General features: G+C 39.9%; 8 protein-coding genes across 20 annotated transcripts; 4 read left to right on the top strand and 4 right to left on the bottom strand.

Moving 5' to 3' along the window:
- Positions 1–15,326: 15,326 nt before the first annotated feature.
- On the bottom strand, positions 15,327–28,307 carry gpr176 (G protein-coupled receptor 176). The gene is made up of 3 exons (XM_051409718.1): positions 27,500–28,307; positions 20,275–20,527; positions 15,327–17,386 (listed from the first exon to the last, which is right to left on the bottom strand). Exons 1-3 carry the CDS (start codon positions 27,726–27,728, stop codon positions 16,156–16,158), a joined length of 1,713 nt encoding a protein of 570 aa, XP_051265678.1. The 5' UTR covers positions 27,729–28,307; the 3' UTR covers positions 15,327–16,155.
- A 664-nt stretch (positions 28,308–28,971) lies between these two features.
- On the bottom strand, positions 28,972–34,147 carry acot20 (acyl-CoA thioesterase 20). The gene is made up of 4 exons (XM_051409547.1): positions 34,060–34,147; positions 32,732–33,259; positions 32,412–32,614; positions 28,972–31,702 (listed from the first exon to the last, which is right to left on the bottom strand). Exons 2-4 carry the CDS (start codon positions 33,186–33,188, stop codon positions 31,112–31,114), a joined length of 1,251 nt encoding a protein of 416 aa, XP_051265507.1. The 5' UTR covers positions 33,189–33,259; positions 34,060–34,147; the 3' UTR covers positions 28,972–31,111.
- A 3,369-nt stretch (positions 34,148–37,516) lies between these two features.
- susd6 (sushi domain containing 6) lies at positions 37,517–69,801 on the top strand. Its single transcript, XM_051407930.1, has 7 exons — positions 37,517–37,764; positions 45,307–45,501; positions 64,052–64,246; positions 64,679–64,873; positions 64,982–65,120; positions 66,061–66,530; positions 67,273–69,801. The coding sequence occupies exons 2-7, from the start codon at positions 45,348–45,350 to the stop codon at positions 67,296–67,298; spliced, it is 1,179 nt and encodes a 392-aa protein (XP_051263890.1). The 5' UTR covers positions 37,517–37,764; positions 45,307–45,347; the 3' UTR covers positions 67,299–69,801.
- A 976-nt stretch (positions 69,802–70,777) lies between these two features.
- Positions 70,778–77,025, top strand: srsf5b (serine and arginine rich splicing factor 5b). The gene is made up of 8 exons (XM_051407933.1): positions 70,778–70,931; positions 71,225–71,379; positions 72,600–72,670; positions 72,821–72,934; positions 73,384–73,456; positions 74,824–74,897; positions 74,997–75,104; positions 75,412–77,025. The coding sequence occupies exons 2-8, from the start codon at positions 71,254–71,256 to the stop codon at positions 75,749–75,751; spliced, it is 906 nt and encodes a 301-aa protein (XP_051263893.1). The 5' UTR covers positions 70,778–70,931; positions 71,225–71,253; the 3' UTR covers positions 75,752–77,025.
- Positions 76,900–84,959, bottom strand: slc10a1 (solute carrier family 10 member 1). Of its 2 annotated transcripts, none has more exons than XM_051407932.1 (8): positions 84,889–84,959; positions 82,077–82,316; positions 81,905–81,991; positions 81,012–81,124; positions 79,071–79,275; positions 78,324–78,502; positions 78,038–78,237; positions 76,900–77,329 (listed from the first exon to the last, which is right to left on the bottom strand). In XM_051407932.1, exons 2-8 carry the CDS (start codon positions 82,281–82,283, stop codon positions 77,265–77,267), a joined length of 1,056 nt encoding a protein of 351 aa, XP_051263892.1. In that variant the 5' UTR covers positions 82,284–82,316; positions 84,889–84,959; the 3' UTR covers positions 76,900–77,264. The 2 variants fall into 2 exon arrangements, with proteins under 2 accessions (XP_051263892.1, XP_051263891.1); XM_051407931.1 differs by lacking the exon at positions 84,889–84,959 and adding an exon at positions 83,470–83,529.
- Positions 84,960–90,460: 5,501 nt separating this feature from the next.
- Positions 90,461–102,717, top strand: max (myc associated factor X). Of its 10 annotated transcripts, none has more exons than XM_051408060.1 (5): positions 90,462–90,642; positions 90,954–90,980; positions 97,316–97,471; positions 99,236–99,371; positions 101,119–102,717. In XM_051408060.1, the coding sequence occupies exons 1-5, from the start codon at positions 90,607–90,609 to the stop codon at positions 101,304–101,306; spliced, it is 543 nt and encodes a 180-aa protein (XP_051264020.1). In that variant the 5' UTR covers positions 90,462–90,606; the 3' UTR covers positions 101,307–102,717. The 10 variants fall into 10 exon arrangements, with proteins under 10 accessions (XP_051264027.1, XP_051264020.1, XP_051264024.1 ...); XM_051408064.1 differs by having other exon boundaries at positions 97,316–97,423; XM_051408059.1 differs by having other exon boundaries at positions 90,463–90,642; positions 99,233–99,371.
- Positions 102,718–103,769: 1,052 nt separating this feature from the next.
- Positions 103,770–122,379, bottom strand: fntb (farnesyltransferase, CAAX box, beta). Of its 3 annotated transcripts, none has more exons than XM_051408056.1 (12): positions 122,083–122,372; positions 120,936–121,000; positions 117,412–117,484; positions 116,601–116,692; positions 113,800–113,946; positions 112,785–112,868; positions 110,822–110,908; positions 110,561–110,690; positions 107,648–107,780; positions 106,599–106,710; positions 106,274–106,388; positions 103,770–104,260 (listed from the first exon to the last, which is right to left on the bottom strand). In XM_051408056.1, exons 1-12 carry the CDS (start codon positions 122,179–122,181, stop codon positions 104,093–104,095), a joined length of 1,305 nt encoding a protein of 434 aa, XP_051264016.1. In that variant the 5' UTR covers positions 122,182–122,372; the 3' UTR covers positions 103,770–104,092. The 3 variants fall into 3 exon arrangements, 2 of the variants coding, with proteins under 2 accessions (XP_051264016.1, XP_051264017.1); XM_051408057.1 differs by having other exon boundaries at positions 122,073–122,372; XR_007885554.1 differs by having other exon boundaries at positions 104,215–104,260; positions 106,603–106,710; positions 122,083–122,379.
- Positions 122,380–123,428: 1,049 nt separating this feature from the next.
- rab15 (RAB15, member RAS oncogene family) lies at positions 123,429–138,693 on the top strand. Its single transcript, XM_051408058.1, has 7 exons — positions 123,429–123,767; positions 130,829–130,889; positions 131,633–131,693; positions 132,705–132,782; positions 133,357–133,446; positions 136,489–136,554; positions 136,735–138,693. Exons 1-7 carry the CDS (start codon positions 123,644–123,646, stop codon positions 136,894–136,896), a joined length of 642 nt encoding a protein of 213 aa, XP_051264018.1. The 5' UTR covers positions 123,429–123,643; the 3' UTR covers positions 136,897–138,693.
- Positions 138,694–144,179: the final 5,486 nt, after the last annotated feature.

Genomic DNA, 144,179 nt, shown 5'->3' on the forward strand with positions numbered 1-144,179 from the left:
TGCCGCTGGAAACAACGCTGATGAAAGCAGTGAGACTGAACCAAAACAGTAAAGTTCTAAAACACTGAGCTGAAAAGTGCTAAAAAGCTCTGTAAAGCTGAGGGGAAACTAAAGAGTTAGGTGATAATTCTCTGTGGATTTATCACTCTTGGCTACAGCATTTATATTAGGCAAAGTAATCTGACCCAATTTTAATATAAAAATGTTGGATTATTGCAGCTTTAAAGACAAAAAACATAAAATTCATGAACTTGGCATCCCCCAGTGGCAGTATTAATAGAAACAATTTCATGTGGATTGTTAATTTTTCTACAAACAACTTCCACCAGAATAGTAATGTTAAAATCACATAATAACCCCACAGATAGTGGTTTAATAGTGGTATAATGCATGACAAGTGTAAGTTCAGCCTTTTTTACTTTACCTGTATCAAACAGTCTTGAGAATATCACTTTATTTTGGCATAGCTTCAAAAGGAATATAACTCACTTACATCAGGGAGTTACACTTTGATCTAATATGCAGCTTTGATCAAATGTTCTATGTTGCCATTGAATGCCAGCAACAACAAGTCTGTAACCTTGCGGCATCCTTCCCCCTTCTTTTTCCTAACACGCACGAAAATGTGTGTTTTCCAGATGATAAAATTGCACCTTGGTAGCAACAACACTCAGCCCCGAGAATGAGACTCTGAGAGCCATTGTGCATGTTTTTATATGAGGCACAGTAAAGTATGTGGCCGAGTGAGGTGACTGGATGGAAATAACAAGAGGAGCACACAGCCTGAGCCACTGTGGGGAATGGAGAATGCTGGTAAACCAGAAAATCTCCCTTAAAATTACAAGAGGCCAAAGGAACAAGAGCTGAGGACTGGGATCCAGGATGAGAGAGTCAGAAAAAGAAAGAGAAAGTAAGAAAAGGAAAAAGAAGGAGGCAGTGGTGGTAGAGAGAGATCATAAAAAACTTGAATACAACCTCTGAACAGCCATACAAAAGGCTGTTCACTGTAGAAATTGAGAGGGGCATCAGTAAATGCTTTTAATTGGGACACCCTTCTGAGCTGTCTGTTGTTAAAGATGTATATTGCTATGCAGGCTCCATAAGGTTTGAATTAAGTTTACAGCATTATATCATATTTATGTGAAAAATAGCACATGCTTTCTTTGGCTTGTTTGATCGGAAACATTTTGCTACAATGGCTGGTATTTTAATGGTAATGGTGATTTTATTACCTAATAATAAACATGTGCACACACATACATTCATGCATCTTAAGACAAAAAGAAATGAAAAAAAAACTGTATTTAAAGGTCTCCTAAAAACAGATTTCTGGGTTGACATTTCTGCTAAAAAAAACTTAGTCAGAGGTCTTGCTTGTTTTGTAGGACTCCCTTCCTAAAAGCAAGTCCATTTGGCACCCAGGAGGTGTTTCTGGCACCGGGGTGAGACCCTGTTCCACGCTAGTTGCAAATGCCCACTTTGCTCTGTGCCCCAGAATAACACATTTTCTTAAACCAGACTTCTCTCCAAACCAAAGTACTAGTAAATCTTTCATCAGGCTCATGCAGCAAAACAATAAATCAGCATCATGCAGCTTCTGAGCCAGTGCATGTACTAAAAGTTGTATTTTTCATGATCTGCATTCATATTTGTCCTTTTTTCAACCCCTATTCACTGATTGAGGTTTCTCCTCATTACATTTGGTCTCTAGACTTTGATTGACTGATTGTTGGCACATTAATATGGCAGCACAATTTAAAAGCTAAAATGTATTTGTCAGTCCACATTCAACCCGCTCACTGAAGGATTTAAATGAGTTGTTTTACCCAATTTTATCCAGCAGATGGGGCTAGAACTCCAACCAAATGAAGTCCTTGATCAGGGATAATAATGACTTTATTCTGGTTTGTGTATAAAATTACAAACCATTCAGAGCAGGGTTATTTGGGGGATTCTTATCTCTTGCAGTCTTATAAATATGGAATATCTGAAAAGGCCTGAAACAATGACAGGAATTCCAAAGTATTCTTGCCAAACCCAACAAAGCCCACAAATCCTAATTAAATTCTGATGATAAATTCCTTTCAGCAGCACTTTAAACAACATTTTTGAACCAGAGCCCATCTACAAACCTGAGAAATTTACCAAGGCCCAGTCTCACTGGGTCCCACTGGACATATATGAGTTTTGGCTGCTTCCTGTTGCTTTGTATGGCTAATGCATCTTGAATGTCAGCCTTCTGGCTATTATAGGTACATAGATGTCAATTATAGTGCACTGTTCTTATGTTTACATAAAATATTACTATTGCATCTACTTTACACACCTTACAACTACAGTACTGGCATTTACATTGGATTGATAATGATTTACTTAAGAAGAAGAATTTTGGATCTAAAGACAAAATGAATTGTTTAACTGAACCATTCTGTACTTATATTCATATCCTGTATCTTATCAACACAAAAATAGAAGAGAGATCTAGAAAGTGCATGGAGCAACATTATGAAACTATCAGAAACAAAAAGGAAACTATCAGAATTTACCTAGGGGTAAAAAGTTTTATCCCCCACATTTTTTAAATATGCTTACACAGAAGGTATATCAATTTATATAATCTTAGTTTTTTTAATCTAGACTTTGAGGTAAGGCTGTCAAATGTTGTGCATTAAGGCGCAAAGTTCATATAATCATATAATTGTGTAACATTTATACTCATAAATTGTCTATCTTTTTTCTAGATGACCAATAAATGTTCAAAATCAGCGTTAAGTTAAGATGGGAATCATTATTGAAACCAAACTACTGTATTATGTGTACAGTACATACTGAGGCATTTTAGAAGCCTATATACACTCATGTTTTGCACTCCTTCTGGTTTCTACAACCTCCAAGTGATTTGTGAAAAGAAATAAATAAAAAGAATATTCACCCTTCGACTTTGATTTACATGTTTCATGTTATGACAGGCTATGAGAATGGTGGCAGTCGCTGCGTGACATTGCTTTAATGGTGTTGTGTGAGAAGTCCAACCATTTATATGACTCAGATTTATGTTTCGCTGTCAGCCGACTGTCAGGTTGTGCAGCTTGTTCTATAGGTCAAAACAATAATAGATTAAAACTAGGGCAATGTCAATGCCTTTCTTTTTCGTTCCTCTCCCTATGTCCAAACGGCTTGTATTTCCAATATCTTTGGCCTTAATTATTTAGTTGTCAGTGGATCTCCATGGTGATATTGATCTGCAGAGGCCTGTTCGGTATATATCAGTGGGAAATGAAACAGATTTCAGACTCCTAACTAGCCTCCCTCCTGTGTAACTGATGGAAAACTTAATTCATACATTCGCAGCCTCTATTACTGCTGGGACACTGTGGGGAATAGCTATAATTGCATTTTGTGTTTTATTCAAATGAGGTTGAACTCGTAAAGTACAGTGGTAAAGTACAGTTCAATAGTATGTCTAGCTTTTTATATTTAACCAGCCAATAGGTCAATATAATAATGGGTTAACTTTACTCAATACCAAAGGCAAGGAGTTGATTTGATCCAGTAAAAATAACACTTCTAACACCACCTATTGGTACTGGGTAAAGTTAAACACTAGGATTTTTTGTTTGCAATGGGAAATCCCAATGTCCCAATGAAAAGGCAAAGGATAAGAGAAACATAAACGAGGACACACTTTTGAAACCTGGTGCCTTTACTGCTTTAAAGGATTTGAAGGATGCTATTAAAGGAATAGTTCAACATTTTGGGATATGAAATTGAAATTGATGCCAAGTCAAATCACATTAAACTATTTAATTGAGCCAAACAATGTGAATGGACAATGTAGGAAGAGTTCCCTAGAAATACCAACAGCACCTGCAAAATGTGACTCAAAAACATCAATTTATATTTTTTTAAGAGTTGATCTATTCTTGGTATGGAGTACAAATGCAATTCAATAATGACAAAAATAATGGCACCCAGCAGGGTTCAACATAAATTATCTGTTGTTTTAAAATCTAATTTATTTCTGCAAACGTACTCATTGTACTCTTACATTAAACCAACATGTAATACCCATCTCTCATTGCCGTCATTACAAAGGTTGCAGACACTCTGATTCCTATCAAAGCTTTTATGTCTTCCACTCACCTGGAGATTCCAGGGTTGCAAGCCCTGCAGTTATACCCTCTCTTGTTTAAATTCAGCATGAAGATGACACTCTGACCTACTTTGGAACTCAATTGGCCACTTCTGTACAAACTGATCCTTCAACCTGTTCAACATTTAGCTTCAAATTGCGGATGTTATCATATTACCATGCCTAATTTGATATTGTGGATGTGTTGTTCACATATTTGGTGAGAAAAAACAAGAATTGTTTTACATTGGTTTATTTTGATATAAAAGAAGAACTGTGATCACTGCTGTTGATTAAGAAGTGATCTCCAGGAACTGTAGTGTAGCTCTTAGGAGTGGATTTAGACCAGGAGTAGGCAACCTGCAGCTCTTTAACTGATTTCCAGTGGCTTCCTGTGGCTTTGACAAAAAATTATATGGAAATGAATAACATTTATTTTTTAACATTTTCATTTACCATTGTTGTAGGCCTCAAGGAATTCTTACACATACATATGTGAATATATTTTAGCTTATATATAAAAGTGCGAGGACAGATTTGTTTGCTTTCACCACCAACACTGCTGGCTTACCGACATGCTTGATCTGCTGTGAGAAATTTGCATTATAAAGCTCAAATATATTTTACGACTCCAGACATATTTTTCTCTTTTGCTGAAGGTTGCTTGACCCCTGATTTAGACCAAAGGTCGGTATCACCTAGTGACATTAATCCTAATTCAAACAACATGTAATATCTGTCTGTCAGACTGCACACTGATTCCTATCCAAGCTTTCATATCTTCCACTGACCCTGGAGATTCTGGGGTTACAAGCCATGTAGTTACACATGTGCTTTCTCTGATTTATTTTTCAATGCTGAAATTCAGCAGGAAGATCACGATCAGGTGATGTTGTCACATTACTATGCGAATGTGATATTGTGAATATTGTGAATATTTCTGTGATCAACTGACTCTTAAAAGAGATCGATAGCATCTGTCAGCATGTCAGCCTGCCTCTCTGTCATGCTGCGGCTGCGGCTCACATTCCACATGCGAATTGGCTTTAAATCCGGAGACACTGAAGCTTTGATGGTCGCTGTCATAAAAACATGAAAAACATGAAAACATGTCAGTCTCGTCTGTGAACGTTTTCTGTAATGTGTGTTTAATTGTCAGGAATGGAGAAAGTGCCTGAAGGATGGGACGGCCTGTTGTCATGACTAGTCATCACAGCCAGACGCACTCCAGCAACATGACCTGGGAATATCACTAGTTTTATCTGACCCAGTTTACACTTCTCCATACTTGACAGCTTTGTTACCATGAATGATTATCCACTTATTAAGGAAATCTTAAGTAAATAAGATTGTTATTATTATTATTATGTAGTAGTAGTAGTAGTAGTATTTTCAGCGTTGATAATAGAATATTTGAATGTGGTTTCTTCAATCTACAGAGAATATGTAGGACATGTCTTTGTCTGAGGATGATACTGTCAATAAAAGCAAGGCCAAAAAGTGTTTCCCATGGGCCACTACTGCCCCCCAATGGCAGAAGAGTCAGTGTTATAATTAGTTTTTGCCTTCAGTTGTGTGTGCAGTTGCCTTTGTAGTTACATATCTCTGACAAATAATTTTATATATGAATTTGTTTGATTTTATTTAAAATCCTTAATTTTACACTTTCTTTAAAGCAGATCAGTGTAATTCAGGTGCATCATTAGGTGCAATATAGGTGGAACAGAGCATTGTATTATTGCAATATATAATAAGGTAGTATTATTTTTATCATCCGTGTTTCTTGTTTTTATTGTTTTGCTTGATTTTCCTGCATAGATAATAAAGTGTAGACCATACCCTGTAACAGGGAAGCTGTATAAGTAAAGGTCAGGTAAATTAAAAAAATAAATAAAATAAAATACCCAACCATGTCACCTAATGGCTCTGCTCAAGTAGACAAATTTAGAAAATGAAATGTCACGCTAGATTAGTACAATGTGTGCCAAATGTCTGAGGAACAGTCTCTCAGCAGAATTATCAATTATAGTCACGCTTAGGACAAAATGTCAGCTGTCTGGGTTGGTAAATAATGAGAAAGTAAAAATGTTAAGCCTTTTAAATCACATTCAAATGAAACTATATGAAGTGTAATGATGAGGCTGAAAAGCGGCTTGCTTTGAACTCTTTTCAATATTTCTGAAACCTGGCACAGTGCCTCTGAATTAAAGCATGAACAACACGAGTAATCAGCCTTCTTGGTTAAGAGAGCAGCACTTAAGATTAATAAAGGCAAACTGTATAATCTGAAGTGGCATAAAACAAACATTAGAAATAAAGGAGCTTCTAAATGCAGTTAATGTCCATCGTATATCGGATTTAATTTGTCACTGAGACTACAGAAAGACAACCCAGCTGTTTATGTGTGAAAACAACAAGCCTCCACAATAGTGTTTTCAGCGGTGTAGTTTCAGATTGCAACTCGCTCACTTCACCCTCCTCATCCAAACATGAGCTGCAGCCATTGTTTGGTTTGTCTTATGACTATGTGAGTTAAGTGAGAGTGAACCAAAACTGTAAAGTTGCAGCCCATAAAATTGCAACTGTTGAAAGACGCTAACTTCCTCTGTAATGCTGAGGAGAGCTGCAGAGTTCCCTGTCAATTCAATTCTCTGTGGACTACTTTCACATGACTCATAGGCCTATTATTTGTTGTTGTTGTTGTTGTTGTTGTTGTTGTTGTTGTTGTATATCCATTTTTATCATCAAAATATTGTGTTATAGCATCTTTAAGAAAACGTATTAACGCTGTGTCACCTCTAACACTCTCTGTGATCACTGGCTTTCAATGTCAACAGAAAATGTTCATTTTTAACCTGCATCTACAGTATGTTGAATTTGTTATAAGACTTTATATATGCATATATATATATATATATATATATATATATATATAGTGTTTAGTGTGTGTAGAGTTAGGTGTCAGCTTGTTCTGGTTTAAAAGAAGAATTGTGATGCCTGCTGTTGATTGACAAGTGATCTCTAGGAATTGCATTGCAGAAATTATTGATTGAGACCAAAGGTCAGCATCACCCGACATTGGTCTGCTGATATAAATGATTATGGTTTCTGTTCGCCCTCTTATTTGTGAATTCATCACCTGAAGCACGCATGCTGTAGTGCAGTGAGACCTCCAGACCTCCTATTGACTTCTGGATGTGTTTGGCCATCGTCATTCCTTGAATAACCATCTGACACAAACCCTGCATGAGTCCCAGAGAGCAGGAGCAGCCCCGGGCGAACACTGGACTCCCAGAGGGATGATGCCCTGTCGCTTAAACATCTCTGACAGGCCAGGAAAAGCTTGGGGTAGGTCCTCCCCTGCTGCGTCTAACAGTTAAATATTGGCGACAAACTTGAGATGTTTTAGCTGTGATTATCTAAACAATGAGATCAGCATTCCCCTTGCAAATCAAAATTTAAACTGTCGAGACATAAAGTGCAGACTGCGAGAGGCTAAGACAGAAAGAACAGGTAGAAGTTGTTGAACTTTACCAGGAAAGAAGAACCTGGAATATATTTTTCGTGTGCAGTCTGACAGTACAGATTATATAATGGGTTGGTCTATTCCTTCTTTCACCATCATCACCATTATTTTGAGAATTGGGGAGAGGTTGCCATGGGGATGTTTGCTGGTTGCCATTCACCAGCACAGGTAATTGTTCCCCTTCACTGTCTTTCTCTCTCATGTCCTCCTCTCCACACTCTTTCACCACTTTACAGACAGTTGAGGGTGTTCTTCAAAATAGAAAAAAAAAGGGTTCATTTAGTGTGAACAGTAGCAACCAATCAGGTAAAATAAAAGTGTTTTCTGCATTTCTTTGTGATATTTGCGTGGGTTTTTTTTTAAATCTGATACTCAAATTGAGAGCAAAATATGAGTGGTGTAAATAAATCAAACCTGGAAGACAAACAAGAAGCAAAATATGTATGTTGTGAATCCTGTGAATTTGTTTGTTTCTTGTATTAAAAGGGTTATCTTTAAGCAGGAACAATTGTATACGAGCAAGACATTTTTTTTCTTAATATATCCATTAACAGCAAAACCCAAAGGTGACAATTGTACGTTTTCACTCCATCTAAAGCAGATTAAAAACCCCTGTGCAAGGAATGGTAAATGGACTGCCTATATATATATAGAGCCTTTATATGGAGCAGAAAAGGCTTTACACTATACATGTATTGTTGGTGCTGCCATGAAAGGCACAGACCTGCTCACTGAAGTAGGCTACCAACTGGTATTAATGAATGACACACTGTTTGTATAATAGGAAGTTCAGCAAAACGTCCCATTATCCTGATTTGGGATTGTTCACACATTATTCCAAGATGGTTACAGCTAAACGTGTAGTCAAATTCAATCAAAACTAGCTCTTTTTAAATTAACTGAATTGTTCTTATTAGTGTTAATGTTGGATTTTATAGATATAACTGCCAGCAATGGTGGCTTTACAGTCATGTTGCATTGACACTTTTTTCCAAGTAGGAGATGTTGTAGCCATCAGAAATTGTTGATATCTGGCCATGGACCTTTGTTGCATTTCATACATCTCTTTCTCTCTACATTTCCCGCTCAGTTGGTCGTAATTAGTGAATGGTTTGACATCAACACAAAGTAGTGAGAGCTTAGAAAGTGTTCGTCAGCAAAATAACAAGCTAGTTTTTGTTGTTAAAGGAATACCTCGCCGTTTGGGAAATACACTATTTGCCATTTTTTTCCTGGCTTTAGATGAGAAGATCAATATCATTCATGTCTGTGTATTAATTATGGCGCTACAGCCAGGAGGGGATAAGCCCAGCTTAGCATAAGGACTGAAAGTAAAATGAAATAGGCCAAAACATAAAAAAAAATGTCAAAAGCAGTGCACAATAAAAGAAACTCAAAGCTAGAATCTATAATGCTTTCTATATTATAATACCCATTTATATGGAGTCTGATCAAACTGCATTTGACCTGGTTGTAGACACACACATATACAGTACAGTATGTTTGCTAGCGGAGGATGAAATGTAAACACAATCAGCTCTGCGAGAACCTCGAGACTCTTTCTGACAGGCTTATGTCTCCATGAAAATACATACCTGAATAAAGAGGAGAGGCAGAGGTGGCGGTGAGGGCTACAAGCAAAGGTGCCAGCTGAGCTCTAACGCAACTATAAATCTGAATATGAAATGTATCTTTTGATCATAGATTAGGGTTTTCACACACACGCTGAAAACAGAGCTCTTTATTAACTTGTTGTTTTGAAAATGGTGAAAATGGAGTGTTTTGAAAACACTGCCATGTGAATGTCAAGCTTTCACAGATGCGGTCGAGTGCCAGAGTCAAGATGACCCGACACTGACAGTGATCACACCTGTCACACACATATTCACACACACACACACACACACACACACACACACACACACACACACACATACACACACACACACACACACTGAATGTTACTGTGCAAGCCAGGATTAATTTACTTCCTGGTGAATTCAATATTATTATTGTTTTTTAATTCATTTCATACCTCCATATAGTATGTTTCGTCCAAATGACCATTTAGTCATCACTGAAAACATTTTCCTCTTGAGCTTAACAATAGAGCTAAGTGAAATGCTGTTTCAGGCAAAGGTAATTGCTTGACTCACTCAAACTCAGGCAGAAATACAAAAAGTATGCAGAAGCACACCACTGTGACTCACATTTTCTTTTCCAGGCTGTCAGACAATCTGAGCCAAGCTGAGAAGAGTTCTCTCTGCCCTCCGGCATTCAAAGAGCTTCCTTCCACCTGTCAGATTGGGCTGCATTTATTTATTAAGGCCACAACAACAACCTTTGTAAAGTTAGACAGATGTCTTGCACCTTTATATATTTGTAAAAAAGTTGATAATGAAACATGCATTTTCTTTTGTAATCTCTATTTCGCTTCTTTCTGTTTGTTTTGGAGCAGTTTGTTTGACACTGGCATCAAATACAAGTTTAACATTTTACAACACAGCAGAAAAATGTAAAAAAAAAACAACTTATATTTATAAAATATGGTATAGTGGAGGAAGAGTAAAAATTTGCTGCCCAAAATTGGCATTTCCAAATGATTAAAAATGGGGATTAAAAAAATTAAGAAACACAAAACAATATTTGAGGTTCATGATATTTTGAACAAAATATATTTGGCCTAAAGCAGTAACAGCAACAACAACAATATATGTCTCAACTTGTATGTATGTGAAAATTCATTCTTGGTACAAAACATATTAAATGTCCAGTGTGTAATATTTAGGAGGATCTATTAGGCAGAAATGGAATATAATATTCATAGGTATGTTTCATTAGTGTATAATCACCTAATAAGAATCATGTTTTTGTTACTTTAGAATGAGCTATTTTATATATAGAGTGAGCAGGCCCGTTTCCACAGAGGTCGCCATGTTGAACCGCCATGTTTCTACAGTAGCCCAGAACAAATGAACCCCCACATTGCCTCTAGATATGGACGTTTTGCGTTTGTCGCGGGTTTTGCGGCCACCACAGTTTCTCCTACAAGCTTGGAAGGTGAGTGTTATTCAGTTAATTGCAATCTGACTAGATGTCCCCAAAATCCTACACACTGGTCCTTTAACTCCAGGTCTCTTTACTTTCTTTCTCGATGACAACTTTTTTTTTGCTGAATAGGGAGGAGAAGGTAAAGAATGAGATTTGTAGGATACTATATAATAATAATTAAACAATTGGGAAATACACTAAGTTGTTTTCTTCCCCAAGATTCAGATATAAAATCAATGTCACTCTCATGTCTGTGTGTTAATTATGGAGCTAGGACTGGGAGGTGATAAGCTTAGCTTAGCATAAAGCATGGAAGTAGAATAAAACAGCTAAACTGTCTATCTCCGAAGTTCTCCAAAACTCCTCATCATATAAGAGTAAGGACTATAAATAAATTCTGCATCCAAACCAACCATAATGACATTTGCAGGTATGTTTGCTGAGTAAAGCTAAATAATTAGCAGCTGACTAACTGTAGATGTTTGTTTGGTCATTCAGCAACCCAAGGTACTGGACAAGACATACATTTTTGGTAGGTTTGTTAAGAAGCTAAATTGAGGCGTGAGAAAACAGACAAAATGCCACATTGATTTTCAAAGGAGCTCAGCTATGTCGAGGAAACGCCGGGTGGAATAAAATTATATCTTTTTGATTTCCCTTTCCTCTGGGGTCCTCTTGAAATGAATTAAGAAGACTTTGCTATCATCTGCCACAGCTAGCGTTCACTGACTCATTCTATAACATGTCCTTAGCCTCACACTTGTGCTGGCCTCAGCCCTGTTTGAAGTCAGCAGTGAGGGAAGCACTCTAGCTGCTATAGAACCTGCTCTAAAGCATCTGGGTTACCTGTTGCCTAGCAACCATGCTAATTAAATCAGTCTTTGCTTCCAGTTATTACGAATAATGGCTACCATAAAAAATCAAGTTGTTAAAAACTCTTTCATGCTGCATCTATTTGTAAGTCCTATAAGTGGACTTGTTGATAATGAATGTATCCATGGCGCCGATAATGGCTCTGTCAACCGTTTGGTGATTGATTTCCTCTAATTAAAATAAGCTTTGCATAATAAGAGGGAGCATATTAAATTATACTTATTATTGTGGATTTGAATGAACCAATCACATGTAGTGCTGCACTGTTGTTTTCTATGATTCACTGTTAACTTACAGCCTGCAGCAGCTGTGGCTGGTAGCAACATTTCAATTTGTTTTAATAAATATAAACAAGATTGTGTGATATGCCCTAAAGCTGTAGGATGCACAAATATAGTTTTATCTGTAAAATAACTGAAGATTGGGTGCATGGTCTAAAATGTCACTTTTAGCATGGGTTCAAGAAGGAAGGCAATTATTATTCAAATGTTCTCATCACACTGGGGCTCTGCCTCCCTATTACTATGTAATTGAAGTCTCTAGGTTATGTTCACAGGCTCCTCTGGCAGCCGAGCTCAATAGCTGATTGGTAGTTAAAGGGTTGGGTCGCAGTCTTTGCTGTGAACATTTTTCTATCGGAACAACTGTCTACCAAAATAGAATCCCTATAAATACTAATTTACAAGCAACCTCCGGTGGCCTTGAAAGTAATGATGAAAGCAGGAGTAGTATGCCATTGTTGTATCATGTCCGCAACCAAGTAGTTCTAGTTGTTAAAAATTAACCAAATCTTAATCATAATTTCCCCAGCAGTCATATTCTAAATCATATTTTGGAAGGCACTGACAAAAAATGTAGTCATGATGAGATAATGTTTATATGGTTCATTTTAAATTGAGTGAGAACCAGATACAAAGTTCTCCTTTCACCTCCATTGTATTGGAGAAGATGCAGAAACATACATACAAACATAAATCTCAAATCTGGACAAATAAAACTGAAACCATCTGCGTGGCTGGATACTATTAGAGGAAAGTGATATTTATTCTTGTAAATTGGGTGAACTGACCCTTTAAATCAGCTTACCTGTTGTGTCTCTTTGTGGTCTTTACAGTATGTGCCCTTCCTCTACTCCAGCACACTGCCACCTGACCCCATAGGGTGACCTGAATCTTACACATGTTAATATTTAAAACTTTACTGTGTCTGTACTGACTGAACTGCTCTGTTCGGGAGAAGAATAATGGACTTAACTATGTTTTGAACTTGATGGAATTTAAGTTTAAATTGAATTTGTCACTGTAAATTGATTAAACATGAGGAGAAGGCCGTCACAAAACCGGACATGAACTGTCTTTTCTAATTCAAATAAGAATTAAGTCATTCCAGTTCAAATACATACTGGGTGGATTTGCACGACACTTTAGCACGAAAAATTAATTAGGAACAAATTCAGTGTGATGCACTTCCACAACTTAGTCTGAAATGGCCTTGAAAAGGGAATATTTGAATATGAAATGGCTCTTATTTAATGTAGCAGCTCAAAGAAGTTAAAACAGTGTTTTCATTGAATACATTAACTGCCCTATAAAGATGTTTTTGTGCATTAAGTCCTATTATTATTTCTGATCACGGAACAATTTGTGCATGTCCATGAGGCTTCTATTCCTTGACAACACCACTGAAGTGTCTGCACCAGCAATACAATACCATTTTCCATAGCGGACTATCCATGAAGATCAAGACTGTGGGGAAAAAACAACAGTGACGATACCACTGACCACATGAATAATACCACTGACGACAATGCCTGCTTAGATTACAATAAACCAAAGCTGATAACAAACAGAGACTTTGTTCTCCTGGTTCTGTTACTCAAAAGCTCCTCATGTGCTCCTTCTTACACAGCCTGCAAAGAAGATTACTGGACTCTACTTTTATGTACTTTCACAGTCTGGATTGCAGGTGCTATAATTTGCTATAATTTAAAATGTTGCAACAAAGAATCCTTCTGCTATTTGTACGAACGAATTAGATGACGACAGACTGTTAATATAAAGCTAATAAAAGATTATTTTAGACAACCTGAACTTGGAGTTCTAACATTCTGCTGGATGTCCAAGCGCAGTGGTTATGCTGCTGACAGAATACATAAGAGCTTTTGCGTAGGCAGTAAGCCTCTGATCTCTTATTAATATGTCTAGACGTTCACTACCCCATCAGTCACAAACACAAAGTCCTTGAAAAACAGTCAAAAACCACTGCCTTCTCTGAAAAGTCACTGGAGGAAGAAAAAAAAACCTACTGGAGTTTGATGTATAGTGGTTATGTAAGGAGACTCATTTACAGTTGGTGCATTATATGTTAACATGTACAATGGAAAACATAATGTAAATTTTCTCCAATGTCTTTGGAAGATGAAAGTATATTTAAACAATAATTACTTTGAGAAAACAATATCACCACAAGGTTCATTCAGTAACTGTTCTGGAGGTTCAAATCGTACTTCTTTATCTTTTTATATCTTATCATCCTAAATTTGAACAGTTGTCATGTAACTGGAAATTTTCAAATGTCTTTTTTTCTGAGCGCTGACTTCTCGTACACGCTGGGTGGGCGCATCAGCTATTACTTTTTTCACAAAACACAACCAGTAACATTAAAGTAATCTGATTTGATTGAATGAACAAGATTCTAATTGGTGAACAGAATTACATGACATCACGTTTTCCAACTGAGCCCCGCCCACTTCAAGCCAGTGAGAAAAACAACAAAAACACAAATATAAAAATCTCTCATGTGAAATAACCAAAACTGTTCTAAACTTGGCACAAAAGTTTGTGTTCATGTAGGATCCAATCAGTCATAGTAAGAACCAGATTGAGAAAATAAATTTAAGGGCCTTTAACACTAGAAATGTCAAGTCTCTCTGAACTGAGGGATGTTTTAAATTTTAACCTTTAAGAATTGCAACTATTAAAATGTGTGTATTTTACTTGCGTAAATCTGTGTTACTGCATATATTAATATTACTGCACTGCATCTCTGTTGTCAAGCTCTTAATGGCTACAGGAGTAAAAGATTGTTGTTTAAGTAAGCCATGAATCAAATCAGTTGGAACACATGAGCCAAGGCTAGTCTTCTTAAACACTCACGCCAGAGAAATTAATACTGTGATGCTTTGGAATAACCAAAAGAATTTTGGGCTCAATATTCATTCTGTGCTGTATGTCTACCATAGCAGCCACTGTATTCTGCAATAACTGCCCTCATACAGTCATTACCAAAGCAGAATAAACACATTACTCATCTCTTTCCCACTTTCAAATAGTAGCAATGGATACTGTTTCCAGTCAGGCGTGAGTGCACAATCTTGCCTGATAACAGCATAGGTGGGATGCAGCATAGATTCAGGTTCTATGTGGACATAGCAGGGGATTGTGGGTAGCCCCCAAAGGGAGTTACGGCTTGACAAATATTTGAACTGCAGCCCAGCTCTGTTTACCTCAGCTAAAGCCTCAGGTTGAGGTTTCTACTATTGAATTATGCATCACAAAGAAGAGTCAGAAGTTTAAAGCTTCTGATGATATTAAAATGTTTTTTCACTCTTATTTGCTTTATTTTACAATCATTTACATGAGCAATTGATTTTCAGGAAACCTGGGAGAAATCAATAAAATTGATCTATGGGGGACTAAAAGATCCCCGACCTAGATGATTTGTGTTTCAGAAAACAAGTCTAAACACACTCACAAACTTTAAATTTAATCTTTTTACAACATGTCATTGCATACTGTACAGCTGCATTTAGCCTCTTATCAAATTCACTTACATTTAAAGTACAAATGACAACAACATCTACCACATTAGAAGAAATGTGAATATTCCAAAAGGCCAGCAAAGGGCAAGTTAATCCCAAATATTGAAGTAAAACTTCTCAAACATGGTTACAAAAAACAGTACCGCAAAGGGTTAAGTAAAGGAACTGACACTGAGATGTGTTCATTTACAGAGTGCAATCACAGCATAACCATTTTACAAAATGTTTTGTGAGCAGGTTCAATATCCTTGCTTGATTATTTGTTATGGAACTATATTATTCCGTATCAGTGCATCTCTCAGGATAATTGGATTTGTACAGTGTGTTCATTTACCTACAGATGCCAGCTCTAATGAAAAAAGGGAGATTCAAAAAGGTATCTGCCCTCTGAATCATGTAGCCATTGTAGGAGTCCTTAATCACAGAATTCTTAGTGCAGTTGGACTGAGCTGGCATATTTCTCACAGCATTGTAAATATTTGATATTAAATTGATTTTTGTCCAATAAGAAAGCTGCAGGCCTCAGGTGTCTCACTTTTGTGCAGTAAAGTGGAAAACCTGGACACTGGAGCTACTACTGCATCTGAGGAAAAAACGAGGGGAAAAAAGGTGAAACGGTTTAAATGAACCAAAAAACCATTTCACTGAGCAGCTTGACACATCAATATCCTGCCAAGGCCTGGTCAACCCAAGAGACCGACCCTGTAAATTAACTGTGACCAGTGTTGCCGATCTGTGGCCAGCAGGAATAGTTCATGGGTCCACAGTGGGGATGGTGCTGACCTTGTTGTTCCTGCTGATTCTCCGTTCAGGCCGTGGCCTGGGCAGTTTGGTCTGGATCAGCTCCTCAGGTGTGTTACCCAGCGGAGGCAGCAGCCTCTTCTTGCTGTTCCTGGTCTCTGGTAACCACTGAGGTGGCAGTTCAAAGGGTCCAAAACCAAACTGTGTGGAGTCCTCAGCTTCTGTAGGTGTTGCTGGTGCCACCTGAGATGAAGAGGCATAAGCACATGGGTGGACCGGAGAGGCCCGGGGTGCTATGACTGAAGGAGGGCCATCCTTGGTGATGACCAACCCTCCCCCTGTCCCCTGCAGAGGGTCCTTTTTGGTGATCACCTCCCCTCTGAGGCTCCCCAGTCTTGACCCACCCTTGTGGTCCTCTTTAGACCCTCCTCCTGATCCTTGAGAAGGGATCTCATTCTCTACATCCTCTTCTTCCTCCTCTTCCTCAGAAGGCCTAAAGATCTGCTGCTGGCCAATATTAAACATCTCCAGAAGCTGGCTCCCAGAGCGGCCGGCTGTCTCCAGTCCCACCGGCTCCCCGATCACACCCTCTGCCCCTAAAGACGCCAGACCCCCGGTGCTGACGACGTTACGGCGGCTGTAACGTCTGTGAATCCTGGCTAGCAGGTCCAACCAGCTATGACGAGCTGAGCGGTTAACAGTTAGAAACAAAAGTGGGTTGGTGAGCAGGGACACCTTTGGTAGCCAGAGGGCTGTCAGATACAGTAAGATGGGTAGCTCTTTACTGTCTGCCAAAATGGTGCGATAAACCACCAAGGCCCCATAGGGGGCACTGCAGGCTGAGAAAGCTAACACCACAGCCAGCAGCGTGGCATGTAGCTCAGCCTCTCTCTGGGACACATACGGGATGGAGATGCTGTTCTGGGGAGTCCTCAAGGCTGCAATTATCACCTTCTTCTTCTGGCTGGCACTGAGCGCTCTGCGGATCAGAAGCATGAAGAGGAAGACCAGAGCGAGAGGGAGGATCACCGTGGTGATGTTGTAGATCAGCACGTACACCATGTGGCCCAGGGAGCGGGCGTGGTCATCTGAGCAGGATGAGGTGACGTATACATCTGTCACATTGGTCACAGCAAACACAGGGAGGCTTGCCACCGTTGCATGGACCCAGATATAGATGACCAGATCTCGGGATCTTGCATCCGAGATCTTCCTCTCCAACGGGTACAGCACGGAGTAGTATCTAAACACACATAAAAAAAAAATTTTCAGCATAAAAACTTACATGTTGGCCATTTTTACATAAGAAATGTTGACATGTCACAGTAGAAGAAGCCCAGGTGTAAAAATATGTCTGAATTAAATTTAGCTGCTGCATTTTCAGGGTGCTGGTTTTGTTCATGTTGGCTCAGTGTCACACTGTCATGGTTTGCTAGGATACTTGGATAGAACTGAACCATCGTTAATGTAACAACTGTGCCTTTCTCTCTATGATAAGCCAAAATGTCTCCTGTTCATTGGCTGACTAGAGTGTTTCCTGAATGTCGTCATGCTGATACACCTTGAAAATCTCTCTTAAGATGATTTACATAAACATACAAATAACATCCGTAAGCCGAAGTATCTAATTCTGAAAATACATTTCCACTATTTTTAGTGATTGTATGATTACCGTAATCAAGTGAATTAAGTAAAGCTAAAATTATGACCATCTCACCGAGGTGGAGCTTCAAGTGGTTGTCCTGGAAAGACAGTACAACACACCCATTGATGCATCTATTATATAAGCTGAAATACAGACATAATGGAAAAAGTGCAGGTGTTTTTAGTAATAATATTGTCTTTGTCGACTGAATCCGGCCTCTGATATAATGCTACAACCCAAAAAATGACTGCACCATAAAATCCTGAAAGCTGGTTAAAAATATGGGCGAAAAGAGAAAATGTGCTTATTTAAAACTCATAATTTTATTGGAATGGGATGAAAGGATTTTTTCTCCATTTATCTGTGTTGTACTACCTTACGCAGAAGTTGAAATTTTGTGTGGGTGTTTTTTAATGCACACCCACTAACACATAACTAGATCTCCTCATATCTGTATCACAGATAATAGTATGTAGATTGTCTCTCATCCTATTGTTGTCCCTTAATAATAAGCAAAACAAATCGCATGAAGGACTTGCTTTATTTCCCTGGATTGTCTCTTCATCACCACATGCAAGTGTACGAGTGTGTGTGTGCATGGACCTATAACTGCTGCAGTTTCAGCCTGCCTGTATATTCACAGCCTCAATTTCCCTCCTTGAAAATAAATAATTCATCGCTTTGATAGCATTCTGACTGTATTAGTTGCTATGGAGGCAATATAATCTTTGTAGCAGTGAAACCAAGGCTGAGATGAGGCTGCAACAACACAGGATCTGAATGCAATCATCATAAAAAATAAATGAAACCCAAACATACATTTCCTATACTGTATTCAGTGTAGTTATGCTGTCAAGGTTTTGAAATTTTGGAGAATGAGGCTTAACAGTATAGCAATGTCAATCACCTTTAGGTAGCTAAACTGCAGCAATCCGATATTCATTTACCTGACATACCCTGACATTCTTACCCTCACCCTAACCAATCCCACTCCTCATGCTTTAACCCAACCAACCCAACCAACAAAGGCACTGAATACTAGCCAATCGGAGGACATTTAATCATTTTAATCCCCATTTAAGTTAGCCTAGGGCTAAACCGGAAGTTAGAGATGTGCTTGGCTGGCTAGTGTCTTGTGCACTTGCTCTATGGCCCCACAAAGCAGAAGCATATGCAGAAGATGCAGGTAATTTTATACAAGGAAAACAAACTTCTTTGGCTTCATGCACCACTGAACAGCATGAGGCGGGGCAAGGAAGCCGTCATCCTCTATACTCCTGGGTGGCGAGTTGTGCATTTGAGTCAGATCTTCTTAGTCTGCTCGTAACAAATGCTGCATCCATTTCTTCCTTAATACAGCCATGGTAGTCGCCATATAAAGCGGTGATGTTGCAAACTGTAAATATTTGAATATAACTCAGCCTAAGAGAAGCTACAGTGCCGGCAAAACTTGCTAAAAGCCAGTGTTTGGTTCGACCATTCTGGGCTACTGTAGAAATATGGCGGCCTCCGTGGAAGAGGACCCGCTCCCTATGTAGATAAAAACAGCTCAATTCAAGGTAACATAAACACAATGATTCTTATTTTAAGGTGATTATACAAAAAATAATATAGTGTTACACTCATATTACTAATTAACATACCTATGAATATATTCCATTTCTGCCAATAGATCTTCCTAAATGTTACACACTGGACCTTTAAGAGTGATTGCTTTAATGGTAGTTAATGTTTTTTTTAATTAGACTAGTGGCACAGGAGCAACAGACATGGCAGTAAGTAAGATGCAAAAGCTGTTTAGCTGAGGTAAACATGGCTTCCATCATCAGTAAGGGCACAATCAGTATTACTTTTAAAAAGCAGTGTGTGAGACCATAAGTGGGCAGCAGCAGCCATTTCAGGCTGCTTTTAGCTGCAGCTTTTAGCACTGCAGGGAGGCTGCTCGGCGTGACATACACATGCTCTATCGATCGCAGCCCCCCAACCCCACTCATCGACACCACAGGGTGTAGATGGAGATTGAAAAAGACGTTCTCCAAAATAATCTTCCAGAGTTTAGCCATAGTCTTTGCTCCACTTGTGCAGCGTGGATGTTTGTACTTCCAAGTCTCTATTTTCAGGAAGAGATTTACTCCAGCAGACTCGGCCAAGCAGTGTATTGATAAACTGATCAGAGAATCGATTTGAACCATCCACCTCTCCGAAGTGGTACTTTTACATCCAGTGAGGTGAGTGGGAGGAACCCACTAGCCTTTTTCAAACACACATTTCAAAGTCAGTTGTTCTTACAGCTGAGATGAACAAAAAAAAAAATATATCACTCTCGTCCTACTCAGGGACAGAGTGCTCTTTTGGTTCTGTAAGAGGAGGATTTTAATTTCAACATCAGGCCTCAATTATCTATGACTAAAAAAGGTGTTATCTCTTTCTACTTTAACTGTATAAATTGGTAAGTAGTTTATGTCAAACATGTTTTCTAAACTGACCTGTCGAGTGCGATGGCACTGAAACTGAGCACAGTGACCGAGCAGAAGAGTTTATGGAGGAACTTGATGGCCTTGCAGAGCAGCAGAGTGTGGAGCCACCAGCAGCAGCGAGGGCTGGCTCCGAGTGCAACGTCGAAGGGAACACAGACCAGGCCGGCGCAGATGCCAGAGCACGCCAGGTTCTTTATGAATCGGTTGGTCACAGATTTAAAGACATTCGTACAGCAGGTGCACCACAACACCGTGGCATTTCCTGTGGAGAGGATGAGAGAGGTGCATAGCTTTAGAATAACATGAAACACGCAGTATGTCTTCAGATTTCAAAACGTTAGAAAAATGCAATTTGTTACATCTTTGTGTTCTACTTACATGACATTTAACATTCCACATAAACTCAAAGGTATCCTATCTATTGGACAGACTAAACTGGTAGGATTGCACATAACCGTTAAGACTTTATTGGCAGCAATTACGACTGCTGTTTTCCCTTGCTTTATATTGAGGCTTTCCCGCGAGAGGCTAAGATGTTAATAAAGTAAGCATTTGTTGCTAATTCTTTAGTTTTATGTTCTTCACTTATAACCAACTGTGTGAAAGGACCAAAATCTACATTTTCACCGTTTTTGTATCCTCTCCTTAGCTTGTTTAGGCTTCCTCCTGGCACTCCAAATTCCTTCCACAGCCCGGAAAGAAAATAGTTGGGTCGCCTGGAGACACTAAATTGCGCATTGGTATGAAAGAAGGGTGACCGTCTGTCTAATCTATGTGAGTTAGCACAGATGGATGGATCACTTATCCATCACCATGTCTTCCTGACTTCAAGCACAGAGACTGTGATTAGATAAATTAAGGAATATAAGGATTGCATGGACCAAGGAGTAAGAAGAAAGCTTTAACCATATCTACTGCATTAGTTCCAAGCTCCTCATTTTACAGCTGATTTTACAAAACTGCCTAAATCTAAATTAAGATTTGTGTGCCACACAGCAAGGCAAGATAATGCATGTTCAGTGTGGCTTGACATTCAAACTCAGTAGTATTCAATAGTACAAAAAATCTGGGAAATGTGACATTTGAAAATTATAATTTTCAGGAGCAATTGCTCATTTTTCTCTGCTTGTTGCAAGATGACCTTTTTTATTTTTTTTGAACTGTGGTGATCGGCATCTTCTTGCTGCACAACACAACAAGTTCAGGATCCATGGCCGCATAAAATTTAGATCTCAATCAGTTTGAATAGATTTTCTCCTAGAAAAAAAGGCATGCACCCGTGGCAGGGTACAGAGCTCTTTTAGGTATCACTTCATGGAAAAGCTCTGCTACACCAAATCCCATCTAAATATATTTAAAAAAACATGGATTATTCTTTCTTAAAAATGTTTTTATGCTTGACTATAAATTACTGCAGATAGACATCCTAAGAAGCTCTTTGCAAGGTGAAGAAATCAATTAAACCTAACCTGAGTGAGGCGGCACATGATCAGGTGCAAGCAGTGAAACTGTGGCGTTTTCATGTTAAGATCCCTCCATGATTCGGAGCGATGAGACAGTAATGATTGTTAATTAGATTTTAAAAAAGGTGAACTTTATACTCCCTGTGGAGCACTGACTGATGTCAGGTCACACAGGGATACATTTGATACCAGCCTCTCCAAATGTAATTACCCACAGAGTGTTAGCTGTGCTCTCATCGTCAGAAACAGAGCAAGATGTTCCCTAGTGAGGAAAACTGTTTTAACTTATTTGTGCCTGATGTCTGTAAATGTTCAAAAACAGGCTGCAGTCAATCTGAGACAAACAAACTCTTATCATCAATGCACTGCGCTATAAAAGCAAGGGTAGGTACAAAAATCAATTATTGTGAATTAGGTTGGTGAAATGTGGCCTAAGCGGTTTTAGATGGAGCTGGAAGAGGCTGTTTTGTGAGGGAACATGATGTGCTTTACTGCTAGTTTCTAACTGCAGTATTTCAGTAACACACTGTGTTATAGAGCGGCACACAGGAGTAGTAATTCGGGGAAACCCTAATGTAGCCGTAATTAATGATCAGCCTCTGCATTCTGTGAAGCTGACTCACATGTGGTAATGAAATTAGCACAAATACTCATTGTTTAGGATGCAACATTAGATAAAACAGGATGTTTACAGAAAATATATTCAGATTCCACAGATTCTATTTTGATTATTGTGGCTAATGATATGCTGGGATCTCAGGCAATAGCCTTTCAGATGGGTGAGATGGATTATTTTTTAGGAGAAGAATAGGAGCGATGAGAAGTAACAGGAATTGACAGTTCACTTTCAAAACTGTTACAAATGACAGAATTACAGAGAGAAAGTACTTGGATAAGGAAAGACCTTCTGATCTTCTGTGTCAAATATGCCTTCCATCCACCCTGACATTCTTTCAGGTTTTCTGGTGTTATAACAACATCAACTCCCTTTCTTTCTCTTTTTCTCTTTTCTTTTGTCCCTTATTGTTATATATATATATATATATATATATATATATATATATATATATATATATATATATATTTCTATATTCATAGGTATTTAGATTTAGTAGTAGTGTGCAAGTGTGTAAAGTGTGTAAAGTATTGCCATATGTTGTCTTAAACAGCTATATATTGTATTTATCCATTTACTATCTTATATGACTACACCTGTATATCCAGTTACAATTGTCTTCTTCTAAGTGTATGTCTGTTTGAAAATGTTTCTAAAAAATACAAATAAAAATAAAAATAAAAATAACAACATCATGCCATTTCTATTGTTGTGGTTAGAGCAAGGCGATTAAAATGCTGTTAAGTTAAGGCTAGGAAAAAATTGAGTATATAGTTCCTAAACAAGAGTCTACAGTCACACTAGCGGCTCTGTGAAGCTGTGCTTATGCACAATGGAGGTAAAATGCTAACATGGTCTCAATGAGAATGGTAACATGCTGATACAAAGCAAGGTTAGCGATTACCATCTTAGTTTAATTAGCACCAAATTCAAAGTAATGATGTACTGATGATGAAAATGAAAAAGAAGAAACAAAAGGTATAGAAGAGAGACAGGAAAGATGGTAAGGACAAAGGAGCAGTCGGGCAGAGAAGAAAAGACCTTAAATTGTACAGAGTTAAGTATTATGAGGAAACGTCAGTCTTAATCAACATACAATATGAGACACAGAAAATGTACAGCATACTGGATTTGTTGTTGTTCCGTGTTTGCATATCACTGGAGGTAATATTAGTTAGAGGATGGCTCTTGACAGGGGCTGTGTGAAAGTCTCACTTTAGTACAGCTGCAGTGGTGCGATGTCACGCCCTCCCAGTGGTTGCAATACAAGTGATATATGTGGGATCACACGTTCAATACAATATTTTACATTAGAAAAACATGTTTTGTTACCCCAATTTTAAAGAAATTTCCAAGTAAGTTTTTGTTTGAGGAATTTCATTACATACTATATATGCATTTTGGTAGACATTATGAATGCTTTGCATAACTGTAACTAACAAAAAAAAATGTGTCCTTGCAACACTGGGACTTTGGGAGCTTGTATTGTCTGTAAAATCACGTCGTCCTTTTGTGCCTGAAATACTGACCTGACACTTGAGGAACACCTTGGAAACCATGCTCACAGCAGCCAATGGGGAGAAAGAGCAAACACTATACATGATTGCTTTTTCCACTTAACAAATGGCAGTTCAACTACAGGTAGCAAAATGAAAAACCCCAATACATAAAAAAAAAACTCTTTGTGTTTTCTGCATCACACACATGAAAGTAACTCATCTCTGGATTGGTGTTAAAAAGCTGCTGTCATCAGAAATAAGACTCATCCAGGTGCCTAAACATAGAAACGTGCTGTTAAAACTCAAAGTGTGAAACATCATTAGCACGCTTAACACCTTCTTACTTGCATCCCTGTGGTTTTATAATTATACAGTTTCAATGAAAGACTTATTTATGAATGGTAACCAACAGAGGAATAGAGATATAGTCCACGTGCTGTAATTCCTCACGCACGTGATTACAATAAGTCATATTAGCTGGTGCCATGCACACTGTGGCAAATTAATCAGATTTAGAGTCAAACTCTGATCTGTGCTCTATCACAAAAAATTGAGAATCATCTGTGCCACTTAATAGGAATAATATGAATTTAAAAGAATAGTTCAGCATTTTAGGAAATAGACATTTGCTTCCTTTCTGGGGGTTATATGAGAACAGTTCATTCACTCTCATTAATTAGCCTATAGAGCAGTCTGTTAGCCTAGCTTAGCATAAAGACTGGAGGCTGGGGGTAACGGCTATGGCTCTCTCAAAATTTCAAAAATCCCTCTTAACACCTCTAAGCTTACTTCTGTTTATTCTGATTGGTTCATCGATAGAGTTAAAAATTGTGTTAACTACAACACAATAAACTCAAACTTGATTTTAAATTCTAGTATAGATCCCAAATGTTCCCAACATACCAAATATGTCAGGCTACATTTTGGGGAAATGTACTGTAAAAGGGGTAAAAGGGAGAAAGCTTTAGCTCACAATATGAGGTTAACACCAGTGCACATACTAACAACACTGCCAACCATCCACATCAGTGCTACAATTTGAATGAGCACTACTTACTGCAAATTTGAGACCTTTCACGTAAGAGTGCAGTTCATAATAATAATATATCCCATTTTTCTTTTCATCTCTACACATCTGTGTCACATTCAAATAAATCACACAGACAGCATTTGTTTACTTTTTCATGCCCTTGCATTGGGTTTCTTATTTGTGTTAAAGTATTGTATATTATTGACCTAGACATAAGAGCATATATGCGAATCCTGGCTTCATTTATCAAAGGTCTGTCAAAGATTTGAATAGGTCAAACACATTGACGATTTCCACAAAAAAATTGCTGCCATTTCAGTCACCCACAGAGATTTCCTATTGGAGATAGAAAGAAATTAAATCACACCCACATCAGAACAACAAAAGTGCCTTCATGATGGAGCCAACATATCTTGTGCATCCCTGATAGTAAGTGCTGTCTGACAATCAAAAAAGATGAGTCTTGGCTTTTTCACTGTGGGAAAAAAAACCTTTTTAATGTCATGCGAAGCACAACACACAATTTTAAAAATCGAAACCTCAAAGACAGCCCTCTGGACCATTGTCACTTTTATGATTTTTCGTTTCATTCTTTGGGCTATTTATGTACTCGCCATCAGGTTGCGAGTTGCCTGCTGATAAATTGATGTTGCTGTATAGGTGGAAGGAAACAACTGCAGCATCCAATCAGCCTTGCAATGAGTGTTTGAATGGTGTTTTTAATCTTTAATGTATTCAGTGACAGTACTTTTGCTTTCCATAATCAATGGTCACACAGTCTGTGTTGTTGTTTATATTTTCATTTAGCGTCTTTATTGCTGTATTTCTTACTTATTCATATTCATACAAATGCGGTTGTTTGGAAAGCAAAATAGATGTATTATATCTTCTCCAAGCCATGTACAATATACAATAAACAGAGAAGAAAGAAGTATATACTATACTGGCACACATCCATTTTTCACAGCCACTCATGTCATGCTTCCCTGCCACATTGCAACACAGCAGGAGGTGGTATCGAATCAGAGCAATAGTCATTTGGTCATTTTTGTTTTGCCAGTTTTGGTGTCAGTTTCACTGTATTTCATCATGTTGAACTATTTGTGCAAGCTGCACAAAGTCCAGTCTCTCATTGAGTCCATACTTTTCCAAACTGTGAGGAGATGGATATTGGATGTTACAACCACATTTGTGACAAATAACACATTCATATTAGGCAGGAGGACTATGTTTCTGGCTGCAGATAAGATGGAGGGGATGTCAAAGTCCATCAATTCACACGGCTCCTTCCTCACTTCCATCATCATCAGCAGCTTGTGCTTCTACTGGCACAAGCAGGGATATTTGTCACAGAGCCAGTACAGATTCAACTTGAGAGAAGCTCAAAATGTGTACAGTACCTTATTGCTACTAACATTTGCCAATTTTATAGTGAAATAGGAAGCTAACACCTGTCAAGTTTACCACCACAGCCAGTAGCAACATGCAAATGTCTCCATGGAATCCCAACCAAAAAATTCATTTTAAAAAAAGAAGGCACCAGATACACATTATAAACACTGCCCCGTGTGTGTTGTTGTGTTTGATTTATTAACATATTAATGTAATGCTGTTTAACATCCAATAATCAAGTGAACTTCAACATATGAAGGCAGAACACACACTCACAGGCACACACGGGCAACAAGATGACTTGGTCTCCAGTTATGTTTACCATACAGCACCCAATTTAGCCCACAGTGCATCCCTATGGGGCAGCTGGAGCGCTGTCGTGCTGCTAACAGGACATTTTAAAATAACGAAAGAACTGGTGTTTGTCTTGACTTCCCTGTAATTCAAAATAACAGAAGAATGTGGAGTTGATTATAATGAACATATGGAGGATGTGTACAGTGGGTCTGACTAGGTACAGCCTGAACAAAGGGAGTGTTATGACCTGTCATGTAAAAATGAACACACCATGCCCTGCATCATCATCATATAGGAAGACATCACATGGAGTAAAGTCTGCATGTATAGAGTTTGGAGAGGAGGCATTACATAAACTATAGGTAGGATGTGGCTGAATGAGATTGTTTGCAGTTGGCACTGACCAGTGGTTTGGATGGGGGAAGCCAGCAAATTTAATGTAAAAGTACATCAGATTTGCTTTTATGGTTTTTTTTATTACATATATATATTCACAGCTTTATGTTCTTTAAAACTGACTGCTTTTGCTGTGTTTTTAGAGAAGCAGTCATTCATATATTCACATATAGCCGTCAGTGTGTTTTTTAGATGGAAAACCCACAGACGTTGGGCAATAAAAATGAGGAAGATTACCTAATCCAATTCTCCTTTTCAGGTACAGAAGACACAATATTGGGTGTTTTAGGAATTGATGATTAGGTTGCTGTTTTGTTGCATGTTTCTCTGATATTTTAATATTTCTGGCGTAAAGGGTGTCCCCATAGGAACGTCCCCTTGACCCAGATTTAGGAATCAAACTGTTGAGACTCATGGAAAACATAAAGCTAGTGAATGCCTTAATCACACTAAATCATTTTTTAAAAATGTTTTTATGTTTTGCCTCGTCTGCAAGATTATCATGTGTGCACAATATGTCCATTTCTATGAATCGACTCACCGAGCAGCGAACTTATGAGGATGAAAACCTGAATGGTGGTGGTGAAGTCTCGGTAGGCTTGCTCTCGGAGGAGGCGCTGCTGCTCTTCCAGCCCGGTCCCCTCGGCAGGTGACCCGCTGCCCCACCGGGTCGGCGGGCTCGACGCGTTCAGGAGATCCAGCCTGAGGTGGGCTGCTGTGAAATTGGCTGCACCGTCCCCGACCGTCGCAGCCGGGCTCCCACTATCCATGTCGGCTCACCCCGCGATCCTGATGTGTTTTTGGATTTTTTTAAGAAGGCTGGCGGGATGTCAGCAGCCAGCACCTGAAGAGGCATTTCTTGTGGGGATGATGTCTTGCAAAAAAAAAAAAAAAAAAAAGAGGAAAAAAATCTACACAATTGTGTGCAGGAGAGATGTCAGTGGAGATGTAAGACAGCAATGCGAGCAGCTGCCAGCAAAGAGATGATCTTTTGTCAGTGGATATGTTAAATTAGGAAAAAACATGGTGTAATAATCATACATCAGAGCACAGGGAAATGACCAGCCTAGGCTGCATGCCCCATCATTTCCCAATGCGGATGCATGGAAGAAATCAGTCTAACAATCCGTGCGCAGTGAGGCTGGATGGATGCTACTCTCTGACACCCAGCGCACCTAAAACCACACCGGGTTGCGAAGTGTCCATTCTGGGAATGAAGCTTGCAGCACCGAGAACACACTACCATCACCTCTCGCCGTCCGGAAAAAAAATATTGTGTCTGTCGGGCTGTTACTCCTGCTGCCGCTGCCAATCGCACTGTCAGAGGCTGTTTATTGGTAGACTGACTGGTGTGGGGAGCCTGCAACTGAATATTTCACAGCGTGAGGTGCAAGACTGGAGAGGAGAGCCCCTCCTCTTCTTATAGCACCAAGAAACTCCACTGAATCTTATGAATGACAAGCAGGGGAGGAGGGAAGTGTGGGAAAATTTGGCTCATCAGTAATAAAGATGTTTCAGTTATAGTGGTCATCACCCAACCTGCTAAATACTTTCAGGAAATATCCAGAGAGCCTGTTGAACTATTTACTTAATTGTATTATAATAAGGCACACTATCAAATGGTGGTTTTCAGACTACATGAGGTTTGCCCTCAACAACAGCCCTGTGGTTGTCTTGCTCAGTCTGTCCTCTCACAGGAGCTTGTGACATTCCTCTTTGGTTTGCTGAAAATACCGGAATAGGAGAGGACATATAGTAACTCAGTAAAACATAATTTACTTTGTTTTAATCATTCATTAATGTGAGTTTATTGCAGTCTCTTTTGTGTAAGCCAGTGTGGATGCACCGGGGACATGTTCATATGGACCCACTGTACAGTAGACAGCTCTGGATCAGTGTGCACAGGAGTAAGAATAAAATAAGTACTTATTTGTTAAACATTTTATAGAAACACTGTAAAATAAATCAATCTGGAACAGGACTGGAAAAAAATAAATAAAATGAAGCGAGAGATTAAAAAGATAGACTTTATTGATCCACAAAAGTAATTCTTACTGTAGTGCCAAATACATATTTCAGGCATTCACATTAAATCAGCACAGTATGCCTGACATTTTAACAGGCTAAGAGGACTGACTCAGCATATTAAAAGTATTTTCCTGCATCGTGAGTTAGAAAGATTTCCTCATAAAGATGGATGTGGTGGAAGAGAGACAATTGTCTTTGTCTTCTACTTCAGAGTCCTTGCTTTGATGCAGGCTACATTGTTAATGAAATCCCTAAGAGAAACACTTACATCATCAAAGTGAATTCACTTCCAATCCACTGTCTTTCAAGTAAAATTCCAAGGTTTTGAACTTTAACATGGGAATAAAACCGTTGGGATTACTGTTATTTAAAATAAAATATACGCTAATATATTTTGTTTCACAATCTTTCATCATGAAAGTTCTCCTCCCAGTCGGCTTCACATTATGTTGTATGTGACAAAACACATCTCACATTTATGTGTAAGGAACATCAAAGAGAATTGTAGGAAGGCTGAGCTTCCTCTAGATGCCAACATTTGTACAAATAGTAGTTATTCTGGGAGACCGCTGGACTGTTTCTGTATTACAATGACACTGATTGCCGTAAGAGCAGGCGCTATTATTACAGGCTGAAACAATAAACTACTACTTTTATTATTAACAATATCTCTCATATCTATTTATATCCTATGGCAAAAATATTTGCAGAATCACGTGTACAACAATCACATTATTGTTCAATGCAATTAAATTCCCTCCACTGTTATGCTGAACACGAGTTAACTCATTTATTGGTTTTTAATTCCAGTCTTCTTGTAATGATCTATTCGCACAGCATTATTTTTAAAAACGGTAACACAACATGATAACATCACACATCAAAGTCAGTAAAATATAATATTGAATTATTATGCAGCCCAACCACAAATAATTAAACTAATCACAATTACTAGGAATTCAGAATAAAACTGCATGTGAGAGAGACAAGGAGTGTTAAACATACAGAGCTCAAGTTATCCCAGATTATCTGTGACTGATTCCAACCAAGCACACATTATGTTACTCATTCTGAGTAGACCCTGACAGATGTATCAGTCCAATATGCTGTTTTTTTCCCCAGTGTATCATATAGAGGATTGTGGTTTTAAATTATTTTAACATGTTAAATAATATTTATCCTAAATATTCCTTCATAAAGTGACAACTTCACAGAGACATAACAGGTAACAGCTGAATTTTCCCCCCTCGAAAATAGATTACTGTATTGGCCTCAAAAAAGCCATATCGGTCGGGCTCTAATTCTGAGACATTTTAGTTTGGAACCTGCGATATTCGGGTCATTCACAGCAGAAATACACACACACACACACACACACACACACACACACACACACACACACACACACACACAACACACACACACACACACACTCACTCACTCACTCACTCCCCACCACCCCCAGTGGAAGACCTAAGGAGCCGCCCCATGTACAAGTCTGCTTGGAACAATAATTTTTTTGTTTTTTTTTCTTTTTAAAAACCTTAAAAAGGTGTCTACTCCTTCTAGCTCATTAAACATTACAGAATCTATGAATATGCAAATTCTGTTCATTTCTTAAAAACTTTGTGCTCAAGATGTCTCCTAACTAACTAACCGTAGGAACAAGAAGAGGGGAGGAGGACTAACAGTCTAAGCTCAACTTGTGGTGTTCCTGTTATGACGAGTAAAAATATCTGCTGTGAGGAAGAATTAAATCTGCATAAATGTTTTGTAACCAGGGTGGGAAAATAACTTTTAATAGTAAATCATTATTTTCTGTCTATATATAAGCCACATTTATATTTTACCAGCATTTGGCTGGTGCTTATTTCCCACCTTGATGGTGACCCACGATACAAATGTTAGCTTATGGGGGAAAAAAAAAAACACCAGTTGGATTGAAGGCATGCTTCTAAATGAGGTCTAGAGAGTCATTAAACCAAAGCCTCAACATAGGAATACTCATACAGTGTCATTAAATAACCCTTTAACAATTTCATTCATTAGAAACTGAAGGCAAGGCAAAGCATAGCTAAGGACAGCCATTCTGGGATGCTTGACACACTTAATGCAGCATTGCTTGCTAACAAGTGCTCTTGTTGTCCAAGTGGCTCTTGAAGAACTCCTGGACTCTGTCCCACAGGTCCAGCTGAGCCTCAGAGTGGGCTTTTGGCTCTCCACCAAACACCACGTTACTCCCCACTGCTCCATGGAACCCAGACGGACAATGAGGCATGTGAGGGACTTCCAAAAAGTGTCCGGCTTTAGGGTATGTCACCACCTTAAATGACTCTTTGCCGTGTTTTCTCAGTGTTGCAGCAGCCTGCTCGGCAAAAAGAGCACTGTTCCAGTTGTGGTCATCTTCAGAAACAGCAAACAGGAACTGGCAGCTAGCACGTTCAATTGGAAACAATGACGCCCTGTTCTCATCCAAGGAAGGGTCTGGTAAGGCATCGCGTATATCGATAAGCCCAGAGTCTGTGATTTTAACATTTGTTATGACAGGGGAAAGTGGAGGTAGAACAATGTCTTTGTAGTGTAAGGGAATCACAGTATTTCCAATGCAGCCGTTAATACAGACGGTCGCTGAGATCCCAGAGAGGAAAGACGACATCGACAAAGCCAAACCGCCACTGTGAGAGATTGATATGATGCCAATCCCAGGACCTTTAACCTGCACAGAGAGGTATTGAATAAACGATCATGTTTAGAACAGCTGATATGTCCTTAGATGTGATGTAATATACAGTTAATAAATAAATAAATACATAACAACCATGCCTCGATTCAACTTGAAAGCAGAGCTTGAACAAACTAGGGTTGCAACTAACAATTATTTTCATTACTTTTTTATCTTACGATTACTTTCTTAATTGATCAATTACTTGTTTCACTTATAAAAATGTCAGAAAATTGGGTAACCCTAACCCTAATGTCTTCCTTTGCTTGACAAACAGTCCCAAAACCAAATATATATTTGTTTATTATTGCATGTGATGAATGAAAACAGCAAATTCTCATGATAAAAAGCTGGAATTTGACAATTCAGATTAATTATCCGTCCATTGACTAATAGATGAATTAAGTGATTGTTTCCACTCTGTAATGATCTTAATTATGCATAGTTTGCAAAGAAGGACCTTCAAAAATTCTGTCACAGCCATGTCGAGTAGCCAGTAGATGGCAACGTTGACATAGTACTGTAAATACAAATATGGGCCTATATCTCTGATACAGTCCCACTTTATACAGAATGCATAACGTACATGAAGTCAAACAATATGCACAATTAGTACAAAGGCAAAGTAAACATAATACATGGAGATAAAAAGGAGATTCCCATAAATAAGATTATCTTTACCGTTTTAATGTTCAGTACTAACCTCCGGATGTCTCCTCAGATATGTAACAGCCTCTTCAAAGTACTCCAAATCCAACATTTTAGGTCTTTTTGGTAAATCCTGATAGCCTAAGTAGGCCAGTGCCAGAACAACATAACCTTTATTTGCCAGGAGGCTGGCTCTGGGCTCAGTAAGACGTCCACCAAATGTGTACAGATCCACTATTCCTGGGAATGGACCCTTTCCTGGAAAGAACATGGAAATGAAAAAGGGAGAGGAAAGTTGAGAAGAATAGTGCCATCTCTCCAATTTCTATGTATCTTCCTAAGTGCTCCTCAACTGACTCTCAAAACACAACTAACCTGGAGGTATGAAGAGGACACCTCGTATTCTTCCCTCTTGCACAGGTATTCTCCTCATCCCCTCTGTCATGTATATTCTCTCGTTAGTTTCAGAGGCTAAGACTTCACCAGTCTCTCTGCACAGTGCTTCCATCTCCACCAGTATTGGGCTGAACACGTTCTTCTTCAGCAGTTTTCCGTGTGGAGTCTCTGGTGCCATGGACCAAAACAAACCCATGGGCTCCACTCCGGTGTAACTTCCTCCCAGAGAGGGTGCTCGGCAGACATCCACCTGGCCAGTTTCATCTGCTTTGTACAGGGCAGAAGCCTTGAAAATCATCCCTCTGTCGTCGACTAGTTTGGACCTCAGTTCAACTGGTTTGTGAGGAGCAAGTCCTTCTACTTTTACCTGCACCAGTTTATCGAAGAGACAACGAACACTGGGGAGAATTTTCAGGCGGATCTGTGAGTAAGCCATTTCAACTCACTGTAATGGAGAGTTGTATCCTTTACTCTGGCCTTTATTTTAGTACAGCAATGTCACTGCATCTGTTAAGGAAATCAAAAGTTAAATTGTCATAGCTCTCACAAAAAAATGAGTGCATAAAAAATAATCTTCATCTCTGTATAACATCACAGAACAGTATCAAAACAGTGCTACTGAGACTGTTGATTTTCACCAATATCCAATAATCTTCTTCTAATTGGAATATTTGATGCAGCACAATGAAATTCTGTGTACATTATTTATTGATTTATTCATACCAAAGGTTCTTAAACTTTTTTTATTTTGAAGTTTACAGAAACTTCAGTAGATCTCACATGCTTTCTTATACATATTTCTCTGTAAGGAGTCTCCTTGAACCTGGGCACAAAAATAGTCAACCCACTAACATGATATCTTCTTCACTGAATAGACAAAGGCACTGAAAGGGCCCTGCACAGACATTTAGCGGCACATAATATATGTACATGGGCACCATGTTAAGGCTAAGCTGTTTCTGTAGCTAAATTGCAGTGAGGGTCTTCAGTTGATGAAGGAGAGTGCATTCAGGGACACTGTGATGTCTAACTGGGGGAAAGTTCAAGTAAAACAGCTCACTATCCATTACTATGGATAAATAAAACTAAAATAATAAAATATGAAAGCTAACTTCACACTGTGGTTGAATTCCTCCTGTTAGTAAAGTTAACTAGCTCGTTAGCAAGAAAGTAACCTTGCTGATTTGACTTTGATTGTAGTTTTAGTTTACCGGCTTTGTTTTGAACAAACTGACTATCAACAGGTACATTTGGGTCAGAAAGCTTTATATTATCTCACAACCGGCCAGAACAACTGAAAACCATACCTGTGCTACCACGAAGCACTGAGGTTCACAATGCAAAGCGACACAACCGTGAAAGCAGAAGTTGCAGCAATGAATAGGAAGCGACTGGGCGAAACCACTTTGCCAAAGAAGGGGGGAGCCGGTTTTGAATGGGCTGCCTTTGGTGTTTGTTTGTTTCTTTGGTGTTCCGCTTTGTGTACTCATTGTATGTGAACGTATTCATTCAAAGTATATATATTAAAACTGAAATAGAAAGAGAAATGTATGATATTTCGACATGGAAAGCAGTAGGTTATTCCCCCTGTGGAATGAAACGGTCCATATGTTTACCAGTTGACCCTGGGCTCCAGCGACTGTTTAAGTTAAATTAGCCCATACACTGTTAGTGAGTTAGCCACCTTCAATTATGAGATACATTATTTTTAATAATTTGTCAACAAATAGAACCGATTCAGGAACCTAAACATGTAGCCCATGTAGGAAAGTGAAGCAGCCATTAGATGTCAGCATTGGCACAGGATAGTAACACTTGGGAAGGCTTGAAAGGTTAAGACGACCTTCCTGTATAAGATTAACCTTTAATTTTGATCTCCTAACACAACATAGTATGCTCTTTTAAGTATGCCCTAGAGTTATCGTGAACACAGTGAGACAAGAAGAGTACTAACTCATCCACACAACATGTTTCCACTAATATACATTATCTGATTAGATGTTGGACCACCTTTGTTGTATATGTTTTCATATTAATGAGCAAAATAGAAGCATACTGAGCTAATCTGCTTCTTGTTTATCTCCAGAGTAGACCTGTGAGTGTCCTCTCAGAGGTTCTTTACAGGGGTCAATGACATGTCGAGGTGTTTAGCAGGAGTTTGATCCTCTTTTCCCAGTTCTAGGGCTTCAGAACCTCTGGGATCATGAAGATTTTGTATAAAGGAGAGGAATCTTTCTTATAAAAAAGGGTGGAAATTAAGACAGGAGTGGAATCTAAGTAGAGACCAGGGAGGGAGCCAAATTTAACCGGAATTGGAGAAAGCGAAAGTAAAAGTGGATTTAATAACAAGCTATGTAGAATCAACAAACTAAACATCTGACAACAGTGTTTGTGCTAATGAAATGAAATGTTATCGTTTTAACAAACAACTGATCTGTTTTTGGTCATTGAGGCCTTGTGGCATCTTTCAACCCCAGTGTACACTTTTACATTTAGGAGCACATTTTCAGTCATCGCTGGGGTATGGATTTCCTTCCTGCTATAACCGTTGAAACAACCATGAAAGGATGGCATATGACCGGAGTTGACCTTTACACCATTTACTAAGTGCAATAACATCATAATTAATTCAGAGACAGACTATTTAGACTTACATTGGAAGGACAATACAAGAAACTTTCTGTAAAAGTAGAAGGAAAACTTAGATAAAGCTATAAAATACAGATGGAATTATCGAGAATAACTTCACAAAACACTACGAGACAAAAATAATACACCATAAAAAAGATTGTCTCTCCTTCCTTAATATGAATGTAGTTTCTTAAAGGCAGTGTGAGCTCCATACAGTGGAATGAAAATGTTTGTCTCGGTCCTCTTATTACTGTATATGTGAAGTGAAAATGACTAAGAGGATAAAGGACGGATTACTGTGTGATGAAATTATCCTCACATTGAAGCCAGTTTATATCTTCCTCGTCAACATTCCTCTATATTCAGTTTTTCAATTTAATTGGCTTTATTGGTAGGAAGTTTTAAATCAATCATATTTCCAAAACAAAAAGTCACTTATAGTATATAAATACTACTAATACAATACAATGAAATCTTACATATTTACTATAATAAACCTTATTTAGATACCATAGCTGCCCTATATATTTTATGGGTCCAGAAAATCAATATGAAAATCAATATTGAAAATAAATGGGTATTAATTTTCTGTAGAACAACTACCCTATATGTGTAGATGCCATTATTAAGTCAATGTTTTCTGATCTCTAGCTTTAAGACAGAGATGTTTGCAAATAGGAGCGCTCCAGGACAAGGGATTTCAAATATTTGATGGCCTCTTTTGATGTTTCTTTGCAGTGACGCATTATGTTTTGCAAGCTCACAGTGAACTGCAGTTAAGTGTGACGAGAGATCTCACTTTCTTTCCCCTCTGAGTGAATTAAAGTAGCATTTCCACCCACGCATTCTCTTCTACTTTCTATCTGCAAGCACTTTGTGTAAATACAGTGCAAAACTGTATATTATATAATAAAATATACCCATAATGTATAAACACATTTAGATCATATTTATTTATCTATCACCTTTTCAGTTTACCAAGTCATCTAAGTGTATATTTTATGCATACGCAGACTGTGATGATGTGTTCTCTCCAGTGGCAACAACTACAAAGAACAACCATATCAGAAGGTCTGAAAAACATCCTGGCAGAGGCAAAAACCAAGACTTTATGTGAACTGTCAGAGATGAAACAGATATTGCAATCACAGTAAGAACCTTTTATATGGCTTATGTGCTGGCAGATAAGTATTTTAGTTTGGTTTGGTTGACTGACAACATGGATTGAATATATCAAATTTTGTCCAGAATATAATAGCCTTGAATTTATTTCCATCTTTGTCCGTAGACTAGAGAAATAGAACATTCAAATCACACGAACAAACAAGTCTGTTTTTCTTTTTCTTTTTTGCCAGGAAGCAGACAAAACGCATCATTAAAGATAACAGATGTTTGACAGAGCTCAGGATGCAAAGGTCAATACATCAAAGGGTAAAACACAAAAACATATTAAGATATCTACAGTTGATTATGGGCTATTATTTTGTATTTAGCATTTTAATTTTTGTGGTTAAACAGGTTAATAGGCCTGAGCAGATTCATTTTTGCTAACCTTAGATATTAGATGATGGTTGAGTATAGAGACAAAGGAATTTAGATAGCTATGTTTTTGTGATATAAACTACATTCATTCACATACATTCATACTTCAAACAGTCACCTTACAAGAGATAATTGGATAAATATAGTAACACTAAGAAAAGTAATTAACATTATTTTGTTGCAATTTATGATTATCTGCAATGGTTTTGTTTATGGAAACGGTTGTCTGTCGAGGTCTAATGAGGTCGACACATTTTTGGATTATTGCATCTTGGCATTTCAGCCATTCAGCAGCCAAAATATGCATTTAACCACACAACATAACTATACGTGTCTGGAAAATCCCCTATAATGGCATGTACACCATATCCCATGCATTTTTTTTATTTTTTTTGGCATCTAATTAAGAAATTTACAACATTTATTCCTCTGAATTTGGGTGTATTTTTCTCTCTTTTGTCGATTCTTTTGTCTCTCTCCCACCTCGTCTCTCTACCGAAATCTGTGCTTTTATTTTGAAGCCGAGCTTTAGCGGTTGGCTTGACAGATTAGGATCCTCCCTTTTAACGAGGTAGCCATGGAGACCGCGCGAGAGCGAGGCAGCTGGTAGAGTTCTCACAGCGAGTGTTTCCGCACACCTACCCGGAATAAAGAGCTGGCGAGCCGAAGACAGGGAACAACAGAGCGGCGCTGACGGGAACTAGACGACGAAAACATTGTATTTTTTTATGTTATTTTTTGCCACATTCTGGTTTGGGTGTATCCGTTTTTTTACGACCGTTAATGCCTCGATTGTGAAGCACTGAGAGGAGGGCTCGCTGCTGTTAACCTTTACATTGGTGAGTGTGTGTGTGTTTTTTTTTTTCGCAAGCTAAGCAGCACAGATAGGCCACTACGAGATCTCTTTGCTCTTACCTTTCGCTTCTCGTCAGCCTGTATTTATTGATTACGTGTTATTAAAAACACGAAACAAGTTGCCCACACTAGGGGCGACGTTAAATAATTTGTCAATGAGAAGAATGAGTTGTCAGTTTTGTGTTTTGTCAACTAACCTTTTAACGAAGTGTGTTGTTAATTAAGCTAACCGCGACCCGTGGCAAACGGTTGATTTCTCGCAAGGTAACTAAGCTAACTGGCTAGTTACATATTTATGACGTATTTAGTTGGTTATAAGTCTTCATCAGCTGATTGACAAAGTGATTAGCGAGACACATAAAAGCAGGAAACCGGCTCGAGTAGCTAGTTCACAGTTAACAGCTGTAGCCTTACTGTATCGTTGCATTTTGGTCTTGTGAACATTAATAAGTAACAACGTAGCAGTGTCACGGTTTAACAAAAAAAAAAAAAAAAAAAAAAGAAACCCGTTGTCGCATGTTATCTAATTTATTCATGGTGTATTACTTGTCAGACTGCAATCAAACATCTAACAAATGTATGGGTAGCGTTAGCGTGTTAACGTACTTTGTGAGAATGAGGTTGCTTTGGTTTAGTCTTTGTTTTTGTCTGTGTGTGTGTGTGTGTGTGTGTGTGTGTGTGTGTGTAGTCCTGGCAGCCCACCACACTCTTTGTTTAAATAGCTCGCAGTACAGTTGCACGTGTCGAAGCGTGTGACTCTGCGTTAGGGGCTGCTATAAAGGCAGCTGACCACGTTTGATACGGTTGCATTGGTGTGTTATTGAGTTTTGAGGGTCTCTCTGCTCAGATATTCCTAACACTGTAATTGTCTAACTCTCTCTCACGCCTCTCCTCCCCCTTCCCTCCCTCCCTCGCCACCGCTTATGTTCCAGTAAGAGTTTTGAGTCGTTTCCTGTTAGCTGGGTTGGGTAATATACGACATTTACAATAGCAAAGTTCATTGAAGTCCAACATGAGTTGTTGCATATCATCATAATGGAGAACAAAGAGGTTTTCAAACACATTTGACAGTATTTTGAGAGACCACTGAAATCAGGGCTGACCAGTGTTTTGATCATATCATTGTTTACCACGTGTTGTTGTGAGAGTTTGGGTGAATGGATACATTTGTCATGTCAGATTTTGCCACAACATTGGCTTTTAGTTACTACCTTGATGTGTCAGGGGAAAGCCAGGGTATAGTGTTCTGGGTATTCCACCCATAAACAAGTTCTCAATAGATGTATGAGGCTCTATATCCGCAAAGTAAATGAATTCTGCCTCTTCACTGTCAGTGAACATTGCCCTGACAGTGGGCTACTTTGTCAACCAGGAGGGTGTTCACCGACCAAATCTAAAAACTGTCCAAACACTATGTTGTTTGCACTTAGTCATTGCTCCACTGGAGATTCAGCCCATAAGATCTTTGATTTTTGCTTTATGTGGCGACATTGTAACTTCAACGCTGATGTGCCTGTTTTCATTATTTCCTAATATTTTATGATGTTTTTATATTCTATCACACCTGGGAGTTAATGGTTCAGTATATCAGTGTTCAACAATACCCAGTGTTTTTGTAAACATTTAGAGGTAGAGTATATTGCTGGACTTATTTTTCTACTTTTTAAAATATTTTTATTCAAACCATAAGATGTTTTTCATTGCAGAACTGATTACAGTCAGTTTTTTGAAGTGTACCTCATTTTATCCCCATTGTTCGGATTGACATGTTTTGTTTTTACACACTGTGGCTTTCACAGAGGAACTATATACAATGTGCAGCTTTAATGGTTCTCAATCTAAAACCCATTGTGTAGCTGCAGTGAGATTTTTATAACTCCCAGTCCAGCATTCAGAGGCTTTTTCTGTTTGACAACATAGCTTAGAGAAAACATCTTGTGAGTTAAGATAAGAAAACTGTGTTTGGCTTCAATCCCATTCTCAGACTTCCCTACCTTTCACCACTATCAACATAACATACGACAGTGTTCCTCTCATTTTAGTGTGTTTCCACTTTTATTCTCTTGTTTCATCTACTTTCTTTCTTTCTCTTCTCCATCTTTCTGTCCCCTTACTTGCAGCAGTACAGAGGGATGCTCGGGCACTGTGGGGCTTAACACTACATAATACTTCATAACAAAGGGTCCTTTCTGTGCTGCCATGCAGAGCCCCATCTCTGGGCTCCCTCCGCGGGCCCAGGCGGGCTCTACCAGCAGCAGTAGCACTGGGGCCTATTGGGTGGAAATCTCCTCCCGGCTGTTTCTTTGGCACACTGAGTGCTCTCTGTTCCCGGACACATGCCTGTGCTGCTGCTCTCCCTGGCTCCCTTTGCATTCCAGGAGCCCCGAGCAGCTGAAAAACTGCAGTAGCAGCCTGCTGGCTGGCTGGTTGTCTCACTGGTGTCTGAAGTGGAGAGTTGCATAGTTTTTTCCCCAAATGGAAGACTAAACAGACAGTATTTCTTAAAGGTCCAGTGTGTAACATTTAGGAGGGTCTATTTGCTCTATTGGCAGAAATGGAATATAATATGCGTCACTGTGTTTTTGTTGGTGTGTAATCACCTGAATATAAGAATCTTGATAATTTTGTCACCTTATTATGAGCCGTGGGTCGCCGTCCATGGAGTCTGCCATGTTGAACCACCATTTTTCTACAGTGGCCCAGAAGGGACAAATCAAACACTGGCTCTAGACAGGGGCGTTTGCATTTTTCATGTGGTTCACAGCTATCATAGTTTCTCATTTGCGCCTGGTTGGGGAGTGTGATGCGAGGGAGTTGCAATCTGCAACTACACTGCTGACTGACACCACTAAATCCTACAAACTGGACCTATAATGCAATGAGCTGAAACATTACCTTAAAATGTACAAAATAAGACTAGTCTCAGGCATAACAAAGATGCGTTGTCGTTCATAAATTTGTAAATTACAACAGTACATCTTTATTGTGATCTGGCCTGGCATGATGTTTTGATTTAAACAAAGTTTTTTAACGTGAACAACTTGGCATTACACTGAAGTGAACACGTCCTCCAAGCAGACTCCAGAAAATAATATTGACCAAACATTGGTTGTTGTGTTTCCAGCTGTCGCATCCGTTTGGGTGTATATTTGAGCCTTTAAGGATGCAGTTTTCCACTGTAACTGTTGATCTGACAGTGAGCTGCATACTTGGACATCATACGTACTCCTCAATCTAAAAATAGTATTAAACTACTAGAACTGGCAACACCAGTTTCATTAGATGACTGGTCTCGCTGTTTCATTATTGGTGATCATATTGATTAAGGTGAGAAATTAAGCACCACGCCACACAATGTTGACATAAAATCGTCATGACATTTTTATAAAGCCATGTCGCTTTTTAAAAACTAACACTCTTTTTAATTATTGAAAGTAGTCCCAGCCACACAGAGCTTGATTTAGTATGTAAGGAAGTTGCCTTGTTCTTTTGTTTGAAGCAAGGTAATGTTTGTCGATCTTGCAACCGTGTGGTTGAGCTGATGTGTTTCGTGTCGTTTCGTGTTTTAAAAAAAAATCTAATCTGTTAAGTATGTCAGTTTAAATGACTTCAGCTTTCTGTTTTTGTATTCCTTTTTAGTTTCTTTCCGCTTCTCTGTTGGTGCTTCACGTTTGACAATCAACTCCCAGTGACACTAATGTAACTGAGAGTAGTCATACTTCAATAATGACTTGAATGTCAGCTATTTAAAATGACTTTGAAATGAAACTGATAGCTATTTAAACATTCACTGTTTGACTGTACACACACCAATGTCATTACAGGCCATAAACTGTGATTTGGTTATGCTAATGTTACCTGGCTACATGCAGCTACCAGCAGGAAGTGTTTGTTTATGTTGTTTGGTACAACATTTTGTTCCAGGAAACTAAATCTCTTGATGTTTAAAATAGCAGCACAGTCTTTAATGTGATGTGTCAAGTTACATCTTTGGTGGTGTCTGACAGGAAATTCACACAAGTCACAAGTTAGAAAGTTGACATCCAAACTTGTAGTATTTCTGTTCTTTTGCTGTCAAACTGCCGGCTGTGTTGGTAATCAGTTAAATGCATGAACACGAAGTCGGTACATTAAAAGATCTGCAAAAAAAATATTTAAGGCTCAGAGCTATCTCGTTCTAGCTAATTGGAATGCTGTATTTTGTGGGATGCCTTAGCACAGCGTTAATGACTTTCTCCTTTCTCCTTTCTCAGACGCTCTTGTGTGAAAGCAATTAAGCTAATTCTGCTTAAGTTTTCACTTTGCAAACATACTGGCCGGTCAATACTCTGTCCTCAGCTCTCTCAGGAGGTCAGTCCTGCATTATAAATGCCATCCCAAGTGGTTATTTACATCCCAACAAGTGCCTTCGAACAAAACAAGCGTTGTATGTTTGTCCTGTCTTTGACTTTTATTTGTCATTGATATTTCTAAGACGTTCATCTGGCAAGAATATCATCTGAGTTAACTTAGGACTTCTCTGTAACCCAGGCCTTAGCTGCATTGTTTTGATCCCAACATGGACAAATGAGAAAGCGTCTATGGATCAAATGGCTGGCACAGATCCCCTGCATGTGTTTTTGACTGTCTGCCCTTTGGCTCAATGCAGTACCCAAACTGTCCTGCCAAAAATGACTTACGTCACTCTCTCCCACTGGCCTGCGCCGCATGTAGGTATGCCTCTCCATCCTATTCTTGTGGACATCAGAAAGGTGGCAGGCCGTACGGGGCCCTGCTCTTTGCATGTGTTGGAAAATTTCTGCCAATTTAATGATCTTGATCTTTTGGTAAAAATTTAGTTTAGTGCAGGTACGGCATTTTGAGACCCTGCCCTCTGTTTCTATCACAGTTATAGTTATATGCATCCTCGGGACAGACGGTGCTGTAGAAAAACGAGTATTGTCACGTTTTCTAAACTCAAGGCTGCTTTTTTATTCGTCATATGGGTTTATGAAGTGAATGTCTTTGAGTTTGTGACTTTAACAAACAATCGGCTATCAGAGTAGTAGCAGATTATTTTTCTTTTGATTGACTATTTGTTTAATTAGCTTATCTAGTCGAGTATATACACTGTTTCCCAGTCATATATTGGATAACATATATGAGGGTAACTTCCCTCATCACAGTAGTTCCAGGTCTTCTGTGGCAGTGCCAGTGGCCACGCAGCAGATCTGCAATCAAATTCGCAACTCTCTAAGTGCAGCCATGCCATTACTGTAGCCATTAGCTCAGCAGCCTTGTGTAACTGTAATGGGGCCCTCTGCCCTCTCTTGAGGATATGCTGCCTGCCAGCGAGCTAGTTCCCGACAGAACACAACTACTGCTACTTCATCCCAATCTCTCTGCAGCGACATAACCAGAGCAATGTGCACCTGCATCTCATTTACATAATGACAGTGTATGTCTCGTATCCCCGCAATCAGCCAACAAATGCTTTTTGGAAGTTAGTTAAGTTGGTATCACGGAGAGAGATTTGTGAAGAGAGGATGTGGGTGTTATTGTCTGCGTGCATACGGATGTGTTTTTCCTCCCATGCCGTTTTTAAAGGTGTCTCACAGTAACTCCTTATCTCCTCCCTACTTTTCTCTGCTGCTGTCCAGCTGTTCTGGGAACACAGAGGTTTAGAAATTAGAGATTTTTTTGCAGACACTTCAGATACCATTTATTGTAGATATAGATATTATCATCACGATCTTGTTGCTGCTGTTTATATTCCCCCAGATGCAAATAAAAAAAACACACTGCAGAATTATTTCCTCTGTGTGTGTATATGTGTTATTATCATGTATTAAATATTATTTTATGTAATTCTACTATACTTTTAATTGTTTTCTTCTGTGTTTAGCATGAAGGAACTGCAAAATTTAATTGTACAACCTTGTGTTGTATAAAGGCCAGGACACACCAACCCGACGGCCGACCGTCGGCAGAAAAGCAGTCGGACTGATCAGTCGGCTCCCGTCTCCCCGAGTTGGTCAAAAAAGTGCCTCCGAACACACCAAACCGACGCTGACTGGAGCGTACGTTCTGCGCGTGCGCAAGGTGTAATACGTCCCCATAACAGCAGGGAGTGTTGATAGTAGTCAAGAAGGATTGTTATTGTCATTACTTGCTGAACAGAAAATACGATGGCTAATAATAACAAGATAATGGCGTTGGCGTAGTAGGTTTACCATCGTCACTTCCGGTTTTCTCGTGCACTCACTGATTCGCTAGTCAAGGGCTAGCCCTCCACCAATCAGATTGGTCATTGAGGCCGACGGCCACTGGCCGTTTCTACATGTCGAAGCCAAAATGAACGCCGACGGCACGGGACACACTGAACCGACTCGAGTCACCGACCTCGCCCGACTGGCCGACGACGGCCGATAATCGGGTTGGTGTGTCCGGGCCTTAATGATACATTTCTCTGATCCTTGATAAGAACAAATGGAGCAACAACATATTTGCAGTCAGTAATAAGTGGTGCAAGGAAAAATAAAACGAAAGCTTGTCACGCTGATATGTTTTGCTGATAAAACATTTAACTATCTATCATCATCTTATACATATATACAGTCTGGTGGCAATATAAGCGACTAAAGAATACAGGAGATATTTTAGGAAGTAGCACCTGATGCAGTTTACATAATTTATCCATCAAACTCCATCGCTCATAACAATCTGCAGCATATGGCAGACTAGCATCACAGCTGAGCAGACCGTGGTATGGCATCTGTTTATTATTCAACTGTAAAGTACTGTGCCTTCTTTTATCATAACTCTTTCATAACTACATTTGAGGAATCACTGCTTCTAAACACCAGTGATCAGTCTGCGTCACAAACCTAATGAAATTTTACTCATTTTCTGATGAAGCTACAGTGAAATGTAGCTCCTTGAGCAAGCTCCTCTCCTGAACCAGGATCTTTGCAGAACGTGCAGTTGTAACCACGGTTTTTGTTTTGCGCTGACTCTCTCGCAAATTTTGAGCCTCTCTCGCCCTAATGCTGCTACCTCATCAGCAGCAGGGATCCGTTTCCCTGTTACATCATCTACAGCAGAGTGTAATGGCTGGTTTATTTAGTTAGCTCTTGTGGCAGAGACAAATGTGGGGATCGAGGATAGTTCAGAGGAAGTCTCCTGCTGCTTCTGCCACTGGTGGTTTTTAAAAAGGAGAGCTGGAAATTGTTGTCTGTCTTTCTGTCTCGGGGGGTGGGTTAAATAGCAGGATGCCATTTAAGGAACTAAAGCATGAGAAGTGGAAATACACACAGTCATTGATGCAATTGTTAGTATCAGAAAACCAACTGTTACTTGATGACGTGCAGAAAAGGCCTTTTCTCTGTCACTCTCTCTCTCTTACAGTCCTAATAGCTCTCTCACTCTATTCCCTCCTGTCTCTCTGTGTTGCTTCTGGTTACATAATCCTCGCTGAATGTTGATAGTAATCCGCGTCCTCCCTCTCCCTCCCCCTCTATCCCTTCCTCTCTATGTGGCCTGCACAGGTTAAGCCGTAGAGGACTCTCGCTGGTCGCCGGAGGAAAAGATGTGCGATGGAATGGTAGCGTTTCAGACGAGAGCCCTGTCCTCCTCTTCTTCCTCCTCCTCCTCCTCCTTCACCTCCTCCTCTCTAGCCCACAGGCTGGCTGCCTCCGCGCTTCTCCTCCTCTTCACCCTGCTCCCTCATGGTCACGCATCAGGTAAGACGCAGACACACAAACCCACTCATATTTTCTTTCTCTCCATCACTGCTCCCACATGATACACATCGACTGAACCGCCATCTTTGCCTACCTCTTGTGAATTGATTCTAGTTATTTTCCCCTTGTCTCGCAGGTCAGTTAGATTAAATTGGCTTCCTTTACCCTTGGCTCGGTCAGGTTGCTCTGTCTCAGAGCGGTAGCTGAGAGCTCAATCCCACACACTCTGTGAATCCATTCACTGCCCTAATGAGTCACAACAGTTTTCCGCCGCTATTGAGTGAAACAGAGAGATGATGTTGTCCCTGGTCACATTGCTGTCATAAGGTTTTAATCAGCCATGACATTTAGCGTCCTCCGAGAGCTTTTAGCGGGGCTAGCCTGCTTTGGTTATCAGCCCACAACAACCTTCAGATTAGGTTTTGCGCCTGAGATCTTTTATTATCTTATATTTTCTTATCTTTCAATGTGAAGCATGACGCTTTTTAAATTGAACTGTTGTGTTGTAGAGGCAAATTTGATTCACAGTTGTGCTTATGTCTTTCTTCAAAATGAATACAATGTTGATGGCATGTACTCACTGAACCCCTTCACTTGTGCCAGCTTTCCCTTCACTTTAGACATCAATGTTCCAGTCCCCCCCCCCCACCCCCAACAAACACATTACCCACACTACCCACACACACACACACACACACACACACACACACACACACACACACACACACACACACACACACACTCCCCTCACATAACCAGCTTGTGAAATGTGCCAGATGTCCTTGCCACAGCGAGGAGGCGGACTGTGTATGTGTGAATTAGTGAATGTGTGTGAGGGGTGGTTTAAGGCACTGGGATGTTTTTAAGCCATTAATTGATTTCCTTTCTTAAATGTCTTAAATAAATGAATGTGTATGAGTGTGAGAAACGGCAACAGAAGGAATCAAGAGAGATGGGCAGATGGGCAAGGGGAGGGTGCTGCTGATCCCAAGTGTATCGTCTGTCTCTCTCTCTGTCTCTCTCTCTGTCTGTCTTATGTAATACACATGATTCATGTAGAGCCCAGAGGGGCTGGTATCACGCTCACGTTCTGTGTCCAACACACACATACACTGCCTACCAATACCAAGGAAATGTGTCCTCAAATCCCCAGCCCACGTGTTTTGTGTACTGTATTTGTGTGTATCTGTGTGTGCGCCACTTGTCATTTGTGGATGTTTTTCAGATAACATTCAGTATAAGGTTGTAACCAAAAATTCTCTGAGTCAGTGTATCAGAAGCCAGACCCTATAACAAACATGTTCGTGACAGTTGGTGCATTATGTAGGGACAAATGTGCTCCCAGAATTGCTTTCCAGTACCCATGATGCACCTGCGAATTTAAGACTGCCAGTCAACTGATGGAAAAGGACAGATAGTTCTCTGGACTCCACCACAAAGGCTTTTGTCACCTGGCCTGTTAAAAGTGCGATTTATGAACTGTGTGGTCTGAATCTTTCTAGACCTACTATCTCAATAGTTGCTTGAATGGATCTGTGCTGACAACACACCCATAAATAAACATTATATTTGTTTTACATTTACATATACATCTTACAGTTTCTTTTGTTTTCATATTTCTACTGCTATTATTTCATGTTGTATTTAGCCTAGTTTTCAAACATGTAATGGAAAATTCTACATTGGGCTTCGAGTGAACTGACTGGTGAAGTGTTTTAGATGTTATCATATCATAATTACTATCTTATATTGTGCAAGATGGTATTTTTTGCTGACTCACAGTTCAAGAGTTTTTGCTTTTCAAAATGGTGTACAGCACTTGTTATTAGCATATGGATATAAACTAAAGTATATTGGTAACAGCAGTGCATGACTTATGCACAGATTTCGAGGCAGCCTGTATTGAAATAAACCTCTTAGCTGTATGTTAATGATGAATGAGTACATTAGTTTTTTTGTCATTTTTCAATTCAGGCGCTGTAGTGTGAACTTAAATATTTAATCAAACATCACAAGCAACTACTGAGGTTGAGGAGGGAAAGAAGACAACAGCCCTTTGATAACAGAAGTAACAGAAAAAAGCCAGAAAGTATTTTTTTTAACAAAACCTACTGCCCTTTTCTAATAGTTTTTCTGTTGAAATTTAATTCTTATTGATGAGAAATAGATTCACTTGCAGTGCAATAGAAAATGAGAGGACAGGGCCAAGAAAAGTTAATAGAACAGTACAAATGTATAGTAAGTAAAACCAAGAAGACATAACAGAAATGATCATACTAAAACAACCAATACATGAATTGCAGCATTTACAGCATGAAAGTATGAAATTAAACCTATAATTAGACACATTACCATAATGCGAGGCACTCATTTTGAAGCTTTAAAGTCATCATGTTATTAGTTCTGTTCACCGCCCTTCTTTTCTTTCCTGCTCACCATACATAATTCACATAGGTAATCCCTTGACATGTTCCAGGGATGGAGATTGCTCTGGAAATTTTCATGAATATGAAATTTCATCACTGCTGACAGGCTTATTCCAGACTCATACAGTGTGCAGTGTGCGGTATGAATAGAAATGGATACTAAAAAATATACTGTACAGCATTTGCATACTAGAACCTAAACTCTAAACACCAGCCAGCAGAGCAGAGCAGCATCAAACCTCTATTTTTGGTCTGTGGAGGTTTATAGTATTTTTGTGGATATTACTCTTTCAAGAAATTTGGCCTTTAAGTGATGGGAAATAAGATGCAGAGACTGGGTGGATGATAGACTGTAAAGGTTGGGGTACTTTTTGCTCCCACTTGTGCTTCCTTTAACAAAGAAAGGAAAAGCTTTAAGCTTCCGCACTGGTTACTCCATGTTCTCTGTAGAAAGGTCAGTACAACAATTTCTTGTATCTTTTAACACGCTCTGTTAGGAAGTATTCACAAAGCCTTTTGGGGACGTGGTATTTTTAGAGCTAATCACAGTCCAATGCATGTCTTTTTTATCTGTCGTTCAGCTGTTGAGTGTAAACAAGATTACCCGCAGGGTATCAGCTGAGCTAATGTAAATGTCTGTTTGTGATTACTGTGTATGATTACATTTGTGTTTATGATTCAGGTCATTCTTCCAAAAGTAGCAACATGCTAAACAAAACATCCAATCTTAGGAGATCAGTAAACAAACACACAACAAAGCGGCACCTATCAGAAAATGCACGCACGTCCAATCTGACGTCCCGCTGGTGTTGGCTGCATAGCGCTCAGTTCCTAATATGGTGTCAGTTCCTTACAGTGAGCCTTTGTGGTTAGTTTCAGAGGAAGTGGACCTAGACAGTGAGTCAGAACTGAGAAAGTAAAGATGGGAACTCTGAGCACCAAAGGGTCTATTCATATATGATCACATGCCGTGTTTTCTACTATAACAGTGTTACATGCCCAGAGGCAAAAAGACTCTGACCATCCTTGCGGGTCCACTTAAATAGATAAACGACCCTCTTTTCAAACCCATTGTCTTTTGAAGTTGAGTTAAAGCTGTACAGGAAAGTGCCAGCGAGGACCAGAAGTCTCCCACAAACAAGCATGCTGTGTGCTCTGTGTGGTGGTGACGTTTATGTATGTTCATGTGTGAGAACAGGAAATGGCTTTCTCCGGGCCTGGAAGAAGATTGGAGTTGTAGGTAAAGAAAAGAGCAAGGTGAAAGGGGAGTGGGGCAAGAGAAGGAGCAGAGAGCCGCCTTTCTTTTTCCTCTGAGATTTGTGTTTGTTTTTTGACAATAGATTGTCCATTCTTGGCTTAAGTTGAATACACTTTTCTCCACCTGATGAAGGCCTATTGCACAGACAGATCCGTTTTGTTTTGGTAGGTCTTGCATCAGTGGGTGGGACCTACCCGAGGAGGATATGTGGAGGATTTCTCGAAAGTCAAGTTGCTCAAGGAAAAAGACTTGACAACTCCCTTTTTCTCTTTAATAACAGAGTAGACTCTAGTGGCTAGCATAGCGTCATTGCTCTGACCACAGAGGAAAATATCTGAATGAGCCATGCCCTACTTTTGGTGTCTTCAAACAGCTGTAGTCTTTGAAACTTGTTGCTTTCTTTATCCAAACAAAATTGTGTGTGTGTGTGTGTGTGTGTGTGTGTGTGTGTGTGTGTGTGTGTGTGTGTGTGTGTGTGTGTGTGTGTGTGTGTGTGTGTGTGTGTGCAAAAAGTCAGTCTGCACACGGTTGGTTTCCCCTTGCAAAGTTTGCTAGATTGGCTGGGTTTACAAACAGTGTAGCCGGAGGGGAGGGGGAAACAATGGGTCCTGTGCAATTAACTGTTCAGAATAGTCCCCTGAAGTCCTGTTAGCAAAGGCGGTTTGCAGGCAGGCAGAAGTAAAGCAATACGTTGGCTACTGGCTCCTTTCTGAAATGTGAGAACAAAGAGGGCTTTTAGGGGGGTGTTGGAAGCCACAGACCAAACCACAGCAAGCTGCTGCTCCACTAGATCACCAGTCTGCAATTAGGACTGCTAACTCACTGTGTGTGTGTGTGACTGTGTATATTGAGCACAGTACAGCCCCTTTTCTATGATCTCTCTCTCTCTCTCTCTCTCTCTCTCTCTCTCTCTCTCTCTCTCTCTCTCTCTCTCTCTCTCTCTCTCTCTCTCTCTCTCTCTCTCTCTCTCTCTCTCTCTCTCTCTCTTTAAGGCTCCAGCCATTAGCCAGGTGAGACCAGAGCCCATTAGAGGTAGTGTGGTTGAATCCATCAGCCTTTCTCTTTCATTACCTGTGTGTTTATCACTTGAGCCATCACTCTCTGCTCTCACCCTGTGTCATTTAACAGCTCTCCCACCCAATCAAGCCCCGAAACTTTAAACGCCTCACCAGATAAAAAAAAAATACTCCATGGAAACAGATACTGCAGTGCGGACAGGCGACTCAAGACCATTTCATTCACTTTAAACCATTGACCAGACAGTTCCGTTACTTGGTGAAGATCCCAGATGGCCAGGATTATGGTTAGTTGCATAGCACTGCCAGTTCACCTGCTAACACTAAGCTCATCACAGGATGTGATTTTCATTTTGCCATTTGATGTTACTATTACTTTTAAATTTGACATACATTTTCTCCTGAGAGTTATTATTTGGTTGCAGTTTCGTGTGTGCGGTGTGCTGACCACCATCTTGTTATTTCTCCACTGGTGACAGGTGCTGTATACTAAAGGTTAATGAATGTTGAAGCAGGGAGTGGTGGCACTAGCAGCACTAGGTACACCAACAGTCAAATCTGATAACGTACAAAATAAGTTAAGATATGTGGAGCTGCATTTATAGCCAAGCTCCTACTGGTTATTTTTCATGCTAATGCAGTGGATGTAATGTTAAAACCCACGCAGTTACTATTAAAAACACCATGTTACTTTGCGTTGTTCAAAGATTTGTTTTTGGGCCTCTCTCCAGAACTTGAGGATTATTTTGAAGCAACATTAAGACTGGGGAGAGGAAAGGCTGTTTGTAAATTGTTTTCCAGTGAAATGTGTGTGGTTGTCTGAAGCAGCAGGCAGTCATAATGATTTCCAAAGGGCCTCATCTGAGGGACCAGCCTGCTGAGTAGAGGACATCTCTGACTAATGAGCTGCTAAATATATCCCCCAGTCTCTCCTGTCTTCTGTTGCTTCTGCTTTTGTTCTTTCTTTGAGTCTTGTTCATTCTTTTTATTTAGCTTTTTGACTATCATCGTACTTTTTGTATTGATTTTTTTAGATATTCATGTCAATCTCCCTTTTTTTAAAAAAAAAACAACTTTTTAATCTCTTTTCTGTCTCCCATTTTCTTTGTCCGTCTTGGTTTGCTTGTTTTTTTTTTTTTTTTTTACCTCTTTTCTCACCTTCTCTTTGATGTGTGTTTTTCAGGCCCACTGACACAGAGTGGGCTGATTTTTTATTACACCGTTAGTCAACAGCAGCATCCTGTTCAAACAAGTTCATCAGCTTACACATAAGGCACAGAGCATCCTACACACATTCTGAATTTGCCAATGGTTGAGGTATTCACACCGTGCCAGACTGTGAGCAACTGTGTCAGAGCTTGAGCCTGAGCTTATGACACAGGCACAGAATGAATGATTTTTTTACGCAGCTGTATGGAAGGGTAAAAGAAGATGACAAGTTGAAGGCTTGAGGTTTATTCATCTAACCCGTTGGCTGTGGCTTTTACAATTTTCCCAAAATATAATTGGGGACATTTTGAACTGTAAACAGCTGACAAAAAGTGCAAAAAAACATGCATATCTTGCTTGTCATTAACCTTGGTGACAAATAATGCTGCACTTCCTGTAGCTGCTTCACAATAAAGCTTCCCAGTGGTTCCTATGCTTTTAATGTGAAGATTGAAGCAGAAGCAGTAAATGTTTGGCTGGCATTAGCACTATCTTAAAACAGCAATTACAACTCCAAGCCACAGAATTTCTTAGGTTAGACAGCAGCTACTAAATTACTGACAGCTGGATATAACAAGAATTTCTTTTAAACAGTGGTTTCTCTTTAGCAGCCTGCATGACCATCAGTTTAGAACAACAGCAGCTCAGTCGAGAGCGGCAACTGTCATGTTCGGACCAAGATATCGGCAGTCAGCATGGTTATCACGTGCTGGGAGTACTGAGTGGAAATGCACACGGTCATGCCTCAACATGCCACAGCTGTACCGAGACACTGGAAATGGGGCAGCACTTAACTGCAACACGCACAAGCCTTTAATCTGTTGATTCAGCTTTTAGCTTTAGGCCAAGTTTAGCTTTGTCAGAAGCTCTCAACTAGTTTACTTGCTAAATTTTCCAAAGTGCATAGAGGCTACTCAAACACAGTCAGGAAAGTAAAGTAAACCACTTTATTTGACAGACTTGCTGATATTGAGCAGAGGGGAAGGGCTGGGCAACGCATGCGCTATCCTGCTGCATTTGTGTTGCTTGTTGTCATGGGTGGAGGTGCTGTACAGCTGTTCCTCCTTAACTGACTGCATTTCAGCAGAAAATGGCTCTATCACTGTTGTCTTATTTGTAGGCTAGTTCTGCTTCAGTAGATGTTTAATTGAGATTGTAAATAAGGAGGAGAGAGGTAGTGACAATCCACAATTCATGATTCTTAGCTGTTCTCCCTCTAGAGTGAAGTTGGAGCATTAAGTTTGATTCAGAAGAGCACCCGTGGAGCTGTTAAGGATTAAATGCGGTTCTTAAAGACACTTCAGTTTTGTGCATAGTTGCTGACTTGTGAGTCCACACTTGAAGCACGTCCTTCCTATTTTCTACACAACCCTTTTGAAAACAGTAGAAATCAGATTTTGCTGTGAGTGCATGGTACGTGCACTGGCCTAATTTTTGCTAGCAGGATGTCCTAATTAACATTTAATATTTCCTGTCTTCTTCTCATTATTTCCTGTTTTTTGTTTTGTTCTGTCTAGTCCCATCCCTCAAACTGTAACCAGTCCATTATAGAGTGTTGAGATTTTTAGTGGCCAGTTGGCTTAGCTCCACTCTAATGCCCTCTGTCCTTATTACATCATCTGTAAACAGCCCTCTGTAACAAACAACAGCCAAATGGCCTTTGTATAGGCTACACTAGAATCCATTTGGATAATTGTGTCAGGATTTATGAGAAGCGTGCATGTCTCTGTATCTCTTATCTATATATATCTTTTTTGCATATCTATTTGTATAAGTCTGTACATTTATAAATGAATCTTTGAATTTCTATTCAATTTAAAAATAATGATTAAGGTCCATCACAATCTGTCAGAGTCCAAAGACATCTTCAAACTACCGGCTCGATCAAAAAAGTTAATTAATCCATTTACAATGAGAAATGTGAGCAGCGCTTAGCATTTGTGAAGCTTCATTCGGCAAATATTTGGTGTTTTTAATTGATAAATTACTGAAACAATTATCAAAACTGGATTCAGTTCATTTTCTGTTGATAGGCTAATCTTTTTAGCACTTTAAGTAACAGCTTTTTAAAACATGTTATCTTTAACAGCTTGTGTTTGTATGTGTGGGCTGGAGTCCTCGTCATTAACTGTAGATGTCAGTTGGACTTGAGTCACAGATTTGATTATTTATAATTTACTTGGCAAAGTTGAAAATAACATGCAAGTTGTGACTTTCTTGTGATGTATTCAATGAGGAAAAGGCTTGGCGACTTCTAAGTGACGGTATGTATTTCAGTACGTGTAAATAAATAACTACATTGTGTATTGTTTATTGTGCTGTGCTTCCTTTCACACTCTCAGTCGCTCACGCAGCTACAAGTTAGAGAGGAGTGTAGCTGATCTTTATGCTGGCAGCAAGCCCATCCAGGCGTTCGATGAGTTTCATATCTGTGTTTGCGTATACAAACTGTTTGCTGTGTTGGAGTTCTAGCCAGCAATATAAATAGTGCTTTGTATCTTCCTCATGGTGATAAACAGTAGTTTGTTGGTAACTCTCTCACTGGACTTCCTGACAACTTAATTTCCATCATCTAGTATTTTTGGCTCAATTTATTTTTGTACTTCCTCAACTCAATGTTAGGTTTCATGTGTTCTGTTTTTGTTTATCAGTTTGAGCTCAGTGGTATCCAGCACTGATTACGGTCTCATAGTTAAGAAGTTACATTTGAATAGACTTGAAGCTTTGTCCAACTTGCCATGGCTTGCTTGGCTTGAGGCTAATGGATAGTTTCCCAGGAGCTTAATATTTTGTCCTGGGATTGTTTTGTTATCCCTGCCAAATACAGGTATGCTACTAATCCCAGCTTTTCTACTCTTTTCAGCACAACTGACGTGATGATACCAATGAATATAGTAATAATCTATAGCCCATACTGTCTACTAAACACTCGTAGCTTGTTAGAACACACTGTTAAGTAAAATAGCGGACACATACTGACAACAAACGGCACATGACTTCTCTCAGCAGAGCATGTGTTAAGAGGTTATACACTTGGTGCCATTTGATCACCCTATGGTGACTTGCAAGAGCAGATGCTCAGAGTTCAGTAGGTCTTCATGAGGCTGATGATGTGCTAGTGCTGTAACAGTGACTGCATTGTTGAATCTTTGGAGACGTAATGCAAAGCGTTGGACACTGGTTTAGTCTCTAATGTTTCTTTTTTGTTACTAAGCATTGTTGTTTCTTACAGGGATACATCACCATAATCATGAATCCTAAATGACAGAAGTTAATTTGTTGTAAGTCTTCCTGCTCTCTGCAATATGACTGCTCAGAGTTAAAGTTGCTCTCTATTGCAATGAATCTTTTCACCCAACAACTCAAATGTGACAGTAAGAAAAGAACAACCAGCTGCAGACTGTGGGTTGTTCTGATTATTGCAGGTTTTAAATATCCATACTATTACAGCTCTCAACAGACTTAAACTGCCCTTACCTCACTAGTACTACCAACATATCAGCGTGCCAGCGCTGGTAAGCAGTGCTGGGATTATCTCCCTGACTTTCACCTTCAACAAATGTCCCAGGCTCAGCACTGGCAGGCAGGCCCAGGCTGCTGAAATATGATCAGCCCACAGTTGCATTGACAGTTTTTTTTTTTTTGGGGGGAATATGTGTGTGTCTGAACACATGCACGTGGGTGTAGGAGGGGTCCCACACACTCTTTTGTTTTCCTCTGAAAGCTGAGAAGAAGGAATGTCTGCCTCCCAGCTGTCCTCAGCAGTGAGGGTGATAGAAGAGAGAAGGGGGAGCTCCTCACTGTTCGCCTTCCCTAACATCCTCCCATCTGTTACTCGAGGGCAGAGTGTTCTTGTCTGTGTGTGTGTATGCTTGTATGTTGGGGTTGGAAAGGGGGTCACACAATGGTGCTCCCCCTTGCCCTCACCCGCTTTGGCCTCTCATGCATATTTAACCCTTCAAATGCAAAGTTGTCTGTTGTCCTTTTCGGAGGCACGCTGCTTAAATCTGTCACTGTGCCCCATCCCTCAGTGAGCGGGGACAATGGGGTGTAATAGCAGCACACGTGGCTTGCTAAATGCATTGCAACAGCAGGGGAAGGGAGGGAAGGGTGGGGAGATGGAGGATGTGTTTGTCTGTTAAGAGACTTCCTTCACCCTGGGTGTATGCAGCGTTTGTGTTTGTCTCTGTGTATTTCAGCTGCAGGAAGAGATGTGATGAGTGGACGGCTAAGTTATCTGGAAATGCTCCTTTGGAAGCCCATGACTCATGTTCTCTGGCAAATTTCCTCTTTACTGTAATGACACTGTAGGCTTTGGCAGCACTGTATAATATGGACACTGCTTGGCCTTTTTTAGGAGTGTGTGGTGATGAAACGAGTGCCCACCGCTCTGCCTGACACTCATATTCCTACCTTAACCATTCACACACACTTTCACAACATAGATCGGAGTGAGTGAGCAACACAAGCCTGCTGTTTACAAAGGCGCCTTGGGACACTTGCAACCTACACTAGCATAGTGAGTAAACTGTATCTGTGTGTACTCAGGCTTTTGTATAAATGTGGCAGCACCTCCTTCACACTGCCTCCCTGTTCTTCATCCTCCTCTGCCTCCTCCCCCTTTCTTCCTCAGTTAGGTCCCTCCACCTTCCCCCAGAGGCCATGGAGATGGAACAACAGCGCTTTTTAGGAAAAATGGGTTTCATGCGTTAAGGTTTTCAGCTTTGTTATGCATTCTTTCTGCCCTACAGTAATACAAGTCCTCCTTTATAAGCTGTTTTTTCCCCCATTTTCTTTCCCATAACCTTTCCCCTTGTTCAACAAAATCTGCTTTAGTTCTCTTTGAGTCAGGGCCCAGCTGTTATGAGTGAACAGAATATGAAAGCAGAAATAAGTCGGACTGTGTGTATGTGTGCACGTGGGAGTGAATGTGTTACAGCATGACGACTTCTCACTTGCTCACAGTAGAACATGACACTGTTAGTATCACTCAACCAGACATTAAGCGTCCTATGTTACGATCCCGTGTCACCCACCCAAGTCAGCATACATAGTTGTGTCACTTCATACTGTGTGAATTGTCTCTCACTGAAAGCTCATCTATGATGTTTGTGTATGTGGTAAAGAACGAAACTGAGCGCAGGAAGCTTATGCTTAACATATATACACAGACCATATCACATTTTCAAATTGCACTATGACTCGTCTAATAATTTCTGTTTTGCAGTTTCTGTTACCAAATGATGTTTGACTTTTAATCTCACTGGAATCACAGCCAGATTAACTTGTGATATGTGAAGTTTACCAAACCTATATTAGTCAATACACCCATCTGGTCACTTTTTGAGATTTGACATTTTTAGGACTCCTGTATTCAAGATGTTTGGGTTTTTTTTTACCACATTTATTACTAAATTTACTCAAGTTTTCTTAAATTATTAGAGCTGACTTGATAAGTTGATGAATTAATTAGAAAAATTATCAATTAATCATCTGGTCCTATCTTTTCAAATGTGCAGATTTTCTGCATTCCTCTAAATACCATTTTAAAGTAAACTGAATATCTTTGGGTTTGGGACTTTTGTTATCACCTTGGGGTTTGGGAAATTGTGAGGGGGCATTTTTACATTTTTCTTTTAAGATTTGATTAAATAATTAATCAATAATACAAATAATAATTAGCAGTAAAAAAAGGAATGTATGCCTGTGTTACACATATACTCTTTTATTTATTAGGTACACCTACGAATGCAGTCTAATGCAGTCTAGTCCTGCAGTAATTCCTACCTTCATGAAGGTTTTTGTTGATTAGAGAGGTGTTGATTGTGTTGCAGTTGGTGGTGCTGTTGAATTGTTTCGTGTTATACTGAGAGGAGTTGCCACCCCATTTATAACAGTTACTTACTTTACAGATATATTCTGTTTAATATTATAAAGGAGTAAGAAAAAAGAAAAGAGTGAATTTTTGCTGCTTTTGCTTGGAAAATGTCAATTTCAAAGCTGTTGCAACATTTTCTGTTGACTGATTAATCATTGTAGCTCTACTGTACTTCTCTAGATGTTTTTCACGGTTTGTAATTTAACAAGATGTTCTCAGAGGTGTCCAGTGGCCTAGAGATTAAGAGCGTCCTGGGACCTTCGTTGCATGTCATTCCCCTCTTCCCCATGTTTCCTGTCCTCAACTACACTGTCAGCTGTCCATGAAAGGCAAAAAATGTATCTAAATAGCAACTACTATCCACCAATAAAATTAGAAATTAGTTTTGCGCCCTCTTATTCTTTTCAACACTAGCCCATCATGGGCTCTTCTGCACTGTACTGCACTCTAATAACAACAGCTTGGTCAAAAATCCCATGGATTAGAGAGAGAGACAGGGGAACGTGGCAAAAAACAAAAACACCCTTAGCCCAAAAATGACAGCATCATCATCAAAAACAGCAAAAACAGAGGATTGGAGAGAAGCCAACAAAGGAACAAAAACATTTTTACCAGGCCAAAGAGAGCATCATCATCCCCATGGTCTTTAGCTTAATCCAACACACAACCCCCCCTCAACATACATTCACATACACAGATTCCCCTGCTTCTTTTATGGCCTATTGTTCTAAAGAGCGACCAAACAGCTGGTTGCAGAAGTCATCAGTATCTGGTCTGCTTTAGAGCGCTCCCAGCTTGTAATAGAAGATAATTAGAATTTTAATTTGCCTTGGCAAAGAGGGCTAAAACCCTTGCCCCCCCCATCCGTGTTTGTCTCAATCCACTCCCCCCCCCGTTCCAGCTCTTAGCAGGCGAGTGCCATCGGTAACAGATGGAGAAAGGGAGATATTCACAGCCAGGCTGGCACTTCAGAGCAAGGCAGGGGATTTTAACGCCCCCCATGGCCTGAGTCTCCTCAGGCACGGCCTTAAGGCACTGGATATTGGGATTAGTGGTCTGCCTCATGGGTGCTCTGTCCTGGCCCAGTCCTCCCACTACATGAAGTGTTTCTTCAACCTTTTAGCAATTAAGCTCTTTGATCAGCTTACAGTTGTGTGCCCAGAAGATTTATACTCATTTAACCTTTTTATATTTAACTCAATATGGCAAATGACAAAGCTTAAACCCCGGTTCTTCAATGGATATTGAAAGCATGAGATGATCTTTGTCACATCTTTTAACACAGATCTACTGGACATTTCATTTTTTTTACACCTTTTTTAAAGTAGGTTCTTCTTACCCACTCTTGCCACTAGTTTTCACAAGGCATTTGTGACTGTTAGTCAATATTGTTTTCGACATTTCTAAAAAACCCGTTCTCTTGAGCAAACTCTTAACATCAGACCAGTGGGAGAACAGCTTGTGTTTGACTGTGACTCATTCCCTTCCTCATACGTACAAAACATGGCGTTCTGAAATCCACTCTGGTATTGCTTAGTGCTTTAATCATTTTTTTCCCCCTGTGTTTGTTTTCAAAGCCAATTTTCAATCTAGGCTGAGAGGGCAATGGAAAAGGGAGAGATGGCAAGGTTATATATCTTAACCACTCTACCATCTCTGGATACTGAACCAGCATGCATTCTTTCCTTTAACAGAGTCTCTCCATTTGTGCGAGCCCAACCCACAGTGTGGCATGTACTGTAGCTGCCTCCTCTTCCCATTGTTGCTGTACAGTGCCTCTCCCTCGCACACAGAACTATTGGTCGACCTGCCACGACATGTCTCTTTTTGGCTTGTAATTGCTCAGGGCCACAGTGCTCCATGATGCTGACATTTTTCTGCGCTCTCTTCCATTCTCTGTTGGTTTCTCCTCCCCCTTGTTTCTCTGCCTGTTTATCTGATGATGAGTACCATTTCCCGTCAGTAGTTTTCTTTCTCAGTTTCTCTCCTCACCATTTTCTAACATCACCTTTTCTCTTTCCCGGTAATTTGCGAAAGTAGTGGCAAGTTTTTGATGTTGTATATATTTATATATTTTTAAGGTAGGCTCTGACTTCTTTTGACAAGTATAATCCCGTGGGAGAGTGACTTTAAGTCAAAATTCTTCACTGCTCCAAGTTTAACAACCACTTTTTTTGACATTTCTTTACCTTTCCATATTTGGTCTTCATTTTCTTTTTTTAAGCTGACATGGGTACGAGTTGTTCTATTCTCAGGGGATGTAGTGTGCAAAGAAAGTCTGTGCATTTATGCATATCTACTCTACACTTGGCGTCCGTGCTGTTAGTTGCTGCTAATATGTAATATACAGTGTAGAGCTGCAACTATGCATGTTTTTGGGCCAAATCATTTTGCCTATAACATAGTAAAGAAATCGGCCATTTAATTCCCAGAGCCCAAGGAGACGTATTCAGGTTATTTGTTTTGTCCAACCAACAGTCAAAAACCCAAAGATATTCAGTTTACTAACATATGTGACAAAGAAAAACAGCAAATTCTCACATTTGAGAAGCTGGAATCAGAAAACATTTGGTATTTTTGATTGAAAAATCTATTTTGTTTTTCTGTAAATCGAAAAACACTCAATGATTGTTTCAGCTCTAATACAATGAAATATCACATAAGGAACAACAAAGTAGAGATGCACTGATATATGTATATGTATATATATATACATATATATATTTGTGTCCTGTCCATCAGCTAACATCAACATTTAAAAATGATATCAGTATCACTCCAGTGTTGTTGTTAGTGTCTCAGTTAATACAGTCCTATCAGCAGCATTGTTATGTTGGTACATTGTGTTCATCCACATATTGCAATAATGTACCTGACTGCGTGTGTTTCATGGCAGGTAAAGGCTTGTAGCAGATCTTTTAAATGCCATCTAACCACACAGCCGATGTGAGTAAGTGCAGTAGTTGCAAATGATATTCGGAAGACTGGCTGATTTGTACAGGCAGCACAAGGTTGTCCTGACACAGTGAGAACCTGGTTTGTTGCGCTTCTTAAAAGACCGTGAGTTTTAAAATGGACATTTTACTGGCTTCATGGTTCGTTTAGACTGACCTGACTTCACTGATCTCTGTGACCCGATCCCCCCGTAAGAATTAACCCTTGAATGGGTTAAGCCTGACACTGTAACCATTTATTTGCGCTATCCACTAACCCCATGCTAATGCAGGGACGTTCCTTGTAGATTTAACAATATAAACAACAGGGGATTTGCTTAAAGCTACAAGAAAAAGTAGCTTGTCTCATTCTGTATTTAAATCTTGCAACTGATGAGGATCGTGTTAAAGATTATGTTGCATGTTCCTCTGACTGAAGCTCCCTTTTTGGTCTATTTAGTGTTTCCCTCCTCATTACTTTTATGAAGCAGTTAACATAAAGTGTGTACTCTGATCACTGACTGCTTCTGTGTGGAAGAAGCTGTTGTTAGGTTAAGTTTTTAGGTGTTGGCAATGTCCACAGTTTTAAATACATGTCATAGTATTTGGTATTTAAAATACCCTTTTATATGAAAATTAGTACTTAAGTATGCACATTCCTTTATTTCTCAGACAATCCTGCAGATAAGAAAGTAATTCAAAATCAAAAGATGATGAATACCGTCTCATCCGTCTTCTGCAGTGGTATTGACTGCCTTGCAACGCTCCACAAAGGATCATAATAGTGGCTGTTGGCTACAGGCTATTGTCCTAAAGTGCCCCCTACGGCCTTTTTGTCCCCTGCTGCCTCCCAGCCCGGGGTCATCAATTCATCACCTTTACCACCTCCATTAGCACCATCTCCTCCTCGGAGAGCCTTTAGTTGCCCTGAAGCAGCTCAGTGAACAACTGCTCAGGTCAGGGTGTCGAATGGCATCCTGAAATGTGGCTGTGCTGTGCAGATAGTGTTTCTGCATGTGAGAGAAAGAGTATGGATATGTTTGAGTGAGAAAGATCACTGCTGCTTTAACACACATACCCTGCATATGTTGTATCATATTAAACAAACCTTCAGCTTTTTGTTTGAGACATTAAGCTGACATTGTTGTGGCTGAATCCTAGGTGATCGATACAGTACTTTGGACTTCAAATGCAGCTCTACAGCTAAGCCACTGAATCATACAAAATTGAATTCTGTCCTGTACAGGGTTGTTGCACTATGATTTTCATTAAAATAGTTGCTTTATTTTTATTTTTAAACGGATGATTTAACATGGCATATTTGATTTAATGACAAAGGATGTAAGTACTTGATTCAGTCTCCTTGTCAAAGATCATGCAGCAGCTTATTAGAGCTGAAATGATACATTGATTAATTGATCAGTCGATAAACAGAAAATGAATCTGGCAGCTATTTTAAATAATTGTTTATTTTAAGTCATTTTAAAAGCAAAAACTTGAATTTCTGCTTTTCTTTGTCTTGTGTGATAGTTAAGGACTTTTGGTTAAACAAAATTTGATGATTTCAAATTGGCCTCTGGGCCTTTTTCACTACTTTCTGATTTTTTTATAGAACAAACAATGAATCAAGAAGGTAATCAGCGGATTCATTATTAAAAGTAGTTGTAGCCCTATGACAAAGCATCTTGTGATAGAGAAAGAGATTGTGTCGGCTTGAACCAACCTTCAATATCTAAAAGGTACAATACAGATTCATAATCTACCCGCTGTAACCAATGTTAAGTTTGTCCCCAGCTGAATTCTATAACACACCCTTTGGTATCACACGACTTAGTCCTGGGAGTGTCTTTGTTTGTGAGTGTTGACTTTGTTTCCATGTGTGTATGTCTGTGTGTATTGGTGAGTAGGCACTGGCACATTTGAGTGTTTGCATTTAATCTTGTGCTGCCAGCTTAGAGCGACGTTTCTCCCCGGAGATTAGAGGATGTTAGAGGCACTGCTGTGGAAATAGTCTCTCTTTCAATCTCTAAACACACTCAGAGGCAAGACAAAGTGGCTGTTCGCAGTGTTGGTGTGTTTGTTTATGTCAAGCAAGTGATAAGGCCCTGCAATAGACCATGGCTAATATGTTTTACACTCAGACCAAGGATTAAATAATGAGCCATATGGCCATTAGTGTTGATGGTGTTATTAATGTTCTCTATTGTGGGGGTGTTTTTAAATTTACTTATGTCTTGTTACTGAGAAAAATCACTGTGCATTGTATAATTCCATTTAATAAACAGATAAGAGTTTAGTATTGGAAACATTTCCATTATAGCCAAGCTCAAATTCTTGCATAACCACTTCACAGATGAGCCAGATCAGTAGTAATACAATTGGTATGTCTGTATCTATGGTTTCCACAGTACTTTGGCCATTCTTGAAGATCAATAATACTGAAAGTAAAGTCAGCCTCATGCTTTCATGTCTCAGTTTACACAGGTGTCGCAATGTTATGTCAGACTTGCTAGATTTAGATGTTCTGCTCTCGCCAGATTGCTGCTCCGAGTGTGTGTGTGTGTGTGTGTGTGTGTGTGTGTGTGTGTGTGTGTGTGTGTGTGTGTGTGTGTGTGTGTGTGTGTGTGTGTGTGTGTGTGTGTGTGTGTGTGTGTGTGTGGCTGTGTGTGTGGCTGTGTGTGTGGCTGTGGGAGTGCAGCACAGATTCAGAGAATTTAATCTCATACTGCGATGAAACGCGTACCCAGACACAAGGAGCGTGGCACTGCAACATCATAGATGGAGCATGGGAAGGTGGATCAAAGCACAATTAACTTTAGGTCTTCTGCCTCATCCTGTCTTTATTGGCTGGCTTAGAGCTTCAAGTCTGTCATTAGAGCCAAGTAAATGAGCCTCGCTAAAGATCCTGTGTCACCGCCAGACAGATAGACCCAATGCTGGCATGAAGACGGTTTAATGAGCAGGAGATAATCGAGAGAAATTAGATCTATATGAAGCTCTTCGTGACATTTTAATCCACCGTAGGCACTTCAGGTATTCTCTGTACGGCACAGTATGCCTGTCTTTACCTAACTTATCATGTTGATGCAGTGCCTCTCCCTTGCCTGTGTAAAATGCAGCCTAGTTTCAAGTAACAATACCTCCTGAGCTTTAATTATCAACTCAGCCTGTCAACTTGACAGAGTTTCCCTGTGAAAAGTTGTTTGACCCAGTGGCAGCTGCCTGCAGAGGAGCCCAGCCGACAGTTTATGTCAGCGTAATGATAGAATAGCACAATGTTCCAGCACCGCCAAATAAATGTAATACTAAAATTTTAGAGTCACCGAAAAACTATTATCAAGGTTCTCTATTAGGCTGTGATGGAGCCAGCCATAACAAGCACCATTAGAGATATACTAATGGAAATACTCTGTTTATTTGACACAATATTGGTACATTATTCTACGAAGAACCAGGACACATGTGAGACAAATTGTCCTTGTTTCCCCAGCAGGCTTGTAATACATGGTAATCCCTTCATGAATTGAAAATTAAGACGCTACATATCCTGTCTACAGGCACTTTCTAACTCTACTAAGTTAACTTGCATACCTTATAATTACCTTATGACCTTACATTATTATAATATGGTTCAGGATCTGGCTGCTGGCCTGAAGCTGGTAGTTCCTTACATAAGCAGTAAATTATCATATATCCAGTTTAGAGCCAGAGGAAGAAGCTCCATATCTTACTTTTTTCCCTGTTCAGAAAGCAAAACCTCAAGGGTTTCTATCATTTAAGCCTCAAACCAGCCTACTAATTATTCTCTTCACTTGTTTCTGTGTCTCTAGGTTGTGCACGGCCACCCGGCGTGCAGCACGGAGAACTGCTGAACCAGACCGAAGCTAACCGGGGCTCTTTTCCCCCGGGCACCCTCCTGACTTATGGCTGTGGGCCTGGCTACACTGCAGATGGACCCACCAGCATCATTTGTACCAGCTCTGGAGCCTGGTCCCATCAACCTCCACGCTGCATCAGAAGCAACGGTGAGCAAGACTCAAAAATCATACATGCAACACACAAGAACACAATTTAGTGTTTCCTGATGGTTTGTTTTTAATACAATTTAAAGTTTTTAATGTCGATTCTTTCCAGCCTGTAAAAAAAAACAACCTTATTATAGCTAGAATGATCATGAAATGTCAGCTTTATAAACGTATAATTATAAACTTATTTGCACTTAACACGCACAGCTGCATCAAAGCTGAAAAATCACATCAGTTCAGTATCACACAGTATCATAACGTCAATTGTGAGGATTGTCCTTGAGAGCCAGCAGGGAACACTGGGAAATTTCACCCAAAATATGAGCATTTAAACCACAGGAATCAAACCTGACCACAGGTAGAAATAATGCCAAACACATTTTCAGGTACACAACAGCCAAGATTGTTAAAGTTTCTATTGCCTCTTCCCAGTGTGTTCGCCCCCCACTGAACCAGAGAACGGGGGCTACCGCTGTCACCCGTCTCCCTGCCACCGCCTCACGCAGAAGACCGTCATCGAGTACTTCTGCGACGAGGGCTACGCTCTGAAGGGCGACTACAAGTTCCTCACCTGCCAGAACGGCGAGTGGGACGGTCCCATGCAGATAAGCTGCCGACTCACACAAGGTCAGTCACCTCAACAAAATTTGACTTATATGTATTATATCACAACCTATATCACAACCATCTCTGAACCACATCTTCACTTCCTCTCTGTCTCCTTGTGTCCCTCAGACAAGGAGCCAAGCTCTCCGCTGGGTATACCAGCTCTGTCTATTGTGGCATCCACAGCTAGTTCTGTGGCACTCATCCTGCTTTTAGTGGTGCTGTTTGTTCTTGTACAGCCCAAACTCAAGTCCTTCCATCACAGCAGGTAAGAAACACATACAGAGAAATTAACAGAAATTAATTAATTGATGATCCCTTGGCATTAGATCTTGTGCTGACATAATTGGTCTCTATCTCATGCTAACAGTTATTAGTGCTGCTGTTTATGAAAACTACTTTGGTTGTTTTGTCAGTTCTGTTTTGATAAGACTTAGTTGCCATGTCTATCATAGAGTTACAATGTGGTACCACAACAGATTTGAAGTGTAAAAAGCTTTGAGTTGCACTTTGTGCAGACATTTCGAGCTGTTAAATGTATTTTCTGTGAGATGCTCTGATCCTCTGTTGCTTGCTTTAATGGACTCCATTTTAAAGTTCTTCCCCAGATCACATAAATAAAATAGGTCAATAAAGTGTCATGCATTTAGTTTTCTTCTTGGCTTTACTAGAGGGTGAGCCTTTCACTTCTTATACAAACTGTGGTTGGCAGAAACCCTTGAAAGCTGTAGTTGTGTTTGCTTTGGAAGAAACTTATTTGCTATTAGTCCTTCCCTTGGACACACCTATGATTCATTCAAGTTTTGGTTGAAACAAGTTGTCTACGTAAGATGCACCAGACCTAGCAACTAGTTTTACAAGTTTGCATCTCTTAAATACTTGATAAAATGAAAGTAAAACTACGAAAAAGGAGTTAATCCTATCACAGTCTAAACGCCTCTGCTGTGGCTCTGTGATAAAAAGGCCAGCATGATTTGATCTAATGCTCATTGGCACTCTTGTTGATTGTGTAGTGGGCCTGAGGGCTTAGTGCAGCCTGCTATAAAGGGATTGTACAGTCAACGCTAATCACCTCTTCTCAGAGGTTCTGCTGTGGCACGCAACACACATGACTGCATCATGCCTTCATCAACCTGAGCCTGGTGTCGTGATCCACCTTGTCCTCACTTGTATTTCTGTCAGCCTCACTCTGTCTCTTCGTCCTTTAGGAGGGAGCAGGGAGTGTCAGGCCAGCCCAGCTCCATCATGGTGGAGGGTGTCCAGGTGACGCTGCCCTCCTACGAAGAGGCTGTATATGGAAGCAGTGGACCCTGTGGTGCTTCCGGTCCTCCTCCGTCACCACCACCTCCGCCAGCTCCTCCAGAGTCTCGAGTCCCGATCGTGCTCTCTGAGGGCCTTCCTCAGGGAGCCACAGGAGGCCAAGGCCCCAGCAGAACCCGCCACCACAGAGACTTAGACTTCTGTCTCCCATCCACGTCCTCGTCATCATCCTTCTCCTCCCGCCGTCATGCAGAGACGGTGCTGGTTCATCAGGCCCCCTCTTCCTCTTCTTCATCATCATGGGCTATAGAGCACCCTGGGGGTGCATGCGCAGGCCCCCTACCGCTCCGTAGAGACTCTGAGAGTAGCGACCAGCACAGTCTGCTTTCTGTCACCTCTACGGATGAGTTTGCTGATGGTAAGAGAAAACAGTCCATGTTATTTCACACATTTGCTTTATAATGAAGAACCCGATAAACACATACCACACACCATTTTTGTTAGGAATCCATTAACTGTCTTAATCTAAAGAATTATAACCAAGGTTGAAAAATAAACTTTGGTGGACAAAAACTCATCTTGCTGACATATACAGTATGCAGTGAGTAAAATCTGTGGATCTATTTTGGTCTACTTCCAACAGCAAGGCAGACAAAGTAGACTAGGGAAGACAAAAAACACCTGTCAAGAGTAATTTAATTTGCCAACATAATCAATACTTTGTAATAGAAATGTCACCCCATTTTCAGTGTTATTTGTTGTATAGACTCTGTTCAAGACATTTAGTAAAAGCAGGTTGAATTAAAAGCTTGTACTCTCTGTATTGGATTACTTTCAGAATTAATCATAAAATAACACATTTGAATACATTCACCTAAACTTTTCAAAACAGTGAGAAATCTCACAGATTTTGTGCAGGTTAGTATTACAAATAGCCAATTAGGAGCCTGTTTAATACAACCTGTTGTTTTATTTGTTAAGATCTCAGTAAGAATGTGTGCAGTAGACAATAGGGACATATTGTGACCTAAACAAACAGGAAATCTGGTTGCACTGAAATGTTTTTGGTGACGTAATGGATTGCATGACTTTGTGGCAGGTAGACAGCTGACTCTAGAGCCCCTGCTCTACTCTGATATATCTGTTCTCTTCCCCTGCAGATATTCCCCTGTTGAAGGAAGCATGAAGCCTGCCAGCCTGCTATCAGCATCAGCAGCAGAGCCCCTCTTTCCCTATCTCTCACTGCTGACCAGGACTGACTGTGACTGTCAACCTACTTCCCCCGACTCCCCTCAGCAGCCAGCAGAGAAAAGACTAGAACTACGCCCATTCCCCACGCAACCTCTTCTGCCATTACTATCCATGCAGAGCAAAGCCAACAACCAATACTCACTGCATCATAAGCAATGATGGAGCACCACTGGAGCCAGCTGCCGGAACAAACTAAAGACAAGCCAGACACAAAGTGGTGCCAGCTCAACATAAATCCTGTAGATCCTATGTATATGAGTAAAACATACCTACTGGTCTGTGTACTATAGGCTATGTATTGCTATACACTTGCCTCCTCCCAGGTGTAGTTCTCTATATTAACATGGCTCACAGAGGCTTCATCGGAGAAGGCTATAGCAACACCTCGACTCTGTTTGGGATTACTTCTGATAAAAAAAAAAAAAATAAACAACTTGTGATGTTTGCTCCTGACGCTGTGGCGCTCGGAATCAGAATCGTCTTCCCGCTGTACTTGAAAAGTTGTGAGTGACGGCTGGGTTTTTTGCAGCCCGCTTTGTGAATGCTGCATGTTGTTATTAGTTATTGCTGTCCCAGCACGGTGGCCCACTCTGAATGAAGCATGAAGCCTCCTCTGTCTCTCTCTCTTACTCTCTCTCTCTCTCTCTCTCTCTCTCTCTCTCTCTCTCTCTCTCTCTCTCTCTCGCTATCTGTGTATCCGGGTGGCGTCTAGCATATGGATTAGTGGGATTGAGAACCACTTCACACGAGCTAAAAGCAGGGTGCAGCGTTTTACGAAGCACCGTATCACAACTATAAAAAGACCTGCTCCTTTCCCTTTTTCTGTTGCCAGCTGCACCCAGTATCTGAAAGGTGCTCCTTCTGTTACATCAGTGGGATTTGATCTGTGTTGTGGTTCCAGAAATGTGCTATACATCTTACCTGTATAAGGAGAGCGAGATGTCACATTTTGTGTCTGGAAGCTGAGGAGGGGGGTTGTCTTTCAACATGGTGACTGGGCACATAACTGAATTTTAAGGTTTTAATTTTTTCCCACACTGTATTTATTGTTTGGTGTGTGGCTTTGAGTTGCTGAATCTGAGTGCATGTGTGTCTGTGTGAGTGTGTGTGCGTCTTTGTGTGTCAGCTAGGCTGGAGATGACATATCTTCATGTGGTAGGCCTCCACACAGCCACTATCACTGATTTGCCTCTCTTCAGATCAGAGACCGGCTTCACAATGTCCCTCTCTTGCGCCATAGGAAAATATCCCTCCCAGCACTGAATAAGTCACATGAACAAACCAGCGTCACTTCAGTCAACGAGTCCACTACACAATGTGTGTATTATTCATCTCCTCTCAAGCTAGAATATTTATCATTTTCTGCTGAATGGCTGGAAAACACAAGTCTCCTTAGAGGAACTGGCTCTCGACCACCTTCACACTGTACCGAAGACTCTCCACTTTTGTGCATTATTGACCCAACTGCAACTGGTTGCAGTGAAATGATAAAGTTTTGTTATAAAGCACCCAACCCCCGCCACACACACACACACACACACACACACACACACACTCCCCCTCCTAAAGCCAAGTGCAAATTTAAAAGAGAATCATGTTATTTTGTGAGAAATCATCCTCCGTTTTCATTGCCACTTGAAAAGCTTTTGGTGGTTGAGCTGGTCACCCTGGAAACAGCATGACTCCGAAGGATCCTGAGAATTACTTTTCAAGCTTAACTGCTCTGAAAAAAGAAAAGAAAAACAGAATAACCCTATTGGATTTCTGTTCTCAGTTTTATTTGGTATCTGTGGCTGCCTGTCATTGTCAACGGCTACATTATTAATGCAAACAGAATGTTGCCTTAGACTTGTACATTTTCTTTTTTTTTTTTGGGATGTATAATCTTAAGCCTCTGCGTTGGTTGCTTTACAGTATTGCAACGTGTTCTGTTTTCCCAATGGCCTTACTCTGTTCTTTTCTATTCTATGCATAAAACTGTCTTTGTGTATTTATCAATGAGTTTACTTTTGTTGTGGACACGACTAAACGAATGTCCATCCTTCTCTGTCCTCCCCTAGCTTTTCCAGCTACTGTGATGATGATGATGATGATGATGATGATGACGATGATGATGAACCTATAAGCACCTATATTTCACTATTCCTTTGCTTCTCTTTTGCTACAAGGCATTAAAATATTATGGGATTGAAAAGAAAAAAAACCTGAAAATGAATTTTGCGTTCAGAAGCACTGTTGTACGGTGTTGCTTCCCTGAAAAATAACAGGTTAAAAAAAGTACACATCTTGATTCTTAGTTTCAATGCTTTCAGCTTTGGTTTTTTCCTCTGTACATGGCAGTGGGTGTGAAGATAGTAATTTAATATTTGTATAAAGTTTAATTTAATTTTACAGTGTGTATATAACTTTCTAATTAAAGCTTTCTTTTGAATGTGGAAGATGATGTCTCATTATTTTAACCCATGTCAGACTGTTGTCCCCGTTACTGTGTATAATCCTTGGATGAGAACTGACTTTCAGTACACATTATCAGACTGAAAGTTGCATCTACATCAAATGTCAAAACATTTCCGGTACCTATAAAGCATGAAAATGTGTATCTGCTTGTATGAGTTAAAATAATATGATTCCATAGTCCTCTGGATTAGATCCTGGAAGATCTGAACCTTGTTTGCATGTAGAAATCCTGCTCCTGTTTATCGGCTTTAATATCTGCAGTAGCTGCTATTTCTAGTTTCACTTTAAACCCTCTGCATGGGTTGGTTCGTCAGCTCCTTCAGTTCAAACTCAAGTCAATAATTTACCAATCTAAGGTTTTTATGTTACTCTTGGTTAAAGGTTGTCTAGTTTATTATAACTGATTCATAACTACTTCCTGAATTCTGCTGCTGTGTTTGATGAGACTGCAGAATGACCTGCCCGAGGAGCTTAGCTCTCTTTTAAGCCGCAGTATCTTTAAAATTCTCAAAACCAATTTTGTATGCTCGCAATTACGAACAAAGGGTTCTCTCTGGCTCAACTCGTGGTTCGTTATAATGTGCTCAGTCCTGCTTTTACACTGGTTTTTTTTGCCGCTGAGTCCTATTATTAAGCGATAGTTTCGGTACAGATCGATCCTCCCTATCGGTGCAGTATCATTGTGTCTGAGTGACACCTAGTGGTTAGAATTAGAAACTGCACTAGCAGACACTCGGCGGATGCGTGACGTCATGTTCGGAAAACTCAACCGCCGCACCTCGGGTTTTTCCGTCAGTGCGCTGTTAATTTCTTCAACTTGGACTTTATAAACACATTGTTTTTTTTTTTACAAAAACAATAAGACAATGCGTTTTGGGAAAAAAAACAAACAATACTGATATACTGAACAAATATCACAAATTAAATAAAAATAACTACTAACGTGAATTCCAGAAGATGGCGGTAACGGGCGCCAACTGCCGTTAAAACTCGTAGAAGAAGGGGCAACCTCCGTTATGTGCCCCCTCCCCGATCAGCAGAGGCTCCATTTTGTTTGATTCTGGAGTTTGCGGTCACTGTCGACAGTCAGCAAAGGAAATACCACCTAAAGGTACGTGTACAGCGACTGAAATCCACCTTAAAGTCATAATGCTGTTGTCGTTTTGTTAAAGTAACCGTTATCTGTCGTGTGTAAGTATCGTTAGTGAAAATTAACTCGCCAAACATGGCTTGGTAAAAAATTTGGTAGCTAGGCCCCGACATACTGGCTAGCTCGCTACAGACAAAAAAAAATAGGGCACTTGTGACTTCGACGTTGTCGGCTCGTTATTTATCGTTTTCTTTTAAACTGTGTTGGCTAAATCTTTACAGTAATAACGTTAATGTGTCTACTTCTGTTTGCAGATAACCTAACGTTACTAATCACATCAAAAATGAGCGGATGTCGTATTTTCATCGGCCGTCTGAGCCCATCTGCCAGAGAGAAGGATGTGGAGAGGTTCTTCAAAGGATACGGCCGCATCCGAGATATTGACCTCAAGAAAGGCTTTGGCTTTGTGGTGAGTCCTGGAAAAGAGGTCATTGTGTTTAATATGCCGAGGATGTTGCCCGATTGCATTCAAATATATGGTATTTAATAGCTAGCTTCACGCCAACAGACCCTGTTATTCAGATTAAGGCTCTGTGTTATTTAGCGTACATTCACAGTAGCGTACATTTACGGCCTTCATTTTGTTCCGTATCCTGTGTGTAGACACACCTACACAGCAAAACGACCCGTGTGGACCTGTTTGAAATCCACAAGTGCTTCCTGATGGGGCTTTCTGCACAGCATATTTATTGCCAAAGAGCTTTTAGAGTTGAAGCTGTGTCTCAGTAACATGTGACATACCATCGGACAGCATTTAAACCCTCGTTGTTATAGATTGAATTTTGCCTTTCGCCGTCCAGCTACGCGTACTAACCGGCAACATTTAAGTCTTTTAGAAATGTTTTTAAATGTATTTAAAATCCTTAAATTAAATATCTAATTTGCGTACATAGTCAGATCCTTTTGATATGGCAGTCATTCACAAATTGACAGTGGGTTCTTTAGCATCCTGGAAAACCTGGATATTAATAGACTCATGGAAAATATTATTGTATTGTTGCCCCTCAGATTGCCAGTGTTAAACCTAGTTTAAAGGAAAGCTGCAGAAAAATCGTCTGTGCTGAGCTAGCTAGTGTCCCGTAACCTGTAATGAACATGCGTCACTTCATCGCGAACCCTGCATCATTATTAAAGGAGGAATAAGACTTGGAAAATGTATAAATACTAGGCCTACTGGTGACTTGTATGACCATTTGTGTGCAAGTACTGTTCATTATTGTCTAGAAAACTCCTGGGAAATGCTCTGGAATAGTCCTGGAAAATGATTTATTAAAAATGATGGGAGCCCTATTCCTGTTTGCTACAATTGTTCTTAAGCAATCTGTAGAAGTTTTGATACATGTGGGGGTGATGGATGCTATTGTGTCACAATGTGATGTACAAAAGGACTGGAGGAGAAGCGTCACACAAAGTAAAATTAAAACTAATTGTTAGTTAAGCAACTCCGTGATCAGTATGGAATTGGGTCAGTCATTTTCTGCTTTGTATGTGTGGTTTTTGTTTTTTAAGCTGAGGGAAGAAAGGCTGTACTACCATCTTTATAATAGTTAGATACTGTTCTCACACACGAATAAGTGACGCAAAAAAGGCACAAAGGTTAAGTGATGTTGGTTGTCCTGTTTATTGTAGGAGTTTGACGACCCAAGAGATGCTGAAGATGCCGTTTATGAGCTTGATGGCAAAGAGCTGTGCAATGAAAGGTAGGAGTTTCTATTATGGCAAATGTGCTGTAAACCAAAAATGTGAATGAACTGAGTTTGAGTTTTCCTCTCCACCTTGCTTTCCTGTTTCCATGGTGATTGGTTATTTTAAAAGAATAATTAGAAAACCTTTTTTTCCTGTAATTTCAGGGTGACCATTGAGCACGCACGTGTACGTCTGCGAGGAGGCCGTGGCAGAGGAGCTGGCGGCGGAGGAGGACGTTTCTCTGATCGCTATGGCCGAGGCTCCCAGAGCAGTCGGAGGTAACAATAAAAATTGACACCGCCCACAGATTTGGTGACCACAGTTCACTCCACGGCATTAGCATTATAATGGGAGATGTAGGAAGGGACACATGTAAATGAATAGCCTTAAAAGGACATTGTATTAACGTTATTTGGTGAAAGGTCAAGGATTTTAAATTATTTCAGTCCCTTTCTACTCGCTACTGTTGGTGTCCATGTTTCTTTTTTTCCTGTTGTAATTAATTACCTACAGACTGGGAATGTTCGACAGCTTACTTAAAATGCAGCGAGCACAGGACTCGTCTGTGCTCGCTGCATTTTAAAGATCCTTGACATGAATTAGCCTTGCTATTGACAAGTAGCTAATGAGATCTCTTAGGCTCGGTGCTAAAGGCTGTATCTCAGCCCCACAATATTATTGTTCAGTTGATTGAGTCTATTTTGACTTTTTTTTTTTTCCTTTTCAGTCGAAACCCTCCTCCGATGCGCACTGAGAACCGCCTGATCGTGGAGAACTTGTCCTCTCGTGTCAGCTGGCAGGTTAGTATTGCCACATGTTTTTTTATGCACAGCAAGTCTCTAAAAGCTGCAACACCACAAATGTTATCACCTCCAACAGTCTGCTTCCAACAATATACACATACAATTGTAGAATTATAAACTGCTAAAAACATAGAAACTCTGTCTCTGGAATCAAATCAATTGCTAATTTCTAGTAAACAGTCAGACTATTTTACTGTGAGGCCCAAATTGTTCTTTAATAAGCACCGCTCTGATTAATCTGCATCTCATGCAGTTAAGTAATAACTCAAAGAGCAGTAACAACAACAAAACACTTTGTTTCTTTTTTTTTTCAAATTTTAACCAATTCTTCACCCCTTTATTTGCCAGCCTGACTGTTGTGTCATATGGAAGAGCTCGCTTATGGTGGAGTTAACCCCTTCTGGGTCCTTCTGTCTGGGTTGAGCCTGTGGTGTCAGCCAGTCTGTCCTACTCCTAGTTGATGCCTGCTGGTCATGTGAGCGCTCGCTCCACACTAGAGGCGCTGGCGGCCCCTTCGCTCGCAACACCCCCTGTCGAAGGCAGGGGGGCGCCTGGTGTGAGGCTGAGAGCGAGAGAGAGGAAACAGAGAGTTGGCAGAGAGAAAGGAGAGGAAAGAGCGAGAGTCGATGGTGATGGTGGTGGCGTATTGATCGATGGTTCGTTAATTTGAGGGGCTTCGATCGATCGATATCCCCCCTCCCTTCCCCCCTCTGGTGTTCCCGCACATCGCGAGCGAGAGAGAGTGTGAATTCCTCCCAGGTGCCCATGGATATAATCTGCTGTTATCCCGAGGTTATGGTGGGCTCGGAGAGCCTGCGGCCCACCCCAAAGGGTTTCGCTCTCAGGTAGTAGTTTCCTCTCTTCCACCCTGTTCACTCTCTTTACTGAGGCGGGGTGCCGAGACAGGGGCGGTCCCGGCGCGGAGCCCTGTGACCTCCTTGCCAGGGAAAATGGGGCTCTTAGTGCCAAACGCTGCCCAAGCGGTGCCACTGCAGTTCAGTTCATGCAGATGGTGTTCATGTCTCTTTAGTTATGAGCAGTGGGTCCAAGAATCTCTAAGCTGGAGCCAATACTCAGCCTGTAATTGCAAATGTCAAAAAAATTGGTTGATCTCTAAATTGGCACGCATTTGACCTTTTCGTTTTCTAAGGTTCTGTATTTGTCTTGTAAAATAGATTATGTTGAATGGCTGATAAAACAGTATGTGAAGTTCTTGGACTCATCCTCTTGGACTCATCTGCAGTAGCCTGTGTAGTCCTCTCAGAAAATCTAACCATCTCTCTTTTTGGGTAAATCAGTCCAGTTTTATGTCTCTGCCTGTGTCCCGAGCCTCTCCGTAAGTTGACTGATGTTTACATGTGTAGGACCTGAAAGATTTCATGAGACAAGCTGGAGAGGTGACATTTGCAGACGCACATCGCCCCAAGGTCAACGAAGGGTAAGACCATTATCATCTTGTAGGAAAACTACCATCCAGTTTCTGTCAAAAAGCATATCTAAGATAATTAATGACTAATATTGTCTCGTGTTTTTACAGGGTTGTTGAGTTTGCCTCTTACAGTGATCTGAAAAACGCCCTTGAGAAACTGTCTGGAAAGGAAATGAATGGCAGGAAAATCAAGCTCATTGAAGCAGCCAAAAAGAGGTGAGTTGTCTGCTGAAACCTCCATTCAGTAAAAGTCAGCTGATTGTGGCTGATTTTAAATTTAAAACCTATAAGAGAGATCAGTCTTTAGGCTGAGAGAAAGCAGATGAGGAACAATGTTAATGAAAATAAAAATATATAGAGTAGATTTTTATGACCTTTTTGACTATATAAATAAATTACACAAATACTTGTGCGAAATAAATCCAGTAGTACAACTCTGGCCATGAGCTGTGCTGTGTGTACTTTACACTACAGAAATATAGTTAAACCGTATCCTGATGCTATTCTTCTTTCTGTTTCCCAGGTCGAGAAGTCGTTCCCGGTCTGAGAGCTCCTCTCGCTCACGGTCCCGTTCCCGTGGTCGATCCCCATCTCGCTCCCCCAGACGGTCCCGCAGCCCCGCCAAGGCCCACAACCGCTCTCGCTCTCGCTCCCGCTCCCGCTCCCGCAGTGGCTCCCCTGCTGGCGGTACCTCATCCCCAACCCCCAAATCAAAGGAACCCGCTAAGCGGTCCTCCAAGACGAGCAAATCCGCCACTCCGCCCTCCCCTCGGCCGGCTCAGAGAGCCTCTGTCTCTCGTTCCCGTTCCCGTTCCCGCTCTCGCTCCCGCTCCCGTTCTCATTCTACTGACAGCCAGCGTTAAAGGCTGTGTTTAGGTTAAACCAATCATCAGTAGGAACAACTTGTTTCAGCAGTAGAATCCGCTCGGATGAGTTGGCACACTGGAGCTCCCACGACCCCCTCTGAAAGCCGAGAGAAACCTTTTCCTCGAGCAAAGTTTGGTTTTTCCTCTCTGGATTGTTGTCATAACTATCAAGTTTTTCACATTAGAACACAGATACGTTGTCAGACAGGAGCAATGGTATTAAGTCAAATATTTTATTGTCACAATAGGGCATTTTTAAATCAAATAACTTAAACAGAAGACACTTGTTGCACAGAAATGCTGTTTGTGTCCTCCCGCTCATTACCCTTAAAACGTTTGGACCCATATGTATGTTTACACCCAGTGACTGCTCACCTCTGAATTTATTCATCCAACTAGGCTGCAGGTCCATCACTGGTCCAGCACCTTCTGTTTCATTTCACAAAATCACCAAAATGCCCAAGCCTCACTGTTGTTGGGCCTGTAAAGTTAGAAATCTCTACACTTTGAAAAAAACTTTGAAGAGGGAATCAGTATTTTTCAGCAGTACTAGGATGATTTTGATAAGTCGTGTGACCACTTTCTTTACTTTTTTGCAAATACCTCTGCTTGTTTTTGCCTGTCAGTGGGAGAATTTTTAATCACTTTTTACATATTTGTCCAGATCACCCACGTATTCCAAGTCCTTTCACCTCTTTTCCCTTATTTTCTGACCTACTGTACCTGCCACAGCTGTGTATGTGATCTCTATATCTTAGACTGCTTGCATGTGCTTTTGTTTGATCCAAATTTACTTACTATCAGAAATATTTTATTTGTGCTTGAAGCTCAAATACAAACCACCGTCAGAACTGGCATTGGCAGCTTCAGTATCAAGAACACTGTACAGTTATGCACATTGTTCCAGCAGTTGAACAGCTGTACAGTAAATTTCATAAATCTTATGTTTTCTTGCAGTTGACTGTTAAAACTTTGAATTTGTTGGGAGTTTTAATACTCTACCTTGGGGATAAAGTCAACACTTTAATTTCAACATTTTTTTTTTTTTTGTTTATTTGTAGGGTTTTGTGTACAGCATTGCAGACTTTTGTTTTTTCATAAGTGTAAAGTTATTCCAAGAATACTTGTCGGTACTGTGACTGATGTTAGACTTTGGAAAATGCAACATTTTTGTACATAGGGATTTTATTTTCAGTGGAAAACATGATGGACGTTTGTATGGTGTAGGAAGACAGTGGACTTAATTAAACAATAAAACAGTTTTAACTAAATCATGAATGTTGTGTTCATCAGTTCTGTTTAATTAAATGCTTACAAATAAATGTACAAGCTGTCGATTCATAATGTAATTAAAGGAAATACTTGCAGTCTCTCAAATGACTTTGCACAAAATGGCTGCAGTTTTAAGTCTTTTCCTGTTTCACGTAGTGCAGGAGCTCTCTGTCTCCACCAGGCTCAGCAAGAGTTCACAGTGGTAGAAACAAATTGGGATGCATTTGAGATCCATCCTTCATACATTCGTATCCTCAGAGGGCGCTTTCGGCTTATTTTCAGTGTTTGCAGGCTGGTATTTCTCTGTAGGCCGGACACACGAGTGGGTTACAAAGGTGAACAATTTAATAAAAATGAAGCCTTCAGTTAATGCAACAGTCAGGCCAAATTAATCAAACATGAATTTCTGACCGGGGTTGGTCAGTCCAAACTGAAATATCTCAACAAATATTGGCTGGATTGCCATCAGATTTTATACAAACATTCATGGGCAACCCCTGACTCTCTTTGTACACCCTGTGGTGGTGCTGGTATATTGTCCTTCAATGTGTTGTGAGTAAATCCCGCACCAGTCCATATTAACCAGGTAATATAACCTCAATTCCTAGGTTGAGCTACAACCAAGAATTATTATTTAACTATTGGGGCTTTTTTTTGTTTTAAGTTTTTAATAATTTATATCAGCGGTATCAAGGTATAATTCCTATCACAATGTCTCTGAACACAAGGTGAATATAGCTTTTTTTTGTCAGATAAAGTGTTCAAAACACAGACATAATTAACAATTACTCAAAACAGAGCAAATCCAATATTTAAAGACGCTGCAACTAGAATACAGTTTGCATCTATCTTTAATTATTAATCAATCAATACTGCCTGCAATTAATTTTCTGTCATCATTTCACCACTACAATTAATCACAGATGAGCTGTAATTTCCTGTGTGACACAACAAACAGCTCCACACGGTCTCTAAACATTAACCCTTTAAGAGCCCTGGCGTCAGTCCTACCTTTCTTCCTGAGTGTGATCCATTGGTGACACCTGAACAGCACGATGAGGACCAGCGCCTCCAGCAGCTGGAAGGACGCGTACACCAGGGGGAACAGGAACAGAGGGCCGATCATCGCCTGAGGAAAGGCCACCTTCAGGATGGTGGAGCACAGCTGGATGTTCTGACAGCCCGTTTCCATAGCAACCGTCCTCCGCTCCCTGAGGAGGGGGATGGACACACAGAGTCGAGCTATTACTATCTGTCAGAGCTCGAATTTAACCGAACAACTCTCCGCCTGACTCACGATTGGTTGAGTTGGAAGAGAGAAGAGATGATGTATCCGAAGGTGTAGCCTATGAGGGGCATGAGAAAACCGATGGCCATGAGGGGAAGAGACAGCACAGTGAGGATGGAGCCTCCGATTCCAATGCTGGAGAGGATGCCGACCACCACAACGGCAATCATCAACATAGTGAGGCCTGCCTGAGAACAGCAGCAGGACGAGACACATTAGACTGTAGATTCATTAGCCTTTTATTTGGTTTCTGTGTTATTATTAGAGTTAGTCTGGGGATATTTCTGTATCTTATTCTCAAGTATTGTCTGTGATGCAGAGCTTCACATAGACTCTCCTGCTGCCAAGAATGGAAATTAAAGTATTTACTGAATGCACTGTGGACTTCTGTATGAGTAATATTTGGTAAAAACAACAGTTCCAGCTCTTTTTAATAATTTTTTTATATTATTTGACTACATTTGTCTCTAAAATGTAAAAAAAAATAAATTAAAAAGGTCTGTTGTGACAGAAAACACAAAGTCCAAGTCAGTGTCTTGAATTAGCTTGTTATGTCTGACAAACTGTCCAAAACTGAAAAGAGAAAATCAGCAAATCATCACATTTGATAAGCTGGATCTGACATTTTTGTCTATTTTTGTTTGATAAAGTACTAAAACAATAAATCAGTTTTATTCTACAAACCATGAATCAACATTGTTTCAGCTCTACAGTGATCTCATCTAGCCTTCTGACCCTCGTGTGTATTGCACCAACCTTCTTGATGATCTTGGCGTACTGCGGCCTGTAGTAGTTGATGAGGATGCCTGCGGCGCAGGGAATGAGGATCATGACCAGCGCTATAATGATGTCAACGTAGGGCACGTAGTTCTGCACGTCATGGAAGCCCTGACAGTAGAGGTAGAGCAGCAGAGGCATCATGCCCAGAGCCATCACAGTGGACGAGCAAGTCATCACAATGCTGGGGGGGTAAAGACGGGCAATAATGTTTATTTTGATAACACATAAAATAAGATATAAAAGCAATGTTTGATTACGTCGATATCACAATATGTCAACTTTGTAACCCACACCAGAGACCATATCCTTAGTTTGTTGTTCCAGCATCCCACCAGATAACATTACCTCTGCTCAACTAGCAATCTCAACTGTTATTCAACATCAACCAGTTAATCAAAGGTGCATTGTATCATATCATACCACAATATCAGACATCAGACGGTTTCATCAGTTTAATTACCTTGAAGCCGGTTCCTGCTCCAACCCCCTCGCTCCTGGAGCTAATGGCCTGCTAGAATGGCATTTTATCTTCTGCATTTGATCCTCTAGCCCCAAAACTGCATCTTTTTAACCAAGCTCACTCACTTTAACTGCATCTGCACATATTTTATACTAAAATATCAATTTTTAACTCATTCCTGAGCTATGCTGTGTTGCTTATTGCATTTCTTACAGTTGATTGATGTTGTATTATCAGTGCGTTGTGTTTTATTGTGTGTTGATACTCTCTGATGTTAGGCAACCTTGAGAGCAATGACGGTGGAATGAACACTGTAGTTGCCTCAGGGGCATGCTCAGACATTTTGAGGGGCTGTTGCTCTAGCCTGGGAAACCCCCTGATGGAATGGGATGACTAATGGGATGCCTTGTGTATGTAAAAATCTCCATATCTGCATCGCAACAATTCCCAGCTTGTCAAATTTGCAACATGTCGCACGGTATTGCCTTATTTTATGCTACAGGCATTGTATAATAGCATAATATAAAGAAATATTACACAACAAGATGCAAATGCGTCAAAAAATAATAAAAGCTCAGCTCAGCCACAGAGGGCAAATGTTGCTCAGGAAGCCCGGCCTTGAGCATGTCCTTGAGTCTCCAGGTGCCGCAGGTTGGGCGTCCGAATGCAGGTATGAATATTTTCATTGCAGTTGTATTACAAGAGGCAATCTGCCAGCCAATTGTTACAAGGCTTATTGCCCTCACACTACCTATTTTATGACAGTAGCTGCATGATACTGTCACCTTTACACACCAATAATTAATTCTGTGAAAAGTCACAACAAAAGTAATTTTGAATGTGCCTGTAAATTAAAAATAAAAATACTGTATTATAATATTTGTATTCTGATTTGTTTATGAATATTTGTTGTGGTTGGTCAGTTGCCACCACTAAAACAAAAAACCCTCATTTGCCGCCAGCAGCAGATCCTCATCAACACAGACACAACACAGAAATAATTGGCTTATACAGTATTTGATATGGTACAGGAATCCAAGTATTGCATCAACAGATTCATCATTGTCTGAAGGAATCTGTGGGATTAGTTTTAGTCATTAGTGCCTCCATTAATGCCTCAAGGCATCCTGTCAGACTGTGCTCAATATCTGTAAACCAGATAAGATCCCCAGACATCAGATAGGACAGGAATGTCCTGAACAACACGCCACCATAATCTACACACCTGCTCCTTGGTGATTAGAAGGTGCCTAATAGGGTGAACAGCCCTGCGGTTGAAAAAGATTCCCCTGATCAGACTGCAGATGTCCTGCAGGTCATTCAACTCTTATAATGACAGGAAGTGTGGCACTTGGTATTAAATCACAGGATGTACTCTGATTGGCAAAGCATCATCAATTGTTTCATCAGGCTTGGTGTGTGTGTGTGTGTGTGTGTGTGTGTGTGTGTGTGTGTACCTGAGGTTCATGTCTCCCTGCAGAGCCAGAGCCAGGATGTTGGAGAGGCTTCCTCCAGGACAGCAGCCACAGATCAGAACCACCACAGCTGTGATTTCAGGCAGCTGGAACGCCTACAGCATGAAATGATAATATATTCATACAGTGTTACCGGTGTCTGTTACTCATAACAGTGTCTAACAGTGACACTGGCGCTGATCTGATGTTGATTAGGGAAATAAAATACTTGGAAATAAAGAAAATGGAAAGAGAGGGTTTGGTGTGGAGACAATGTAAACAAGTCAAAAAGATGAATAATAAATAACTTACACTGTCAGGTCTTCTATTACAACTACAACCATCTGTCTATAACTGTCTGTTAATGTTACTGTTTCCTCTTTGTATTGTTGGATTATTATGTTATCTTACTGCTCCTTTGTTGAAGATTTTCACTGACTTTGGACCATTGCAAGCAATGTTTTCTAAACATTAGGGCCGCAACTATCATTTATTTACATTATCGATCAATACTTTTCATTTAATCGACTATCACTTAGTTTGGAAAATGTCCAAAAGCCTAAATAAATTCCAGATCCTGTAGTTTGTGTTTCCAGCAGTCGAAAACCCTAATATATTACATTTACAATGACACAGAAAGAGGCAAATCCTTATTTTTGAGAGACTGGAACCAGAGAATCTTTCCTGATCACAAAAATCAATAAAAAAAACAAAACAAAACAAACAGAACTAAATTAGGTAAATACACAAATCATAATCTTGTTGTTATATAAAATAAATAATATCAGTACAAATATTAAATTGGTATAATCATGTACTGGTACATTCTTTTAGACTGCAGGAGGCCTCACAAGCCTCCTGTATAATAGATTATGTTTACTACAAGACATACCAACCTTAGCTAAGCAAAAGGCTGTAAGGGGCATGACACCATACTGGGCCAGTGCTGCTATCGCCACCCCCTTAGGTTTCAATATGTGATGCTGGAAAAGAAGGAAAAAGATGTTAATGTGATGGTAAAGACACCGATAATGTGTCTTCAAACGGATGGATATCACCTGAAGTCACCTTGATCTTCGACACCTCCATGGTGCATCCCAGTGAAACCATGGTGATGGTTAAGATGATGATCAAAATTATGTTGATGGTTTTGTCCATTACCGGTGACATCATAGGTGTATAAACAAAGCTGGTGTTAGCAGCCCTCGTGGTGAACAGGAAGCTTTCATTCTGCCACAAATCTGGATCAAAGAACAGATCCACTGTGGAGTCCATGGTGTCTTATATGTTGGAGCAGCGAGTTGTGATCTTAAAACAGAAACAGGCACAAACATGGGTTGAGTGAGTACAGATAATGTACGTAAACCTTTATTAAAATAGTTTTGTAGATAGTTCTCTTACTCTTGGGATCGAAAACATTGCTATGAAGCTCAATTCTGTAAATAGTTTTCTAATAAATATAGCAACTTCTGATCAACCCATATCGATTTCAACCTTAAATTACTTCAGATTAAGCACCACCCACGTCCGCTTTAAGCCCCGCCCATTTCACATACGGATACGAATACAGATAATTTAGTTGGTTGAACAGATACAGATAACGGTGTGCTCGCTCATCCCTTATGGTTGGAAAGTAAGACAGAGAGAGAGAGACGTAAGAAAACAGATTATGTGCTCGAATTGAGTCCACAAATGTAACCGCAATGATTTCAACGTTTCTTCAAGCTTCACAGTTTTTTCATTTCCTCATGCATCAGTTATGTACAACACCTCCACTGCTCTTTGTGATTAAAATAATCAGAGCATGACAAGAATTGAGCTGCCAGAAGAAAAAAAATCCTTTAGAGGGCTATGGCTGGGGGGACTGAGGACGTACTAACATGCAGTGGTGGAATGTAACTGAGTACATTTACTCATCTATTTTTTAAGGTACTTGCACTTTACTTTTATTTCCATTTTTCCATTTTCCATTTATGCTTTAATTTACTGTACATTCTCTTCTACACTAGATCTCAGAGGCAAATATTCTACTTTTGTCTCCATTTGTCTGATAGCTTTACTTACTTTTCAGATTATAAGTGTTCATACCCTCCAGTGAAAAACATATTACACAAACATCTCCCAATTTTATGATTTTGAACTTGAATGTTTGTGATAATCTGATTAAGTGCTCCTTTATGTGTGGATCTCCTACTTCTCAAGCTAAACAAACTATTATAACTAACTATAAAACTCTCTTGGATTAATTGGAGAATGCATTGTCACAAAGCTAAAATGCTGCTGTGCTCCTGAGCTCATGAAAAGTGTTTTAGAGATACGTGGTTTTCATAGGACAGATGATCTTGTATAATATGATGCATTGCTGTAAATTATACCAACCGCTAACAGCAGTCAAAATGCAACACACACATGACTGCAGCAGTAATACTGATCAAAATCATCATATAGATGATAAACTTACAGTCAATGAGAAGTCAGAACGTAAAGCCTCTGTCGGCTTTCTTACTGTTTTCTTCTCTGAGCTTTCTGCGTTTTCTTTGAAGTGTCAATTGTTTCTGAACGGGCTGAAAGGACTGCTGTTGTAGCGATAACAATGAGCACAATCTTTAAGTTCATAGTACACATTATATGGTCCTGAGAACCTTTAACCTACTACCCCATGTAGGGTAGTTGTACAATTTGAAAGACCTTTCCCAGATATTCATGACTGTTAAGATATTTTCACCCTGTATTTCAAAATTGTATCTTTTTGGTGAGATATCAAGACAATTTAAAAAAATAAAATACCCTGCAAGTTGGGAATAAATATAATTTGATAGACATTTGTGACTTTTTACATTATCAGAAAGGCACTTGAGATCTATCACCATAATAAGGCACCTGTTTGTTGTTGGTTATATAGTGTATATATATAGTACATGTAGGACAGCAGCATATAAACATTTAATAAATCACATATATAATGTAGACAAATTACAACTTCTCCTATTACGACACATTTTATATTACTACAGCTGTGTTTTACTATGCTGCCATTCATTCATCTGTTTATACACCAGCCTCCAGGTTTGGTATAACATCCACTGTCCGCAGGAGGAGCTTTAAATGCTTATATCTGTGTACAACTCCAGGGCAAGTTATTCTGAATCTGAGGAATGCCACAAAGGAAAAAAACTTAGAATATGAAAAGAAATCAAGTAATCTGGAGAAAACTCTGATTGAAAATGATCAAGAAAACCATGTTTAAATAAAAGTACCACATTTAAGATAAAAACAAAGTGTGTCCTGCTGTAGGTACAATCACGGTAAGTCAATTCCAAACACATTTACAATACCTTTTCCTAATTCACTTACACCTATTCCTCTTCAATATTTATAATTCAAAGAGAGAGTAAGATATAAGGTGTTCACAAATGTTTGACTGACAGTGTAGATAAATATATCTGCAGCAAGTCACCTAAATCTGGCTAATCTGTTAAAGAAGGAGGAAAAAACACAGAGCATTTGCTTTCTTCAAACCCCACTCTCCTTTGTGCTTCGATGGCAAGTGAACCTCCATCGCCAGAGTTGACAACCACATCCTCCCTACTGGCATGCTCACATGCTGTGTGCACACAAATTACTTTCACAGGATTTTTCTTCTATCTATCTTGCACTGATAAAAAGAAACACACACATTTGAAATAAGACACCACACAGCTTCATAAATGTGTCAGCTACACACTGACTGACTGTTCTGAAGGTGAGAATTGCACACCTATTCTTGGAGGTCACTTTGCACAAAATAGAAAAAAAACAACTGGATTCCCAAGAAACAAACACTTATTCCTGTGTAAAACTGACAGATTTGTGTGCAGCTATATTTTGTACTTTGTGTTACCTTTTGGGTAGGAGCTTCCTCTGCTCTTCTCTCCACTTCTCTCTGAAACAAAATATACTCCTTGTGTGTTGTCAATCTCTTTTTTTGTCAGTCACAAATGACATGTAAAGGCTACTGGTTGTGCAGAGCTGCCATCTAGTGCACAGTTGACTGCAGCTTGAGAAACACATGAGATCTGATTTACCTTTAGTGAAAAAGTCTGGTTAAGTCTGTTTTTTTGTGTTATTTCCGACCCAGTTCTGGTTGGTACTGACAAGATTTAAGTAGCCACGGCCTCAAACTGTTTTTGTTTTATCTTGTCACGGAATAACTTGTCTCACTTTGTGTTTCTGAGAATTCATCAGATATATTTGAAATATTTCTTTTTTTAAATGTTGACTTCAAGGAATCTTCTCTTGAGTGAGTTTCTGTATGGAAGAACGGACATCTGCAAGAGATATTTCTGATGAAGACCATCCTGCAGCGGCCGAGCCAGCCGTTATAAACATTCAGGGCTTAGACCAAACCTAGAGGGGGTCCGGGACCATGCTCCCCCAAGGGAATTTTTTTCCCCATTTATGGCAGTTGTGCACTATTTTTCAATCCAGTTGAGATAATAGGATGCCTACAGATCTGTACATCATGTGGGGAAATATATGTTTTACATAGTGCCGGGGAAAAAAATCATCCTGTAGTGTCTTCATCCTTTTTTAAATCTAATTGTTCTCCAGCTGTCTTTGTTATTCTAAAAACCAGAACACAACAAATGTTGAGGATGACAAATTTTCATTCCTGCCATTTTTTTTATTTTCAGGATTACATAGGTAGGGTATGGATTTGTCCTGAACAGCATTAGTAATCTCGAAAGCTATTTTTGTTACAATGCGGGAGTAGAGTTCATAGAATTAATGGTTAGCTGACAAATCTGCTACATGTGAGTCCATTGCCATAATGCAGTGATATTTCCCCAGTAATAAAACTTTTGCTCCAGTTACTTTCCACTTAAGTCAGAAAGAATGAAGGGAAATGAGTGAAGTTGAAGTTATTTTAGATGCCTAAAAGATTTGGGGCTTTTGAGGAAACATTCAGGGCTGGAGCCCCAGAAGCCACCCCTCTGCTCCGCCCCTGCTCCGCCCCTGCCCCAAAGCATCTGTTTGCCTTGTTTACTAGTAACCACAGTGTGTCACGGAGGGGGTAAGAGAAATATCTACAATATCCTCTTTGTCCTGTGAGAGTATAACTCATGTTGTTTGTTCTTATCTGCTGCAACTTAAACTGCAAAATTTTTTTAAATCATAATTTAAGAAGTAAGACAAAGGTTTAAAAAATCAGACCTGCTAGTGCTTCAATTTTTATTACATTTCACAATACAAAACAGTCGGATGGAAGAAAAACAGCAATTTTTCTTTTGCCCAAACAATAGAGAGGCTTAAATGCTCATTTTTGGGTTACCATTTACAGAAATATCCTCAATAAATCGTGTGGTCAAAGTGGTCATTTGCCTCAGAAGTTGGCAAGAGGGGAGCATTAACGGAGCAGTGTGTGTGGATTTGGAGCCATCTAGCAGTGAAACTATCAAAAAAACATAAAAGGTCCCATCAGGAGCCAGTGTTTGGTTTGTCCATTCTGGACTACTGAAACATCAGTTCAACATGGGAGACACAGAGGGACCTGCCTCTGTAGATAAAAACAGCCCATTCTAAGATAACAATGACACAATTTTTACTTTCAGGTGATTATAAACTAATAAAAACACACCTATTAATACTATATTCCATTTCTGCCAGTAGATCACCTTGAATGTTACACACTGGAACTTTAAATTGAGGATCTGCTCATTAGGAATCTACAGTCTTGCTTTACTGCTCAGTGAACTTGTGATGTTATCTTCAGGCCTGTTGGCGACAGCTCTCTGGCTAGCAAGCAGATTATCTTTTGCCAAGTACAAACTATGCACATGATCACAAATTGCGTACAGTTCACAGATTGTTACTCTAAAGCTCATGCCAAGAGTTCCTGATAGCTTTCATTTGCTGGGCAATTTTGCTGTTTCTGACAAGGCTGCAAACCCCTCTGCAGAGGAAACTCCTCATGCATGTAGCTCTGTGCCAGCCCAAGAGAAGCTCCTTAATGCATTCCTCACAGTTCTGGGACATAGTTATGATAAAGGTAAATCCATTAGATCAGTAAACAGAAATACTTTTATGTACGTGAAAAGATGGTGGAGCAGCTCAGCTAATTTGAAAGGAGGAAAATAAACACCAAAATAGGGTTATAAAGCATCTGTGGGTACATCAGACAAAAAAAGGCTGTTAATCACGTCAGTAAACCAAGGTCCTGCGTCCGGAGGTGCCTGAAGAAGTGGGTATACTCTTAATTTATGCCCTCAATTTTCTTTAAAGGCACACAATAAAGGATAAATGCCCTACTCTTGCACCTTTAGATCACCAAAAAATGGGCCAGTAGTATTTGCACAGTGTCACTTGACTTCTGCTGCTTGGCTTCAGGCAGTAAGGATCACTATGAAATCAACATTAGCCACAGAAGAGGTGCAGATGTTGCAATCATTGATTGGCCCACAGACGGGTGAGACGACTAATTAAAATGATGCGAATTACTGGATGTCATGTCTTCACCATCCTAGGAACAGCTCGCAGAATTCTACTCAGAGTGCGCTCTAGACCTGCTCTATTTGTCCTGAGATAGCTTTTATTTTGAAATGGCGCGATACAAATAAAAATGAATTGAAAAATACAGAATGATGCACATCAGAGGGGATTTAGAAGTGAGTACACGCAATGCCGACTGAAAAATAAATGAGTATACTCTGTATATACCCTGCACTGCACACCTGCCTGTGTCCCCCAAATAGAAAGAAACCTTAGAACTGACATTGCTGAAGGGTTTGGTGCAGAGAGTGTGCCTCCGTGCAGTGAGATCGACAGGATGTAGGAGGCAGGAGAGAGTTTTAGTGAGGAGGTGAACCAGTGAGTGACATCTGCTAAAAAGTCACTATCACTTACAGTAAATCTCTCCAAGGGATCTATAGTAGAAATACTGGCTTGACTGAATTCTGATTTAGTTTTTGGTGAATAATCATGATGAGTCATAAAGTTAAGTATGCAAATAAGTCTCTACCCCGGAGAAAGATTATCTGGAGTAAATTAGTCTGGTGGTGTTCCTCTAACATGCTATCAGTTGCATTCTTGGAGCATGCTTTAAAATCTATAAAAGGATGTAAAAAAAAAGCTTGAGAAAACGTGTACACAAGTAAGTATTTGAAATAATCGAAGTCATTTAAAAAACTTACATGAGAATAGGGTATTACTATGTGTTACAGTTTGTGCTACATTAAATTCTACAGTCATAAAAGGCCAAAAGATGATTGTGACAGCACTTAATTCAAGACACCAAACTTTATTTTAATCACATATAAGATACATTATTGTAAATTCTTCTGCTTACGAAAGACATGACGTGTTTTCACACGTTGACACTGCACATTTAAACTGCATTTGAACCTACATCATGCTCATCCAATGCACTTTATGTGGAGATAGAAACCACCCTACCATCTGATGGCATATCTGACAGTGCACCCCCCCCCTTGCTTTCATAAGTCATGAACTGACAACAATGGCAAGAACAAAAAAAATCTTTAATGGTGACTAGATACTGGGGCCATTCCAGTGTAGTCTGCTATATGCTGGAAGGGGACAAAAGGAGGGCATTTTAATGGTTTAACAGGCCGACCCTGTAAGGACATAGGGGGAGGGGAGGGAGGCTCTGCCTGGACTGATCAGCCTCTCTAGCTATAATTACAGCCCAGTGCTTCACATACCTGGATTTTTACTACTTTTTCCCTCCTCCAGTTCCAACCACAGCTAATCAATGTCTGAGCTCCCTGCAGCCTGAATATTATGGGCTGAAATGGTGCTAAAACACTTCATAACTCAGCTCAGGCCTGGGGAAATAGCATTAAGGGTGTGGCAAGAAGGCAAGATGAAAATAATCTCAATGTCTACGAGCTCTACCTCATTATCATGTTTTTTCTGTAACATTACCCATCCCTAGAGGTAATTTTAATGCGATTGCAGTGCACAAATATAGCGAGATGCTCTCTTGCCGTCCTCTATGAACACGAAGAGAGTTCACTGCAGCGGATACATTATTAAAGCCTGGCCTTATTGTGTTGTCATCCTTTACATAGGCTATACTGTTACGCACCATATTCCTGGGTGACCCTGTTTGGCTCTGCTGCTGCGGGACATAATTCCATAAAATGGTAGATGGAGGGGGGTGAAATTGGCAGGAGGACTAGTTATAGAGGTAAAACATAGAGGAGGAGGATCCAGATTCGCCAGAAGGTGGAGGAAGAGATGGTACAATCAAGGTCAGTGCAGGTCTAAAGCCCCATGTCTGCAGGGAAGGCAATGGAGGGCAGGGTGTCGCCCGCAGCTGCTGTGGCCTCTTGACCTGCTGGGGGAATGGATGAAGCTGCTCCCAGCTTGTTTTTTCTTTTTTTTTTACACATTTACTGACCCACTGTTGCATAGCAATATAATCCACAGTGTAAGCTCCTTATCTGCAGCACAATTTTGTGAAAAAGGAAGCACCAGAGCAGATTATTCTCAATTTGTCCAGAGAGCAGCCCCCACCCTACATAACAACCCCCCGACCCCCCCCCATTAAATGTATATAGAATAATCTTAAAGGTATATGCATGCCCCAAATTGAGATCATGAACTGTGTATGTCAGATTTTAAGGGCTACACACAATAAATCTGTAATCATTTTCTTGATTAATTGTCTGTAAATAGGCCCAGTTAAAATAAAAAGTGCTTGTTTTGTCCAGCCAAAATTCAAAATTTTTCAGTTTACTATCATAGACGACTAAGAATGCCACAAAATATACACATTTAAGTAGCTGGAATTAATAATTTTCTGCCTTTTTGCTTGGAAATTAAAAAAATATTTAAATGGAAAGAAATATTTGCAAATTACTTTTCTGTTCGCTGGACCTTGAATGTGAGTGAAAAAGAAAGAAAAACAGAAGGTAAAAAAGAAAAAGAAACATAATAGGGTTTCATTTTAGGTGACAAGAGGAAGGAATCACCTGATTGGTGCATATTTGAAGGCTGTTGTAACCGGATCTGAGCGTGTGTGTGAGTTTGGGTTTCTTGAGTGTATTCATAAAATCCACGTGTCTCAGCCATGGCCCTGTTTAGCTCCTCTGACATACAAATATGACTCCAACTCCAATTCCCACAATGCCTCTGGAGGAGAAAAGACGCTGTGACGTAGCAAGCAAGCTAAAAGACTCATGGACAGTGTAGTTTGTAAAAAAAAAACACAACTTGCAACTTGCTATTTCGATAATATTCAAGCAACTTACTCATGTTTCTACCGCTCAGCACCTATCAGATATATCGTTTCAACTCTATCTACATGAAAATGCCTTCAGTACTGTCAAGCTTTTGAAGGATACGCGGATAAACTGGCAAAACGCGACTACAACTCCCATGTGCCGCTGCGGTTCGGCGCATGCGTGCTGCGCCGCGGCAGCTATGTGTGTGTGTGTGGTGTAGTCACGTGGAGACGGTAGAGTCCATCTAGGTTCTGTCCAAACAGAACGTGAGCATTTAGCTGTCTGTCTGTCGGAGCGCCGCTCGGTGCTAAACTGATTCATGTTGTTTTTTTAGCCACCCGTCCCTTTAAACTAGACTATTTTATCGAAGAATGAGTGATAACGATGATATCGAAGTCGATAGTGACGTGAGTATGGCCACTTTTTAGCCTTTTAACGATGTTATTGTGCTAGCTGGCGATTTAGCTGAACTGGCGGCTCGGCTAGCGTTAGCTACCAATAAGCTGGCTAGTTTTGCTTTTTTTTTTTTTTTCCTCGCTCTGTGTGATAAGTGTTTTCTTGTCGCGATGTAAATGATAAGCAAACACTAGCCTTTTTCTTGCTTCAGAGCTGTGCTTGTCTGCTAAATAATTTTACCTTCTAGTCACCTCAGCGAAACAGTAAAGATCTGCTGAACAGTTATGGCTACAATTGTACTTTTTGTTCTGTTTCTTTGCAGGAAGACTCACCGAGATATCACAATGTGGTGCGTAATACTGGGGGGATTTGTCCACTGTCGGAAAATGTTTCACTGCTGTTGGAAACTTTATTTATTCACCACATTCTGCCTATTATTATTATTATTATTATTTATGTATTTATTTATTGGTATTTAATCGATTGGTAAGGTTACACTGTGGAGGCTGATATCAAGAGAATGTGAAAGTGTTGCTTTCTGCCTTGTGCAACAACTACATTTATGTTTTTAATAAACTAATACTGGTGCACGGCTATTTCCCCGTGTGTTTTTCATCTATCATTGAACTATAGTGCATTTATAATAGTGCCGCGATTTTTCCCTCGGCATCAGCGTTAGTAGTGCACTGCAGGGTATCCCCCATCCTGTGTGTACGCGGCCATAGGGAGACGGTGACACGACATCTATATATAGCCCAAAGCTTTATCCCGGCTACAATGGCCTTTTTTGTTGCATGTTTATTATTTTTTCCGGTTAATACAAAGCTCTCTGTGCTCAGCAGCAGCCAGTTTGTCGCTCCGAAGTCGTCGCCCCCCCCCACGGTCGGTTCACCTCGCGCCGCGGGGATTCCGCTCGTGATCAGGTTTTTTGCAAATCACACATCTAGGTCATCTCATTAAAAGAGAGAGGCCGTTTACATTTGCACTGGCATTAATGGTGATGCAGAGGAAGCGGGTGACTCAAAACTAAACAAAATATAACGTATAGAGGCTGTTGCATGTGTGCAGGAGCGGCAGCCGCGCCTGCATCTCGGACAAGCCTTCGTGTCAGGAAGGGGTGCTGCGGGATGTTTTTCCTGTGTTTGCAGCCCGTGATTAGAGCCATCTTCTCTCTACAGGCCACTAAAGGGGCTGGCAGCCTAAATGAATGACGTATAGCTGCATCGCATACCGGGCAAGAAAAACACCCTTGCACGACCTGGTTGATGCACAGGCTGCAAAAACACGACGTCTCACCTCTGGCCAGACCGCCAGAGTTTTTAGACGCTGAAAAGGCGTCAAGGAAAGCATTGATGTTTACATTTTTAGAATATGCATTATTGATAATAAGCTGGTGCCCTCCAACAGACCTCAGGCCTTTCTCTCTTGAGCCACGGTTACTCTTGCCTCAACGCAGTCATGAGCTCAGTTGCAGAGCCACATGAGAAACTGAAACCTGATTTCAGTTCACTTAGTGTTATCTAATTAGATTACTGGAGCTATAAGCATAAATATGTATGTCCTGTTACACGTTTATGCCCCTCAGAGTCAGACGGTTGCTTCCATCTCTGCATTACTTGTCCTGACTGACTGAGAATAGAGCATCAGAATCTGCACAAACAGGGCTGAACAATTTGAGGAAATGTCTAATTGCGTCAACAGCAACCAGGTTGAACTTTCACCCGCCACAAGACACCGTCAGTTATGTAACTTATATGTGAAATTGCGGCTCTTGTAATTTAAACAAAATTTTTGACATAACGTTGGTTTATTCTGCCTGTGCAGACAATAGAAAGAAATAATATTTAAATCTTTAACTAATGGTGCGTACAGTGTGGAAGACATTACATAGGTTTCCGAACTGAGATAGTTGGTCTGTTGTTGGTAGATATGTCGGTGAGATAAGAGATTGGCTGCTCACAAAGTGAGCACCAAAGACTTGATGTATAGTATGCATTGTGTCATATGTTAGACTTGGAATATCGAGCTAAAACAACGAGTTCATTGACAGAGAATGTATCTGCAACAATTTAGATAATGAAGTCATTTTTCAACACAACTGGATGGAAAAAATCACGCGTTTCGCCTCTCAAATGCTGCTTATCTGTTTCATATCATTGTAAATTGAATATTTTTGGCTTTTTGACTGGTGGTTGAACAAAAGACATTTTAATATCTCACTTGTGACGGACATTTTTTGCTCGTTACTAAGTAATTAATCAAGAAAATTACAGACTAATCAAGACTGAAACCCGACGCCGCTGCTCCTCTACTTGAACATGGCTTTAAAGTCTGAGAAGAAACACGTTGTTTATTTTAGACTTCTGATTTCTTAGTGTTTCCACAGTTATTAATGCAAGTACTCGAGCAGACTGACAGAAGTGTAGGCTTTCATGCAGAGAATGTGAGACGGCCATCAGTAGGCAGGAAGCAGCAGCTACCGGCTCTTCCACTCGTCACCTGGAGCAGTTATGTAATGTGTCATGGTCAGGTATGAATAGAATGGAGGGAGCAGCTCGGCTGCCTTGCCCTCTTAGGCAGCCGGCGAAAGGTATCGGCTTTATGATGAATTGATAGTGGTTACATGTAGGTAATTGGACACCTGTTTTTCAGGGTGCCTGATGTTTTTTAACCACTCAGATAGCATGTAGGCAACAGAACATGTCCCGAGTACAATTAGCTCTGTTTACAAAGGTAGTTAGATATCAGCGAACCTTCACAGGAGAGGTAATCGGCTCTTGTGATTTATACGGCGTGTAGCTCAGTTGGTTCTTCATCCCCAAAGGAGATGCTCATAAAATTCTCCAGTCGAGAATATATGTAAAAAAATAACTTAATTTCCAGGAAAGTGAGGTTGGGTGATGACTATATATATATATATATATATATATATATATATATATATAATATATATATATATATATATATATATATATATATATGAGGAGACCCATAAGTGATTTTACTGTACCGTTTGTGTTGCTGTATCTATCACTTTAATTTCTCAGGATGCATTAATGTCACAAATCAATGAGATGGCAATGATTGAAAATAGATTTTTATGTAGTTTTTTCGTCCATGTGATGAAGTATCTTTTTATTAATCAGGTATTTAAGTTCCTTGATTGGCCAAAAACAGACATTTCTGTCTGGTTAGTTTATCCATCTAACAGCGGTTCAGTTGATTTAGCCAGAAAATAAACTTAATCACAACATGTATTGATACTGTGGTAGAGAATTTGATCCATATTGCCAACTTTCTTTTAGCAGAGTTTGTAGGCTAACCTGATGCATCTCATCTTGTGATCCATTTAGTCATAGACGACAACCTAAACAACAGCCACACCTATTAAATACTGTATGTGGCATTTGGTGTGTGAAACAGAATGTTTGCCCTCTTTCCTGAAAAAAATGTTGAAATGTTTCATTTCATAAAAGTATATAGATGTGGTCCACCTCCATGATAAAACACGTCGGTAAACTCTGCTACAGGATTACAGTATTTCACTAAATACAAAATGTTAAGAGAGTAAGAGTAGATATTTAAAATGTCAACTATGTTTTTATCTGTAGGGTCATTTTACTCCAGACTATTGGCTGATTTTATGTAGCTCAATAATAGGAGTGATGTGTATAAGTAGCTAGTTTATTTGAATCACCCAGGGCACTTTAATGTCCATAAATGACATGTAATTTTATGTAGAGCAGCTCCAGAGAGTGGTGCTTGAATACACTGTTGGATCTTAATTAACTTTGAGAGATTAATGATATTAAGTACCTTGCCTGGTGAAACAAGGCTTGTGTTTTTAGCTGATGTTGAATATATCTAAATGCTCATGTAGCACAAACAGTTATATAAGTATAAATCTTCTCAATGGGTGCAAAGTCTAAAGTGTATTCTGTACTATAATTTAGTATCTCCAGTCCCATTCGGACACAGGAACTCAGCCACGTGTACTTTCTCAACCTCCCTTCTACTCATTGAAACCATACATATGAACACGGCAGCCAGACTTGTAATTGCACATGCCATCAATACCAGTCACGTGTTTGTTTACACCGAGGTTAATGTAGGGAGTGGAGTCTCACCTCTCGGTGGCTGTGTGTATGATACGAGGAGGCACATGATCCTTGGTGGATTCGTTCGTCAGGATGGTTTGTGGCTCTTGTGCAACAGGCCACAGGAGCAGCTGTTACCATGCCAGCCAGACTAATCACAAGGCTAGCATTGTGGTAAATATGCAGTCAGTTTTGATAGTGTTTTTATTACTGTTTCGGTTTCATATGCGTGACATCTGGGCTCATAGTTTACTTTGTAGGACTCAGCCATTTCTTGTTTTTTAGTGTTTAATTGCCAACTAACAGCTTGTTTTTGTTATAGATGTTGGTAACTGAGTCACACTTTACATGTCTTCCCTCCCACCGAACATATGACACACTGAAGGCTTGTCTTAACCTGCGTGTTGTCTTACCAGTGGCTACTTTGGTTTTTGTTGTGGTCCGTGGACAAAATGAGTCAGATGATACCAGGTCACGTGACTTCCACCTTGTCTCCCATCTGCCTGAGGCCATGTGGTGTAAACATCACCTTGCTCCTTCATTGAGAATATTTAAATCAGGCCTTGCTTTGTTGGCGTATGAAGCAAGATGATCATTCGAGCTGTACGGGCTTTGATTGGGTGTTGGACTTAATGTCTCAGCCTGGTGACAGCGTGGATTAGGCCAGAATCAGATGTGATTGGAGGCTGTGATGGTTTGGCCTAAAAAACAGGTTGAACTACAGGCTGCAAACTGATCTCCTGCCTGGATCTAGTCATGTGATTATGGCAGCCATCTTATGTCTTTACAGTCTAATTAGAATACAAATGTGAGGTTGAAATTTGGAGCCTGTTAGATGCTGTTGTGCGAGCCTCTGCGGGATGTTTAAAATGAGGATCGGGTTGTTATTATGATTAAGCCAGTTGTTTAACTTGGCAGTAGTCGTGAGAAATGTGGTTTGATGTGGTACAGCAGCCTGAAATTAACCATGAATTTGGCTAAGTTCAGTCAGGGACTATGATTAAAGCTGTGTAATGTAGAAAGCATGGGGCGTACTACTGGAGAAGGCAAATGTTCCACTACAGAAAACAACATTCCTGCGAATCGTTGAACTAAATCCTACTTATAAACCTCGAATCTTAAGCTACAAAATGACCTTCATAAATCTACATTTCATGGAGCCTTTGTTGGTCGCCGTCCTGTTTAATTCACTCGGTGTAATCCTCGTCTAGGATCTGCTGTTCTCATCCGCCCACCTCTCGCCGCATCTCAAAGAGAGTTTCTTGACTTTGACCCGGTCATGAATTTGAACGGCCGCTCCTGTGTGCTCCTGCAGAGAAGGGAGGGACGGAAAAGCAGTGGGGGGGTCGGCATGGGTCACATTGGACGAGGGGGATGAAAACTCAGGAGGGGGGAAAGAGGCAAAAAGGCCACAAACTGCAGCAACTTCTGGTGCTGAAAATTAAACTTAAAATGAGTTTTGTGTGTGTTGACCTCTTTTACCATTAGACTACTGGTGGGTTGTGTTAGTGCAGTCCTGTTTGGAATTACACACTACAATGTTGTAGTCTGTCGAGTTAGAGTACAGATTATTTGCCAGCTAGTTTCTAAAATGTTAAGGTTTCCTTTGTCAGTTTCTTCTGTTAGAATATGTTTTCAAAGAATTAACTTTAGTAATATGACACATTTTATACATCACGTTCATTTGTAACAACCCTCCAAAAAATATTCTGTATATTTTTTGGAGGGTATGTTGTCTTGGTGAAATTTTACAATTATACTGCTGCAACAAAGCAGTTTTTGTATTCTTTTTATTATAGTTACTGCAGGGTGGTTATGTTCCCACATTTGTTTCTCTACATTAAATAATAACATCCATATGAGCCATCAGCTACTAACACAAGAACTAATTTCAGTAGGCTGTTGGCTTACTAAATGTATGACTAAAGGTAAATGCTGTGAGGACTTATTTACATTTGTTTGGTTTAGGTTCGCTTGATACTGAAGTTGTTTGTTAGGTTAAGTTAAAATATTGTGCAACCAAGAATAATTATATTATGTACGAGCCTTTATTGATGTTAAACTGGCAGAGATTAGGGTTGGATCAGTCTAGAACAGGAACAATTTCTCTGCTTATGTAATAGTGAACTGAACATCTTTGGGCTGTGGGTTGGACAGAACAGGCCATTTAAAGATGCCGCCTTGGGCTTGAGAAATTCATGCTCTGCTTTTTTTTTTTTTTGTATTTTATAATTGATTAAGCAATTAATCAAGAAAATGATCTGTAGTTTAATCAATCATGAAAATATGTTTTAGTTGGAGCCCTAATGTCTTCCAGTTGATGTTGGCCTCTTATTAAAAAAACACATACTAGCTAGTCATTGTTGTTCACATCTGCTATGATGAATAGAAAGACATTTTTATATATGTTTTTGGTTTAAATGATGATTACTACACTGATTTACCGGTGGTCTTGTTGTAAAGGCAGAGCGGGACTTGGCAGCAGATCGGTTTGTGTAGGTTGACCATGGACGGTTGGACACCCGCTGTCCTCTACCCACGCTGCTCTGCTGCCAGCCTGAAGGCCTTGTGACTCTTCTCATTGCAGGCAGACAAACGGGCACACCACAATGCGCTGGAGCGCAAACGTAGGGACCACATCAAAGACAGCTTTCACAGCCTCCGGGACTCGGTACCCGCCCTGCAGGGAGAAAAGGTTGGTAAAGCTCAGCCTGCAGGTCCCCCAGGCACACAAATGGCTCATGTAAGAAATTTTTGAACTTGTATCTTGCCATGTATTTTCTAAAAGGTTAAGTATAATATTTCTAGTTTATTATGTGTTATTTTATTTTACTGCAAATGATATTCAGGAATGATTCTAGCATTAGGGAAATTGTATTGATTTTTTTTTTGTGATGATACAGTGATGCAAATGTCTTGACTTGCTTAATGTGTGTGTGCGTGTGTGTGCGCACGTGCATGCGGGTGTGTGTGTGTGCGCGCGTGCGCGTCAGTGGAGGGAAATAGTTGAAGGGACTGGGAAGGCAAGGCAGATGGTGGAAGAGTGCAGATTGGCAGCAGCAAGACAGTGATGCAGTCTAAATACTTGGACCAGCTTCAGGAAGTTATTATGAGGACATTTTGTTGCTCTCTTCCTGTTTTGACATCCATGACATTGAGAGCATTTGGAGCGGGTTCAGTAACTGGGCACACAGTGTTTTATTTTCCCCTAAAAGACCAGTTCATGACTCTCACACAGCGTGAAGGGCGGGGGGTTTATTGGATGATGGGAGTGATGTTTGCTGATAATTTGTAAGACGTGTTCGATTACAACTGCCTCGGTGCTCGACCCCCACCTCTCTCCCAGGAACATACTGCTATAATAGCTCTGTTTTAGGGCCAACATGCAGTGGTTTTTGTGTGAGAGAAAGCAATGAGAATATTAAGAGAATATTAGGGCTGTTTTACAGACTGAACTCTGTCTATAGTGTTGAGTTTAAAAGGCTGGCATTAAATATCTGGTCAGACTCCCAATCTTGTCTCCTTATTCTTTAATCAGACTGTTCCAGATTTTAATCACAGCTATTTACACTATTTTATTTAGGCAAGGTCTTGTATGGAGTTTTTAGTTTTTAGATTATTAGACTATCTGTTATCGAATTAGGGAAAAGGATTTTGTGGAATAATGTTTAAAGTAAGGTGTAGGAAATAGTTTAATAAAGTCCCTTACTGACACATCTCGTCTCATGTCAGTTTATGTTGTAGATAGCGGCCAGTACTCACAGTCATTACATATAACAGCTACATGATCAACAACTCATCCACTGAAAATAAATAGCAGCCAGTTTTGATAATTGATTAATCCTTAATGTCACTTCTAAATAAAATAAATGCCAGAATCTTTGGGGTTTGTATGTCAACTTGGGCTTCAAACTCTTTCACTATTTGCTGGTATTCTATTGCCCAAACCAATTAATTGAGACAACAATTGGTAAACGGATTGATAATGGAACAACAAAACAATCGGCTAACTGGATAATTTCATATGATCCCCAGCCCTAATGTGTACAAATGTGACCAACGCTGCTGCTGCTGGTATTAAGTCAACGAATGCCCACGCTTAATAGCTTAATTCATTTAGAGATATAGTTAATTTGTCAGGAAAGGGAAATCCTCCATTTAAGAGCAGCCAGTCAGCTAACGGGCTGCCGCAGTACTTTTGTTTGCTGTAATCGAGGCGAACGCTCTGACATCTAAGTGTCAGGGTTGTGACCTAGCTTGTGGATGTCCGACTGAAGTGCTAGAGGATTCTCAGAGGTTAAGAGGAGGCAAGCTGTGCAGAAACATAACAGTGGTGTCCAAGATTTCCCTCCAGTCTCTTGCAGTTGTTTGCAGTGTGTGAGCCTCCGGGCCCAGTCTCAGTAGCATCATGACAGGAGCAGGAATGTTTGTGCAATAAATGTGAATGAAAAGGACTCTGTATACTTGGCGTCATTGCTTCAATTTCTGCATGTGTCACTAACAGCAGTCTACCAAACAGGCGTCTCGAGCTCAAATCCTAGACAAAGCCACAGAGTACATCCAGTACATGAGGCGAAAAAACCACACACACCAGCAGGACATCGACGACCTGAAGAGGCAGAACGCACTGCTGGAGCAGCAAGGTATATCCGACTGTGTCACTATCATTTTATTCTTCAGGTTGGGGATGTTGTGACGTTTCGACACCCCTATTTTGTTAATTTCAGGAAAACCTCTGAGCTAGTTTGGGGCAGTTGTCAGGACTCATTTTTGCCTGCTGATGGTAGCTGGGACTCCTGTGACCTCCTCAGAAAGGAGGGTGTCCACGAGGTCTTACAAAGGTTAAAATCCAATAATCTAAATATTAAAATGTCTTAAATATGTCTTAATATTTAGGATTAATGAAGTTAACATTACTCATATAAAGCTGCATTTCAGTCTCGTTTTGGGGAAAACTCTGTATTGATCATGCTGTAACAACTATGAAACAAAGCCGACATGGAACTCATACCAACTTTCTGTCACAATCTCAGTATGGACATAAAATAGGAATTAAATTGCATTCCTTTTGGTCTTACAAAGTCTTAAATTTAACCTGTTGAAACGTGCAGATGTTTGAGTTTTAGCAAATCTACTCGGTGTAGCCTTAAAGAGTGGACTGCATGAGGGGAGGGTGAGGAAATACAATCGCCACCATTATGTTTGTTTTTAGTTGGATGTTGTAGTGAGATAAAAGAGCATGTGGATGAGTGCCTAGAGAACACACAGTTCCCGATCTTAAAATGAAAGTGTTTGTGCCACTGCACTACCACACAGGGTTGAGCCTCCTGCCTCAGCGTAACCTTCTATAACTCAGTGGGTTTTCTCTTAAGTGTTTCCTTCCATGGGTTTTGCTGATTATCTCAAACATGTTCCCGGGGTTTATGTCTATAATCTAAACCCAACAGCTATTGAAATGGGCAGTAAAATTCGAACACTGCGTTGTTTAAACAGATGATTATTACGTTCGCATTGAACAGCTACGTTTCCAATCAGGCTTTGACAGCGCACCAGTGGCCCAGAGGGCTGCAGCAGATAAACATTTTTACTTAATTTAGCTCAACTATAAACTGTTAGTGATGATTTAAATGATTGATTTCAGCTCCAGTTTCATATTTTGATGGCAGTTTAATTTAAATGTATTAAAAAGTAGCCAAGTAGTATAATCCCCCAAAATTCCTAGGAAAAAAACATGACCTCAGTCGTAGATATACGTTAATCTTAGAATATTGATGTTAAACCAAAGTGTGTGAGTGTCACATTTTTAGAAAAAGGATAATGGAGACCCATACTGAGAAACAGAAACTGAATGGAAGACGCTAATGGAACAGAGGTTAGCTAGAAAATGGGCCATGACTGAAGCTATCTGTACAGGTCCAGTCACACCAGAGTGGCACAGCAATATTAAACTGCACATCTTAGGCGGTACTGTGTATGTATGTATGCACTCAGTTCTGCCTGATTATGTGCTCATTACGAGTTTCTGATGATTTTCAATTTTTGTTCTGAATATCTTTTAATCGGTAAAGCACTTGTTTTTATGAAGAATTTAAAGAAGTATTATTGTTACTGTTGATTTTGGTAAGTTTTTGTTTATGGATTTGAAGAGGAAATATTTGTGTTGCTTCCCACTCAGCACAGCAGGGTTAAATAAAACTGATGGTACAGCACAGCTGATAGCACGGCTTCCTTCATTTTGGATTCTCTGGTTATCTGCACTTCCTCAAACAGAATTTCATTGTTCAGTCATGTAATGTGTCCCCAGCCTGAATTTTTTTATTCACCGACTACCCTTTTGAAATGCTTTTGTTCGTCTTCCTCACCTTCATGTTTCCCGTTGTGTTCCTGCAGTCCGTGCTCTGGAGAAAGTGAAGGGCTCCACCCAACTCCAGGCCAACTACTCGTCGTCTGACAGCAGCCTGTACACCAATCCCAAAGGCAGCGCCGTGTCGGCGTTCGACGGTGGCTCTGACTCGAGCTCTGAGTCGGAGGCAGAGGAGCCGCCCAACAGGAAGAAGCTGCGCGTGGAGGCCAGCTAGAGAGCCGAGAGGGTTTAAACCTGGCCACGGTCGAGGCGGTGGGGCGCAAGGGAGGTCGAGAGGGAACGCAGCCTACAAAGCTCTCGAGGCTCATCGAGGACTCCCCCCTTCATGTCAACAACAGCCACCCCCGGCCTCCCTCACCGTCCTCCTCGTTCTCTCTCCTCCATCTCTGGGTGGGGCTCGCACTGGAGACTCATGACCCCTCAAACACCGCCGCCACAATTGTCTCTCTTCCCACTCAATCTCCAAGAACAGGAGGAAGGAAGTCAGCAGCGTGGAAGATGACTGCTTCAGTTCATTTAGAGAGCTTCAGGTTTTTTCCCCCTTCCCATCCCTCTCTTTCTCTCTTTTCTTTGGTTCTCCGTCATTGGTATATCCCCCCTAGCAACGTCAACAATCCAAAACCCAAAAAGAGGCAGCTTGGCTACTTAAGGACTTGATGCTTTTTTTGTACCCTCAATAAAGCCCCTCCTCCTCCCCAGGTTGTGTTGGGGGGGCGGAAGGGCGGGCCAGGTGTACTCCTCCAAGCACTGCTAATATTATATATTTTATTTGTTTATTTTGTTATTCTTGATAAAAACCTGTTTAGAATTTACACACACACACACACACACACACACATACACACACCTAGATAAATCGTCCTGGAGAAGTTTACCTTTTTAAAAATAAAAGAATAAAACATTTGTAACTTACTTTTTCCACTAAAGAATATGAATGAAGCAAATGTTAAAAGTGATACCCACCTCAGGCCCACTGGATTGCAGAAGTTTTCTGCCCGACACGTTTGTTAACACAAGATTAAAAAGAAGAAAACATTACTCCTTTGTTGAAATTGATGTTTTGAAGGAGAATATTCCTAAACTTGTATCGTATTTTGTCCTTTAGCTTGAAGTAGTGAATGACTTTAGGTGGCTGAATACGTTAGGCATCTCGTTTTATATATTATAAAAAAAGCATTGATTGGATGTTTTCAAGTTCAAAAGTATGTTATGCATTTTGTAGTAATCTCACAAGTTATGGGAAAATGCCAATTTGTCACATGTAGTTTTCCTTAAGGGTTTGAAATAGGTATTGAATGTCAAAGGTAGCTCCCGTCTTTTGCAGTGCAAGGAAGCTAAATGAATCCTTGTTGATGTGTTGTGCTTTACACAGTAAAAATCAATGTTGCTGAATCCCCCAAGGAAAAAAAGGAAGCATTTTGCGTGTCTAGGAGTCGTGTGTGTATGTATATTGTTTCCATTTTATTTCCATTTAGGAGGATATAATTAGTGTAATAAGTCTTTGTTTGTCCGATTCCATTCCATGGAAATTACAAGTATGTTGTACATACTGCCAACAATTGTCTTGCAAGTTGAGGCCTACCTTTACTATGAGACTATAAAATAAACTATTTTATCCTTTAAAATGCCGCCTGTGGTTATTAAGCTGTCAGACCTAAGTGTTGTTTACAAATTCTCACATTTCCTGTTTGTTTTAAAAAAAAATGTTTCTCGCATTATGTGATCAGACATTTCCTCCCTTCAACTTCTGTGACTGGCTTTCAGGACAGCATGTACTGTGTTGCTACAGGCAAACATAACAGGTTCAGGTTTTTCTGGTTTCTACTAATGCAGGCAGGTGTCTAGAATAAAGAGAAAGGGCATAATGTACTTTGATGTCTGATTAGGTCACAATTCTCCCCTATCACTGGTGTTTTTAACTGTGGAAGAAAACATTCATCTAAACCAACCTGCTTACAGTATGTGCATGGTTAATCTGTGGTTTTTTTTAAGTAAGGAGAGGTTATTGTTTGTATTTACCTTGTGTTTAGACATGAACAATGCCTGGCTTTTAGAACATACGAAGGTAACGAGACAAAGATTCCCTTTAACAGATCATGCCGACCCCCAAAAAAGGAATACGGTTTTATCTATTTGGATGTTTCATATTTTATTCACTGAGTTGGCTGATTATTTTCTGCAAGTTTGATTTAAATGAAGCAATTCCTTCAAAGAAATTCCTCTGGAAACCAACAGCTGCTTTAAACCACACTGCAGAAACAATTACCAGTACTCAACTGGACAGCTGATGTTTAATCTTCCGTCATTTCCCCTCTCTCTTTTCAAGTTTTAGTTTGTTGATCTGATAAAACAAGCTTGCTTTAATACATAATCTTTTTTTTTGTATCTGTCAGCTTTGTCCCTCTAATTAATAATTGGAGTCCAAAAATACTGGAATCACCCTGACAAATATAAGTTTTTAACTGTAAAGTAAAAACTCTCCCAAACCTAGCTAAACCTGCTTCAGAACAAATACGGAGGACCAAACCTTTGTGTCCTCAGTCATAGTGACAGCCCTGCGTTCGGTCTACTGTTGGTTCTTTAACTGCTGTATCTGCTTTCTAAGTAATGATCTGTGTCTGAAATGTCTGATAAGTTCACCAATCAGTCAACAGTTGTAAAGCATTTTATAACACCATTATGAAAAGTGCTATATAAAGTTTTATTAACTTGGGTCATAGTGGAACCTTATAAAGTTTCACTTTTATTTCAGAGAATGAAAACAATAGGCATTGCAAGCAAAAATTCAGCTGAATGCGAAGCTGCCCACGCACAACTGTTGACCTTTATTCAGGCAGACTGCTCCTAAACTCCAGCCCTCATCTCTACTGAGGGTCGACCAGTCGGATGACTGCTTCTTGGGCTCGTCCTCATTAGACATATACCGCCGTTTTGCCGGTTTCGAGTCCATTCCCGAGAGTTGGCTGGTTCACACACAGTGACGTCTCCACTGGGGATTAACTAGGACTGATGGTCGGCTGATCCGGATGCAGCAGCGGGGTCCGACAGTCTCTCGTCAGCAGAGGCTCCCGGCGGCTTGTTCTCGTAAGGGACTGGCAGCCGGTGAAAGTGCTGCAGGGCCTGAGACACCTTCTCTGGACAAATATTGTAAACTGGATGAGTTGGAGCCTAACGAGAGAGAACAAGAGGAAAATAAGAGACCACACCATGATACGTTGTTAAGCCTCTATTTGCACTTTCTTGATGGTTTCTTTTTCTTCTTTTGCCTAAAAGTGACCCAGTTTTCCAACATCTTTATCTAATCTGGTTTGGGTGAAATTACAGCGTTAGTATTAACTATACTGCATGTCCTAATTAAAGAATAAATATAGATTATGGATAAACTGCCTCCACTATCAATGGAGACTTGTCATTGATTTCTTCAGAATTAAACTGCTCTGTTAAAGACGAATCGATTTCACTGCTTTTCAAACACTTCTGCATTGAACCTGTCAATACATTTAAGACTTAAACTTATGACCAACCAAATTAGAGAAATCATGAACAAAAACATCCTTCCAATTCGTTACTGGACAGAGAATCAAGAACTCCTGTAAACTAATGCAATTCATTCAACGCTTTGTCCTCTTCTTCTGTATTTTGTCTAGTTTGTGGTAGGGGACAAAACGTGCAATGCAATCTAATGCAACACCACCACATAGGCAGCCTCAAAAATTTCCAGAGTTGAATCAACCTCCTCTCTGATGTCGAAAGAACACAATTGTGCTCACAGAGGCTGTATTTGCTGCAAGGCCCACGTATAAGACTGAACATGTGTTTCTAATATTTTGTCCACACCCTGTTGCTTTGTAAGACAGCATGAGACAACATATTCCTGGATTCTGACCTAAAGCATAATGTCCAGTTTTACTAAAGATGTGATAAAACAAACCCACTGTTGGGTAGCTGAATTATGAATTAAAACCTAAGAGGTGTTATGTCTATGCATGTATAGGGGGGCAGACTTACTGTAACCAGCTGTAAGTGCCAGTAATACAACAGGAAACAGGAAAATAAACCACCACTGTCTGTACCAGTGACATCTTTAGGTAAAACCACATCTTAGTTTCATTGCTTTAAATACTAACTACACCCAACGTCAGAGCTTCTCCTTTTATGTTTGCATCAAACTGTAACAAGATAGGGAAATAAACCCCTAAACCATCACACTGACAGTAAATGCATGTAAAACATTTAAAAGGTGCAATAATTAAAAACAGTGTCGTGCTCTCTCGACTGTTAATGCAGGTGCATGCATCTGAATTCATATACAATTGTGCGTGCAACAAAAAAAGCCAGTAGTTTAATAATTTACTGCTTGGTGGAAAAATGAAAATGCATCAGAGGAAAAATGAGCAGTTGACACTTTTTCAAAAGGCGTTCAGTTAATTAATTTTTCTTTTCATTTTCAAGGACCGGGACTAAAAAATACATTCTGATGATTCTCCATGAGCCTAACAACAGGGGTGACAAAGATCTGCCAATTTACATTTGAAAAATAAACATTATTCTTAACAGACTACACCACTGTCAGCTCAGCTGGGAAGCTTCCAGCTCTTGCAGAGAAATAAACCCAACTACCCGAGGGGGGTACTCCTGCTGTAGCCAGGGGGTACATGGAACAAAAAAAAATATGTCTAGTCTTTACACTAATGACTGCTGGATCTAGTTTTATATTTAGTGGACACACATCAGAGTGGTATAAACCTTGTCGTCTGCCTCTCAGCAAAACAGACAGATATTTTCACTAACCCTAACACCACATGCTGTGATTAACAATGCATGACAATGAGTTTGCAAGCTAGCAGATATGTCAAAGTAGAGATCTGATGGGTCTGTGGAGTCCATGTCAGTGGCTGGGAACCACTGAGCAAATGTCAGAATAACAAAGTATCATTTATTTTATCTGCATTATGAGCTGCTATTATTTTGCACATTTGCCAGAATATACACCAATATTGTTCAACCTCCAACGTAGTGACTGGACTGAAGGAACTGGTTAGAATTTGTTATTATTTTACTGGAAGTATCTTTAGCATTTACCAGGGTCTCATTTGTTTCTACAAAAACAAATCCATCAATTTCAGAATGAATCCACCCGCACTGCCCAGTTTCTCCCTCACAGCCCTGCTGCAGCCTCACCAATCTGTTCTCCTCCTTGCCGAGGATCATCTCATGGTGGAGGTCCATGTTTCCAAAGTGCTGTGCTATGGAGAGTCCACTCAGGCAGTAACACGTGTGGTAGAAATCTCTGGATCTGGACACATGAAGACATGAAACAGGACAACGATGGGCATGAGTAAAACCACGTGAATCACATTTGACAGTGTAGAGCATGTGCGCTGCTACCAGCCTGAATGTATCATGGTGTGTGTGTGTGTGTGTGTGTGTGTGTGTGTGTGTGTGTGTGTGTGTGTGTGTGTGTGTGTGTGTGTGTGTGTGTGTGTCCAGATGGTGTGGGACTGACTTGCCAGGCTTATCCAGGAGGCCCCCTGCTGGGTTCTGACAGCACAGGAGGATGTACTCCTGCAAGGCCTGCTGCTCGAACATCCACCGCTGCCGACTCAGCTCCGACTCTCCTGCAAACACAGATCAGTCAAATTTTAGACTAATTATATAACAACATTAAAAAAAATAATAAATTATATCAGATTGAAATAGCACTTCCAGTGCAAACATTCTATAGTAAAAACCGTGTTTTGAGTTACTTTAATTTACTCAAACAGGGCACATTATTTCGCTTATTTGCAATTTTTCCCCAACTTTTCTCTTTACTTTTTATTGCATGATACATTTTGCTTGCAATGAGACAACCTCATTTACTGTATGTGATGATTAGTGTCTTGCCGGAGAAAACACCAACTTTAAAACGCACATGGAACATATAACCCATGTGAAACTCCATTAAAAAGATATATATTTTAAATGAATGAGTGAAAAAACACTGACATTCATTCAGTATAGCTGACTGGTGTGGAGGAAACAAGCCAGCACAGGAAAAAAACACTCAGAATTCCACAAGCAAAACATCCACGAAATCAAATTAATTCCTCCTTGTCGTGCGGCATTTGTACTGACTGCTAATCCACTGTGTTTATGCAGTGCAGCTCTGAAACGCTTTATACACTTAAAGGACCAGTGTGTAAGATTTAGTGGCATCTAGCGGTGACTTTGCAGATTGCAACTAACTAAGCTCGTGTCTGTATTTGACGACCTGGGAACGTGGCTGTGAAGTGTGGAGGAGAAACTACAGTGGCCGCGAACAACAAGAAAGGCCAGTGTTTGGTTTGTCCGTTCTGGGCTACTGTAGAAACATGGTGGTTCAACATGGCAGACTCCATGGTAGGCGACCCGCAGCTCATCTCATTCTAAGATAACAAAAACCGGTGATTATATGCAATATTATGTTAAATTCCTGCCAATAGATGCTAAATGTTTCACACTGGACCCTTGGTTTATTGTGAGCAAAATCACCTGTTCAACCTCAGGGCTTTGCTACGTCCTAAGATACAGTACCTTCTTTGAATAAGGCTCTGTGGAGTAGAGGCAGGAGTCCAGCCTGCCAGAAAGAGTAGCAGCCGTCCACCAGTTTATTACAGCGGCCTTGGAAGCCTCCTTCGAATCGCATCTGTCTGCTGACCACCCACCGCTGGGGACATACGACAAACACAGATTTAATACAATCAAACACTTCTACAGGATGTTTTTCTTTTAAATGTGTGCATCTCTTGAGGATGTTAAACTCTGATCTCCTCATCACTTTAAGCATGATCACATCTGCCCTGAACGCCGCTGGCGACAGAGCAGAGCTGGAGCTCCACGGGGTCACACAGGACCAGAGGTAGAGACGTAATGAGGGGGGTGAAGGAAAGCGGCGTCTTCATATTTTCAAAATGGGAAGGAATTCGCAATATTGTTGCCATGGAAACCACTAATTGGTGCACATCCAGTCAAGTCTGCTTTACTTGGCTTGGATTGAGTAATTATGGAATATTGGGTTTAATACCAGCTGGGGTCTAATTTGTTTGAGGAAGAGGGAGGACAATGTTTAGCTTATTAACGTCAGTTGAGGGATTTATTTCAGCCAGTAAAGACGAAAAAAAAAAACTTTACTGTTTCAGTCAAGAGTTTAACACGGACAAACACCCGTTTCTGCAGAGTAGGCGCAGCCTCAAATGTAAAACAAAGGAAACACACTTCGTAAATATGCATCATAGCCAGTGTTTTTTAAGGTTCACCCTGGCCTTCAAAGATTTTGTGCACAGTGCAAAAACACATGCAATAATTAATACCCTAACAATGGTGGAGAGACTTTCAACATCAATATTTAATTAAACATTCAAATATTCCAATGTTCTAGATCATTTTTAGATAAAAGATCTTTTTCCTCCATGAGTCACAAGGAAATTTGAAAAAGGCATGTGACATGAACAGTGATCTTTGATCAGTAATCTACATCGTAAATGTTTAATGTGTGCTGCTGCTGAGTTTAGTGCAGTTTCTATTTGATTAGAATAGACTGACGGATCATTCACTGGCCTGGCTGCACTGTGGGAATTATGCTGCTTCCCTTTCTCTATACTTGATAAGCAATATGCAACATTGTCCTCCGCAATGCCAGTGGAATTTGGCAGATTGAATGTCATTTTTAGGTTCTGAACACACTTTCAAATGCTGCATTTTCTTCACTTGGTTGTTTTCGTAACTTTGTACTCGCCATTCAAACTGATAAGCAGAAAAATGTATTCCACTAGATTGTTAGTTGCCATCCTTGAAAACTGAACTTAAGTAATACTGAGTAAATAACACAACAAGGCCACATAAATCTCAGAGTTGCCATCAACATTAATCTTTTCTCAATGTTAGTGATTAATTCATGCTCACCGAATGAATCCGGGGCTGTTTCAGTGTGACTCATCCTACATCACTCGATAAAGGACAATTTCATAAAAGCCATCTTTGTTCACACCCACTCAAATACGATCATTTTCAGAAAATAAGATGGTTGTCAAAAGAAAACCCAACTAAAGCCCTTGTACGGGATCTGTATGGGATTATCGTTGTAATAGACAATATTCTTCTTCACAGACAGCTGGGTTTTTATTTTATGATCCAGATCAGACAAATACAAATAGCTATTTGTTTGGAATATTTTAAAGCTAATGTTTGGCATTTATTGGTGATAAAAATGGCTGTAGATAATTTTTCTACCAAATCAATACAATACAGCCTTTGCTTAACCACCAAAAACCACCTCTGCTCCTGGTTGTCAGCTCCAGCTCCACTGACGCTCAGGTTAAACCACGGCGACAGAAATGTTTTCCAGGGGATAGACAGTAACACAGCACACTTTAGAGGACGTGTTTTATTAAGCTGTGGCTGGGCGTTGAGTGGATTTTACTACAAAGGGCCATTTTAACGGCCTACTGGAATGTGAGGAACAGGTTTTCTGACTAGTGATATGCAAATTTAACTTTATGACCACAAAGAATTTGAATACATGCTGAATGATAGGGGACAGTATGATGGCAGTTGCTGGACGAGCATTTTACATCCTTGATATTTTGAATTTTAAAATGGCATTTCTTCCTAAACAATGACTATAAACGTTGTATAAAAGAAACCAAAGCACAAAAACTGACTCTGAACATTGTGTTTTTGTCCTTTAAATAAGAGATGTAAAAAAAAAAACATCTCTTTTTCTACTCCGGATGACCTTAAGCTTCGTTTCATTAAGCATCAACCCTGCTGCAGAATCCCTGAACACAGCTCTGAAGCTCTCCCCATACTGAAGCACACTTCTCTGGAGGCAGGCAAATTTCAAGAGAAATTTCCCTTCGGCATCAACACAGTGCCTCAGTGGTGACAACACAAGCTACTGTTTGAAGAAAAACTGGTGGAAACTTTGTCCTCCGATATGCCAAGAGCCCGGTGGCAACATAAACAACTAAAATGAAAGAATGTCAAGGTATCGCTTACAGCTGCATCTCCAAAGGGTTGTACGACACAGAAAATGTTACTGAGTACACGTTCAAGGAAACGAATCTAAGACGCAGCACAAGTCTATCTAAAATAAGCAAATGTTTCATACCAAGTCTTCAGTCGTTTTACTTAATAAAATCTCACTCGGGGTTATAATATTTTATTCTTATTTTATCACGGATGTGTGTCTCTGCTTGGCCCCTCACGGCGGTGAGCAGCCTATAAAAGGGATATTGCTTCAGCACAAAGGCTCTGTTGTGACTGATAGCATCTTTTTTTTTTTTTTGACTCAAGCCAAGTAGTACCACAGGTTACTCTGAGCAGGGGGTGTTTTATGTCATGTTCAATACTTTTCTTTCTTTCTTTCTTTTTTTTTTTTTAATCAAATAACCAAGAAAGACATGTGCCTGTGATTGTGAAAATATCAGGTGTTGGGGAGTTTCTCACCAGCAAGGCTTTGAGATCCAGCATATGTTCTTTGCCCAGGATGACGAGGGCAGCTGTGCCACAGAAAGTGTAGCCACCGTGGGCCTCCAAACCTGGCACTCCACTTAGACCACCCTCCCAGTTCTGACAACTGGAGACAGAGAGAACAGACACTAAAACACACAGTAAATCGCTCCCTGGTTTAAAGAGAAAAGGATCCGTGAATCGGCCTTTAATAACTCAATAATGGATCGCAGTGGCGGAGGTGCTGGTGGGTTGTACCTGAGGATCCAGTTGGTCGTGTCCTCAAACAGTTTAGGTGTGAGGATGTTTGTGAGCGATGCTACAGAAGCTGCACAATACGCGCTCCTATAAATGGAAAAAACAGATGTGGGTGAGCAGGAAGTCTCCTCCCACACTTACACATTATCTACCAAAGCACTGTATTTATAGACTGTCAGCAGACCAAATATAAACATCCATTTTGTTTTTGCCTGTCATACTTGTAAAGTCATCTTGGCTTTGACATAGTTTTCCTCTGCTGTCACCAGACTGCAACGCTTTGAACCCATCAAGAATTCAAAGATAAGGCTGATACTAATTTATCTTTTTATTATTATTATTATTACCCAGAAAAAAAATAAACTTGTAACCTACTAACAAGTTTTGTCTGTGCAGCCAAACCATTACAGTGAATTACAGCCATTACAGTGAACTTAACCAGTTTATCGTTCTCAGCAGTGTAAACAAGGGAACACTCTGAGCATGCTCAGTGACGATTTTGAAACAAATGAGCTTCAAAATAAATGACACTGGTCCTTCTAACTTAATATCCAACTTGTTAGTAGGATAAATTATTATATTATCATTGGCTCTGGTCTCTTCAGGGGCATCTGTGCACAATAATAGAAAGATAAATTGAAACTAGTGTTTTCCTTTGAGGAAATGGCAGCATTGAGGGTGAGTTAACAACACCGCCTCTGGTATGAGGATAGCATATCTAGATGTATGTCTAGATACACTCATGTTTCTCATTTGAGGAGTAAGGCTGGTCTTATTCAATGCCCCCCCCCCCAATCTCTTCACTTCCCTGTCTGTTTTAAAAAATGTTTTATTTTATTTTTAAAAAAGGGAGTTTAAATTTCAAAAGAGACTCAGTAATTTCCTACAACAGCTGGGAACTGTCGTTTTTTTTTTAGCAAACATTACTCAAAAAGGAATAAACAGAGCTTTTGTGGGGACTATTTTCATCTGCGAATTAATACGCATTTAGTGCTTTAGTGAGTACTGATAGCAGCCGAATGACAGCAGTATGTGCTGTAATAATAGCAGTGGCAGGGCTCATGTTTTTAATGCCTTTTGGGCGATATAGGTCTATGAGAGGAAAAGGCTATATCAGGCTGTAGTCACATCAAATCATTGTTGGTTTTGGTCTTTTCATGGGATTTGTTGACAATAAGAAAAATATTAAATATCACCAGACTTATCCTTAAATGAAAAGTGGGTTTGAGCAAATCCTTCAGCTTCTTATTCCAACAAAACCCTTAAAAACCCCACTGGATTACCTCATAAATTAAAACAAGGCTGCTGTTTCTTTAGTTTGTGAAAAGTTTTGGAGATATATGGTTTTTCACAAGGCGGCAACAGCTAAGCAAACCCATCTGAGAGGAAGAGAGTTTAAATAATACATAACGACAGCAGAACATTAATTGGTTGACGACAGCAGAACATTAATTGGTTGGCAACAGATAACAGCCTCCTCCGAGAGTGGAGAAGTAACTTTGACTTCTGATGTTCTTTGGTGAAACAGAGGACGATACCTCAAAGCTGCTTATTAAAAACCAACTGCTCCACATAGCAGATTCAAAGAGTGAAGACACACACACACACACACACACACACACAGACTCAAATAACATAAATCCACTCTTATGCAAGAGAGCTGTCTGTATTTCTCCTCTTTTCCATCAAAACACAAAGGATAGGGAGATAAAAAAGGCAAGCACTTTTTAAAAACGTCCTACTAATTTGGTAAAAGACTATGTGCAGATGTATCCGACTCTACACAATACAATACACAATAATGATAAACACCGTGGATACCAAACGTGCTTTTAATTGTGACTGTGATGTATGTTTTTCATTTTGGTGATTTATGGATCTTATGCTACGCCAGGAGATAAAAAAAAAAAAAAAAAAGAGGATAGAGGGCGGAGCATGCTGCGTTATCTTCTGGGCTTCTCACCTGACATCCACCTCCCCTCCAACGTGCATCACAAACGAGCCATCTGGCTGCTTCACTGACCATAGGAAATCTAACAGCTTCTCCCTGGAGAGGGAGGGAGGGAGGGAGGGGAGGTTATTGGAAAGAAGAAGAGGAGATATCGGTGACAAGAAGAGCAGGAGAGGGGTAGATATGGTACGAGTGAAGGAGATAAGGCGAGAGGGGGTGGAAGGTGAGTGGAACAGTGTAAGTACAGCAGATTTATAAAGCACTAATAAAAAGTCAACACACAGAAATCTGCAAACATTAGTAGCTTCAGCCTGTCAGTATTTACCACCTCTAAACACTCTTATAATTAACTACAGGTTAAATAACACTAATAAGATATGTCTGTAATGTTTTCCTATAATGTCATATCATAGTGTATTACTTAAAATTTAATTAAATTCAGTTATACTGACAGGGATAATAATTTAATTAAAAGCATCAATTGAATTTCAAACATCCCTATAGAGCTGCTGATTAAAAGCTTTAAAATATGAATATGATTATCAACTTTCCTTCACATTGCTTCAGTATAAGACTTCAGTATAAAAACTCTGTCCTACCTTGAAGGTGATCCAATATATACAGTGTTGTTCTTATCCTACTATCTATAGTACATCGTGTATTTCTCCAACAATGTCACCGTGACAAGTTGTTAATCTTGGCATATAAAGAGTCTAAGGATATCAAACTCTATCAGACAGACATCACAGAAAATGACGTCAGTAAATGTGCGCACGTCAGATAGAAAGTACACATCCTCTTCTAAATATGGTTTGAATTCAGTTTTTTTAAAGGCAAAAGTGACTTGTCTGTGTTTTGATGTTTTCTCTACTGCCACCCTACGTATGAAGGAGTATTACAACTAAATCAACGAACTGCAACCAGTAAGTCTGTTAGAATCCTGCTGTAACAGAAACTTTTAAGTTATTTAAAATGGTGTTTTTACCACCATGGTAATACTTGGTGTAGTATAAAGCCACGACTGTACCTGTTTATAACATTATAGGCCTCTTCTGTGCCGATGATACACAGGGCATTGACAGCAGCATAGGTAGGTGCGAGGTGGGCGTGTTGTCCTGGTCCTCCAGCAAAACCCCCCGTTGGGCTCTGACAGCGAGCCAGAAACTGACACACGCTGGAGAGAAAAGATAAAAAAGTTACAACAGAAACTTGCTGAATTGTACTTACACAAATAGACAGACACCACAATGAACAACTGAATGTTACTACAGTAATACTGAAATATCAGATTACCAAAAAATAAAGAAGAAATATTTGGTTACTGCATCTGCTGCTCTGATTATGTAACTGTAAGCAATGGAGATTTATGGGTTGAAGATGGGAGCTGTACACAGTTGTATAAAAACAGGAGGGTATGCATACATTTTCTCTCATTATCACAACAATAACAAGTGAAGGGGGTTTGAAAAAAAACATGCCTCACACAGCTCAGCTCACAAATCACTAAGATCTTGTTTGGTTACTTGCTATTGCTGTTGAAGAGAGCCTATCTGTCTGAATATATAGTTACATAAGAAACAGGACAATGATCTTGAAAATAAATACTGTAGCTCAGGAATCTACAAAGTTCTTCTCATACTATTTGTTGTATCAATAAAGTGAAAGTGCGTCTGACACAAAAAGGTTCGACAATCTATTCAGGCTGAATTTATATTGATAGAAACTATATAATGTTAGTTATTGCAAAACAGGTACCACAGTGCCACATATAAAACATTAATGATGTGTGTGTTGCCCATAGAGGTTTATATTTCAGATTATGTGTGCTGTTTTGATTTTGTCAGATTAGATAGTTTACATAAAAGTGCCTGAACACAGATAAAGAATACAGAGCTTGTTGAATTAAATAAAATATTCCTTACTTTTATAGCAAAAGACAACTGCTAATATGATCAAGTCCATCATTTTGGAAAGAGACTCGATGGAAGACTAAATTGGATGTGGCTTGTTGCTTAAGTAATCCTCTCATCTCTTTTACTGAACCCCCTACGGAGCAGCTCGGTTTCTAGCAGAGGTTGTATTTCAGTGTGAATGTGTCTAACTACATATAAAGCTAGACGGTGCCACACGCACAACAGAGTTTCCTTTAAAATTCAAAAACAAATGAAAATACGTGTCTTATATAATAACCCCACTTGGACAAACCACTTTTCACAGACATTAGACACACAAACAACCGATTCAGTCCACTAGAACATCAGAGCTGTTATTCTGCCCCTCAGGCCTGCACAACCTCAGCAGACTGGGTTAGTTGCCTCAAGCTCATGTGGCACCGGGCACAGACCACCTCAACCACAGTTTCCTTTCCTTCCAGCCTCTGTGCACAAAAGCTGCTTCTCTTCATCCTCCGCCATGGAGAGAAATCACAAAACTGCGTGCATGACTTGAGCCAACTGAGTTGGAAGGGAAACCTACATTAACTTTGGCCAACCCGTCCGGTGCCAATACTGACCTGAGAACAGTGTACATTTCATGGAACAGAGAAAGCAATCGGTTGTAGGTTGCATTGTTATAAATCCTTGAACGGGGCCTGTGTGCCTGTGTGCTTTTGTGTGTGTGTGTGTGTGTGTGTGTGTGTGTGTGTGTGTGTGTGTGTGTGTGCGTGCACAAGGGCGTCACGTTGGCGCTGGGCAGTGCCAGCCGGTGTGTTGGCAAGTCTCACAGTAATAATGAGAGTGTGGGTTGGCAGGCTGGCATTGCTACTCGCTGCAGGGTTTGCAGTGTTACTTTCTACTGGCAGTAATTTAATCAAACGACATTTTGGTGGCAATAACAGCAACACTGTTTGAAGTTACAGCTGCATGGACTGCTCAATACTGTCATTAGACTTGATAATCACAATTACAGGTCATGATAATTTGAGGAAAAACATTGATTTCACTGCTTCTTACATCAACACCATGATTATTAATTACCGTGGGTGTTATTACAGATGAGAATTAAGATTAATTGTTGCAGTTAATTATGGAAACTACAAGAGCAAGAAATGATTAAACAAGACAACCCTGACTGGTGTCAGTGTTGTACTGGAAAGATTGACTAGAAAACCAGTATTCTGGCAGTCTTTGTGTATTTTATTTCTAATTATAAGATTATTTAAGGGTTTTGGTAAAATGCCCTCTCCATCTCTGATGATTTGCTCTGGCTGGATGATTATTAAAAAAAAAAAAACTTGAGATGTGTTTTAGTGCCAGATTTTATTTTTAGAGTCTGGGAGAGAAGACAAATTAGGTTGTTTTCTGGCATATGCTGACTGCAATAGTAGTTTTGGCCATAACACCCGGACCAGTGTGTGTTCATGTACAGTATAGTGTCGTAGGTAAATAATGTAGCCAGAAGCTCTTTTTTATACATAGTTAGTGTACTGTTGAACAGCCTTCCATTAAATACAATTACTGAAAAGTGACTTTCAGCTTTCAAATTAGAGCTTTATAAAATATTATTATTGTTTTAAAATCAAATCAAATAAAATCAAATAATATAGTGTCTTATAAGTCTACGTGGGTAGGGCTTTTGCATTGTATCACTTGTAAATATACACTGTTTGACATTTTAGATGAAGCTCCTGCAGTTAATTATCATATTTTTTGCATTGCAGCATAATTTGCTCTACTATAGTAAATAATAAACAGCAGTGCACAATCCTTATTTGGCTCCATGTTTGCCCCTTGGTAGCAGTTTTTTGTAAAGAGTGAGTCTGTGTCTGTGTGTGTGTGTCTGTGTGTGTGTGTGTGTGTGTGTGTGTGTGTGTGTGTGTGTCTGACTCACTCTGAGGCGACAGCAGTAGGAATGGGCTCCTCTAGTAACTCCAGACTGTGAAGAATCCAGAAGCAAAGCCACGGTCTGCTAGCGTCCAGACACTACTCGCACAGAGACAGCCAAACATAACATGATCAGATGGGCACATCGGATCACCAATTACAGCAATAAAAAGGAGATCAGTCAGTCAGAGATGAGAGCAACAAGTCTGCCACACAGACAGTGGAAAGGCCGAGGAAAATGCCAGAGCTGACACTCACAAAAAAATATCACTTAACCACTTATTATTGGTGGTTGGTAAATATATGATGTTTATGATAAAAACAAAACAGTGATATGATATGTTTTGTCTTTATTACATAATATCATGATGCAATGTAATACAGCACAACAACAAACTTGCTGTCAACGTGGCTTCAAATGAAATGATCAATTCTGAAGTCAGATCAGTGTGATACTGAGCTTTTGGCCGAGCGGACAACACAGGCTTTTCTCTCTCTACCCTGGCCAGAGTGGAGAGAAGGTAACGCGCCAAAAAAAGAGAGGTGACCTTCCCGAGAGCAGACAAGCATATTCTTTGCAAAGTGAATACAACGGTATTTCTATTTAAAGCAGAGCGAGCCAATCAGACGCACACATCCAGAGGCAGTGAGAGTTACTGTCCTTCAGGTCTATGCAGGTTATTACTGACACACAGGAACTAATACAACCTCTGGGTGAACTTCAGTACTCAGTCGTACTGTATGTGTAATTAGGTTTAATAAACACTTAAATGGTCATAACAGATGTTTTTTTGCTTGCTGTAAGTGGGATACTGTACCTCATAAGCGTCTGATAAGTGACGTAAGCCCTTCTTGAGATATTGGTAGTGTTGTTCCCGCAACAACGCTGGCCTGAAACACAGGAAAGACGGATTAATTACAAATAATTGGTAGCTTGAATGTAAAAGAAAATGTACAAACAGACATCTGAGAACCGCACGCTTCACACAAAATGAAAAAAAAAAATTTTTTTTAAACAGTTGTCCACCATCTCTCTGCCACATATGAATAAGACTAATTTTTTTAATTTTAAAACAGAAAATCAAGGATTGTACAGTATTTGTGATATTAAAATTAACAGATTAAAAACTATATCATTATTTTCAGTGGCACAAGCATTTCTTTATTCAGCTTTCAGCTCTTCTGTAGCCCAATTTACGGGTTCTTTGCATTATCTATCTACTTTTTTTATTCACTGTCTATTAACAGGAAAGTATTCTGGCCTTATTGTTTGTGTTTTTATCAATGACAGCACATATAAGGTTTGTATGTATTGTGCATTTGAATAAAAAAGGCCTGTCTCAGGACGAGCATTGCAAACTAGGTTCTTGGGCTATTAATGCTGTGGAATGTGGCATTAGTCCATGATATATACTTCTTCCTATAAAGATAAACATTAAATTAAAATAAGATAACATTTTATTGATCTCCAGGGGGGGGGAGTTAGGTTTTACAGCAGCAAAAGTCACACACTGTTCCCTTCCATCATTTTAATGTCAGTGTGCTCTGCAGGAACACCAGTGAAACTCTCATCCGCAGCTCCCGGCGCGCGCGTGCGCACACACACACACACACACACACACACACACACACACACACACACACACACACGTACACAAGTGTACGACAGTATGTGTGTCAGTGAGTCAAAGACAGCTGACTCTCTCTCCCTCCCTCCCTCACCACTACCCACCCACCGCCTGCCCTTTGCATGGCAGTGTTCGCTATGACGATTGTAATTACTCTCTACCTACACAGGGTTAGTCACAGATCGCTGCCCAAGGTTTTCATACCAGCAATTCTGCAACAGAACAACAATCAGAAGGGAGTGCAGGACCAATGCTAAACAGCTAAAAGCCAGTCCGCCCACCATCATCAGACGGGGATTCAACTCAGCTGTTTAAATGTTGAGGCTGGCTGCAGACTAGTGTGCAAGAAACTTAAACCTATAATCTGAGTCTCAAGCCGAGCAAAGATCTGAAAAAGAACAGACAGAGCAAATACTCTGATATTTATGGCTGAATAATAAACACATCTTACTGTATCAACCTCTATTACATTTGTAAGTTTTGTTTTGGCAGAGATATCACCTTTAAAATTCATCGTTTTTTTTGTCTCACATTCGTTTTAGTAGAATATTTTAATAAACATTTGAATCAATATAAATAAATATAAAGTGAAAAAAGCTGTTTTGGTGTCTACAAACATTTCTTATTTCTTGATGTTGCAGTGGGGGAAGCTGGATTCCTGATTCCTGGATCTTTCTAAATTCCTGGCTACACACTAATAGAAAACTTGCAAATAGATGAAAATGTCTCCTTGCATTCTTTTATTAAGAGTGACTGTAAACTTAAATGTGTTTTGCCCTCTGTGGAAAAGCGGAGCCTGAAATATCCATGTGTTTAAGTAGAATTTAAATGTGAGAAAAAAGAAAAAAAAAGTGCTTGAATGAATCTTTGTTCCCGGCCGATACCACCCTAAAGGCCACAAAAAGAGACTCTTTGTTTCTTCACTTACTAGCTTTGTATACTTAAGACCACTGTCAACTTACCAACACAAAACATATTTATTAGATGTTTGGTTTTAAGGCCACTTGAATTAAGATAACTTAAAATAACACATCAGTACATTTCTGATAAAAATAAGGACATAACCAAACTAACCAACCTTCCTGGACGACATCCTTTCATGTGAGACAACATCAAAACCCCTCTCGTTTAACTTTTATCCAGAAGTTAAGAACTAACCTTACCTCCTATGCATTGAGTCCAGGCCAACAAAAAAAGAGATGATCACTACTAAAGCATGACCTCTACTGATGAACACCATTAGTTCTTACAGAATCAAATACATTTTCCCCTATTGGCTGCAATGCCGGTGACATTCAGATCCGTGCAGTTGTCATAGAAATGAAATGAGTCACCCCATTAACAGAGGACTGATGACAGCTGATAGCAGGAGCAAAGTATGTGGGCTGATCAACACACCACTTAGATAACAGCCATCACACATCACCGTGCAGCCATCTCTATTGGCAAACAGCAGGTGTTTGTGATCAAAAGCAGCCAATGAGCTGTGGTCTTGGAAATGTCTCATAATGGCAGTAAATGTATTCAATGTATTATGAGTCCTATGAATAGATGATCATCATTACTATGGCTACAATTTTTTGGTCAGATAATGATTTTTTAGATGCTGCATAAAGGCTATTTTTTTTTTTTTTACAATATACCGAGTTAAAGCCAGGCCAATTTAGTGTCCTGATTTCACATAATTATTGTACTAATATCTAATATGACCTAACAAAATCATCACGTGTCTGACGGTAAAGCAAAGCTCATTTTCTGCCGTCTACACATAAACAAGACAGTTCCTCTTCCCCTAAAACATTAAATATTTGATTAATGGAATGCAATATTTGATCATTATTACTGAATATGCTTAATATTTAGTCGTAATTAATATTGCCCCCAAATAATGTATAATGCATATATCTAATAAGGCTTTTTTTTTGTTGTCTTTTGAAAGGTGAAACAAAGGGTAGGGTAGACAGTACTGCAAAACTTTTAATTAAATGCAGGGCCCCAATTACACTCAGGTCCCCTTTACTAGCCTGGTGTAGCTACACAGTTTGATAAATAAATGCAGGTCTCAATTAGACGCCTGGTCTGGATTTTATAGCAGTTCTTTGGATGTATAAAACTTCTTAAAGCCCAGTGGGTTGCCGCTGATGTGAGTATCTAGCTGCTTAAATCAACTACACAATTATAAATGTCTAAACGTTTGTAAATATGGACATGCTATACATTGTTAGATTCTCCACGATTCAATCATTCATTTTCATTTTATGGAAACCATACCAAAGTATCAAATGAATGATTTGTAATTGATGTTATTTAATAGCCTAACGTTGGTACAAGCAATAGCCATACTGCTTTAAATAAAAGATTTGATAGTATTTCCCATCTTTGCCCAGCAAAAGAAATTAAACACCTCTTCAAAAACATAGGCAGGTTGAGTTCAGTGACTGAAGCAAACATAAACCCGGGCTATTAATGTTTAAGTTTAACATTATTTTCTAGAGGAGATTTTCCTATCAGATGTTGGATGTATGGCAGTAATAACTGTAGCAGTATGTAACATCATCATAACCACTTAGACCGAATGGAGCAACTGTACAACATAAATTCTGGTTAAAAAATGTATGCAGCTTAGTTACTTTACAAGCTTGTAATCATATAAAAAGGTCAGAGGAAGAACAGGGTGAGAAGCCATGTCAGTGAATAACCTACTGGATACTTACTGTGGTAAACTGTGCATTTGCTTGTAAACAGAGATGACTTCTTCAATGCTGCTTTCCACCTTTTTCTAGTTAAAAACAAAAGGGCAGGAAAGAGGAGAGTGTGAACAGTCATAATGAGCTAAAGACTAACCAAGAACAAGCCTTTCATCAGCTGGTTATTATCATTAACCAGATACAGAGCAGTTTATAGAGCAGCTAGTTTGCAGTCATTTCCACCAATAATCCCTATGTGGGTTGCACTTTTTAATACTACAGTAATATTTTCCCACAAAAAATAAACACACAATTATAAAAGAAATCACAGTGTAATGTTATTTGGTGGAAATTAGTCAACTTTTAATGGGAGAAACTCATAAATACTTCTTGATATAAGGATGAAAGTTACAATGGTTTACAGAACTAGACATGTAATGTTGTACTGAGCAAGACATTTTACATATGAAAGATAAGTCAGGTCTGTCTGTTGGACTACACAAAGCCGACACTGTTTCTAAATGACCTCAGACTTATATCTGGACATTTCTCGTTACTTTATCAGCTCATGGTCGCAAATTAGCTGTTGCGCCAACCCCTGCACATTTGCATTGGTGTTTTAAAAACACTAATGTTAAAGAACAAACAAAAAAAAAAAGCAAACAATGCAATCATATAATATCGATTCCGATATATCTGTGATTAGCTATATTAGCCCTGAATGCATTTAACCACACATTAATTAGCTGTAAGTTAGTTAGCCTACTACAATGAAATGGACATAAGAGCTTTATTTGTTGGATTGTTTAAAGGTTTTACACTTAATTTAAAAGGCTAAATGCGTCGTAACCTGGTGTAACTATTTAAATGAACGTAGTTGGCCAACAGCTGAGTGAATTCATAGTTAATCTCTTTAAGGGTACAATGCTTTGCTAACTTGGGTTAGCAAGAGCTCAGCGAGCTAATGAACGCGAAGAAGTCTCCCTTTATTTATTCTAACTTCTGACGCCGAGTCATGGGTTAAAAAATAAAACAAATAAAAATAAAAGTGAGTGTGTGACAGTTGAATCTCTGTGACACTTGCAGAGCTGCCACTCAAACGCAGCGTTAGCATTAGCCCCACACACACACACACACACATTACCTGACGGAGCTAATCTGTACCTCCACTCACCTGCTCCACCGAAGTCACCGAGTCCACCCCGTCATCCGCGAACATTTCTGCGGGGTGGCGCTCGCTGAAGCACCGCAGAGGCGTCGGTACACCGTCCATGATGAAGTGCTAGGGACCGTTGGCTGCAGGGAGGCTGAAAACGAGGCGACGCCGTAGTTTGTTTTGATAGTTCGCGTACTTTCACTGGGAAGTCTCTCGCTCACTTCCTGCCGAGGTTGGAGTGGGCGGAAACTGCGCGCACACCCGCTACGGCGTCTCCTAGGGAACAAAATCTCTGTCATTCACTGGAGTGCGAAAAAACGACACACACACACACACACACACACACACACACACACACACACACACACACACACACACACAACACACAACCTCTTGTGGATAAAATAAAAGTGTTTGACGTTACTTTTAGGATAAAATAAGGAGTGTGTGTGTGTGTGTCCCAGTTTTATGTCATTCCTACTCTCTCATTGGTGTTACGTGACTGACGTCGAAAGAAAGAAATGCCACCGCGCGCGTTATTTCCACCTTTGATCTGCGTAAAGTCACCACAACACAACCAAACACCGCCGGAAGTTGTGCGACTTCGCCTTCAAAATAAAATCCGAGAAAAAAAAACCCTCACATAAATATTTGTTTTTTGTTTTTTTGTAGCCTGTATGGACACTTATGACATAACACAAAGTTACAGACACTGCGTGCACAGAGGCTGCCCACTGAGAGCTAGTATACCGTCTGACATTGGAGAGAGTGTGGACTGGACAGAAAGGAAACCTTAACGTGATGACCTTTTTAACAATCACTGATGCACGTTGTACTATGAGGGTCTTAACGCAACACCTTCATCCTTAGCCTACCTAACCTTGAGCCCCCATCATGTATAAGAGGCCCTGAGTCAAACTCTAGTTTTAAGGGCTTTAATATGCTACTATATTACTACCATAATTTGATTTGGCTATGTTAAAAAAAAAAGAGTACAATAAGTAGATAAAACAAGAATATATAAGCTTTATAAATGAATATGAGAAATGATGACTGGTTAAAATAATATAATAAAGTACCAGCAGGCTACATAGACATGCTAATTGCCAAATAAGCCTTCATTTAATTCACAGATGCAAATAACAGAGGATATGTGGATAAATGTATGACTTTCTACCACTCCAAATACTGTAAAAAGTTTAAAAGTTAATACTATCACGACAGTCATGATGTTATAAAGATATACTCTTGGATTTGCTACCAAAACTAATCTTCTTTGTGGCTTAAGAGCAAGACGCTCTCAAGCTTTTATGTTGGTAAGCACCACCGGAAGTGCGGTTTTCTTATCGACTCTTACTTGACAATGGTCCACCGCACCCACTGGAAGCTGGAGGCTGCCTGGGAAGCTGGAGCATCCCTGTTTTGTTAACCACCGACCCAGCATCAGTGAACAAAAAGAAGCCAAAAGCCTCATGTTGCCCATTTGAGCAGACATGGGATGCAGGCGGGGAGGGATTGCTCATCCATCGCTTAGTTAGCTGACTGGGGCTTTTTTCAATTCAACACTATATCCAACACTATGGCTAAACAGTACGATGTGCTCTTCCGACTCCTGCTTCTCGGAGATTCTGGGGTTGGGAAAACATGTTTGCTATGCAGATTCACGGACAACGAATTTCACCCGTCTCACATCTCCACCATCGGTAAGACTCTGCACTGCCACCAGGAGTTGTTTCTTTTTTTTCTTATTTTATCACTTGCTTTAATTTAGAATTTCCCATTCGTTTGCATGGTCTTTCAGCGTTTGCTCTTGATGTCATTTGCGCATCACCCTCTCTCCTCTCTCTCTCTCTCTCTCTCTCTCTCTCTCTCTCTCCTCTCCTCGCTGGATTTCCAATTAAATCCCACAAATTAGATTTGATCAGGAATTTTAAAAAGGAGCTACGCTTTGATTTAATTAGAGAGGTGTAATCACGTGGAATAAAGAGACTGTAAAATCAGCGTGATTGCATTGGTTAGGGAAGCCCTGAGGGGGAAGATCCAACACTTGGCAGCCATGCAGATGAGTTTACCAACTATCAGCACTTGGCACTGACAGTGCAACCAAGTGTCACACTAAAGGAAAGGCATACTTGTATGTGTGGGAATAGGTTGTGTTTTGCATCAGGCACCCATGTTACCCACCAAACCTGGGACTCCCAGGGTCTGTTAGGTGGTTCCAGGTTCCTGATGGAGTATAATTTTATTTCAGTATAAGTTCAGAGAATTAATACAAGGATGGTTGTCAGAGGTTTTACTGTGCCTATTGTAAAAACAAAAACCCAATCTAACCCAGATGTGATAACCCAGATATGAGTTGATTGACAGAAAATTAACGATAGCTATAGTTGGTTTTCAAGCAAAACTACCAAACATTTGATTGTTTCAGCTTCCTCCTTCAATCACAGCAATCTGGATATCTTTGGGTTTTGGACAGTTGAACAAACAAAAAGGCATCAGCTTGGGTTCTGAATTATTGGGCATGTTTGACCAGTTTTTGATGTCGTTTAGACCAAATAAATAATCAGTTACCAAGGACATAAATCCAGTTTCTTCTTTTAATTCAGAGAATATCGAGCAAACTAACAGTATCTCTTCCTGCCTTTGCTCATTGGTTTGCCACGTCCCTGAAGATGACATATTGACTCAGCAAAGCTTAACCATCCTCTCTCCTTACAGTTCATATGGCCTGTGCAATGTATCTCCATAGTTAAGAGTGCAGAGCATGACAGGCACATTACACTTTGAGGCGAGTGCAATAAGGATGTACAGTGACCAGTGTTCTTTTTTCACATGCTGCGGTGGTGTCTCTTATCTCCTATTTGGTGGCAACCGGGCTATCGTTTCTGTGCTTGTGTGTGTTCAGTTAATAGAGATATTTTCCTCCCGGTTAGCTCCTATTCCTTTTAACATAGTTTATTAAAATCTTTTTTGACCGCTTGTGTGTTTGCATGGAAAGCTTTTTGGGTAAATTCAAAGCCTTTCTGATGTTTGAGCCCACAGGGAACTCCTGAAAACAGTCTACAGCCGCAGCATGAGGCCCAAACTCAAAGTTATACACTCATCACATTGAACTTAAAATGCGTTTGTTGTTTCACCTGCTGCAACCAGTAATGATACCTGCTCACACGCTTACTAAGACTGCAGTGTGCCATTTTAAGTAGGCACCTATAGCACTCTACAGGAAATGTCCTCCCTGTAGAGTCCTGTTTATACAGCACATTGCAATCCTTTCTGATGTCTCTTGGTGTGTCCAAGGCTTTACAAGAAAGGTTCAGCCTGTCTGCATGTAGGGATCTCTTTGTTGCTTTTGTTGCAGTGTACCAAGTGTTTACAACCACAGCTAGATGCTTAGAAATCAGGCCGTTGTGTTGGTAAAGGTGGTGGAGCACAGATATTTATATTGGACTGAATAGTTGTTGGCAGCAGACTATGTCTATAAGCCACACTGGGAGGTCTTTCATGGGTCTGTAATAATTCAAACTCCTCTTCTCCGACAAAACAAGCCCAACAAAGTCTAAAGAGAGAGAGATCAAGAGTGACCACCATCAGTGCTCTCCTGCGGGGGATCAATAAATAATTTCCCAACCTTCATGGTGACAGAGGGATATAAATTCTCTCCCTCATGTCTCCCTCATGGGTAGCTCCATAATTCATCAGCTCCCCGTTACAGTCCACTCGCTCAGTTTTTTGCTCTTAATTATCTCGAAACCTGCTGGGACCTCTCACCCATACGGGGGTCGTATTCAACAAAGCTCCCCAAGTTTTTACGTAAACATTAGAGGATAAGGAGCATCTTATTCAGCATCTCCTGCCGTCGTGCATGAGAATAAACCCAAAACATTCACACACTGAGGGCTTCCAAGCAAATGTGTGACTTTTGAGGACCAATAGATGCAGATACAGTATGTGGACACCCAAACATTACTCCCACATGGACATTCATGCTGTTATAACCAATGTTGGGCCAGTTATACTCATAGCTCATTACTTTTTTCAAAAGTAATGTTATTGCTTTACTTGTATCTCCCTGCCAACAGTAATACGTTACACTACTAGTGATATTACTTTTCTGCTACTCCACAAAAAATGGTTATTGTGTCCTTTCTCTTCAGACTTTCAGATTAAAATCCAGTTTTGTTTGTTATAATTGTTTCCATCTTCCAAGCTTGTTTCCTCCAGACCTAGTGTTGTATAATGATAAATACATGCACTTGGACAGGAGCGTTCAATGTTTCTAGAGTTGTTTGTTTCCTGTGCTATAGAATTTCATGCTCACTGGGTTCATGTTTAATGTGGCTTTCTCCTGGCCATTTTATGCTTTTTTGACGTTCTACGACACGTCTGTGGGAAACCTTTCCATAGTCTTGACAGGTTGCATGAAATACAGCAGATATATATTTTAGCCTTGTTGTTTTGTACATTATTTCTTCAATACTGAAGAAGATGAAGGACAGTCGGGGTTTGTATTCACGCCATCAAATAATTTCCCACACAAAGAAGCTGAAACCACAGAGCAAGACCTGCATTCAAATTTGAGCCAACATTTTCGTCTTTGGTTTGATCCACCCAAGGCTGGTTGACAATAAATGTTGCAGTATACTCAGAAATATAGATAGTAATAAATAGCTCAACTGACTATAGGATCTACAAAAGATATGCCTTTACTCCCTGGTTACAGCTAAAACAAAAGCTGCAACAAAAATGAAAACAATCTAGTCCAAACTCATTGGAGCAGCATGAATTCTGATCTTACCTGACGGACTAATACACCCTCACTCATCCAGGTATCTCATTTTATTTTAACAGGTCACTCCGTTCCTCGTAAGACTTTCTTCTGGGCCCGAGAGTGCACATTTCTCTGGCACAGAGCAGCTGTAGAGATGATTTAGTAATGGTATTCAGTCACACTGCTGAGTTTAATCTTCCTCACCGCTATCTCGATCGGTCTCTTCATAGGACCCCTTGGAGCTCCTGGCTGTCACAGCGCCTATAAAGTACGAGCCTGGCCCTGCCCTATATCATAGCTCAATAAGCAGCTGTCCTCATGGTGGCGATCCCAGTGGTGTTATGGTCACAGGCCTGGTCATACACTCTGCCCGCTGCTGCTTGACGAGCTCATTAGTCTAAAGGGCCATACGTGGGTCACATCATCTCATAGAGAGGTTATCACTGAAATCAATGGTGTTGTCGAGGGCTTGTATTCTTCCTGGCTTTCTAGGAATAACAAAGGTATGAGCTTATATATCTACTGAAGAGGCTGTAGTTGTGGTCCTGTTTGTCTGTTTGTTTCCATCTGGCTGGGGATTTGTCTGTTTTCCCTCATTTCCTGTCATCCCTCTACTGTCTCTAAAAGACAGTAAAGTATTGTTCAAAAACAATATGAAGGAAAATTTAGGCCATGAACCAAGGAACGTGTTTGTTTTTAGTGTGGATCCGGAGCAGTAGCGCTACCATAGTCATTATACAACTTAGTTTTCACACAGTCTTGGATTCAGTCATGGGTTTGACTAAAATCCTGATCTAAATATAAATCACTATGAGTCATTGTACATGTTTCATTTACAGTAGGTCAATAGAAAACTTAACTGTTCAGTATAGCTTGATGGCATGTTCATAATTGGGGAAAAAATGGTTTGTCTCTTGTCCTGCTGCGCCCTCAAGACAACAGCTGCTGACAATTGTTGGCTGTCTTCTGCTAGTAATGATAACCATGGATGACAGACCCATTCCCCAGTGAATTTGTGTCAGTGCCAGAGCATCCATCCGTCCATCCATTAGTGAGTCTGTCACCATTACCTACAGCACACACTGACACGTGTCATCGCCTAATCTGTCTTGCATAGTTGAACACAGCCACCCTGGTAATTAGTTAAGTCAATTTTGGGTGTGTACCCATTCGTTTTTACATGGCGTTCACACTGCTGATTGTGAAATGCTGCCATGTTAAATTAACTGCTGTCTCTCCTTGCACATTGTGCTCATATCCATTGTCACAGTTGCCTCAGAAGAGAAGAGGGAAATCTGTAAAATGGCTTTTTTTTCTCCAAGCTGTTCTTAATGATTTAGGACTTTTTTTTTTTAAAGCAGTAACAGCTGAATTATTCTTCAAAGAGCTCTAGTTCCTTCATGCAGTGTAAGGTATAAGATTTGGTTTGCAGTGAAAGTACAGATAAGTCAAATGTGTAGAAGCCACAGTTCAGTTTAATTCAATTATTTCCCCAGGATAATCCACTCAGTATGAGGAGTTGTGGGTACATAAACTACCAAATCAAAACAATAACTGAATTAAAACATATTAAACAGTAGTGATAATACACATAATAATGAGAGCTGATCTTGAATACAGCATTTTAGACTGCAGAGCACATACCTGCACCTCCAGTCTGTCCTTTGATAGTAACATTCAGGACTTTTTACGCAAGTGGGACCTTTGCTGTAGTGATGGAAACACCTAGAACATTTTTAACATCAAACCTCTGATACAGACAGACATTTTTATAACTTTACAACAGCCTCAGCTGCACCGCAAGAGTGCACCTGGTTCTATAAAACAACCTCAGTTTGCCCGGCTGTAATAAAACAATGCAGAGCAATCAGACAGCAGGAAGCAGACAATGTGGGTTGAAACATCTTTTACATATAAGACCAAAATTACTAATGTTTGAGAGACTTAATGCTGCTACTACTTCCTTACCTGACTTACCTGTATAGTTATTTAGGATAATCCCTTAATTCATATCTACATTTTATTTAAATATTTAATTTCTGTTTGCATGTCTGTCTGGAGCTTAATGCAGTGCTAATACAGCTGCACAGTGACACAAGAAGACGGCCTCTTTTTTATTATCTCCCCTCAAGCCATAGGCAAGGCAAGCCACTGATTGTTATGCTGACCTTTCACTTAGTCTTGGTCTGAATGCTCTCTAGTCAAAGGCAAAGGCCGCCTCACGATTTAAATGAGGCCACACACTGTCAGTGAGCTCCAGCCTCCGCGGAGTCTTCACTTGACTCCAGCTTGTTCTCAGCAAACACACAGTCCAAAATCGGGCAGTCCAGCTATAGTACATCTGTCAGCTGTTTCCTGATGTCAATCTCTTGGAATACAAACTTTGCAGAAATGCAGCTATAAAATCCACACACAGCAGTTCTTCCCTTTATGTGAATTGATTGGACTCAGTAGTTTTTTTCTCTGAATGTGATGCCGGCTGTGACACATGGGTGTTGGGTGTCAGGTTAATTGGGATGAACTGTTAATTGATTTCTCTGGGATTAGTGTGGTCTATAGATGCCTGTGGGTTTTCTTTCTATCGACTGGAATGCATTAGTCTGAGGAGACAGTAAAGACACTGGAGAAAAAAAAAAAAAAGAATGGTTGAACTGATTTGAATGTTAAAAAGTGATTTTACTATGTTGGCATTTTGATTGTATCTCGTCAAGATGTACATGAATATGAATATGATTTATTATTATTGTTAGCAGTGTTAGTTGTAGAGTAGTAAAAGCACATCCATGCCACAGACAGAGCAGTGTTACTTGCAATCATTTTCCATTCTTTTAAGTGGCACTTTGCAGGTTAACCATAATTGTTGAGAGTGCTGCTGCAGGTTGAAAACCACAACTTAACTTCAGTATTTTAGTCAGCCTGTAGATAAAGATAAACTGTATAAACCCTTCCCAAAGCTTTCTGACACAGCAGATCCGCATATTAAATCCAAACAATGGCATAAACAGTATTAAAGGAAATTATCTCAGTAACCCTGCGATAAAGGTTTCCTAATTTGGATGTCAGGTTTACATTTGATGATTGCATGCTTTACACATGCTGGGGTTTCTAAGGCTGATTCTGGTGTTTTTTAGACTATCTGAATCTGATGTAGGGCGATGAGGTTTACACATAAACATTAAATTATTTTTTTAAATACTGAGAAAATTATGCATAGTTTGGTTAGAGTCTTGTGAAAGATTTCTTAATGAGGTGGGATTGTCTCTAAAATCCTGAATAGTACTGCTAGTGGACAGAGACTTACAATGTATGTTGGTCTTTTTATTCACTGACAAAATACATTTCTGTGAAAGAAATCAATACATTTTTAAAAACTTACCATCAGCATGACATATTAACTATCAGCATCTTCTCTACAGGTATGTCAGCATCTGTCCTTCACAAAATGAACACACAGTGAGTTTTTATAGAAACGAAAAATTGGCCCTGTCTGCATTTTCTCTCTATGACGAATATCACAGTCAGTTGTCTGAAACAGATCAGAGATCACTGAAGCATGAGTGACCCCTCCTCTCCCCTCAACATCTCAGCTCTGCTTCTTTTCTCTCGTCTGTTCCTCCGTGGCAGCGCTTAGCTATCGTTTTTGCCCTCATCCCTTCTTTTACCTCCCATGTGATCGATGCAGAGACCTGAATTAAACGAGGACTGAGCTTGCAGGATCATTAGCCCAATCCTCTAACAGGCTGATTATACAGGGATGGTGTGGCTCTCGTTGCGTTAATGCCCTCTATGATGTTACAAAGCAGTGTCAGATACTGCAGAACCTCTGTCTGTTAAAGACATGCCGGGTTAATTGATTTCAGTCACTCATTGGGTGAAAAGTGCAGACGCTGTTCAGAGAATGCTGCACTCACAGGTTTGGAAGAATATCAAATACATTTAGAGCTCCTCTCTGAATGTGATATTGTATTTCCTAACCATATCTTTTCTCTCTTCCAGGAGTCGACTTCAAAATGAAGACACTAGTAATAGATGGTATCAAAGTACGGATACAGATATGGTAAGATAGTGGTATGGGGCACCGTGCTGGAAGGCCATGTGCATGAGATTAATTAAATGTTATTAGAAATTACACAACAGTAGTTCTGATAAAGGGTATATTAGTCATTTGCACAAGCGCTACAACTATTATGGCTTATGGTTGTATAACTGATCATGTTCAAAGCAACACTGAGGCCATGTTGATAATATTTTTTTATATTTTTTGTCGTTTATGGAAAACAATATGTTGTATTTCATGTATGTATTTCAATGTGTTTACATTTAATGTCTTTTAGGCCAATTACATAAGAGAACTCGCAGGACACTGGAGAGAGATTTGGTCCCATAACAGACCTGCAATTAAAGCTGGCTTCTATAAACTGGAGCCACAATCTTTTCCTGAACTTACTGTAACCATAGTTGCCATGCGATGAACTGATAATGTAGAATCAAATAATTTTAAAACCTGAGTGAAGAATTTTTAAAATCCCATTCATAAAAACGTCCAATCACATCCTCAGTGTCGTCCAATATCAACTTTCTTTATAGCCATTAGTGTGGCTAAACAACCAACTTCCGCTTAAAACAAACTTAATTTTATTATTTAATGAGAAGTTTATATCTTAGAGATACATTATTTACACTGGACAGTAACAAAGACACACAAACACATTAATATTATTTATATTTTAGGTGTCTTTTTATAATCCCACAAATATATTTGTGTATGTTCATGTTTATATATGCTTGTTGCTTTTCCAGGGACACTGCAGGCCAAGAAAGGTACCAGACCATCACTAAGCAGTACTACAGACGAGCACAGGTAGTTGACCCCGAGCAAAGCCTCCTCCATTGATTCTGCTGCTGCAAGTGATTTTCCACGCATTAATAATCTAATATTATTATTACAAATTAGAATAACAAATTCAAATCTAATTTATTTCTGAAATTAAATTTGTTACAGCTACAAGAATAATTCGTGACTCATACTTGACACCACATCAGGTACTTGATGAGCCATTTGGGTGCTTTTAAAGGGATCTCTCATGGATCAAAGATGCTACATCTAATAGCTTTAAAACACTGATTTAATATTCTAAAAGGATTTGATCTCACACCAGTGGCACTGACCTTTTACACAGCAACCTTTTTGACATGAAATAGTAGACAGGCGTTAATCAATGATACTGATTAAGGTTGTGTTTCATTTAGTGTAGCAGAGCTTTTCCAGTGAGCCAACATGCACAATAGCAGCACTCACACTCAGTTTGACCTGAATTGAAGTGGAACCTTAATTAGTAACATCGGTAACACCTGTGTTTACCCTTTATTTCAAAATGGCTGCTGTCAAAAAGGACTATTGTAAGTGTACTTCTCATATTAAAAAGACCACATGTCCCCTTCCCTCCCAGGAGGATGTGAATAGCTCTCCACAGTACCACCACGCTGATATTGTTCTGTATGGTTTTTGCCTTTGCTTTGGGCAGCTAAATAGGTTAAACTGGCTGAAATTGAATTGTCCATTTACCAGAAACTGGCAATGAAATTGGAAAAAAGTGACCTGCTCCTGTTTTGTGCTATACAACAATTCAGTAAATATGTCATCCAGCTAGGGGCTTACGATCTAAAATTAACTGTTGGTATAGGCTGCCAACTTTTTAAGTGGTAGTCTGGTTTGTTTACAGGAATCACATTAAGGTTCCCAAATATATTGATTTGAAAATGCTGCTTTTAAGGATCAAGAAATTGAGAACATCTTTCAAACATGACCCTGAAGTGCTTTAAAATGCACTGTTTCTCATCTGTTTTGAAATCTTTGAACATCTCACCTTAGGGAATCTTCCTGGTATACGATATCACAAGTGAGCGATCCTTCCAGCACATCATGAAGTGGGCCAGTGATGTGGATGAGGTGAGTCACAGGGGTTGGGGATTTAGGATCAACATGCATTATTTAAGAGAAAACGGTGCAGAGGGCCCAGGTTGACAAAGAACCAATAAAAACAAATGCTTTAGCCTGACGCGCACTGCTCTCCTTGGTTTCATTATATTTAATGTTAATTTTCAAATATCTATCATTTAAATGTGTAGTCATAAATATTGGAAGCAGAAAACTTCTCCTCTTGCAGTCACATTTTTCTATTGGCTTTGAGTCTTCCTTAAGCCATCTCGTCTGCCCTGCTTCCCCCTGTCATTTCCCAGATGATTTTATTCTATTAATTTAGCCATTATGGACCTAATTTCCTCTATGGGTCTGTCTGAATACATACTCTATTGATCTTGGCATGCTTCCCACTTTCTTTTAATGTAGGTCTCATTTCCTGAGCACTGTCTCTATGTGTTTTCTCCCCCTGCATTCTCTTGACATTTGAAATCTCTCTCTCTCTCTCTCGCTCTCGCTCTCTCTCTCTATCTCTCCCCCTATCTTTTTAATTTCTTTTTTTACTCTTCTGTCTTATCTGTAAATATCCCTCGTTTCCCTGCAGTACGCTCCCGACAAGGTCCAGAAGATCCTCGTAGGGAACAAGTCAGATGAAGTGGACAAGAGGCAGGTAGCTACAGAGCAAGGTATCAAGGTGGGTCTATCACTGGCTCTGTGCAGTAATGCTTTCACAATGGATTATTAGAACTGAAGGACATTTTTGCCTTTGGGTAAAGAAATAATGCTTTCAAATACACTATTATGATGCTGGCGTTTGTCATACTTGGCTTCAGGTCCTCAAAACTTTTGACATTTCTGGTTTTCTTTGATATTAGTTCACCAAAAGCTTGTAGCCGTTAGGCTCAGTCTGGGTTCTGAGAGAAATTCAGCTCAGAGTTCAACAAAAACGTATTTGCCTTACAGCCAGTTTCAATCACATTTTGGTTGTTTAGGTGATATTGAAGGAATACTTTGACATTTTTGAAAAATACTCTTATTCTCTTTCTTCCTTACTTGCTAAATGAGAAGATCAATACCACTTTCCAATTTGCCTTGATTACGAAGCTGGAGCTTGAAGGCAGTTAGCTTGGCTCAGCTAAGTAAAGACTGGAAACAGGAGGAAACATCATGCCTTCCATCACTTCTAAAAGCTCACTAAATAACATGTTAGATCTTGTGTGTTTAATCTGCGAATGTAAAAATGATCATTTGTAGTTTTAGATTGAGTTACGTGCTGTTTATCCATCCACCTAGCACTTCTGAGCAGCACCTCAAATCAATGCCAAATTGCAACCAAAACTCTGGCTAGTCACTGCACCTGGTTGTTTAATTATTAAGCTGTAGAGGTATTGGTAGGATTATTTTTTAATAAAAATATTTAATGACCGGGGATTGAGAACAGGCCTTAAAAACAATGATTCCTATATTCAGGTGATCATACACTAATGAAAACATACCTATGAATATTATATTCCATTTCTGCCAATAGATCCTCCTAAATGATACACACATGACCTTTAAGTCTTTATGCTAAGCTAGGCTAATTGTCTCCTGGCTCTAACTCCACAATTACACTGAACAAAATTATAAACGCAACACTTTTGTTTTTGCCCCCATTCATCATGAGCTGAACTCAAAGATCTAAGACTTTCTCTATGTACACAAAAGGCCCATTTCTCTCAAATATTGTTCACAAATCTGTCAAAATCTGTGTTAGTGAGCACTTCTCCTTTGCCGAGATAATCCATCCACCTCACAGGTGTGGCATATCAAGATGCTGATCAGACAGCATGGGTATTGCACAGGTGCGCCTTAGGCTGGCCACAATAACTGGCAACTCGAAAATGTGCAGTTTCACTGTATTGGGGGGGTCCGGAAACCAGTCAGTATCTGGTGTAACCACCATTTGCCTCATGCAGTGCAACACATCTCCTTCGCATAGAGTTTATCAGGTTGTTGTTTGTGGCCTGTGGAATGTTGGTCCACTCCTCTTCAATGGCTGTGCGAAGTTGCTGGATATTGGCAGGACCTGGAACACGCTGTCGTATATGCCGATCCAAAGCATCCCAAACATGCTCAATGGGTGACATGTCCGGTGAGTATGCTGGCCATGCAAGAACTGGGATGTTTTCAGCTTCCAGGAATTGTGTAGAGATCCTTGCAACATGGGGCCGTGCATTATCATGCTGCAACATGAGGTGATGGTCGTGGATGAATGGCACAACAATGGGCCTCAGGATCTCGTCACGGTATCTCTCTGCATTCAAAATGCCATCAATAAAACCTGTGTTTGTTGTTCATAACACACGCCTGCCCATACCATAACCCCACCGCCACCATGGGCCACTCGATCCACAATGTTGACATCAGCAAACTGCTCACCCACACAACGCCATACACTCTGTCTGCCATCTGCCCTGTACAGTGAAAACGGGGATTCATCCGTGAAGAGAACACCTCTCCAAAGTGCCAGATGCCATCGAATGTGAGCATTTGCCCACTCAAGTCGGTTACGACGACAAACTGCAGTAAGGTTGAGACCCCGATGAGAATGACGAGCATGCAGATTAACTTCCCTGAGACGGTTCCTGACAGTTTGTGCAGAAATTCTTTGGTCAGCAAACCGATTGTTGCAGCAGCTGTCCGGGTGGCTGGTCTCAGACGATCTTGGAGGTGAAGATGCTAGATGTGGAGGTCCTGGGCTGGTGTGGTTACACATGGTCTGTGGTTGTGAGGCCGGTTGGATGTTCTGCCAAATTCTCTGAAATGCCTTTGGAGACGGCTTACGGTAGAGAAATGAACATTCAATTCATGGGCAACAGCTCTGGTGGACATTCCTGCAGTCAGCATGCCAATTGCACGCTCCCTCAAAACTTGCGACATCTGTGGCATTTTGCTGTGTGATGGAACTGCACATTTTCGAGTGGCCTTTTATTGTGGCCAGCCTAAGGCACACCTGTGCAATACCCATGCTGTCTGATCAGCATCTTGATATGCCACACCTGTGAGGTGGATGGATTATCTCGGCAAAGGAGAAGTGCTCACTAACACAGATTTTGACAGATTTGTGAACAATATTTGAGAGAAATAGGCCTTTTGTGTACATAGAGAAAGTCTAAGATCTTGGAGTTCAGCTCATGATGAATGGGGGCAAAAACAAAAGTGTTGTGTTTATAATTTTGTTCAGTGTATATCACATGAGAGTGGTATTGATCTTAGCAACAAAGCAGATAGACTTATTTCCCAAAGTGCTGAACTATTCCTTTACAGAGGTACTTACTACAAAAAGCTTGAAATCATTGAAATCATTTTCAGTTCTGAAAAAAAAAAATCAAGCGCAGGGTTCAGCAAAACTTCATATACCTTCTTTGTTTGGGTTCTGGTACAAACTTTGGCTCAAAAAAGTGGGACCCTTTGGACTTGGTGTGGGTACTAGTATAGTCAGGCATTTTTGTTCTAAAGGCCATGATGCATTATGACTGCCTTCAGACTATGCTTCACCTCCTGTTGCCTCGCATTGCCTCATACCTTCCATTAAAAGCTGCACTTGAACACACAACTACATCCGACAGCCGGCAGACCACACCTGTGTGAAAGGAAATAACTAGTTGTCAGTTGTCTTTTCTCCCATCTCAAAAAGACAAAAACAGATTTTTTTTTCTTTTAATAAAATGTCTCACTATTCTCCGTCTTGCAGCTGGCCAAGGCTTATGGAATGGATTTCTTTGAGACAAGTGCCTTCACCAACCATAATATTACAGAGGTGAGGTGATCTGGATTGCCACTGCTCAAAAGGAACTGACATTTCATGACCATGTACAGAACACAATTAAAGCAATGCATGCAGTCATGATTACATAATGGGAGGAAATTACTTGATAACTGACAATGCATCTTATCTGTCATGTCTTGTTTTTATCCTGTGGCTGTGTTTCCCTCCAAGACTTTCACACGACTGGCTGAACAGGTGCTGGCAGCCAATAAAAAGGACCTGGATCTTCTCCGGATGTCCATTAATGACGAGATTAATCTTGCTGCTCTGGAGGAAGAGGAAGGACTCTGTGATAGTGCAGCGGGGGACCAAGGCAAAGGCTGCTGGTGTTAAAGAAAACAAAACAAAAAGTTAAATATATGTTATCACCAGACATTTTGCACACTCTGGTCAAAATGTGTGTCCTTTTGTTGTTGAAATATAAAAGAACATCGAGCTGTAATTTTGAAACTAGCTATGTTCCTCTGTTAAATGGAGCAATGCCAACAATGCTAATGAGGCATTTGAGAGCGGTTTCAATGACAAAGGTGGAATACATTTTGCCACAAAGTGCCAAGTGTGTGGTGAATTAACTAACTGAAGGTCCAAATGTCAAGGGACAGAATGTTCATTGTCTAAAGCACTAATTCCTGCTCAGTTCAGTGTGTCTTTGATGTAACCAAATGCAATCCCTATCCACTACAAATTCAACAATTGGCATACAGTTAAAATGGCTTCCAGGAGAGCTGGAAATTAAGATTTTATCATCTTTTCTTACAGACTTTGTACAGTGTCCTGATCTAGAGGATAGGGAATGACTTGGAATTGTTCGCCACTGACTTGAAACCTTTCACAATGTTGTATTTTCCAAGCGCTGTCTCTGATATTGATCATAGGGCTGGGTGCCTTGCAATTCAACAATGTGATTGCTTACGTTTGGCCTTCATTCACCTCTTTAGTGTTTTCCTTCATGTGGGTATTAGCCCTCCGGCACCTACAGCCTTTCTACCATTGAATGCATTAGATGTAGTGTAAGAACTCTACCACAAGAGGGTGCTACATGCATTGCAAAAATAGCACACACACACACTGGAGAGGTGTTCAGAGGTAATTTAAGCAAGTTCACAGTTTGTTATGTGTAAGTTTTTGGTTGTAATTGCACTTGCAGTGGCTACCTTTAATGTGATTCTAAATATATGCAGCCATTTTATTATTTTCTTTTATAGTTTTCATGCAAATGTTGGCAACAAAGGACGTTTTGCAGTTTGTAATATTATCAACAAGACCACACATACACTCTGATAAGTCACAGTGAAGTACACCAGTATATGTCGTTAATTGAGGGAAATATTAAGAGCAAAATTATTCAATTTCCCTGTAGCAAAACTGAAGATATTTTTTCATTTTATAGTCTTTGTTAATAACTGAAAATATCCTATAGTACAGATGATTTGATAACTGCCCATTGCATTGTACATACCAGGTTTTCAGGCATTGTAGATTGGTAGAATCACAAAGATATGACATTAATTTAATGTATTACCATTACGGGGCTGTATAAAAGAGTCCACAGTGATATTCTAGATGGTCTGAAATATTCCCTCTGTGAAGATGATAATGTCTTGGTCATTCTGTCCTTTTTCTCACTGTTTTGTACAGAGTCCTGTGGAGATGGAGATCTTTTTTTCCCCCCTCAGACTTAACAAGGGACAAGCGAGAGTTTTGCATGCGATTCACTCTTCTTTCCTTTCTTTTATTGCAACTTCAATGAAGTTAATAATCAACTGACCAGATAACAAGTAGGTGATAGCATTTGACCAGAGTTGCCTGTTGGAGACTTAAACAGAATGACCATTATTGAACAAACTTTGGCTACATTCTTTTTGCAACTTAGTAAAACTAAATGCTATTCAAAACAATTGTTAATATGTGCACCGTGTGAAATGGCAGTATGTTGTACTGAATGATGTTCTGGACTAAGCTCTAGATACACAATGTATCTGTGTGGTTTTCAAGAACTATTTTCTTTCTTTCTTTTAGAGTACTTCAACTTGTATTTGTGGAAATATATTACATGCAACATGTAAAATGCAACATGTTATTCTTGGAGAAAAGATGTCAGATGTTTATGAGTAAATACTTGCAGATATATCACTCAGTGCAAGAGTGTCTTCTTGGCTATGTTGAGACCCAGGAACCCCTTGATATGAGATGGAGATACAGTACGTACTGTCTTACTATGTCGGTGTAATGAGTACTGAATGTCCCAGGGTACCGGGAGAACATAAGCATAACTACAATACAAAGACACAACACAAAAACAATGGACAGTAGACTGTGACCTAACACATTAGCACTGCACTTCCTACAGCTACTGTGCATGTTTGAACATTATGGTATATGACTACAGTTGTTTGGGAAAGTACAGCGTGTACCGACTTCACACTGATGCAGTCTACCACGCTTGTGAATAAATGAATATTTAAGAGTATAGAAAAACATCGAATTAGGGCTGGGTTGTATGGCTGAATTCAATATTCATATTTTTATGCTCATATAATAGTAATAAGTAATACAGTTTAGGGAATTCAATTGATAAATCTTTTATAGATAAAATCATCACATGGCAGTGTCTGTTTTTGGCTAGCCCAGTGAATTAAATACCTTAAACAGTAAAGCAAAAACCTTGTAAATCCAATACTGGCATAAAGTAGTATTTTACATAACCCAAGTATGACAACAGGTACCGACTAGACTCCATGTTCTGAGGAAGGCTGTGAAGTGTGGCTGAGCCTGGAAAACGGTAATTAAGTGGACGGTAGTTTTTTGTTGTTGTTGTTTTGCTTCGGATTTCTTCCAGGTTAAACAACTGTTTCTAAGGTCAATAGTGAACCTAAACCTTACAGAAAAAATCTCTGTAGGTTTATTTTTATGAACATTTTATTGAGAGTTTGAACAAAGGACCAAAGACAAAGAATAAAGACTTCAGTTATTAGGAGACATATCAGCAGTAAACACACATATACACACATACGTTGCATCAGTTATGATCAAGCTTCTTCAATAGAGTGTATGTGATCCTCTAATAAATGAACCATTATTGTAGCCCATTCTTTATAAGGAGGTGGATGCTTTTTCCGCCAATGTCTCAGTAGAATCAGTTAGAATAAGTAAATAAGTCCCGAAGTTCAGCAGTTGGGCACAAAACAGACAGTTTTGCAAAGACATGGAACTTCTTATTTGGGACTACAAAAATAATCTGTTACAGACCATAAAAAGCTTTGGAGGTACGTCTGTCCAAATTGAAGAATTGCTTATTATATCGGTATTATGCAGCAGCATTGCTCAAACCGTCTATTAACACAAGATATTGCATATCTGCTAAAGACTTGAAATCATGTTTGAGTAACATAAATACATTGTACAATAAAATGGGCAAACTGAAAATAATACACAGATGGCATCAGACACCACAACAATTATATGAATGGAATATAAATACCAGCAGTCTGAATGGGGTTTCTATATACTTTGGACACATCCAGCCCTTTGGTGAAATAGTATTTAACGTCATATCACCCAACCCTATCTATAAATACCATGACATGGTGGATGAATGCCAAATCACATAAAAAGTAATCAAACTGATTGTGTTCCTCTGGTATACATTGCATGATTCACACATCCTTGTCCAAAGTACTCTGGACAAACATGGTTGTACTGACAGAAAGGAGCTCTTTAGAAACTTTTATGTTAGTTCCTAATTGGACCACTAGATGACAGATTCACCCCATTATTTTGGTCTACCACTCAGTTTGTCAGAGCCTGCCTTCAGAGAGTAAGGCACTTGAATCATGACATGGTGAGAAAGTTATTAGTTCACAGTGTTACACAGGAAACATTAAACAACAACAATAAACAGAACTTTCAGTTACCACAGAATCGTGTAATTGCCATCTGGTGGTTACTTTTATTAAAATAACTTGAATACTTTGCATAACCTAATGTCCACTGAAACATAACACTTTAACACTTTAAAGCCTGACAGTTTCAGTACAATTTACACACAAAATGTTTGCAATATTTGCCATTAGTCGCCAGTGATGGGGTTTTCTCAATAAGAACTGCAGGGGAAAAAAAGCTGCAAAGCTTTTGTTCATCACCTCATCTGAGTTGTTAATGTTGTGAACTCATTAAAGCTCTTCGGGTGAAATTAGCATAATGATGAATATGCATGCAGAACTGTTTTCTGGTTGACAGATATGACAGCTCAGTATCTATCACAAGGCTGAGTGACACACGGACACACGTACAGAATAACAAGTCAACTTGCACACTAACACATAGCACCCACGCACACACATGTACACACACGTATATGTACACAAGGAGGGAGTTTGGTGTTGCTGTTGTGAGCAGAGGCCATCATCATCATCATCCTTTTCTGCAACACAATTCGCTACAACATTACTCCAGGTCTTGCAGCTGTCTGACATTCGGCCATATGGTGTGCGTGTGTGAGTGTAAATGACTGAATGTTTGGGAGTTGGGATGATATAACTGTATCTGTGTGTGGGGAAGTGAGAAGGAAGGAGAAAAGCAGACAAGCTCTCTGATAAGGGCAGGTATAGAATACAGAGAGGTTCATTCATGTTCACACAAGAGTTCGAGCTGTATTCCCTTGACCTTTACACTGAACAAGCTTTCATTTATACAGTTATGTCAACATAGAGGTCCACTGGCAAGCTGGCAACCCCCAGACTAGAAAATGAGAGATAACTATAATAGGTTGTTTTGATTTGAATGTTAAAACATTTTGACAAAGTAGCCTTGAGTGTTAGACTAACACCAATAACTACTTTGTGTCTATTTGACAAAAATAAATTAAAAGCACATTTAAATGACATAAGCGATCAACAATGGAATAAATACATTTACTCAAGTGCTGTACTTAATGGACTAGTGTGTAGGTTTTTAGTGGCCTCTCGTGGTGAAGTTGCAGACTGCAACCAACTGTATACTGCTTAACTTCCAAGTTTCTAGGAAAAATTACAGTGGCAGAGAAACTTGCAAAAAGCCCTATCTAGTCTAGTCTGTTTTGTTGGAATTCGAAAGTTCAACATGGCGGACCTTGTGGAAGAGGTCCTGCTCCCCTGTGTAGATTAATATGGCTCATTGTAAAGTGATTATACATTAATGAAAACATAACTATGAATATTGTATTCCATTTCCTCCTGAATGTTACACACTGGTCTTTGCTTTTCACTTTCTACTTATACTCCAAATCACTTCAGTGGGAAACATAATTGTAGCAGTTTCTCCATTATTTATGATATCAACCCACACACTTCTTACATCACTTCTCCATCTTTTTAACATTTTCTGACCACTTGGGGGCAGAAAAACTCCCCAACAATTTGAAAAATAGCTACCGTCAACATATTATTGCCTCATTAAGCTGCTGTGTTGGCAGTCACTAGCTTATTTACACACTCACAAGCACTGATTTGGAGTCAGGTTTTGGGCCACCTGAATAATGTACATCCAATTCTGGTTGGTCTCCATAAACTCTGCAGAAAGATATCTGGGCTAGGTGTTTTACTTCATTCATTAGCAAGCTGCCAATTCTGACTGATAATTGCTTCTGGACAGGTAGTGTACAGTCAGATTGCCTGTGGTTCTCTTTGCTGAAATAAGCTTCCTGCAACAAATTCCTCTCCCAGGATTGATGGGAGAGGAATATGCAGGCCAAAACAATTAACAAAAAGAATAAAAGGCTGCAGAGAAAGGTGATAACACACTGTGGATTTGTTGTTTCACATTACACATAATCATTTAAGTCATTTGGGTATATAAAAATGTAGATTAGTGCAGCTTTGAAAATCACAAGAAATTAATTTCTTCTGTCTTCATGAGGTTGTTTTCTTGGCTTCATGAATGTTTTCTAGTAATCACGATTTGACGAATCGTTCTGTCATCATCGCAGTCATCTGACATTTTGAAAATAATTACAGGCCATTTTCTCTTGATTGTAAAACAATTATTTTGTGATGATGAATAATCCTGCTTTGTCGAACTAACAACATTATCTGTGTTCACAAGAAAACGAAAGGAGAAATAATCACACACTTGTCTGTTAAATATTAGTATAATGGTTAGCTGAATGTGTAGCCTATGATTTGCTGGACAGCAAGATGACATCTCAACAAAAATCATCAGTGTCCAGTTGTAACAAAAACTGAACCTCATCAGATGAATTCTATTGAGACAACAACATAGTTCATTCAAAGTCACAATCAGCAAGTGTGCAGCCACTATAACCCATTTGATGACAACTTCATGCGAGGGCCACCAGAGGCCCCTTCTACACACCCACTTCTAATCCTGAAATACCTGCCCGGCAGCTTTAATTAACTGCTGTAGCACCCTGCCAAGCCAGACCCAGACCCCCCCCTGCACTTCCCAGTATCCTCGCCAATGCCTCCATTCCAAATGGAGCTGTAGCTTTATGGTCACAGCGTGCCAGAAAATCAGAGGAGAAAATAGACTCTAAATCACACATTCAGATGTAGCAGTGTAGGTGGAAGGTTTCTTGTACAGCCAGATCTAACATTGAATCATTTTGTCCTCCATCTTCTCATACCACCTGTGGTTGCAGTGCGCTTTTAAAAGCTACCTGTGTTCTTGAGAACCACCTCCATCTATCCTCTATAACAATATCTAAAAACCAAACTGAGTAGGAAGAGGTAGTCTGCTGCAGAAACATCTCCCACCGATAAACAAAAGCAAGGGAGAAAAAGCTGCCTGACTTTCCTATTGTCATCAATGTTTTAGTGTTATTTTGCCATTCACATTCAGTGCTTTGACTTAGTTCAAAGAGAAAAGCGCATGTGATTAAGAGATGATGGGAAACTTGAGATGAGAAATGTGGATTGATGATATAAATGATGCAGCTACTATTTCATCACTAAGTATGTTACTCTGAGAATAGATGTTTTCATTTTCACAATTTAACACATACAGCAACTTTTAGCAAACTGATTAATCTAAAGCCGCACAAGTCAATATGTTATTTTAAATCTACAACGCGACTTTGTAATGTGATCGGTGTCACTCATAGTAACAAACCCACAATGAGTCATCTGATTCTGCAGTTCCTCTCAGCTTCATGGAGCATCAGCTCATTGTTCCATTTTTCCAGCCTGGAAAGATCGTGTCTTGATTGATTTTGGTTTTAAGTCACAGCGGGGTCTGTTTTCAGCAAAAAAACAATGATAAACCCACTGTACCATTTCAGCAGCAAACAGTAAACAGACAAAGTTTGGAATAAACTGGTGAACATATAGTTGAGCATCTAGTAAAGAGCTTGAAGGAGCACTTTCATTACCCAGTTCTCCCACCTTTGTACACACAAGAAGGACACATGATTTAATCAATTGCATCTCATAACATGCAACATGTTTTCATATGGAAAGAAACCATTCTGACAACATTAGCTGCAGCTGTTCTCAGTGAAACTACCTGCCCAGCACCAAATGGCAGACAGACAAAGCTGGTGAACAAAGCGAAGCATTTAGCTGACAAAGAGACGGATCATTTTCTCAGTAGATGGCGGTGACTGAAAGGAGAGTGAATAT

The sequence above is a fragment of the Dicentrarchus labrax genome, unplaced genomic scaffold (assembly GCF_905237075.1).
Source record: "Dicentrarchus labrax unplaced genomic scaffold, dlabrax2021, whole genome shotgun sequence".
Classification (NCBI taxonomy): Eukaryota; Metazoa; Chordata; class Actinopteri; family Moronidae; genus Dicentrarchus; species Dicentrarchus labrax.

Coding starts and splice junctions, on each gene's coding strand:
- gpr176 (XM_051409718.1), bottom strand. CDS start 27,728: ATGGATAGTGGGAGCCCGGCTGCGACGGTCGGGGACGGTGCAGCCAAT. Junction 20,528..27,499: donor CCTCATAAGTTCGCTGCTCG/GTGAGTCGATTC, acceptor TCCTCTCCACAG/GAAATGCCACGGTGTTGTGG. Junction 17,387..20,274: donor AGTGCCATCGCACTCGACAG/GTCAGTTTAGAA, acceptor ATGTGTGTTTAG/ATACTACTCCGTGCTGTACC.
- acot20 (XM_051409547.1), bottom strand. CDS start 33,188: ATGGCTTACTCACAGATCCGCCTGAAAATTCTCCCCAGTGTTCGTTGT. Junction 32,615..32,731: donor TGTCCTCTTCATACCTCCAG/GTTAGTTGTGTT, acceptor TGTTCTTTCCAG/GAAAGGGTCCATTCCCAGGA. Junction 31,703..32,411: donor ATCTGAGGAGACATCCGGAG/GTTAGTACTGAA, acceptor CTCTCTGTGCAG/GTTAAAGGTCCTGGGATTGG.
- susd6 (XM_051407930.1), top strand. CDS start 45,348: ATGTGCGATGGAATGGTAGCGTTTCAGACGAGAGCCCTGTCCTCCTCT. Junction 64,247..64,678: donor ACGCTGCATCAGAAGCAACG/GTGAGCAAGACT, acceptor GCCTCTTCCCAG/TGTGTTCGCCCCCCACTGAA. Junction 66,531..67,272: donor TACGGATGAGTTTGCTGATG/GTAAGAGAAAAC, acceptor CTTCCCCTGCAG/ATATTCCCCTGTTGAAGGAA.
- srsf5b (XM_051407933.1), top strand. CDS start 71,254: ATGAGCGGATGTCGTATTTTCATCGGCCGTCTGAGCCCATCTGCCAGA. Junction 73,457..74,823: donor CCTCTCGTGTCAGCTGGCAG/GTTAGTATTGCC, acceptor TTACATGTGTAG/GACCTGAAAGATTTCATGAG. Junction 75,105..75,411: donor ATTGAAGCAGCCAAAAAGAG/GTGAGTTGTCTG, acceptor TCTGTTTCCCAG/GTCGAGAAGTCGTTCCCGGT.
- slc10a1 (XM_051407932.1), bottom strand. CDS start 82,283: ATGGACTCCACAGTGGATCTGTTCTTTGATCCAGATTTGTGGCAGAAT. Junction 81,125..81,904: donor CAGCCTTTTGCTTAGCTAAG/GTTGGTATGTCT, acceptor TTCATGCTGTAG/GCGTTCCAGCTGCCTGAAAT. Junction 77,330..78,037: donor GATCACACTCAGGAAGAAAG/GTAGGACTGACG, acceptor TCCGGCCTACAG/AGAAATACCAGCCTGCAAAC.
- max (XM_051408059.1), top strand. CDS start 90,607: ATGAGTGATAACGATGATATCGAAGTCGATAGTGAC. Junction 90,981..97,315: donor CACCGAGATATCACAATGTG/GTGCGTAATACT, acceptor TTCTCATTGCAG/GCAGACAAACGGGCACACCA. Junction 97,472..99,232: donor CAGGCACACAAATGGCTCAT/GTAAGAAATTTT, acceptor TGTCACTAACAG/CAGTCTACCAAACAGGCGTC.
- fntb (XM_051408056.1), bottom strand. CDS start 122,181: ATGGACGGTGTACCGACGCCTCTGCGGTGCTTCAGCGAGCGCCACCCC. Junction 117,485..120,935: donor CAAATGCACAGTTTACCACA/GTAAGTATCCAG, acceptor CCTGTGTTTCAG/GCCAGCGTTGTTGCGGGAAC. Junction 106,389..106,598: donor CTCCTGGATAAGCCTGGCAA/GTCAGTCCCACA, acceptor TCATGTGTCCAG/ATCCAGAGATTTCTACCACA.
- rab15 (XM_051408058.1), top strand. CDS start 123,644: ATGGCTAAACAGTACGATGTGCTCTTCCGACTCCTGCTTCTCGGAGAT. Junction 132,783..133,356: donor GGGCCAGTGATGTGGATGAG/GTGAGTCACAGG, acceptor GTTTCCCTGCAG/TACGCTCCCGACAAGGTCCA. Junction 133,447..136,488: donor CTACAGAGCAAGGTATCAAG/GTGGGTCTATCA, acceptor TCCGTCTTGCAG/CTGGCCAAGGCTTATGGAAT.